At 36.3% G+C, this 119898-nt stretch overlaps 1 protein-coding gene across 16 annotated transcripts; it reads left to right on the forward strand.

Annotated features, from left to right (window-relative positions):
• Positions 1–24343: 24343 nt before the first annotated feature.
• mbnl2 (muscleblind-like splicing regulator 2) lies at positions 24344–115681 on the forward strand. 16 transcript variants are annotated; one of them, XM_088603925.1, is made up of 10 exons: positions 35935–36166; positions 47335–48200; positions 81657–81821; positions 84613–84813; positions 94514–94768; positions 100104–100157; positions 100634–100787; positions 102238–102273; positions 103225–103319; positions 111754–115681. In XM_088603925.1, the coding sequence occupies exons 2-10, from the start codon at positions 48027–48029 to the stop codon at positions 111766–111768; spliced, it is 1149 nt and encodes a 382-aa protein (XP_088460051.1). In that variant the 5' UTR covers positions 35935–36166; positions 47335–48026; the 3' UTR covers positions 111769–115681. The 16 variants fall into 16 exon arrangements, with proteins under 16 accessions (XP_088460015.1, XP_088460025.1, XP_088460051.1 ...); XM_088603962.1 differs by having other exon boundaries at positions 103267–103319; XM_088603916.1 differs by lacking the exon at positions 103225–103319 and having other exon boundaries at positions 47335–47933; positions 48012–48200.
• The last annotated feature ends 4217 nt before the right edge of the window (positions 115682–119898 follow it).

The following is a 119898-nucleotide window of genomic DNA, read 5'->3' on the forward strand; positions in this document are numbered from 1 at the left end:
GGAAGGTTAGGGTTAGGAATCAGAATTTGGTCCAAGAATGAATGCAACCTTCCACTCATTTAAGCAGAAAATATAGCTGAGGGCATCAAAACATTAGGTTGAAAATGCTTAGCAACTTTGCCAAACCAAACCAAATCTATCAACTGTGGTACTATTTTATATTTGTCAAGTATTTTGATATTGGAAATTTCATGTTAAATGGTGCACTCAATGAGCCATTTTTCAGGGTAAAATGGGTTAAGAGTCAGGAATACACAATAAATCTTAGCTGAATCTGTTAAAACGCCATTTGCATTCAATGCCAAAAGCAAAGGTTTGAAGAGTTTAACCACTTGCTTTCAAACTCTTGCTTTGGGCATTTTAGACAACATTCCCATGTAGGGCTATGCAGTGTATAGAGCCATATAGGTAAGAAAAAAAAGGTGAAGATAACATTGAAATATCAGATTTCCTAAAGATCCCTTCTATCCTAAAACACAACCATGCCATTAAACATCCTCTATGTTTTCAAATAATTCTAACCCTAATCCTAGCTATGGTTTGAGAAGGTTACGGTAAGGAATCAGAATTTGGTCCAAGAATGAATGCAACCTTCCACTCATTTAAGCAGATAATATAGCTCAGGGCATCAAAACATTAGTTTGAAAACACTTAGCAACCTTCCCAAACCAATGAAATCTATCAACTGTGGTATTATTTTATATTTGACAAGTATTTTGATATTGGAAATTTCGTCCTGCATGGTGCACTCAATGAGCATGGTATCAGGGTTAAATGGGTTAAGAGTCAGGAATACACAATAAATCTCAGCTGTATCTGTGAAAATTCCAGTGCATTCATTTCCAAAAGCAAAGGTTTGAAGAGTTTAACCACTTGCTTTCAAACTCTTGCTTTGGGCATTTTAGACAACATTCCCATGTAGGGCTATGCAGTGTATAGAGCCATATAGGTAAGAAAAAAAAGGTGAAGATAACATTGAAATATCAGTTTTCTTAAATATCCCTTCTATCCTAAAACACAACCATGCCATCAAACATCCTCTATGTTTTCAAATAATTCTAACCCTAACCCTAGCTATGGTTTGGGATGGTTAGGGTTAGGAAGCAGAATTCGGTACAAGACTGAATACAACCTTCCACTCATTTAAGCAGATAATATAGCTCAGGGCATCAAGACTTTACTTTGAAAAGACTTAGCAACCTTGCCAAACCAAATGAAATATATCAACTGTGGTACTATTTTATATTTGACAAGTATTTTGATATTGGAAATGTCGTGCTGAATGGTCCACTCAATGAGCATGGTTTCAAGGTAACATGGATTACAAGTCAGGAATACTCAATAAATCCTTAGCTGTATCTGTTAAAATGCTAGTGCATTCAATGCCAAAAGGAAAGGTTTGAAGAGTTTAACCACTTGCTTTCAAACTTTTGCTTTGGGCAATTTAGACAACATTCCCATGTAGGACTATACAGTGTATAGAGCCATATAGGCAAGAAAATAAAAGGTGAAGATAACATTGAAATATCAGTTTTCCTAAAGATCCCTTCTATCCTAAAACACAACCATGCCATCAAACATCCTCTATGTTTTCAAATAATTCTAACCCTAACCCTAGCTATGGTTTGGGAAGGTTAGGGTTAGGAAGCAGAATTTGGTCCAAGAATGAATGCAACCTTCAACTCATTTAAGCAGATAATATAGCTCAGGCATTAAAACATTAGTTTGAAAAGACTTAGCAACCTTGCCAAACCAAACGAAATCTATCAACTGTGGTACTATTTTATATTTGACAAGTATTTTGATATTGGAAATTTCGTGCTGAATGGTTCACTCAATGAGCATGGTTTCAGGGTAACATGGATTAAAAGTCAGGAATACTCAATAAATCCTTACTGTATCTGTTAAAATGCCAGTGCATTCAATGCCAAAAGCAAAGGTTTGAAGAGTTTAACCACTTGCTTTCAAACTTTTGCTTTGGGCAATTTCGACAACATTCCCATGTAGGGCTATGCAGTGTATAGAGCCATAAAGGCAAGAAAAAAAAAATGAAGATAACATTGAAATTTCAGTTTTCCTAAAGATTCCTTCTATCCTAAAACACAATCATGCCATCAAACATCCTCTATGTTTTCAAATAATTCTAACACTAACCCTAGCTATGGTTTGGGAAGGTTACGGTAAGGAATCAGAATTTGGTCCAAGAATGAATGCAACCTTCCACTCATTTAAGCAGAAAATAAAGCTCAGGGCATCAAAACTTTAGTTTGAAAAGACTTAACAACCTTGCCAAACCAAACGAAATCTATCAACTGTGGTACTATTTTATATTTGACAAGAATTTTGATATTGGAAATGTTGTGCTGTATGGTGCACTCATTGAGCATAGTATCGGGGTTAAATGGATTACGAGTCAGGAAAACTCAATAAATCTTAGCTAAATCTGTTCAAATGCTATTCCATTCAATGCCAAAGGCAGCGGTTTGAAGAGTTTAACCACTTGCTTTCAAACTGTTGCTTTGGTCAATTTAGGTAACATTCCCATGTAGGGCTATGCAGTGTATAGAGCCATATAGGCAAGAAAAAAAAAAGGTGAAGATAATACTGAAACATCAGTTTTCCATGCCATCATGCCACCATGCCATCAAACATCCTCTATGTTTTCAAATAATTCTAACCCTAACCCTAACCCTAGCTATGGTTTGGGATGGTTAGGGTTAGGAAGCAGAATTTGGTACAAGACTGAATACAACCTTCCACTCATTTAAGCAGATAATATAGCTCAGGGCATCAAGACTTTACTTTGAAAAGACTTAGCAACCTTGCCAAACCAAATGAAATCTTTCAACTGTGGTACTATTTTATATTTGACAAGTATTTTGATATTGGAAATGTTGTGCTGAATGGTCCACTCAATGAGCATGGTTTCAGGGTAACATGGATTACAAGTCAGGAATACTCATTAAATCCTTAGCTGTATCTGTTAAAATGCTAGTGCATTCAATGCCAAAAGCAAAGGTTTGAAGAGTTTAACCACTTGCTTTCAAACTTTTGCTTTGGGCAATTTAGACAACATTCCCATGTAGGACTATGCAGTGTATAGAGCCATATAGGCAAGAAAAAAAAGGTGAAGATAACATTGGAATATCAGTTTTCCTAAAGATCCCTTCTATCCTAAAACACAACCATGCCATCAAACATCCTCTATGTTTTCAAATAATTCTAACCCTAACCCTAGCTATGGTTTGGGAAGGTTAGAGTTAGGAAGCAGAATTTGGTCAAAGAATGAATGCAACCTTAAACTCATTTAAGCAGACAATATAGCTCAGGCATTAAAATACTAGTTTGAAAAGACGTTGCAACCTTGAATTGAATACACTGGCATTTTATCAGATACAGCTAAGTTTCTTTTAGTATTCCTGACTCTTAAGAGTCAGAAATACTCATTGAAACTTAGCTGTTTCTCTTAAAATGCCGGTGCATTCAATTCCAAATGCAAAGGTTTGAAGAGTTTAACCACTTTCAAACTTTTTGTGACAGAGTGACACATATTATTTTTTCTTTCTATTACTGAATGTGAAATATTCCAATATTTCCCTCTATCCTTCTGTTATGTATGAGTGTGTGTATGTGATACGATTGAAGTGTGAATAATACTTACCCTTTTTGTTGTTTCCCTAAAATCACTGTAGTGTTTTCCCCGTTGGAGTATTGCATTGTGTTGATCAAGATGGCCTCCAGTTACCTTTCCTGTTTGTAGTATCACACAAATGATCTTAAAGGGAAGGTTACTGGTGAGCCATCTATAAATAACCTCTATAAAGTTAGTTGTTTTGTTTAGGTGAATATATCACGGTTGCATGACTCTGTTAAAATGTATAAGCATTTTTTGGATGGTTAAATACTTTATTTTGGTCAAACTGCCTATCTCTGTTAAGAAAATGTGAGCGAGTCCCTTTAAGAGGATGGTCCTTAGAATAGGAGGGTTTATAAAAGGGACTGGGAGAGCTCAGTATGGAGGTGGTGTCTTGGAGTAAAGGTGTGGAGAGCACTCCTGTGAGGGTTTTTTTTGTTATCCCTATTTTGATGGCAATAAATCCAGTTTTGTTTGCATTTGAAGACTGCTGTGTGGGAGTTTCTTTTCTTTTCAGCCAAATCTGGTCACTTGGCCTGTGACATATGGTGTCAGTAGTGGGCTTGAAAAGAAGTTCTGCGGGTGCATAGGATGCATAAAACAAAACTTTGGAAACTGAGTCCTAAAATGAGGAAGACAGAAGAAACTGACCCACACCCCTAAAGAGAGAGGCACGTTGGAGCAAGGTGCTACGGCAGCACAGAAGAATGGCAGATGAGGAAGAGACCTTGGCGGATACTGGAGGTGCACGACCCAAAGACATATTGGTTCAAACCCGAGCACAGAAGTTCTGGCAAGCTATCGAGGGCATGAAGGAACCAGCTGTTAAGGAACCTACAACACCAGCTGGATTGTCTGTTGACCCACCGGAAGATATAGGATCACTTTTAAAATGGCTGCTGTACAGCAGGTGGAAAATAAAAGAAGGCGACAGGAGGATGAGAGACAACGGATGGAAGAACCGCAGAGGTTCCGGGAGGAACAACTGTGCAGGGATAGCCAGCGGTGCCAGGAATGGGGTGAGATGCTGAAAGCTCTGAAGGAAGCAGAACCTCGCCCTGCACCTGTGCAGAGAGATCCAAAACTGGTGAGATTGATGCCAGAGGATGATATTGAGTCATACCTGACTACATTTGAACGGTTGGTTGAATCATGCCAATGGCCAAGGGAACACTGGGTATTGCAGCTTGCTCCCAATTTAATGGGGAAAGCACAGAAGGCTTACAGTGGAATGGACACTGAAGGACTATGACAAAGTGAAAGATACAATTCTAAAACGGTATGACATCAACGCAGAGACATATTGGCAATGCTTCCAAAACTTCCGCTATAGGGATGCAGTAGGACCTAGAGAGGTTTGCAATCGATTGAAGGAACTATTTAATAAATGGATCAGTCCTGGTACCAAAACCAATGCACAGATGGCAGAGATCCTAATTTTAGAGCAGTACATGATTATTCTTCCAGATGATGTACGGATTTGGGTTAAAGAGCATTGTCCTAACGCTTTGGAGAAAACGGTTTCCTTAGCTGAAGATTATACTCTGGCTCGAAGAGAAGTAGATCATCAGAGATCCATGGTAAGACCCACTCAAAAGACTGTTTGGCCCGTGAAAAGAGTAGATAATAAAAGGGCCTTGGAGAAACAATGTTATAGATGTGGTAAATATGGACATTGTTTTCATTTTTGTCCCCTAAATCAGGCCCCTTCTAAAGACAAGTCAGCAAATCTGTTCATGTGGACAAAGAATCTTCCACTGATTATGGTGACTGTAGAGGGAAAGATGGTAAAGGGCTTAGTAGACACTGGAAGCCAGCAAACCTTAGTTAGAACTAACTTGCTAAGAAAACACAGAACTGTGGGGGTCACTACTATTACCTGTGTACATGTAGATACAAGGGAGTATCCTACCAAACATATTAAAATGGGAATTGCCGATAAAGAGATACAGATGACTGTGGGCCTTGTTCAGTATTTACCGTTTCCAGTAATACTGGGACAAGACATTCCTTTTTTCTATGACTTGTTGAATCAGACAAAGAAAGGAACCCCTGTGTCTGTAATTACGCGGAGCCAGGTGAAAAAAGAAAAAACATCAGACTCGGCAGAAGAGGACCTTTTCCCTTTTTCTCCTGAGATCTTTGAGGGTGAAGGAAAGCAGCATCCATCCAAGGGGGAAAAGAAGAAGGCTAAAAGACCGAGATCGACAAGTCTGTTGTTGGGACCTGAAAATAAGGGGATAGACATTGCCCAGTATCAAAGAGAAGACAAAACATAGAAAGACATTTCTGACCATCAGTGTTCTGATGATTTTAAGGATGTTAAGTTTCCTTTTTACCATGTACAGAATGGAATTTTGTATAGGAGTTGTAAACATCCAAAAATGGGGAAAGAAATTAAGCAGTTGGTTGTTCCAAAGGTGTTCAGAAATAACATATTGAAAATAGCTCTCGAAATTAAATTAGTGGGACACATGGGGAGAGATAAGACTTTGGCAAGAATATTACAACAATTTTTTTGGCCAAACATCCATGAAGATGTACAGTAGCTGAACATTGTAGGACCTGTAAAGAATGTCAGTTAGTGGCACCAAAATTAGCAAGAAACCGACATACCTTAATTCCCATTCCTGTGGTAGACACCCCTTTTGAGAGAATTGCAGTGGATATTGTGGGTCCTTTGTCTTCCAGTTCCAGGGGTAATAAATATATATTAGTCGTTGTTGATTATATGACCAGATATCCAGAAGCTGTTCCTTTGAGAACAGCTACTGCTAAAAGGATTGCAGAGGAATTAGTTAGGTTGTTTAGTCGGGTGGGTATACCCAGGGTAATTTTAACTGATCAAGGTACCAATTTCACATCATCCTTGTTAAAGGAACTTTATGAACTGCTTGATATTTCAGCAATCAGAACTAGCCCTTTTCATCCTCAGACAGATGGACTGGTGGAAAGAATGAATCGGACCTTGCGTACTGTATGCTAAAAAAAATCCACACAGAGCCTAAACAGTGGGACAAGATGTTGCCCTTCCTGCTATTGGCCTATCGAGAGGTGCCTCAGGAATCTACAGGTTTTCTCTATTTGAGATGTTATATGGTCGACAGCCTCGTGGTCCATTAGATCTGATTAAGGAGAATTGGGAAGGTGATACTGCAGACTCCACCAACATAATTAACTATATCATCTATATGAAAGAAAAGATTGCTAGTTATACAAAGCTGGCTAGGGAAAACCTGAAACAGGCTCAATTCAATCAAAGTAAATGGTACAATAGACATGCAAAAGAAAGACAGCTCAAGGTAGGAGAAAAGGTATTGCTGTTGCTACCTACTTCAGAGAATAAGCTACTGGAAAGATGGCAAAGCCCATATCAAGTATTAAGACAAGTAGGGCCTGTAGATTATGAAATTGCTCTTTTGGCAACAAAGAAAAAAATCTTTCATATCAATCTACTAAAACCTTGGCTGGAAAGAAAGCAAAACCTGACTTTGACCTTTTTGCCTGAATTAGAGGGATATGGCAGAAGAAGCTTATGCTCGATTGGGAAATGTAGGCTTAAATTGTAATATTCCAAGAGGTAATAATCTCACAATTTAGCAACATACTAACTAGATCAAATGATGATGAAATTTACACATGTTTTTACCAATCTGCAGAGAAAAACAGATGTAATTCAGCATGTGATAGATACTGAACAGCATTCCCCTATTAGGACAAAACGTAAACCAATTCATGAAAAAATTCAATCCATAGTAGATAAGGAAATTGAGCGAATGCTAACGTTAGGAGTAACTGAGCCTTCTACTAGTCCTTGGTGCTCCCCAGTAGTTATTGTACCTAAAAAGAATGGAGAAATCAGGTTTTGTGTTGATTTCAGGGAAATAAATCAAATTTCAAAATTTGATACATACCCCATGCCAAGAATAGATGAATTACTAAATTTACTGGGTGGAGCTAAATTTATATCTACTTTGGATTTAACTAAAGGCTATTGGCAAATTCCCTTAGAAGAGGGGTCAAAATGTAAAACTGCCTTTTGTACCTCTCGTGGCCTTTACCAATTCAGAATAATGCCATTTGGGTTGCATGGGGCACCAGCAACATTCCAACATTTGATGGGTCGTTTGTTGCAACGTCATCTAGGTTATGCTGCTGCCTATCTGGATGATGTAGTAATTTATAGCCCCGATTGGGAGGGCCACCTAAAGCACTTAGAATTGGTGCTGGAGGAAATACCTAGGGCAGGTCTCACCATCAATCCACAGAAATGTGTGTTAGGAACTTCAGAGACAAGGTACTTGGGATAAATAGTGGGAAACGGCCAAGTGAAGCCAGAGATTTCAAAGGTTAAAGCAGTATCTGAAGCACCAGTGCCTATTTCCAAGATTGGATTGGACCTTGGATTAGCTGGGTACTATCCCCGGTTTATACCACAGTTCTCAGAAATTGCAGCACCTCTGACAGAATTAATTAAGAAATCAGGAAAAAAAAACAGGTAGATTGGACAGATGAATGTCAAGTACTATTTGCTGGGCAGGCAGTTTACTTTGGTTACGGATCATCATCCACTAATTTGGATAAATAGCATGAAAGATAAAAATGCTCGCATAACGAAATGGTACTTAGCTCTACAGCAATATTGCTTCCAGGTAAACCACAGGGCTGGAAGGGAACGTGTAAATGCAGACCATCTGTCAAGACATGGTTTTGAAAGAGAAGAAAAGATATCGGAAACTGTGGTTTCCTCTTAAGGGGAGGGGTATGTGACAGAGTGCTTGTTTTCTTTTACTGAACGTGAAATACTCCAATATTTCCCTCTACCCTTCTGGTATGTTTGAGAGTGTTTATGTGATACAAATGAAGTGTGAATGATACTTACCCTTTTTATTGTTTCCCTAAAATCACTGCAGAGTTTTCCCCGTTGGAGTATTGTATTGTGTTGATCAAGTCACCTTTTCTGTTTGTAGTATCAACAAATGATCTTAAACGGATAGGTTACTGGGGAGCCATCTATAAATAATCGATGTAAGGTTAGTTTTTTTAAATGAATATATCACGGTTGCATGACTCTGTTAAAATTTTTAAGTATTTTCTGGATGGTTAAATACTTTATTTTGGTCAAACTGCCTATCTCTGTTAAGAAAATATGAGCGAGTCCCTTTAAGAGGATGGTCCTTAGAAGAGGAGGGGCTATAAAAGGGACTGGGAGAGCTCAGTATGGAGGGGGTGCCTTGGAGGAAAGGTGTGGAGAGTACTCCTGTGAGGGTTTTTTTTTTTGTTATTCCTATTTTGATGGCAATAAATCCAGTTTTGTTTGCTTTTGAAGACTGCTGTGTGGGAGTTTCTTTTCTTTTCAGCCAAACCTGGTCGGTGACACTTCTGCTTTGGGCAATTTAGACAACATTCCCATGTAGGGCTATGCAGTGTATAGAGCCATATAGGCAAGAAAAAAAAGGTGAAGGTAACATTGAAATATCAGTTTTCCTAAAGATCCCTTCTATCCTAAAACACAACCATGCCATCAAACATCCTCTATGTTTTCAAAACCATTCTAACCCTAGCTGAGATTTTGGGTGGGTTAGGGTTCAGATTTTCTTCAGAGAATGAATGCAAACTTCCAGTCTTTTAAGCAGAATATATGTATTTTTGTTATAGGAAATTTAATGGTGAATGGTGCTCTCACCGAGCATGGTTTCTGGGTTAAATAGGCTATGAGAAAGGAAAACTCTAGACTTTTTATTGGGTGCATTCAATTCCAAATGCAACGTTTTGAAGAGTTTAACCATTTTCTTTCTAACTTTTGTTTTTCAGACAACTTACATAACATTTCCAACATAGTGTATAAAGCCATATACTGTACTATACATATCATTTCTGCCCTAAGACTTTTCATAATCTTCTATTCATTTGGTTGCATAATTTGCTCCTCTGAATCAAAATATTAGACAGAAAAGTCAAAACAACCTTGCTAAAACAGAGAGAATGCATCAAGAACAGTAAAGTTGTTTGTCAAGTATTCTTTCATTACAGATTAGCCACTTCGGAATTCTTTCATTACAAAGGTTGTGTTACATGGAGTGCGGAATGAGTGCTTAAGAGTCAGAAACACCTAAAGCAATTTGATAAACACATTTTGCCTTAGTTTGTTAATATGCCTGTGCATTCTGTCCCTATTGCAAGAGCTTGAAAAGATTAAATCAATTTTCTTCCAACTTTTGCTTTTAGGGCAATTTAGACAACCTTCCCTTTTGGGGCAGTGCACCGTATATAGCCTATGTTGTAAAAGGGGTTGCGTCCACCATCTCAGGCATGATCAGGCTCCCATTCACCCATCACACCCCTTTTTAGAGCATTTTGGGTTCCTTTCCTTCACACACACTCTCCTCCAAGAGTGGCATTCACACTGGTCCCCTCTTCAGGGGAACAAGACACATGACTCCACATTCCATTATTTCTGGGCCCTTCACCTGCAGAGTCCCAGGGTCACCAAGCTTCACCCTGTTGTCCTCACTGCTAGAAACCTCCTGTTCCTACTTCATTAGGCCACTGTCTCATACACAATCAGTGCCTCAGACTCCCAGGCCTGCCAGCAGCACCAACATCCTCTCCCGACATTACCAGATTGGGCAAAACAAACACACCATCTACATCAAGTCCCTTCCGCACCACACACACACCACAACCTCTCCAGCACCTCACTCTCACACCCCTAGGTTGTGAACTCACAGCTGCCGGCACAGCTCACATCATGCCCAGCCACCACTGCACCACCTCACAGAGGGTTGTAGCTAGATAGATCCCACTCACTTCCACAATACCTTGTATTGCAGGCGAGGGGGGTCCCCTCTACCACACGACCCACTCTGGTCTACACACGCTAACTCAATTATCAAATCACAACCCACTCATCCAGCAGACACCGACAGCCCTGCTCTCAAACCATAGCAGGATGCTGTCCCTTTAAATCTTCGGTTGATCTCAATAAACTAGGTTTTTTCTTTCTCGCAGGCTGTTGCTCCAACAATCCTCTCCGAGATTGTCGTTCATCTCCACCCCCTCACGTGTTACCTCAGTGGCTAATCAAGACCTTGCTCACTCATATACGGCGGCGTGCTCTTCTAACATCGCCCTGTCTAGTAGCACCACACATCAGCTACTGTCATGCTTAAACTCAACTCTCTCACAGCAGAGCCTCCACATTCGGGAGAGCTAGTCTTCCACGTCCTCTCACCACTGCAGCCGCAACAATACTGAAATCCTGCCTCTTTCCCTCTTTTCCAGGAAGTATTCAGGCTGGTTTTAAACCACTCCCACACCTGCCGTTCATTCAATTTATACACGTCAGGTGTGGTTTCCACGGCAACGCGTCACAATTAATCCGGGGATGCGCCCCCCACACCAGTCGCTCCCTGGATTACAACACAAGCCATATACTGTATGTCAGAAAAAAAAAATGTTTAGAAAACTTTGAAATAACTGTTTTCCTAAATATAATTTCTGCCCTAAAATACAGCAATGCCATAAAAAACTCTACGTTTTGTGTAATCCTAACCCTAACTTTAGCTAAGGGTTTGGCTTAGGTTAGGGTTCAGGGTTTTGTCAAAGATCTTCCACAATGTTCCACTCATTTAATTGGAAAATTTGCTTCACCAAATCAAATTATTAGTCTGAAATGAGTATGGGTTCAGGCTTAAATGGCATAAGAGTCAGAAACACCTAATACATTTTGCCTTTATTTGTTAATATGCCTGTGCATTCAATGCCAAATGCAACAGTTTGAAAAGATTAATCACTTTCTTTCAAACTATTGCTTGTAGGGCAATTAAGACATAATTTCCTTTTGGGGCAAAGTACTGTATATACCGTATGTCAGAAAAAATGTTTAGAAAACATTAAAATAACTGTTTTCCTAACTATCATTTCTGCCCTAAAACACAGCCATGCCATCAAAAACTGTGTACGTTTTGTGGAAATCCTAAACCTTACCCTAGATAAGGGTATTTATTTATGAGTATTTATTTATTATATATTTAGTTATGCCATTGAAGAACATGTGACCTACATGTCACCACTAGATGGCTTTCTGGGGCACTTTAAATGTCCAAATCACTTTTTTTTAAAATGTAGTTTCCTCCTTATTTTCGTTATTTAAGTACAAATTATGCAATCAAGTTTTGCTTTTGTGGTTCTAATCTAAATCAGATAAACTTTAAAGATTAATTTGCTTGCTGTAATCAAAATTTACAAGCATTTCCACAATGAAGATGTTTTGCTAGATGCTTTTACCATCTTCCTACCAACTATTTATGCTAAAGCAATATTTGCAGTAACGTTGAAAATTTGAGTCTATGAAAAGCCGTTTTAAAGATAACCTGGGTGGAGAATTAGTCTTTTAATGTAACACTCCCCACACACAAAAAAATAAAAAAGCTATTGATACCTCATGGTGATATATGATGCTGGATGTGTTATTACTCAGAACTGCACTTTTCAAAGTGGAATAATCTTTAATATACAGTGATATGTTTCATGTGTTTCATGCACTGCGGCACAGACGACACATGATTTATTAAAATATACGTGTAATGTGAGGGTGGCTTGGTGGCATGGCAGTTAGCAATGATTCCACACAGCTGCTTGGTCATGTTCTCCCCAATCTCACATGACTCTTCTCTGGGTGTCCCAGTCTCCTCATAGGTCCCAGAGACGTGCTGATTGGTATATCTGAATTGTCTCTTCCCCCATGACCCTGTAGTGGACTTGTGTCCTGCCCAGAGGGGAGGTGCCCTATGCTCTTTGTCCTAGAATGTGCTCTATATATTTACCAGATAGCAACATATTTCTAAGTTCATGTTTTGAGAATCTCACAGATTCTTGGGAACTGAAACAAGCCTTGTGAAACATCCTGAAAATTCCACACAGAAACCTTGCTATTTTCCTATCTTATGAAAGTACAGTATCGTGCGGAAGTGTGGCTAAACTGAGAAATGTAAATTAATCTAAAGTTCATTAATCTTCACTCTCTAAACTGCATGTGTTACTTGTCATTCTTCAAAAATTAACAATTTCTTTAACAGTTACACAAGTCCAGGAAGGCGTGAAAGCAGTAATGTGGAAGAACACATTAGAATCGCACAGGGCAGTAAATAGGAGAGTGTGTTTCAGGGCTTCTTTGGTATGCAGGGAAAAAGCAATTCATGCCTTGTTTGGAGAAAAGTTGGCCACTCTTTACAAAAATGATTCAAGAGTTTGGGCCTTGAGGAATGTCAAGTTCACTTTGCATATTACCATAAATTACACAGTAGAAGATTAGCTGTTTATAAAATATTTTTTCAGTCTCAAGGCAGGAATCCTTTTTTCTAGTAAAAAAAAACAAAGACCACATGCCTGGTAACAAACCTTTGGAATTTTTATTTTTTTCTCACAGAGGTATGTTTGCATCTGGTATATTAATAACAACATTAAGGGTAGGTACCTTAAGATGTCATTTAAAACCAAATCCAAAGCAACAAAAAAGATAGTATTCCTCATAATGCTACAATTGCATTCCATAATTTACTTCTTCTTCTGAAAAACAGTTGTTAAATCAGTTATTCAATAACTGCTTCATGTTTGGTCTTGTCCTCCTGTGAAAGAAGGAAATCAAGTAATATTTACAATACAATTTTAAAGCTTATTGGTAATTTATAACAGATTAAATATTTTGACAAATATATCCATTTCAAGGGCTCACACGTTTCTTAAAGAATAACAATTTCCAGGTTGCTGTGCGACCTACTGTATGTGAAAAGCTGCACTGCCTGTTGGATCACTGAAAAATCTTCAATTTCAGAGCCCTACTTTTCTGGATCCAGAGAAAAAATGATTTCTTACTGGATGAGGCAGCCCTTTGCACTCTTCAAACTAAGTGAAAAAAAAACAAAATTCTAAATCTAAGTTCCTATTTTTCTGAAGAACTATTTGAGTTTAATTCACCTTTAAGGTAAAAGGGCTCTTAGTCTTTAAGGGGAAATGTCTATAATTCTGGACCAGGGCTCCATGCTTAAAAAATCACATTCAGAAAAAAAATGACAGGAAATAGTAATTAAAAAGAAGTGCCTGATTAACCTTATCAAGTGTCAGTTCTATTTTTAAGAGTTTTAAGGTTGAATTGAACAATAATTTGTTTAAGTAATTTAAGTAAAAAGATTTCCTAAACCAATAGACACTACATACATTTTAAAAAACCTAGTTAAGTAAGCAAGAGGAAATTGAGCAGGAAAACAGGGGAAAAGGCCTTTGCAAAGTTTTATAATCAGATTTTCAGTGCAGACATACCACACGCCTCAGCTGAGCTGTAGTTTTGGAATGAACAGAGACTTCTTACATCATGTGGAATGTTTTTTTTTTATATCCTGACATACCCTGCTGTTCAGAAGCCTTAGATATTTTAGACACCACCAGGAGTCACAATATACAGTACAACAAGCATCATCAATTTACTCAAAGTTTTTACTACTGCTATAACTTAGTATTATGTTATTATCATAGCTTAGGTTGTTTTTTAAGCAATTTTTAATAAACATTGTTAACAATCTTCAATACCTCAATCATAAAAACACAAATTAAACTGGACATGAGTTTTCAATATGAACTATATCCGTCACATACTGTATATCAGTCAGATCTGACTGGTTCATTGCCATTTGGTCATTTGGTCCTACACTGCTATAAAGAGGCTATGAAAAAAACAGCTAAGCGGCTATTTTTTGCACCCTAAAACACAGATCTGGTAGGGTTAATGGTCGGCTTCAAACTAAATAGCTTCAGGTTCCGTAGACTTTTACCATACCAACACCTGAGTGAAAACAGTTTCCCAAATGTTTAAAAAATGTCTCAAATTTTTTGCACAGCAGCTTATAACCTTTGAGATCAACATATACTGTTTACTTCAAACCTAGAATCAACATTTTATGTTCTCCCAATCTGTGACAGACTGGCATCCTGTGCATTCCGTGTACCCTGCCTTGTGCCAGAGGCGGCTGGGATGCTTCGGCTCCCCTGCAGCCCTGAATGTAATGAAAACGGGTGGAAGGATGTCCTCCTAATACAGAATTTATAATGCTGATCTTCTCAGCTCACTGTTCCTTCCCTGGGGCAGGATGAGAAGGGGGAAAGAGCTGTGAGTGCACTCCCATCTCCTGCACACTGCCAGGCCATTTGCTTTCAGGAGAATTTGCTCCAATTAGTGGAACAGCCCTACTGCAAAGGCTAGATGGGTCAAACAGCCCCCTTTCATTTGTAGCCGTTCTTAGCACATCTCTCACTGACAACAGAGCAAATTCTCCCTGAAGTTCCAGCGGTCATTGTTGTACAGCAAGCCAAAGAGATTTAATCCCACTCAACCCACATCAAAGGAAATCCCAGCTACAGGTGGCTAATGACTTAGATTCATAGTAGCAATATCTGGACTATTGGGCTCAACCTCCCTTCAGCTAAGCCACTTAGATGCCCCAGTGCACTTGATTTTTTAACCCATTATTTTTATACAATTGGGAAAGAAGGGGCAGCACAGTGATGCAGTGGTTAGCGTTGCAGTCTTGCAGTGACAGGGGCCCTGGGGTGAATTTTTGGGCTTCTATCTGCATGGAGTATTTATGTTCTTCCCATGTTCGCGTGGGTTTCTTCTGGGTACACAGCTTTCCTCCAACAGTCCAAAGACACGCGACGTGTTGGTGGGTCAATTGGCTGCTGTAAAAAATCATTGGCCCTGGTGTGAATCATTGTGTTGTGTATGCCTTGCAATGGACTGGCTTCCCATCCAGGGTGCATGCTGCCTTGCGCCCATTGCTTGCCGAGTTAGACTCTGGCTCTCTTGCAACCACATACAGAATAAAGAGGTTCAAAACACAGATTTATGGAAGAAAAAGAAATGGGGATGCTTATAAAAATATTCTACTTTAGATCCGAATACTACTATAGTATATATTCCATAATAGTACTCCACCACGATAAAATACACCATAGTAGTACTCCACAAGGGATACCTATTACAGATAAACATGTCTAATGTACATTATTTCATGCTGCTGAAATAACCCAGTATCTTCAAGAGTAGTAAAACATATTCAACTTCAGGACAACTAAGGGAAAAATAGTATAGAAGCACTTGACATTTGCTTAAATAAATTATTAAAAAAACAAAATCATTTAAAAACATTGATTTTGTGTGAAAAATGTGTTCTACAAAAATTATCCTGAGGGTACAGTTTGACTCTGTTTACAGTGCATTGGTAAGAACAGGTCTGTTAATGAGTTACCAGTATACATATTCAACTTGCCTCTAGTCAGATAATAATGTCTGAATGTTAGAGTGCTTTATTGCAGCTTGAATAAGCATTAAGGAACAGTAAGGAGGCCATAAGGCCCAATTTTCACAATAATATCTGGATTCTCAATTGTCTCATAATATTTCAAAATTCTGGTTCGTGCGTTTCAATGCCACTCTGTAGTGTCTTTTTCCCCTATTACCTCCTGTCTTTGATTTCTTTGAGGAAAATAAATTTAAAAACACAGTGCTCGGCTTCCCTAACACATTGGTGCTTTTTTTCCTGTCCTGCAAAAGCACTTTGCAGTCACATAACACAGCATTTTGAGATTCTTCTATCTCCAAGGCACTTGTGCCTCCAAAGACCTGGCAAATGTCCACACCAAACAGGGATATCACACAAGGCGACGCTTGTGCTGGAAACACATCTGCCCTGAAGGTATGCCGTCTGGACAGATTCAGCACATTAATTCGACAGTCACTGATCCCCGCAAGGTCAATAAAACAGGCTCAGATAATGTTCTCATAATATTTAGTCCAAACTGAAAATACAAAACCTAAAATGTATTATTCCTGGGAAGACATTTGTCACAGCTTTCACCGTACTACAAGTAGGCACAGAGAAACTTCAGCCTAAAGTAAAAAAACGAGCTAACGGTGCTTCCTATTGTTTACTGTACAGCAGTGCTTTATGTGGGTTATGAGCAGCACCTACAAAGGCTCATTTGTGAGTTTCTGAAAGGCTGTCTGCTCTTATGTATTGTTTCACGCCTTTATAATGAGCTCTTCCGTACCAAAAAATGCTGGGATAACAATGGTACTCCCTTCCGTTTCTTGATCTGTGTTTTCCATATTTTATATGCTCAGGCAGTTTCTCAGTCTTTTTTGCCACAGTGTTTCAATCTTTAGACATGCTCTGTCAGTGTGCTCAGGGTCATGTTCTCTTTATTTGATTATGTCTTGCTTACTGATAAGATTGCACATTTTCCCTTACAGCTACAGGAGTAGGCCTTTCGCTTGATGATGATGGTAGTTCTCTGAATAGTCGGCTGTGAAATGTGTAAATTCATATAACCGATGACTCAAGTGTGGTAAATAAAGTACCCATTCAGTGCCATTGTTGGGCAATGTATGGCACCCAGATGCTCATCATTCTGATTTCAAACATTATATTTCTGGTCGGTAGGGGCTTTAAAGTCCATTCCTGATAGCACCTTACATTGACTAGATAAATATATTAAGTATTAAACAACCTGGGTATTATTTATTTATATAAGTTACTGTTTTCCTTATCAAGGCTATTGACTTGAGAATGTCCACCTGCCTTTTAACGTCTCTAAAATCAAGAAACACTTAAGAGAATCAAGGGGAGCTTGATTGCAATAGGACCCCATTTAATGTCTGGTCCTGTGTTTGCAAACTTAAGTCTCTTGTTTCTCCCTTCCAGCCCAACATCTGTGTCAGTATGGAAGTGAAAGACCGCTTTTCTATTTAGGATGGTTTAGCAAATATTGGTTCACATGGATAAAATTTATGTCCCCATTAAAACCTGATTCCACTTTCAGGTATAATATGTCATTTTCTGTGTAGACTGTTTTTTTAATTTTTTGTTTGCTGTATTTCTGTAATGACCAAATTGATATATAGTACTTACTGTAGATATGAGTAGACTTGAGTTAAAACATGGTATTTCTTTATTTAACCCCCCACCCAATCTCCGCTGACACATTGTAAATAGATCCAAAAAGTGCAATTGTAAACTAAGAGGAAAAATTGAAAGAAAAAAACTAAAATTTCTATATTCGATGTATACTCAATTTGTAAATCATTTTTTAACATTTCATCAAAAAAACTAAAAAAAAGAAAGACAGTTTTTGTATTCCATGGATGGGGTGGAACTCCTTGAAGAGTTTTTATTCATGTTCTAATGGGTTATCCATATGGAATCGAACTTTTTATTTTCTAAGAATTTCCAGTTACCTACCTTTTAATATTCATTGTGCCAACAATTACAAAAAATTATTAGCAGTGAGACTGATTTCAATGAACCTCTGTTAGGGTGTTAACATATGTGTTAATTTCTGTGACATATCTATTGTTCAGCTTCACCTGATTGCAATTTAAACACCTTCTATCTTAACTCCAATCACATACAGTAGTTAATCTCTATCTGTGTTTTGTGTTCCTTGTGTTGTTGGTTTTTTTTTTTGCCATTTTCTGTTCTTAGCAATAGGAGAGCCTCAACACCTTAAGAAACACTCCATAAGTAGCAGTTACTCCTTGCAGTGAGAGTACAGTATATTTTTGTGTTCCTTCAAGGAATTCATCCCTGGAAAACCATTTCAACTTGTTCTGTCATTAATAGATAGATATAGTTTAACCATGTGAATTCCAGTTTTAAATCTATTTATTTTAACTTTGATTGTTTTTTTTTACTATTAAATATTCAATCTCATTAAAGCTTAAAAGACAGCTGAAAGCTGGTATCTCTGTGCAATGACTTTGTTGGTTCTTTCTTATCAAAGTCTCATTTTTCTGAAGCAGTTTTTAGGCCTCTAGATCAAGAAAAGAAACAGAGTCTTCATTACAGTGTAGATAGACATCCATCCCTATCATTCATTCTTTGGCACTCACAGTCAAGAAAAAGTGTCTTGAATGAAAATAAAGGTGACTAATAATGTGGGACCCACACACTCGCTGGCAGGTTGAGCAGGTGTTGTGTGGGGAGATATCAAGTCACACACTACTCAGTTCAGTAATGGCAAGTTCTCTTTGGCTTTCTTCATTTGCTTCCTCATTCTGTCACCTTTGGGTCTCAAAGTACTCGGCTCCCTCCCATATATTCTTCCTTCCTGGTTCAGACAAATGCCACAATCTCATAGGCGTTGATATTAATGCTTCGTTCATCATGTTTGTTTTTACTACAGTATATCTTTGAAATACTTTTTCTGTCATCCTCTGGTGTGATTAACTAAGCTGGGAGAAGGGATCTTCATAAGCAGATTCCACCTGGATAAAGCTTATCTATTTTCCTCTATTTCCTCTATTTTTCTTGGGGAGGTGAAGCCAAAACAACACTGCTACACTAAACTATCAACTTGTAATTGAAACACCACAATGTTGTCTGTATCAAAAGAATTGGAACCAGGGTTGTGAGGTAGTGAGAGGTGGCTTTGTGTCAACGCCATCATCCTGGCTCAAAACACAAGCCCAGTGGTGTGACCTTGAGCCAAGATGGCCGCTTGTTAACTAAGAGAATCTGCAGAACTAGGCACAGCTGCTCTGAATGAGTAATTGATTGGCACTCCGAGAGAGTGAAATTCCATGTGAGGGAAAGGAGCAGTTGTGATAGGCTCTGTGGAATAAGCCACCCCTCTGAGCTAATTCGGAGGCTTAATAAAACCAGCTGGGAGGAAAGGGGTTTCAGTCTGGTAGGAGGGATAGTGAAAGTTCCAGAGGGGGGAGAACTCATTAGTATTGGGTTGAGCTGGTGAGAATCACTGAGCTAAGGAGTACTAAGAAAATAGAACTTAGGCAGTACTGACAGGCTGCGCAGTGCTGAACAGGTGGGCTGCTTGGCAGTTTATTTGCTAGGCTCAATGGGACTGAAATGTGCTAATGAGGAATAGGGTTGGCTTGCTGAAACGGGGCTGTGTGGAGGCACTAGCACCTGAAGGAGTGGAGCATCACTTGGCAAAGTAGCAGTGTACCTTCTCTGCACAGCTGAGGAAGAGAAGTCTAGGTGGCACAGGTTGAGACCCAAGTACTCCCTGTGCCTTACCATCAGCAGACAGATGGCTGGTCTCAGCTTCTATGACAAGTGAGAGAAAGAGGGGAAAAAGGAAATGGGCTGCTATAATGTGTTGGTTGCAGAGAAGCTGGAAAAAGTTATTTGCTGTGAGTGAAGATGCAGAACTTGGTGAAAGAGTTGAGTCAAAGTGAAGTTTGAGAATTGGGTGACAGACTTAGTTGAGTTGTGTTCTCCAGTGCCTGGTGATTAATGAAGACGGAGTGAAGAGCTGATGAGAAAATAGTCATTTGTGTGTGTAGAGCCAAGTGAAGAGCAGCTTAGAAGGAAGACAGTCACATAGGGAATGTGAAACAACTGGGATCCTGGAGGAATCCAAAAGACTTACTGTAAGACAGATGCACTTAAAATACAAAAAATTAAGGTGACACACTGGCAGTGTTAGGATTGTGGTGATGAGTGTGCTGGCATTTGTCACAAGGCTATTAGTAATAGTGTCATCTTCTCAAAGTTAAATACAGCAGGAAAGAATGATGTAAATTGTGTTTTTGAATGCCTTGTAAAAACTTAGTTTTATATTTGTATCTAGCATTGGAAGAGTACATTAGAAGTTAATTACAGTAATCTGGGTCAATGAGGATGGTTTAGAGGGGTAAAAAAGAAATTTAAAAAGCATAGAAAGATGTATAATCTGTATTGTGGAAAACATTCATTCTTATTTAAAACAACACACAGTTTTGAGGTACCTGAAGCACAGGAATTCGAATTTTGACATTACTAGGTCACCTCTAAGCAATACAAATGAATCAGATCTACAGTGAAGAAAAATGAATTATATCCAGATCCATCCATCCAATTTGAGCAAATGTTATATCCTTGGAGGGTTGCGTTGATATCCAAATATAATCAGACTCACATCTGATGTACTGTACATGATAGTGTGATAGAGTCAGGACTGCATTTTGGAAATGCAGGGGGTGACAAGAGTATGACTTAAGTTTGTATTTCTTATTTCATTACTATTGTTTGTTTTAAGCAGTATTTCACTTAGCTTTTTAATAAAAATATGCCTTGAAATAAATCTTTCATTTCAACTTCTAAGAGGTTTGTTTTCCTTATGTGTTTGAAAGTACATAAATATATAAAATTGGTAAAAGAAATACAGAAATATTAAATCGGCTACAGCTATACAGTACAGTATATATATGTGTGTGGACTTATGTGCGTTAACTAATGGGGTTATTTCTCTTGACAGTATGGATTTTGCAAAAATCTGCCTAATTTCTCATATCTAGCCCTGGCTTTGTCACAAAAACAGTACAACTGCTCAGAGGCAGGGCCAATTTCAAATAGCAGATCTCATATTCCACAGCATGGCAACAAGCTTGTCTGTGTATTTCCAATTTTAGACTGCAATTCTCACATTGAATTGAGAAGACTGGAGTCAAGTGCAATTTCACAGTGGTGCTTTCTAACCTACTGATACACAATCATCAAATATCATTCACAATTACAGAGTGATAATTCTCAGCATAATACATAAAAGATCATTTTTTAGAAAGACGTTTTCATAAAAAAGTACTCTTGAAGTGATTTTGACTGTATCACAAGATTGCTTTTTAAGAACGGCCATACTGTATGCGTGTGAATAAACTAGCAAACAGTATGCCTGCCTCGCTTTTGTTTTGTTTCGTCTTGGAATTCAGTAACTTTGCTGTCTTTATTGCTACTTTGCTGTTTCTTCTCTGTTCTTTGTCTTCCCCCATTTAACTTGATCCTCTAGGTTCTTTCAAGCCAGGAAGCTGTGGGTGGAAATATAAAATGTAACCTAAATATATACATATGGTTCACATTTGAACGGTTGTCAACTATGCTATTCAAGAACAAGATTTATACTTCAGTAAAGGACTGATTTTATATTTGTTTCTCTGGTTTTATTTGCATAGTCTAGTCTGTACAAGCTTATGTTTGTGACTGTTTTTCTTTCTTCAAAACTTTATACTCTACTTTTACTTTTTGAAGAGTTTTGCTATTATATGTTGCGCTCACTTTAGGATGTTGGATTGCTTTACTTCAGTTTCACTAAGCAGTACCTCAGAATTTATTTGTTCCATGAAATGCTAAGCTTTGAATTTGAATAATCAGTAATGTAAGAAATGCCATTTTTGTCACTTTTTAGTTAGGCTTTTCATCTGAGTATTTCTAACCTGAGAAAACAATTAATACAAGGAACATTCAACAAATCTAATTTATTTAGCTCTTTGGATCTTTAAAAAAGCTTCTGAAAGAGCATTTTAAAAATAATAAATATTTCTTCGCCTTTCAATTAAAACAACTTTTCTTATTAATATCAACCGTATCACTGGAACTGCACATATTTGTGGTTGGATGTATGTATTATCTTTAAAATATTTATATATTGTACAGTATTTCACAGTTGTCTCACTGAAATTGGTTTTTCTGATATTTTTGGTATACCTTTGTTTTGCAATATCCAGAATGTGTAGTGGGACAGCAGACACAGAATGCCTTCCATGAGTTACATGGTTCCCTCTTAAATGTGTAGCATTTTGATATCCTTTTGGATGAAGAGCACCATATAAATCAAAATAATTATTATTAATATCAAGATGAAGAAAAGGATTCTGCAAATGAATTTGGTTAAAAGGTTAATAACAATCTTGAAAACACCATCCTGCGTCTGTTGAAGATTCCAAAATGAAGAAAATTAAGACTTTTTTTTTGCAGTGCACTGAGAAATGCTAGGTAATTATCAGAAATGCTGTGCAATCAGCTGTACGTCAAGACATTAATGAGCAGCAGACATCAGTATGTACTGATCACTGCGGTGCCTGCAGTTATTTGCAGCCTTGCCTTTCCCAGCAGGGATTGCAGTGTATCAAACAAATAAGGTATTTTTGCCTGATGGTCATGGAAGGCAGAAAGGAGAGGAGAAAAAAATCAGCAGTCCTCAACCAATACAGATTCTACACCATCAATATCTCACAAGACACTGCAGTGGCTTCAAGCTGAGTTCAAGCATGGAGTTTTCTTTGGCTATAAATCATGCAGGTGGTGTGCATACAAAAATTTCCCAGAAGGCAACAGCACTGAGCATCGTCAGACTTAATAAGGCAACTACAGTATACTGTACTCACACAGACAATGACAGTGTGTGATTGTGTGACAATGTGATGGGTTAGGTGCTTGGGCCGGAAAGTGCTTTAAAATAATTGCTTTAAAAGGTCCTATATATACTATATAAAAATATTATGAGAGCTCAGAAGTTTTTTTTTATTCCATTTATGTCTATTTTCCCATACAATTTTCCTCAGCAGAGAAGAGTCATCATTAACCTGTTCACACTGCTGTCGAGAATCTTTTTTTGCTGTTTGATAGGTTAAGGTTCAAAGAGTTTTATTTAATTGCTGTGTGGTTTATAACCCCAGAAGAGACTGAAAACAGTTTCCGTGGGTCACTTTTGTGTGTACACTAAACAAGAAATCTTAGTCTTCACTGCTTCTTAAAACAAACTTTGAAGGTTTGAAGGTCTGCAGATCCATCTTGTACATTTTTCAACTTTGTATAAAAATTCCACATTTTTTGAGTTTGTAAATGCACTTTAATTCACACATGATTCATGAAAGAATATTTCTTTCATTTCAAGCAAACATTAGATGCCACCTGTGGTTAACTGATTATTTTTCCTATAAAACGGGGCTTTCAAATTCACTTCCTTGGAGGCCTATTGACTTCTGTTTTTTTTCCACTGCAGAACCGTAAGACTTCTAACCTGGATCTGAGGAGTTTTATTGACAATGGGTGAATATTCTGAATAATCAACTGCAAGACCGTCAGGAAAACCTTAGATATGTCTAAGATACGTAATGAGGTTAATTGCTCTATAAACTCCTCGGGTTGTAACAAAAGCCGGAAAACATTTGAACCTCAGGATCTGACTTTGACTCCTGCTGTAAAACGCACAGTACTGTACTGTATTTCTATGGAAAATGTGCAGCTCAAATGTAATGGAAGGATGGTAGGATGTAACATTCCAATAGTAGCAACGAAACACGTAAATCTTTGTTTTAGAATGCACAAATAAATCTTTTTCCTCTAAAAAAAAACAGCTGTTGTAAGCCATGGATGTAAGTTTCTATTTTCTCGTGCTTTGTTACAGTAGTTGTGCGTCATTCCCAACAGCTGAAACCTTATGTGGTTTAATATATTTGATATAAAATCGCTTTTGCTTTTGGAATTCTTATTCCGGCAACCTGAAGCGAAACATGTTAAAAAACACACTTAGTGCATCGACGTTGTGGAGAACTGCCTGTTGATTTGAAAAGCAGGATACATTCAGCGAACTCCCCGGAGTCTCACTGCTGTTTCCAAGGCAACAGGCAGACCCTTGCCCTTCCCGGGGCTCCTGACATTCTTTTGGAATGTACCAATACCTGCCTAATAGAGGGACGAGTTCATGGCTGTTATTAAAACTGCTCGTTTATGCAATGAAACTAGTTAGAGAATATAACCATAGATGATTAATTGTGTTAAAACCCGAAATTTAATAGTTTGTGGTGCACTTCAGTGTTTTTGGAAAGCGCGATATCGGTATTACTTTCCTGTTCAACCCCTTTCAACGAGCCTGTCTTTCTCTCGTTCTGAGAGCTGTCAGAAGGGCTTGTTGCACGTAAAGCTTTAGCTTAAAGTATCATAAAGGGAAAATAAAGCAGCAATTTGTGTTTTCCTCTGAAACTTTATGACCTCTCTTGCCCCACCCGATGAGAATGCTCTTTTTTTCCTTTAAAAAAAGCCTTAATCCAGTTCATATTCGCGGCCGTTTGTTTGCTTGAAGTCTTGTTTCGAGCAGTTTGCGTGGCCCCGACCATCAGTTTTGCGGCTTGTGCGACTGAGCAGCGAGTCTTGGTGATGTTAAGGTAAGTGAGTCTGCGGTTCTCCTACGACTGACTGCTGTCCTAAACATCTAGTACTTAGTGCTGGAAACACACTGGAAAGCAATCAGGTGGCTAGCTTCGCTAGCAGACACTTTCTTAATTTATTTGGCGTTAACAGTCTGGCGATTTATAGTGCAGCGGCGTGCCTGATGACTGCTTTCATGCTAGTACGAGCCGACACCGTCCCAGTTGGTTGCAGCACTGAAATCCGAGTACCCCTAGCGAGGACCCGAAGCTCCGCTCTGCCACTGAGATTTATTAATAAACACACACGCTCAAGCATGCAGGTGCCACGGGCACTCCGATCGCCCGCGTTTTAATGTGTCGCAGGCAGACAGAACCGCTCGGTTTGGGGGCTGCCTGCCAAGTCTCCGCAGGCCTGCTGCTGCAATGCCCGTTTCTGAATAATTCCGTCTTTTCTGTGCCGCCGGCGGCGCAGGAGAGGAAAGGCGATTGGGAAAGAGCCGGGCGTGTGCGTACAGTACCTGGGTAGGCCGGACACAGTGCCAAGTCTAGCCCTTCCCTGCGCTCGCCCTCGTGAATCTAGTTTAATTTTTTTTTAAAGGGTGAACTAAGTGCCCTGAAGTCTGCGTGCGCGCTTGTGAGAGGGGCATGCTTTTCTGCCTAGCCTCCTGCTTTTGAAAATCCTCTTTTGACAAGCTTGAAATAATAATAAAAAAAAAACGTCGGGGAACTTAAACTGTTAACTGTCATCGAAGGGCGTACATGTTTAATAAAGCTGCGTGTCCCAGATTCTCCGACACAGTTATTTCTGAGAGAAAAAAAAAAACTTATGAGTTATTCTTGGGGCTTTTGCCTGTCGAAAGAAGAAACGTTTCGTGCACTAACAAGCCTGCACAATGCATTGGCAATATTATTACTAATAGGTCTAACGACAGTTTAGGTGTTGTGTAAAGAAATGCATTTTTCTCTGATACAGAAGATTAAAGTTAAGGTCTTAAAAATGTTGTCCCCGTATGGGCAGTAGCTTGTATTATTGCGATGATCTGATAGACCAGACAAAACATTTAAGTTACTGTTGCGTACAGTACTTGGTCTATTTTAATAGTGGACTATAATCCACTTTAATAACTGCCAAAAAGCCTTTCCCTATCCGCTTTAACAATGTGTCTTTTTGTGTTTTTGTTGTACGGTATATACAGTATTGTGACTGGTTGAAAGAAGTCTGATGCCTACTATATAAAGTCTGCTTTCCTACTTTATAAAGTAAACACTACAAATGCAGTACATGTTACGTTTTAATTGCGGTGACACGGGAATTTTGTATAGTATAGTATGTTGCCAGACTTTGGCGTAATTGGAGTCATCAGAGTTTAATCTAAATCGGTGGAATTAAGAAAATATTGATGTTTTTTTAACAAGTCTGATAGTGTGCATGGCTTTCTTCAATGTAAATTAATTTAGATTAGACTTTTGGACTCTCTAATTAAGTGCAGTTTTATTTGTTCGCTTTGTGACGACGCGGTTCAACAACCAGAACCATTTCGCGTTGCTTATACCAGTTGTCTTGATTTACAAGTGTTTTTTTATAGCAGTAGAAATAACTTAAACAGGCCGTAAACTTACTGAAGCCGAAATCTTGTTTGGGGTGCAGTATGCAAAAACTAACAATTACCTGTAATATGGAAAAGAAAGCAAAAAAAAAACGAATTAGGGGGTGGAATATATACTATACAAAAGAGAAAATAAATCTATCTGCCAGGATAGACAGTTTTATTTGGATTCAGAAATGTTGATAAAAGGTGTTTGTTGTTATGTGAAGGATGAAACAGGTAATTTCAGCCTTAGTTTCTTGGTTAAATAAGGCCCCAGGGAAATATGACAGTATGTTACCTCATCTCCCTCAAGGAGATTACCTGTTTGAATTAACCCTAAAAGGCCTAGTGACATACAGTACTAATGGCAGCTTCTCCACCTTTTTACATGGGGTTTGAGTGCTGGCCTGAGTGGTAGTTGAGTCTTTGCTTCCCATGTGCATACTATACTAAAATCCCATATGAGGACAGAAACAATACCATGCAGAATAAAAGCTGAGTGGCTTCTGAAGGGGGTTAAGTTCTTTAGCAAAATAATCTTGCAAAGGATGTGATTATGTGGAATGAAACAAAGGTCATTCTCAATATGTTGCTTATGAAAACGCCTTGAATAATATTTGCACTGCTGGGGTGCTGAGTGGCATGATGTATGCTTAAAATACTATGTTAATTTCTTTATAGTGACTATTCACATTAGTTTATGAAGTGTTGATGGCTACTAACATATAAGAGAAGGGCAGCTACTAAGATGATTTAGTAAATCTCAATAATCTTAGGTGCATGTGTGACCTAAATACAATTCTAATTCCATTATCTGATTTTCAGGTGATAGTTTTAAAGATGAAACTGTACCTGTGATGTACATTGTTCTGGATAATTACATGTGCGATAGTTGCTTATTTAAATACAAAGGAATGACACCATTCTACGTTTTTAATGATCTGGGATTCTTTAATTGGGTGTGCATTTTATGAATTATTTAATAAAGTATTCTGGTCTGTATTTCCCAGGGTTCTTAAGAGTACAGAGGATTGCAGTTTTGGTTTAGTAGCTCCATGAAAATAATTTCATTAGCAGTTTGTCTTTAAAAACTAAATGTATTCTCTGCCAGTTTTTGGTAACCAAAAAGCAGTAATAAAAGATTTAAACTTTTCTTTGTAACCAGTACTCTCAATATGTAAAAGTTGTTATGTCACCCTTTCTTCTACTACATTCCCCTGTATTACGTTTGTACAGTGTGCAAAGTGGGATCTAAGGTAACCTGTATTACGTTGACCTCACATTCCAAGTAACATTTATGCTATGAAGTAATATGCTAGTCTTTCAGGAAAAAAAAAAGATGCAGATGATATCTGTAATGATGCTTTACATTTTCTTTAACTTTTTAATCATCTTCGATCTGACATTAATGATTTTGTAGCTGCACCTTGAATCATTGCTTATGACAGTGAAATGCACAAACGGGTCTTTCTATAGACACCTTTTGAAGGAATTCCATTGCAGAGCAGAGAGATGCAGGGGGCTCCCAGAAGAGCTCTCCTTGTGCTGTCCACATGCAGAGTGAGGGCGGACGTGATGTTGCAGCACGTGTTCCCCCTGCTCTGCAGAACGTGTCCCAAGCGGCATTTGGAGACATTTCGATCTTTGAAAATTGGCCTTCTGAAAAAATGCCGAAAACTGTATGAGTAAAACAGGATATGTAATTAAACCAGGAATATAAAACATATTTGAAACAGTTAATTATGTTTTTTTGTGGCATAGTCACAAGAGGTTTCATGATTTATTGCAAAATGTGACTTTGAGTGATAATGGAGTGTACCAGCACTTACTGTACTGTATATATAAAAGCACTTTTTTTCCAGAATCTGCTTGTCAAACAGTAATGTGCGTGGAGAGGTCTTTACGGTAGCCCTTCATATTGTGAAAACTTCATTTTCAGGTTGGTAAATGGTGCACATCTGTTGTATCTTTAGAATTCAAGAGTCCTTGAATAAACTGTATCAGTGTTTCATAAGTCATTGCAGTAGCTGAAAATTAAATGTGTGCATGATATCAGAAATAATAATCTGTATGTTCAGTGGTCTTGGATGCTTTTTAATTTTAATTTTCGCTTCTGTGCAGACAGAATTCTACAGTTTGAACTGCCACATACAGTACTGTACATGCCATTTGAAGGAAGCGGAAAAAAAACAAATCCAGTGGATCTCTTAGGATCTGTTACAGTTATGAATCTAAGAAGTGCTCAGGCAAGGATTTTGCAAATATTGAAAGGCAGTGCGTGAACTATATTATATCACATTTTTTGTCGTATGTCCAGATGTTTAGGGCCTCTTCAGCCTCTGGTATTGGCTTTGAAAAGCTTTCATAACATGCCGTTCACAGTTTAAGTTAGATTTAATTAAATCACAGACTCATTCAATAAAGGTTTTCCAGGAACAGCCACTGAGTAGAAACAGCTTCCAATGAATTTTGGATACAAATGATATACTGTCCTTCAGTTGCAAGGTAGCAAAGCTTGTGTTCTGAACAGTGGTAGGTGTAAAGCTAGATTTGCATATAAACACTCTGGAAATGAAATTCACACTCAACACATATCACAGCAGCTGTGCTGTCTTCTGTGGTAGCCTTGGAAACCTTTTAATTGAGGCATGAAGTGCTAAGCAGCAGTAGGGTTAAATCAGACAAGGTAGTGTCTGTGCTGGAAAACTAACATACAGTGTCTCATTCTTTCAGATGGTACAAGGACGTTTGATTGAGTTGAAATTCTGCCTTATCACAAGTAGGCTGTTGGTTTATGCTGTATCGCATATAATGCCCTATATACAGCACTTTCTTTTGTAGATGTCTCAGCATTTCTCTCTGTATTTTTTATTTAATTTATGTGAGCAACTTCAGTAGATTATAAAGGATTTTGTTAACATACAAAATTGAGTTAAGCAACAAAACTGTTGTTGTTGTTTTTTAATCAGACTTAATATTTATATTCTGAAGTCTGCAATTAAGACAAAGAAAATGAATGAACCGTAACCTATTTTCTATTAAAAAAATAATTACATTTGGTATTTGTCAAGAAATGGAAATACGTGTAAAGGTTTTGTTTATTTCCCCAAAGCTAAAATAATTATTCTGGAAGTGACAATTGTTTGTGTATAATGATAGGGTGATGTCCAAAAGAGCTTCAGTCATTGTGCTTTTGTAAACTCTTTGACACAGCCAGTGACGTTGGAGGTGTGTTAAGGTAAAAGAGAATAACAGTACACACTCCCTTCGTCACAGCTTCTCTTTGGCTATTTTCTCAAGGCTTCCAAGCTCAAATCTGGTCAAATATTAAAGTAACTTATGTTGTAGTCCCTCTCTGTGAGTCTCCTGTTTTCTTTCTTCGTAGACAGTATTGGCAGATAATGTTTAAGGAATTTTCTAACAGTTCTCTCGCTTAGTAGTTTAAGGCATTTTTTTTTCTCAGCAGAATAGGAGCAGTGGTCCTAGAGCCACTAGAGCTATCATTAGATTTTTCCATTTTTCAAGGTTACCGTTCCACATTAATATTTTAGTGAAAGGCCGTGATTTGTCAGCACACAGCCCTCTGGATTCTGTCCCACTTAGGATGGGGTGATACTGCTATTTTTCTTACATTTTATATTTTACTGTGCTGTGTACCAGGGACAATAAACACTAATTCAAAACACACATTACTGTTTCAAGAAGTGTAGCCTTTCTGCTCTTAGAATAGAAAAAGCAGTTTTGATCTCCACAGCAAGAATATATCAATGATCTACAGTATGTTAGGCACACACTGGCAGTTTTTAAGAAATAAAATTATAAACTATCTATAGAAATGATCAGATTATATCAGGCTATGACTAACAGTTAATTATTTGAATTTTACACTGAATAATATGATTCTCTATAGAAAACCATCCATTTCGTTTTATTTTGAACTGTTATTATTTCACATGGTTTCTTTTGCCGATTAGCAATGTACAGTAGAAAAGGAAATGGATTATGTTTTACAAGGATTTGGATGCACTGTTTATGAATGGAAAAACACTACATTGTATAGCTTATTGACAATGGCATTTTTTCCAATTAGACAAATCTTTTTTAAATGGGAACAAGGAAATGGTCTTCAGCCATGTTTAGTAAGGCTTTTAATGAACTATCAGAGTTCTACTTAATGCTGTAGTAATTTGGTTAATGACCTCATGTACTTCGCCTTTTATCAAGGTTTAGCTTTGCAGAGGTACAGGTCTTAGCTGTTGATGCTGCTGTTGTTCTGTTAGGCATTCTCATATACAGTAGTATATCGTATTTTGGGAGGCAAATCATGTTAGTAGTCTGTGCAAAAGTTTAAAGTTCCTCTGGTGTCAAAGACTGATATTACTTGATATTGCTTGTAAACTGATCTTGTAAGATCTCAGAAGCTACGGAATGCTGGGCCTGGTCAGTACTGGGATGGGAGACCTTTTAGGAAACCCAGGTTGCTGCAGTGTATAGATTTGAGAGACTGGTAGGTGACACTCTTGTCCTCCGGGGCCAGAATTTCTTAACCAGTGACCAGTAAGGTGACTAGTGCCACAATGCTGTAGGAAGTTCTGTCCCTGTAAAAGAAGATACAATGTTACACCAGTGTCCTTCCTGCTTGGACATTGCTCCCCAAAACTCTCATGGCACTGTTAGTTAGAATAAGGGTTGTTAACTCTGACTTCCGAATTCTGTCTTGGGTATGTGCAATCTGGCCTCTACTAAATTTTCCCTTTAATTTAATTGGTGAAGCAGTGTCTCACTTCCCCACCTGAGCTGCTCTGTAGATTGCTGCTGGCGTATAGTGGCTGCCACATGTTATCCAGTTGGGTTGATGTAGTGTGGTCTCTTCTCTATTTTGGAATTATTTAAGACGAGAAATGCGACTCATGAGTATCTTTCACTTGTGGTGAAGGGAAATTGTTGGTTGGGTTTTCAGAAATTGGAAGAGTATCGAATGGAAGCTGCTGCAAAGGCAAAGATGGGGTAGGGGGAGGGTTGCAAAAACAAAATGCTCAACTGGGTTAAATGATATCGGGATAGGTGGGTGAGATTAGGTTTTGCCCTCTTAACACTTTCATTTACTGTAACTCACCATGACTGAAAAGATGGGTTACAGTAGCCCACATAAATTAAATAGTGTAAATTACAAAACTGTAGGACAGAAAGGGGACATATAAAAGAGTCCTAGGTTAGTCTTTGGAAAAACTTACAGTATATTGTATATGTGAAAATGAGCTACTCTGCTGATTGCGTTGTGGTTCAGCCCTTCTCCTGTAGGACCCCTGTGTGCACTGCATTCATTCTGTCTGAAATCTCAATCATCTGTTTGACACCTTAATCGATTCACTAGATCATGTGGTTTGCAGTAGGAAAACAGTTGGAAAAGGTCTGATGACATAGATCAGAGACCGAGGTGGGTCAGTTCTGAGCCTGTTGGAAGGCCTGAAGACTTGGATCGGTCTTCCAGGACCTGGTTTTGAAAGGCCCAGTGCTCACCTGGAACTAAGATGTTCTCTGGAGGGGCCTGAGGAGGAGTCGGCAGTCTCACTGCACAGCTCGGAGAGTTGTTCTTTTAATCCTCATACCATGTGGGCAGGAAGTAGAATTTCCAGTTTTGTCAGCCAAGGAACCGTTTTTTTTCCCCCCACATAAGTTTGTTTGGACATTCTTTACATGACTTTGTTGTATTGTTATGTAAACAGGAGATTTTCCTTTCTGAATTTCTGCTGGTAGGTTATTCTAGCTTGATTTAATTTCTTTTTATTTCTTAACGAAATGCAGGTGATACTGTATTTCAGTTTAGTCCATTATGTACTTTAAACATCTGATGTTTAACATTTCTACTGTATTACAGTAAAAGGTGCAATACCATATTATGCATTAAAATAAAAAATAAGACATACTTCCAAAATTACTGTTGTCAAGCTTATAAATTATACAAGTATATTTGTTTGTCCCACCTTGTGCCCTGTTCTTCCAGGGTTAACAGGCTTTCTGATAGTGGATGGATATAAGCATGTGTATTCATGTGTATTCTGGCATGTGCATTCCTGTATAAGACACTGCTGACCAGATATGCTAAGCCTGAATCTGCTTGCGTCTAAAAATGTTTGTCACATGAGCAGCTGTTGGGAGTATTTATTAAAAGCTTGAAGGTTAAATTAAATGTTTGTGTGCTTCAACAGATATTTGACAGGTAGATATGGATTTGCTGGCACTTTGTTTGCTTTATTTAGACAGTTCAACAATTTGTTCTTAAAATGTTAACTGAAGGGCTCAAAATAACAAAGAAAGGTACTTCAGGAGGTCTGAAAATGTCAGTCGTTGAACCCACAGGTCAAATCAAACACATTTTCTCTGACATTAAGCTTGCTTTTTCTTAAAATAGTGTTTCTTGCTGAAGCTAAGGTTTTTCTGCTGTTAATTTGAAATGATAACTGGCAGACTTATGTTCCACAGAGCCTGCTGAGTTTAGGCTTGAAGAATTAACTTACGGAGAAATACCTAGGCCAAGCTGACTCATCATTATCCTCCCCAGGACAATGTGGGGAAAGCAATTAAAAGGCTAATAAAATATTAGGACGTCTGATAACATCAAAGTTACTAGAAAGTAAATTTAGAATCGTATTATGTATGAAGTCGATAAGTATATTACTAGGAAGTACATTTGGAATTGTATGAGGTACTGTATGAACTCAGTTAGAATATTGTGTGTAATTGTAGTTGCGTGCTATGAAAATATCAATGTAGGGAAGAGCCAGTGGGTACCACAGGTACATTACTGGCTTAAAGGCTGATAGGGACTTGAAGATTTCAGTTCTTAATTTCCTGAAACTTTTATAAAAGTTTTATAAAGCATGAAGATGCCAATCTGTCTTTAGATCATAAAGGTGTGTAACATAATACAATTATTCATTAAATGTTTTCACTTTTTATTTTGAAATAGGCTCTGTTTTGAAAGGGAAAAGTGAGGAAGTTCTGCATGGGAGCAAAATGCTTCAAACATCTTTCGACTTGATGAAAGAAAGACTGCAAGACTTGATTTTAAGACAGAGTACAGGAGGGATTATTGTACACAAAGGGCTGTTTGAGTCTGGGTCAAGCTATCCAGTCATGTTGAGAAGCTGATACTTTAGGATCCTTAAAGAAATTAATGGATGAAATTCACACATCAATTGCTCACAACTGAACAAATTGGGCCTAATTGCTTCCTCTGTTTTGTGTTACGTATCTGAAGTTGTAGCGTTGTTCCACTGCATAAGGAACGTGTAACTCATTTGTGTTTCCAGCATCCGTGATAAACTTTACACAGAGTTAAAATTGCCAGTTATTTATATCAACATGAGCAATGTGCAGCTGAATGATCAACATGAATATGCAACTAGGTGTAAGATATTTGCACATTTCTTCATCATTAAAAATTAGACCCATAATGTTATGCAGCAAACAAGCGGAACTGTCAATGGTAAAACAAGCTGATTTTGCTTGAACGTTTCTTGGCCTGATGTTGTGCTAACTAGAGAATTCAAGCAGTATAAAATGTGTAGGCAAAGGCATCTGGCCAGCACTGCATATAAAACCAGAGTTGTAGGTGTTTTTGAGAATGCTGTTTTTATTTGTTGTGTTTAATAGCATAATTATTAATAAAATATGTTGGCTAAATGGTAATCATGAGTACATCCTATTGTAGACCCGTTCATTCAATTTAAAGAAGATAAAAAGTGAAAAGTTGAAGGTTCTTTTAGCCTTCCTAAAAATAAAACTCTTAACTTAGTGGTTCGGAGGTAGGTACCCAAGAGGGGTGAGATGAAATTAACAATTGTCCTCATCTGATTTAATACACGGAAAATGGTGGTGTTAAATGGTAATCCTTGGACATTGTGCCAAACTGTGTACTTTTGCAGAATTTCAACTGTAGCAGATTTCTTTTGAAACAAAATACAAAAATAAGCAAAATCTGTCATTGTTATAGTTACTGTATATACAATTATAGCAAAATATTATTGTTGTTGTAATAACTATCTTAGTACAAGGCAAGCTGTGGTACATCCAGCTGGGTACTGCAAATCAGGGACCATATCCCAGTATTAATTTAAAGAACTTACATTTTAGAATAATTCATATCTTCAGTTCTGGATCTTTGATTTTAGACATAAAACGATAGCTATGACTGTAACCTGAAGAAAGTAGAAGATTTGCTGAGTGTTCTCAAAAAGATAGGCTTACAAAAATCATTTTTTCTTATATGCTATTATGCAGGATACCTACCACTTTCATGACCTTTCTTGTAATTTTTCTTAATTATTTGCTTAAATAATAGTCAAAATATTATTTAAGAGTAGGTGAACTTTCATACATTATGGTTCAGTTGTGAATCATAGTTTTCTGTTGAGTTTGTATTGATTTTGACTTTGGAACAGGAGCAGTATCCTTATTGTGCATTGCTTAGTCTTTTTTGATATATTTGAAGTTTAATTCTGTTATTAAGTGAAATGTACTGGTGGGAACGTTATGCAGGTAAATACCTTTGAAAAATCATGAAATGTTACAGCAGCCTGACATTGCAAACAATAATTTTAGAAATGTCAGAAAGTTTGCAGGATTTTTTATTGGTTATTGCTGAGTTACTAAAATGTAATACATTATTTTTTAGGTCTTTTTATGTATTAGGTATTAAGAGGATTTTTTTAAGGAACATTTCTGTTGGTAATGAATCTTCCTAACTCGGTGCACAGGCTTATTGTGGAAAAAGGCTTTTATTGGAAACCCATTTTCTGTTTTGAAGCAGGTTGCAGAGAACTAGTTTTTCAAAGTGGAAAACAGCAGTTCACTTTCGAAACAGGGCTGTAAAGACAACGGCGCTACAGTATATTGGTAAAATAAAAAGGCATGTCAGAATATGCATACATTTCCTTTTACTGACTTATTTGGATGACAGTACAGAATACTTTTAGTACTTTGACGTCTGAAATATTTCCATATGTGATATTTGTGTGATTATTTAGTTGGTTAGCAAACTACAGAGAAAACAGCAACAGAGCAGTTCTAGGAACTTACAAAAAAAACCTGAACTGACACCCATTGACGCTGATGTTATAGAAACAATAGTTTTTGTCATAGGAAACAAGAGCAACTGGAATACTGTATGTTCTTGTGGGGGTAGTTAGTTTTCGGTGAAGAAATTCCCTGTCTCAAATCTTAACACCCTGGGGCAAAACTGTCACCACTGGCTCGGACAGGCAAATAAAGGGTTCCGACATGGTACAGACAGAAAAACTGAAAAGGTTAGAAAAGCAGTTGACATAACGGGAAGCTTTAAATTCTCAAGTTTAAGACCTAGACCACTCTGATTAGGTCTGATATAAACCGGCTGTGTGTCTTCCTGATGATTGTTTTACCAGGAGCACAGTTAGGTCAGATGATGAGTGTGAGTTTCATAGTATGATCAAATCTTTTTCTGTGCCCCTCATAAAAAAGGGAAGAAAAAATATCTGCTACAGTCTAAGCTGTGCATGAAAAATAGTGAAATGCCTTTAAGATTAGCAATCACAGGGCTGTCATTGGAGGCTATGAAGCCAACTTGTCAGTCAGCATATTATGGCCAATTTAAGAGCCGCAGAGCTGAAACCTGTGCTGTGATTGGGCCAGGAGCACTGGGAGGGCTTTGCTGGTGGAATGGGGTGGGCGGGAGGGGGGGAGGACTGGAAATGTTTCAGCCAGAGAGTTCAGCAGACACTCTTCTTTTTCCTGCACTGTCGTTGAAAGAAAATCCCTGTCTAGGCATGGGCCTTCAGCACACAGCACGGAGCAGGGAATGATAACAATTCACATGGTAATTATCTTTAGATAGTAATCGGGAGGAGTCCCATCATTACACCAGATGCTTCTGCAGTTGGGATAAGAGTGGCTGAAAAGGGCTCCAGGACTCATTCGAATGAGGTGGGAGGATCGTTTGCCTTTTTTATCACTTGTTAAAAAAGAGTTTGCTGCAGTGTGGTGCATACCATGTGGGGGAAAAAAAAGAAACTGCCAGTGGTACAAACCTGGAAACAGTGCTCACAGCAGGCAGCTGCAGCCCGCGGTTACTCCTCTGCATCTATTTGCACTGATGGTGCTCTCCTCCTGTCCACTGTTCAAGAAGCTCACGCGGGGAAATTTTTTCTCTTTCTCTGCAGGAAAGGTGTCCTCTTAGTGTTTGAAATATGACTCAGTTCTCAGTGGTGTTCAGTTTTCTTATTATATATGTCTGCGTATAATCTGCTGGTTTATATGTGTTTTTTTGTCCTTATGCTTATAAGTACAGTATAGTCTTACATTGTCGGAAGCTTTTAGCCAGGCATACGATAGATTGCTGGTGTTCAATCTTTAGTTTTTTTTTTACCTAGATTTTGCTAAAAACATGTTGAATTTATGGTAAATATTCTACTTGGTAAAGCCCTCAGACAAATTTGTGTGGCCACATTCTTTAAAAATCCGTTACAGATTGCCTTTGAAAGCACTCTGTTTCTCTGCTTTGTACAGTAATAGCCTGTAAAGGGGCAGGACATTGCGGACGTTGTTGCTGGGAAAGTAGTAGCAGGAAAAGGCCCGATTCATGTCAAACAGAGTTGGCAAACATGTCGAAAGGAAAAGGGTGGATGTGAAATGGAAGACTGTCTCTGCCCTTCCTGTTTAAAATCGGTGGAGAGAGGCCAGTTTATTAGCAAGGCCTTGTGAGCAGCACCAGCCTCCCTAAATTGATTTGGGAGCACTTTGACAGAGGCATGAAAAGGTAATTAGTCATCTTGTTTTGAGAACAGTCTGGGTGTTTTAGAAATGAGATTTCTATGCAGTGGCTTTTTGGTTTAAAAAACACAGCGGGGAGATTATTGTGTTAAAAGATTAGACAGTCGAAAAAGTGGCTGAATCATCGGCTAGCATTTTCAAATTTTTTGCGTGACTTTGCAGTTGTGATTTTTTTTCAACCAAGATGAGACTATGCATATCAATTAAAGCTGAAAACATTATTTCTCCTGGGAGAACCCTTGGATGATTAGGTCACTGTTAGATGTTAACTTTTCACTAAAGGTTCTGTGGTAGAGCTCTTTTAGCTTCAAAATGGATTCGCCTGGTTTTACATACAGCTCTGTTGGACTCCATGTGTACAGTAGTGCAAAGAAAAGATTAGCAGAAGCTGTGAATGCTTTACCTAGTATTGTCGATCAAAATGTTTACTTTGGCTCTTAACAACATATAGATGTATTCATTATAACAATTTAATAGTGAATGTAACGGAAGGCTTAATTTATTAAGCCATTAAAATTATATACATTACTTAATTTTTATTTGTTTCCTTACAGACATGCTAGCTTTGTTTCATACCAGGTAGAAATAGAAAGAGTAAGTGTTCTTATTGGGAAATGCGGCTTTAGTAACAGATAATTGAGGTCGCAGCAATAAGGGTCTTAGTTAAGGCTATTAGACTACCAACTTTACTCTTCTGCTGACTCAATAAAATGCAGTCTGTGTTGCTTCTAGTCTTTAACCTGCTTAGCAACCTATTTTGTATAGTCTGTGTGCTTTATAATTAAGTTTACTTCTAATAAAAAATAGTTAGTAATTTAGGTAGTAAATACTGCTTGTATAGTTGTATAGTTCTAGGAATAATTACATAGTATTTGGTTTGCGTATTTTCTATTGGGTTTAAATGACAGACATCATTAAGAAATTGGCATTTTTATTATATGTGATTTTCTAAAGACAGAATAGACATATAATAAAGACATTTAATTTCACCTTGTGAAGCTCTGTTAATGGTGTTGCTTTAAAATATTTAGTACAATATTGCTGTCTTTATTTTTTTAATTTCATGAGTGCTTTAAAGTTTATCTTTATCTCTCAAATTCTCTACAAAGAGAGAAACATCCTGCCACCAGTCTGTAAATCCAGTATAAAAAGAGAACAATATTTTTTGTTGTTGAAATGCATTATTGACCAACTCTATATAGAACACTTTGAGGTCTGTTATACATGATTACATGTAGTGCTTTTAAGGTCTACAAACCATTTAAATGGATGTGCATTTTTCAATAAACATCACTAATGTGACATTCATAGCTTTATTCTGGAACAAAACATGATTAGTAAACCATATAAAATAGAAAAACAATAAACAGCACTTCTTGGCAGGCACAACAACACTACTGTATATCCTGTCTTGATACATTTGTTTGCAAACAAAAAATGTCTTTTTCACTGCTCTCTTTCCTTGAGTTTACTGAAACTGATAGTATAGATTTGCTCCTGTAGTCCAAGCAACATAAGGACAAGCACTGTAGTAAGAACTTTTGTTTAAAAGAAAGCTTGTTCATCTGCAGGGCTTTTTTTAAATACAAAAGCTCTATTGTATTACAATGTAAGGCAGCTTTAGTATAACCCCAGACGGGATCTATAATAAGATCACCACCCCTCTTAAATAGCTTGAGCCAATGAAACGGTAGAGCCACTGTAACATACAGAAAAAGATATATTGGCATACAGGCTTAGGAAACTCTCAAGAGAAAGTGGCACAGTTTTGATTTAATAACCTGGTGTGTACAGGTTACAGTATAATAGTGTTTTGGGAGCTACGACTTCTCTTTCTCCATTGGGGAATTGATGAACATTGATGTTTAAAAAAAGTACAGCTTCCATGCTTTTATCGTAACCTTTATCTAGAAAGTCAATATAGGCTAAAGTTAGTATTTTTAATTTTCCTGCTCCATCCTGCTGTTTTGCTTGCTGATGTGTACAGTAGGTGTGCCTGTAAAGGTGGGCGCCAGTCAGTGATGCTGAATTGTCCAGACTGAGCAGGACGTCTTGGCTTCAGTGACTTTCTGACAGGAGAATTTGCAGGGACATGCACAGACTTTGAGAGCTAAACATTTGCTTGTTCATTGCTTCAAATATCATTTTGAGGAAAGGAGACCAAGTAGGAACTGTTTTCTCAACTCTAAGCAAATCTTTTCTTTGTTGTGAAAATAATTTGGGTAAATCCACATTAATAGAATTAAAATTAAGTTTTATGTTACTTGCTTACAGTATTAAAACCCTGTTACCAAAGTCATAAGCTACATGTTTTAAAAAGCAAATTTTAATCTATCTTCCAGTTTATTTTTCATTTCAGTCTTGTCTGACCTTAAAGTTGTCTTCTCATATAGTATAAGGCTCTGTTTGTAAACCATGTCTAATTAAAATTTTGTGAGATACTTTTAACTTGAACAAGCATTTCAGAGAAACTTTTAATGACGGGATTTTAAAATTGCTGTTTTCTATTCATGTTTTGTACTACAGTAAGTAGTTATTGCCATAGGTACTTGATACCGGATCATTAATCATATTTGAATGATTATTATTTTCATGATTTTATCTTAAAAATATTAAAACATACTTGGATGAAATAAAGACATACTAGAATGAGCAGTTGGTAATTCTTAACAGTAACTTAGAGCTTTATTTGCTAAACAATGCATGATGAACTGCACATATCTACTCAGAATAGACCAGCTTGGCTGATCTCTAGCTGTTTGGTTTTATTGGCTTCTAAAATCTCTAACAGCAACTCTGGCAGCAAAAACAGTTTTTCAGACCACTGGGGAAAAAAGATTTCAGCAATCACTAGGTTGAACATCTTTAAAAATGTTAGAAATGTTAGAAATACTGCTGTTTTCAGTAGCAAAAAAACAGTAAATCACGTCTGAAATATGCTGCAGGGTCTGTCCAGTTTAAAAAAACCACATTCCGATGTTACAGACTAATAATTTGAATAGAGGGAGGTAATATGAATAATGATGTTCCATTGTTCTTTATTTAAGTTAGTGTTTTGTGAATGAAACATCAAATAAAAGCACAAAAAAGTTTCAGTAGCAGTTAACGAGTGTTCAGCTGAATGTTGTAAAAAACTGTAGCTGCTTCAAAATTTTTATATGGTGAGACATGTTATACAGTTTCTTTTTGCAGTGTTTCTACATTAGAGAAATGAAATTAGGAAATCCATTAAACCATCAAGGCTTACTTAAGTGGCTGTTATTCCACTGCCCAGAGCTGTATCTTAAAGACTGTAAAACTATTTGGTTTTATTTTTGTTTCGATATGCCATGCGTTAGTTTACCCAGGGACAAACATAAAGTACCATTCAGATACTGTATATACTGTAAATAAATTCAATTACATTGTATGCTACCCATATATTTTCTCACAAACACAAACTTTTTTCTCCTTAAACATTTTTCACTACTGCTCCACAGTCGAAAAGAACCCAGGCATGTTATACACAGAATAACCCAGAAGGAATCTACACGTTTCAAAGCCACATGTTGAAACTTGTAGCTAAGCAGCTCATATTTTCTTTCTCTTTATTCTGACCCATAATAAGAAGCTAAAGCTGCTTTGGATGAACACTATTTGAATTTTAAGGTGAGGTTATTGTCATTTTCTCTGTCACAAAGATTTAATTAATGAAGAGGCTAGAAGTCAATAATTGTTATCACAGTTTTTTTTCTCTGCCATACTATAAGACTCTTTAATGAATCTGAATGGTACTGGATTAATATCATATACCCTTATCTCATTATTTTCTCTAATGCTCACCCTTTGAATCAATCATTCATTTTTCTCTTTTTTTCTCTGAGATCTAAAAATATAGCCAGTTTAATTGCAAAAGGTCACATTAGAGATGGTTCGTACCTGGATTTCTGTCAGCAGTTGATTCTCCCTTGAGTCAAACAAGAAATTAAGTCATGCCTCAGAGACTATATGATCATAGTTGGGAAATTAGGAAAGTTATTTTATTTCTTAATTGCAAAAGGGTCCATAATTAATTTTGTGTGTATCACGTCATTCCCAGTATTCCCCTATTGTGCGTGGAATGGAGTTTTATTGTCACATTTGATTGTATGAAAGGAGACTACAAACCATCACAAATGTTTTCTCTTAAACAACGTTACACATATTCCTGTTTTCTTTTTTACAACATGCTTTTTGCTCCTTTAGTCCTGCTGTGCTATCAGGCTATACTTAGTTTAGAAGTTTCAGTTTGACAAAAGTAACTGTCTAGTTGGCTGGGGCAATAGCACAAGGTTCAAATTACTGACTATGGGTGCTGACATTTGGAAATACTGTTTTGCTTTCCTTACATACCAGATTTAGAAAAGACTGCTTCAGCCAAGTACTAGGGCCCGTAGTACAGTTTCACAAATGGATCTGAATATAAGACTTTGAAATCTGTGAAAATTTAGAAAAATGATCGTTTTTATCTTCTGTTCTTCTGATATCTCACTGAAGGACCTCACATGTTAGTGAGATTGTCTGTCTTTGCATCCTGGTTTCATAAGCTCAGTTCACAGGTAAACTGCTACCCCATTGCTAGGATTTTGCTTACACAGAATCTACCATTTCATTGCACTGCATGTGGGTAATTAAAAGAATAAGAGTTACCTTAACGGGAAACCGACAGGAGAGGGATCTCATCACAGTATGCTTTTTGTTCACTTCAGGTCCACTAGTTATTCTTCTGTATGATATTAAAAGCACAAAAAGGCAGCAAGCAAATAGAAATGTTTGCTTTAAAGATCTTAAATAAAGATTATTGTTAAAATTGGAGGCCTGAGTGAAGCACCAGGCTTGATTCTCATGCCAGAGGAGGCATAAATCAAAGTGCAATTGATAGAGACATAAGGAAATATTTAAGTGGCAGGGCATGCCAGTGGAGGCTCTACTGAGTGGTAGATGACCACAACTGGAGTCATGTGTCGTGAGCCCCAGGCATTTGCGCAATATGAAATTAGAAAATGATTTGTTTAGTTTTTGTTTTAGAAAACCTAAAAAACACACATTCAGTCATCTTTCACTTGATATTGTGCCCAGTGACTTTCTGCTCAGGAAAAAAGTCCTGTAACATGAAGAAGCAGAATAGGGGAATGCCATAAAAATGGAGGAATGTTATCTCCCTTGGTCCTCCTAAATCTCCCCATGGCCCCAGTCAATCCTGGTGTGCCTCAGGGTTCAGTCTTGGTCCCTTTACTTTTTATTATTTATATGCTGCCTCTCTGCCAGATTATACACGGACATGGTCATCAGTTTCACTGTTATGCAGATTATACACAGATTTATGTTAAAACATTTTCCCATGGGGAATCTCTTGTATGTGTGACAACAAACTGGTTAACATCAATTTCCCTGAAGCTCAATAGTGACAAAAACAGATATTCTACTGGTGGCAGCAAATCTCAGTTGGATAAATTTAAGAATTTCACAGAATGGCTTCCCCATTCATGCGTCAGCTATAGTCAGGAATCAGGGAGTCACACTTGATCCTCTCCTCGCTTTTGAGCCTTGTGAAAAATTTGATTAAGACCTATTGCCCACATTAGGCAATTTGTATCGATGCTAAGTGCCTGATCCATGCATTTATAACACCAAGGCTTGAAAAAAAAAGGTTTTCCAACTCTTTACTGTATGGGCTCCCTAACTCTTTTCTCAGAAAGCTGCAATAAAACTCTGAAGCTATACTACTAGCTCACACCAGACCCTGGCAGCATATCACTCCTACATTGAAGTCTCTACATTTTCAATACAAGATCTTCTAGCTGGCTTTCAAGGCTATAAACAGTCTGGCTCATCATACATCTCTGAACTCCTCCATGTTTACACTCCCTCCCATGGGCTCCGTTCACTTCAGGCTTGTCCTCTACTTACTGTACTCAGGACTAAATCACAGACGTTTGGTGACTGTAATGTCTCTGTTCCTGCTCCAGTGTTATGGAATGACATTCCTCAGGCTTTAAGAGAGACAACTTCTGTAACTCTCTCCAAATCTAAACTTAAGACTTACCCTTTTACCAGTGTTTACATCTGATTGCCTACTGCAGTCAGTTTGTAAAAACCTGTATTCTTTTTTTGTTTTCATTTACTCTTTATTGTACTTTTCTAGTCTTTTTCTTTATTCAAGATGTACACCATCCTTGGGTTTTGAAAGTCGCTTTATACATAATAATAATAATAATAATAATAATAATAATAATAATAATAATAATAATAATATTAAATATTTATATTTATTAATCATATATTATTAATAATAAGTATTACAATCGCAGAATAGCCGATGCAGTGTTCACTTCGAAGTTATTCAAGGAGGGACATTATCCCAGCTGTGAGTTATCACTGTTAAAGCATTTTTTATGCTCTCAGTTTCATTGTAGGTTTGGATATTAAGGAGAAAAACCTATGTACGTATAGGCTCCTTCAAATTCACAGTTTAGCACCTCAACATTTGATCTGAACAATGATTGACAGGTGGCATTCTGTCTTTTTTGTTGTTGTGTTTTCTTGCATCTGGTGAATTGTTGCTCATTCACAATATGATCGTAATTATCACATTAATAAGACATCATATTAAGATTAAAATATCACAGATGAATTATTATTTATGGATAATACGGATGAATCAGATATTAAAAAGAACTATTCACATTAAAAAGAACTAATAGAACTATTAAAAATTCACATCAGTATTCACATTAAAAAGAACTACCATGTTTCTGGCATAGCCAGAAAAAAGTCTGGAACATTAATTATTACTGTAAAAATAGGAAATGCATAAAGGCTAAAGTTTAGGTTTACTTTTGGAAACAACAAATTATGCCAAATTTGTGTTGTTGGTTTAAATGAAGGATTATCCTTTTGAGTACAAGTCCACTCATAAGTGGTTCGTAATACAGAATCAATATTTCTATGTCAAACAGCAGTCTTTTCTGTGGTCCAATGTCTGTGTTCTCTGTATGTGTCATCCACTTCCCATTACTGCTCAGAGCTGAAGAAGTCATTTCCACGCATGGAAAAGCATAGACAAGCCATTGTAAGCGCTGAACCCTATTTGCATTCCAGTGCTACCCAAGGACTTGGACAGACAATATGTATGTTGTTAATGTTTGAACAGAGAATGATACATGACAGAAATGCTATGCTAATTCACCAAATGATTATGGAAATTTATCTTGAAAATAATCATTTCATTGTTTAATAACAAGGTTCGTTTCTGTTTCTAAAGCTGTACTCCCTTCCTCTAATTGTTTCGGAGAAGAAGTGTTTGAATTGAAGCCTGACAACACAGCTGATGGAGGAACTGTGCTCTTGTTTAATAATGTCATTATTGTCAGAGGTTTAACTATACACATCAGAAACTATTTGAAAACATTGAAATTAAATTATGTTTTTGTGAACTTACAAACAGTAAATCCATAATCTATTGTAGCTAAATTAGGAATTTGTAAATTGGTGAAAACTTAATGGTTTAATTAATGGCTTCCATATTGTTTTACAATCCTTATACTTAAAGACTTGCATAATAAGAGGCAGATGTTAAAGGTCATTCTAGATTAATTTTCTTTGAAAATAAACTTTTTATTTTCTCTGGCTTGAAAATAATTTATTTGAAATCATTGCAGTTTCAGTTTGGCCAAATGATTATCAAGATGATAATTTTCCATGGGAAATACTAATGAACTTTTTAATATAAATTTAAGAAGGTCACGTTTAATGGCACACAATATCTAGAAGTTCAAGAGAAATACCTGCAACTCACAACTGGCAACCCACTGAAGCTAAGCAGGTGTGAGCCTGGTCTCCTGGGAAAGTGAAGGTTGCTGCTGGAAGAGGTGTTAGTGGGAACAGTAGAGAGAGCTCACTATGCAGTCTGTGTGGGTCCTAATGCCCCTGAATACTGATGGGGACACTGTATTGTTATTAAAAAGGCACCTTCTTCGGATAAGACGTAAAAGTCCTGACTCTCCGTGGTCATTAAAAATCTTGGATGTTTCTCGAACAGAGTAGGGGTGTTACCCTGCTGTCCTGGCCAAATTTCCCCTTGGCTTTATGACTTAATCACTCCTCCCTCCTGATAGCTGATGTGTGGTGAGCCTACTGGGGCACTTTGGCTGCCGTTGCATCATCTAGGTGGTGCTACAAATTGATGGTAATGGAGGAGAGTCTCCATTACCTGTAAAGAGCTTTGAGTGGAGTGTCCAGACAAGCGCTATATAAGTATAAGGGATTATTATTATTATTATTATTATTATTATTATTATTATTATTATTATTATTATTACTTCCAGAAATCTACAGTAGTTCACCTGTAGACTTTTGTTTCTGTTTCAGGGAGGTTAGGTAGGTGGAAATATCAGTCTACTAATTTTTCTAGTATCTTTTGAGAGAAACTAAATAGCAGTTACTTGATCGACACAGAATAGGGCATAATAAAGTTTCTTAATATAGATTTTCTTTTGCTGTTGCTATGCATCACATTTCATTTGGAGAAATAAATGCCCTTAGCAACACAAATGACATTGAAGAGTGAAACAGTGAAAGCTACAGTTAATGAAACCAGATTACCAAGGTAAATAAGATTATAGTCTCTTATTTACTGTTTAATTTGGGACATTGTTAAAAACACTACATTAGTGCAGTTCTGTTAAAAAAATAATGTAATTATTTGAAAATAATGTTCAGGCGACACGGTGGTACAGTGGTCCTGGGGCTGTGCGTTTTTTTCCAGGCCTGGGTGCTATCTGTGTGGAGTTTGTTTGTGTTCCCATTGAAGGTGTCCCCTGCTCTGGCCACCCCGGTGCCCCTGTTCTGGTTTAAGATATGGCTAGAAAGTGGATGAATGGGTGATGGATGGATGAAAATAATCTAAATGGCAAAAGCAGAAACAATTATACACGCTTAACTAATCCTACAACAGATATTATTGTCCAGTTGCGGCTATACTGTATGAAGGTTGTCCCTGCTTAAAGAGTTTGCTTTTTTAAAATTTGAAGTCAGAAATTGCTTGAGGTCTCTGTGCTGACTGTATCCCTGTCTTTTCTACAGAAACACTTCGGATGAACTGCAAAATAAAAACTTAATAGCAGCCACATGTTTTAAAGACCTGCCTTGTGTCTGCTGACCTCACCCTCGCCCGCTATTCCTTTCCCCCTCGTCTTTCTGCTCACGGTGGAGATATCGGCAGAAGTTCCGATAAAAGCCTTACAGGAGAGAAAGCTTTTTGTCCATCAAATTGTCGGAATTGATTGACAAAACCAGTGGCTATACCTTTTGTACCTGCTTATAATGAACAGTTAACGCATTGTTCTTTGTTTTGTGAGACAGAATAGGGCAAAGGGACATGTTCTGTGTTAGAAGAAAGAAGGAAGTTTTTCTTGTTAATTCAGACTCAGGTCCTTCTGTGTCGTGAATGTATATTTAATTTCCACTGGTCACGTCAGGTTTATTATGTTTACTGGGACCAGTAAGCATAATAATCATGTCTGGCACATGCTTCTGTCTCGGTCTTTTTTAGGCTGTTGGATCGCTGCCTAGAAAACTGCTGCAATAAGTGTTTGGATATTCCTCCCATCATGCATAACTTCGCTTGGGAGGCTGACCCTTGTTTTATTCTGCAACGGCTCACTACATTATGCTGTTTTATTGTACAGGGCAAGCACTGTACTGTGCTTTCTATGTTGTATACTGAAATGTTGCAATCTTAACACAATGTAACATAGGAACAATAAAGAATGACTTTTAACCTCTTGCTGGGTAGATAAAAAAATCCTTAATAAGCATGATTCTCAGAGAAACAGATGGCAAAACATGAGGATTTAATGCAAAGAAAAAAAAGGTTTTTGGTCTGTCCCGCATACTAGAGATGATATTTTCCAAGGCCGTTTTTATTTAAATCTAAACTGTTTAAACATGATTCAAGAGGAATTCACATCTAGAAATACTGTCATATTGTATTATTCTTTAAATTTTGCTGTTTTGCTTTGTTCTACTGTAGTTTTGCTTGGATCATGAGAAGATACTTCATAATTGATTCAATTAATACATTTGATATTTATTAGAATAGAACAAAGCAATTCTGTTAAAATATTTGTACTTAATTGTCTTACATTAGATTCAGCATTATTATTGTGACAGCTTTCCAAAACCGTTGGAATACAGTTGGCTTTATGAATTTACTGTGCTGATAGCAAACAATCTATACTCCGTCATTTAAAAAATACTCTTTAAAATTTAATGTTTACTTTTTTCTCTTCTGCTCTTAACAGATCTCTGACAGAAAGTGCCTTTTCAAACAACATCCCTACTTGAAGCTGCTTGGACTGTCTGTGTGTCTCTTTAATGCCTGCTCTCCCTCATTAAGACGGTCCCCCACGCACGAGCTGTGACAGAAGATACCTCAACTGCAACAATTTGCCCTGCATTTCATTTCAGCCTGGCTCCAGCATTTCAAAAGAAGTGGAAAGATTTACTGCGAGGAGGAAGAGGCTGCCAAAGCACAAAGAGCTGACTTCGTTTCAAAATTTAATCAATACCAGCAAGCAGTCTGCACACAATTAATATTCTATCAAGGAGTGCCATTGCATTGAAATAACTTTATTTAGAGCGTTTGTGTCAGCGGAACAATCAAGAAACTCGGACAGGCTTGTCAACTCAGCGTGCCACTGAGCATGTACCTTTTTGCTGCCAGAAGCTTACAATTGGGACAAACTGATTGATGAGTGACTGCTTGCTGATAAATCGTCTGTTCCCCATGCTGCGGCTGTGTGGGTGTATCAGTCTACCGTCTGTGTTTGGGGACCTTAGGAAAAACCTTGGCCAAAAGTTATATTGAACTTTCTTTTGCTCTTAGCATCGACAGTGTTTTGTAAGTAGACTTTTCATCTAATTTATTGCTTTTTTTTAAAGCAAAACACAGTTTTCACCCGTCAATCCTCTGTTTCAGTTTTAAGAGTTTGGTATGGCTTTAAACATTACTTCAATACGAGATACAAAATGGCTGACACTGGAAGTGTGCCGACAGTTTCAGAGGGGAACTTGCTCACGTCCTGATGAGGAATGCAAATTTGCACACCCACCCAAGAGCTGCCAGGTGGAAAATGGAAGAGTTATTGCCTGTTTTGACTCACTAAAGGTAAGGAATGTCAAACGCTGTTTTTATTTTTGAAACTCATTGATACTTGCGAGTATTTTCGAAATGATTCAGAGAAATTGGCAAGGGCCTAACAGATAAAATCATGGGTAGTCTGACCTTGCTGAAGCTGTTTCCAGCTCTTCACTGCGGCTTGGAACTCGAAAGCAGTAATGAAAATATGCTGCCAAAAATGAATGAGGAGACCAGTATAGTGCTTAGCTCTATTTTTTGCATAGTCTCATTGGTAAAGAACTTTTTTTCTGTGTCTGTATACTACCTTTTTAAATGGATTTTTTTGTTCACTTGTATTCTTGTTTTAATGCGAAAAGCAATATCAACCAACACTATGACTTTTGTAAATATTTGAACTATATTTAAGAAGTATTAATATGATTTAATATGCTTGATAAAGCATCATTTCAACAGGCTAACAACGTAATGGACAAAAAATATGACAAATCATTATCTATCAAATGTTTTTGTATGAGTCCATTTCTGACAAAAATGTGAATGCTTTGTTTTGTTTTCAAGGTTGTCTATCAAGGTTAGCAAAGTACAGCCTTAAGAAAGGAAATGTACAGAAGCTCTGTAAATATTAGAGACAGTTACAGTCATTTCAGATTCATTCTTAGGACTAGACTGTGTAGACGTCAGATATTTCTCTTCTATGTTAAATGAGGAGTTCCAGATAAACTGCCTCACATCCATAGATATGTGGTTTATGTCATTAAGAGATAGTGATGGTTTAGTGATGGTAAAGCAGCAATCCCATATTTCTGAAGGTTATGGTAAGAGCTGTTGAAAGGGAATCTAATTGACGATTGTTGGAACATTGTCTTGGACAATTAGTAATACTGGCAGCTAGTACCTTGAAAGACACATATATCACATTTCCATAACCCAGGACAGTATGGTGTACCACATAGCCATGATAATTCATATATAGCTTCTTTACTGAATTTATTAACTATTCATTACCATATGTCTTCAGTTATACATGTTTCACTGATAAGGAGTCTGGAATAGAGTCATCATTGCAGAGCTGTGCTTAATGTAGTGTGAACTTGTATTGCAAACTTCTGTCCATTAAAGACATTTTTAAAGTGCCAATGTATCAAGGAAGATAAACACAGCAGTGCAATGAATATGATTTGTTAGGGTAAATAGGTAGCTTACATTAGTGTTAGGTGAAAGTATCCACAAAGGAACAGTTATGTTTAAACATCAGGAAAAGGGTCAGATTCAATCTGTGTGTAATGGGTTTGAACTTTGACATTCTGGTCACCTTAAATAATCTTAGTTAAAGAATCGTATGTGCAAGCATGCTTATATACAGAACTGTTTCTGCTGTTGCAAATTGTAGTCACTAGTCATCTACCAGAAGACCATGAATACTTTATTTTTGCAGTGACCTACTCTGCCACACATTAGCAGTAGGCTTTGGTTACAGCTTCACCTCTTGGATCATTGTCCTGTTAACTGCTGGTGGCTAGGATTCTTGACTGGGTATCAAGAACTGTATAGTCAGATCTGCACCCTTTCAGCAGTATTCTACCATCCGGTATGTTTAGCCTTGGCTACCTTTTTCACACGCGTTTTTGAATATGTAGTGTCTCTTGGATATACATTCAGACACATGCTGTTGAACATATCTGAAACATTCCCTTGGAAAACTGACTTCTTGTGTTAGTCCTTCTGTGTGTAGCTGTCGGAGCATCTGGTGATTGAGTGCCATGTAGTTGTTGCTGCTTGGCTGTGTCAAGAAACATTGACCACTTAATAGTTTAATGTCTGCCTGCAACTGTGCTGTGTCATCCTTCCTGTTAACCTTGATGACCACTAACTACACTTAATTACCCTCAAAATGTGCACTTTATAAAAGCTGTCCCACAACATTATCAGTAAATGTTTTCTGATCTGAAGGAGACCTTCTGAATCAAAGCTTTGAAAGCACTACAGATCATCCAGAAACACATTTATTTGGGGTCAAAAATATGCATTGTATGAATTCCATGAGAAAGTAAAATTGTAAAAGACAACATTAAATGCTTATCTTGCGTCATATTCTTTCTTATATTTGCAGCCAAATAATGTTTGCCTTCAGAGTGTCCCTGATTTTGTTTCTTGTCATGATCTCCTTTTAACATCTCCAGTCTTCGATTCAGCCTTTTTCTTGGGGGGGGGGGGGACCCATTGCCTTTTCCTTCTATATCCTGGCTCCTGTGAATAGGTAATTTCTTTGGATTTCTTTGGATTTCCTGATCCAAAGAACAAGTCTTAAACCTTACCCAACAGTAGACTGGGTGCCACAATGTGCACTTCATAACGAGAGCAAATAACTACAGAACAGTTCTCGTTTTCATTTAGTGTTTCATTGAGTGTAAGGGAGGGTTTAAAGAAAAATCAAATAAGAACATAGTATTCCTTAGTAGAGTTTTTTCCACAAGTCAATAGTCAGATAGTATTGGGAGTGTTTTTCTGGCGCTGGCTGTTGAGGAAGGAGAGCTGGAAATCTTTATCTGGCCGGCCATTTAACATTGTCAGATTATTTTTCTGCAGTTTTTTGTCAGTGCAGGGCTAAGCCCATGCAGTTTAAAGTGGTCAATTCCAAAATCTTTTTTCAAATCCTTCCACAATTCCAATTCTTTTTTCAAATCAGTTCCTAAACTGATGATGGCAAGCTGTTGTATAAGCAGTGTACAAAAAAATGGAAACACCAATTGTATAGTTACTGAATAAGCTGTTGAGCCACCACTTGCAGCCAGTAAAGTCTGTATGTGCTGCCTATCTGTGTAATAATAATAATAATTATTATAATTATCATTATCATTATTAATAATAATAATAATATTCCTTGTGGGGAGCACAATAGAGTAATGAAGCTAATTCATAGATGGGGATTATTAGGAGACAATGACTGGTAATGGCTGGGGGAAATTTGTTAAGGACACCGCGATAACACCCCTACTATTTCCAGCATCTTGGAAGACACCCCTACTGGCAGAAAAGAAACGTGCAACATGAGGTGACAGTGATAACCCAGTTTCATCTGAGATGCAATTAGCATTGAACTAAAGTGTGAGCGTGGTTTGGGACACACAATGTTACAGAGCCACCAGCACATTTCACTGAGCACTCAGGAGTGGACTTCTTTAGGTTAGCCCCACACATGCACCCATCCATTTGTGGAGAACACGATGAAAGATGATTTATCTGACCACATCGCATTTCTCCACTTCTTAGTAGAACAAATACAACATTTTGACTGAAGGAGAACACCTGAAGGTTTTTTACTTTTCAGCATAGAATTTCACTCTGTTCCTTTGCATTTCACACACTGACACAGCTCAAACCTCTTGTTTGTTGACGACTACTCATGAAAAAATAACATCTAGCTCAATAATTCAGCACTGAAACTAAGCATGCACTGTTAGGAAATGGGTTTTCTGAAGGTCAGCCAGATCGCCTCATGTCATGAGATGTGGTGACTTCCCTAGGGAAACCTTGACTGTTTGTTTTGAAAGCTGCTGTGTAAATATTCCAAAATTTGTTTTTGCTGTTTTGTTAAAAACAGTACTTTGCTCTGTGTACAGCGTGGTCTATGATCCTAATTGTACTGTAGTTTCCATTTGGTTGTATCCAAGTGAATGTTGGGAGTATCAATCAGGTATTGCACTGGTCAAAATAGTAAATCAGTAGTCCAGCACTGATGGTTCAAAAAACGAACCAATATAAAAGGACTTGTACTTTGTATTTGTACTCTGTGTAATTAAGACTGAGACACCAAAATTAAGATTTCAGAAAAAAAAATCTAAATTTATTTTGATTATGTAACATTCTTCTATTTTTTTTTAAATCCACAATATTGCTTTGTTTATTTTATTTTTTAATAATATTAAAAACATTTTTGTTGTATGGTGCATTGCTTTCTTAAATTGTGCTTATTGTAATGTTCTCTATTTGGAAAGGTCCACTCCTTCATCAAGCTTTTGTCAAATTGCATGGTGTTGTTCAGAAGCAGAGAAAACTGACAATACATAAACTAAAATAAAACTAAACACTTAATCAAAGAATGGTTGTGGTATGTTTTTCTCACAGAAAATTGAGAGCTGCTTTAAAAATGGACAAAAGTCCATGACAGCTGTTTTTATTAGAACTATCATGTGACTTTTTCAGAAAGGGGTGGTTGGGTTGGACAGCGCGGTGATGATACTTATAAATCCTAGCAGCAAGGTCTGTGTGTGGAAGAGAGCTCTTTTTTGTTGTGACAGCTAATAGAATTAGTGGGGAGAGCGTATCTGGCTGGAGCACATACAAATACCAGAGTCATGTGATGATACCAGGGTGCTGTTTGCTGTATGGCCTGTTGTGTTTCTTAATGCTTTTCCTCAAGTGTCCTCTGTGTTACTGACACGTCCTCTGTGACTTATCTCTGTGCCTCATCACTTGAGCAGGGGAGAGCTTTGCTGATAAGCCCGAGTGGGTGCAGGATTTGCTGAAAAGCAGAAGTGCCCAAGAACAGAGATATTTTTTTTCTTAAATCCATTTGCTAGTACTCTCCTGCTGCTTGAGTTGCCTTAAAAAACTCTCCGCGGCTTTAGATTTGAAGCAAATTTTAATACCCTTGCATTCTAAGAAATTCGTCCTGCATTTGATTTTTTAAGCAGTGTCATTTGTGAGGGTGATTTAATTTAACTGGAATTTCAGTGCTAAAACACCCAAGCTGACATCAGTTCCTCAGAAGCTGTGAGACTGCACTTAAATCCTGGTTTTCAGTCGCCATACCTTAAAAAGAGGTTTTGAAAAGTTCTGAAAGGGTTTGCTTCAGCATTTATTTTCTAAGCACTTTCTGTATTTTTCTACTTTTTTGTATAATAGAGAACTCTTGTATAATTATGATAATAACTAATATACAATGCAAATTTTCTTTCAATAATACACACCTCTAGGAATTATTTTAAATAAAAAAGAAGCCTCACAATTTTTGACAAAATAAGACAGAATCATACTGTAGATATGTAATGATTTAAACAGTTTAATCACAAACTCATTTTGTTTAATACATGATCATCCCTTAACCTCAGTCCATTCCTGAGAATAGGTGGAGCTGTGCAAAAGGAGAGGAGTGCCGGGTGGTGGTGGAGCTGTGCAAAAGGAGAGGAGTACTCTTTGTGAGAGTAATAATCCTGTTGTGAAAGCAAAAAAAATTAAACAAACCTGAAAACAAAAGAGGAAAATATTTTTGTCGTGGAGCTGTTTAAGGTGGTTTCTCCCTGTCCCCTGGGGATGTGCGGTGTTTGGGGTGGTTGTGTTGGGTAAATAGTGACCATAATCAGGACCTAGGGCAGAGGTGTCCAGTCCTGGTTCCAGAGAGCTGGTGTGTCAGCAGGTTTTCTGGGTGTGATTAAAACTTCCGCACTTGAAGAGCTGGGAGAAGTGGTCAAACTTGTCAAAGTAAACCAACAGCTGATTTATTTATGTTAAAAGCTGAATTAGAAAGAAATCAAAGAGACACATCAGTCCTCCAGGACCAGGATTTGATAGCCCTGGCCAAGTGTGAGGAAATAACACCGTAACATCAGTATATATTTATTTCCCCTCTATAGAAGTGAATTGTTTACTTTTAAGTCATACCTGAATTATATATTAATGTAATTTCTTATTAAAGAAGTAATCAAAGTAACATTACTATATGTACAAACATTCGTATTCTGAGTTTAAAATTGGTAAAAGGTATTGGGATACAATATTTAATGTATTGCATATACATTAAATGTTTTTACTAAGTGAGTGTATTTTTCTGTGCTGTTCTATACAAGGGGTAATGTTATATACTCAGTCTCTTTTTGTTTTTGTTTTTTTCTGCCTTACTTCTGATTCTTTGCTGTGCTCAATGCTTGGATGAATGCACACACATGCCAGGTCAAAACTGACCTTTGCTTTTCATTTCAAGTCACCAGCCCAGGACCAGCACTTAATCTAAAAAGTATATGGTAGGACCTGTCATATCTGATCCTGCGTTATGTAGTATCCTTTATCATCTGATAAGTTTATTACAGTAGCAAAACTGGATCTGGAGAGCAAAATTGCTACACAAAAACCGCAACAAAAACTGAGATGAGGATTTATTGGTGTAAGCCAGTGGTATGAAAAAGAACAATAAAGATGTACATCTAAAAAAACAGAAAAGCCTAAATAGATGGCACCGAAGTGATGAAGAAGAGAGAATTGATGAATCCTTCTGCATTCATCCTCAAGTAACACACACCGCTTTCCATATTATTTTAATAATATGACACTCGTCTTTCTGGGAGCGCCTATTACGATTCTACTGCATTGAAATCTGTTTGTTGTTTCTCACTCATTTGCAAAGCTACAATTGGTATTTCTGTCATAATTGTAAAATGGCTTTGAATAGCACTTAAAGAATTATGCATTCGAGATCCATACTTATCATGCAAAATCTTGACCAAACTGTTGATAGTACTTCAATAATTGCTTATTCCTGCCCACAACTGGCAGTCTTGATTGATTGTAAGCCCTACTGACATGTTAGGAAAGGAGTTGTATAGAACTGTTCGCTCTACTGTTTTGCATCTGCATTCATATTTTTATGAGTTGCAGTGAAAAGGACAAAAACAGAGATGCATTTTCATGTCATGGTATGAATCAGTTTTTACTTAATATGCACTTAGGATTTTGGTTTCGTAATTGTTTTTTCAGAAATGTTTCAGTCAGCATAGTACAAGCCTAGTAATCCTTACCAACGGGGCAAAGTGAAGAAATCCAAACAGTCTGTAAGCCTCTTGTGCTGAGTGTGAAGCACGCAGAACAAGGAGAACGACGACATTATAAGTGTAGCTCTTTCCAGGCACTGTGTTCCCTTGGTGGCTGCAACTAAGTCATCTGATGTTAAAAGGAACATTAAATGATTTGTGAACCACTGTCCTCTGTGAAAAAGAATTCCAGGGAGACTAGACAGATCATCCTTGACTTTTCTGTAGGCTTATATATATATACACACATTTTTGTGTTGTTATAAGACCTGCTCACTTGAATACTGTTTTCTGTGCTTCTTTCCAAATTGTCCACTTATTTGCATTTGTGCTCACTTTTTTGGGCATTTGTACATTTGTGTCTGGTGGGAACCGGGCCTGTATTTTCATCACTGTCGTTTTTAAATGATTCCTCTCTTTCCTGTGGTGTAAGAGAGCTATGTAAATGACGCTGGTTTTCCACGACTTGATTCAGGCAGGCCAATCCAAACGCAGTTTTTTCATTGCTCGGATTGAGAAGAGACACAAGAGCCTTGTCATTGCGCAGAGTTTTGGTTGTTTTTTTTAACACAGTTACCCTTTTGTTTTCCAAAGCAAGATTTAAATAAGTACCATGTTATTATTTATCACTGTTTTCCACCCCTATACTGTCTTATGGTTGTTTTTTATCTGTAAATGTTCACAATTATTTGTAAAGCAGTCAGAATACATTTAGCTCTGGAACTTGATTTGAATGTCTCACATTGAATATCTTTCAATATTCGCTCTGTGTTTTTACTTAGTACCCGTCATTGAATTGGGTCATGATTGGCCTTGTTTTTCTCCATTGTTTTAACTTTGAGTTGACAGAATCTGCCAAGCTCATAATATAATTTCATAAAACAGTGTATTGAGATCCATTTGAAATTCAGATAATAACTATAACTCTCCATAACTTGAAATTAACACCCACAGGAAACCATAATAGTGTAGCCGCAATGCAGGAATATTCCAACAAATTCAACAGAGCTATAGAATGCAGGAATATGCTTTTTTGCACAAATTGTGGAATTAAAGAGGTAAGGTACTGTAATTGGAGCACTATGGAAAATAATGTTTTTAAGAAGATATAATGCAGTCATTTTTGAAAGTTCATTGCATAAAAATTGACCAAATACGAGACCTTAAATTTTGTTCAGAATGAGGAATTTATAAATATACAGTACATGTAATTTGTCCCACAAAACCGTAGTTTTGATTTTGAAAAAGTAGAAGTCTCTTACTGTGAATTTCTCTTTTATTTTATTTTATTATTTTATCTTTTATTTTTTACCAAGCAAATTTGGGGAAGATACTGTACATCCATAACTGCCACCACATAGCAGTGGTGAATATTTCACCCACAGTACAATAGGAAAAATGCCCTGAAGTCATTTATAAAACAATCAGACACTGATTTGAGCTTCATGTTGAGCTACCAGGGGAATCTGCTTTGATGAGTTGAACAGCCGCTTCTCATTCCTGACATTCCCTCTTTAAAAATGCCAGACTTAATTTTTTCCATGTGATTTCACTTTACTGCTTTGGAACGAGGCGATGGTGATCCACACTCTTGTGACTCCAACTAAAAGCCCACATGGATGAAACTGGCGGAAATTTTCCTTCTGTTTTGATGCTGACTCCCAACCAGATCAATTAGCATGACTTAGTGAAGCTGCTGCTTGCTGACCTTGTGAACTCCACTGGTATTGGGAGTATTGTGATTTTGAATTTATGGGAAAATACATTGTTAGTCACAGTGGCTCACAAGGCATAGATTTCCTGTGCTCCTACCACTTAAGGCAGGGGAGAGGCTGTATTTGTGGAATACCTAAAGCAACAGTGAAGGGAGAATACGGTGCTGACTCAGAAGAGGATATCTGGTGTTGCAGTTAATCTGTCTGCTCTTGATTTATCGACAGTCTTGTCCAGCTGTTTGTTGATGTCACACAGAAAAAATTGTCAGCGTACCTCTCTGGTGGAAGTGTTTCGAGATATAAAAGATTGCCATGTTAGAATCCCAATTATTGGAAACAAAGTGGGACTATTGACTGTAAGGAAAAATTATAAGATGCCATAAAAAATGACTATACCTGTACAGCAGACATCACTATAGCATTTTTCTTCAAAAGGTTAAAATGTAGGTGAACAATCCAGTAACCATGTATTCACTTTTTCTACATCTAAATAAGTGAGTTGGTGAAGCAGGATGTTACAGTATATAGTAAAATACTCCCTTTTGTCCCAAAAGATCTAGGAATGCTAACCCTGTAATCTGAGACACTATACAATATGTTGATAGGCTAATAAGAGATATAGCCTGTGTCCCTTCCTATAACCTGGATACCCAAAAGTGAATGGAAGTGTGTCTCCATATTGTAAAAATATTGCACCATCAAATTAGGAGAGAACATCTTTAGCCTGAGGATTTCACAATATGTCAAACTCTCTTAAATAAAGCTCAGATTACTTCTCCAGAATCTCGTCTCTAAGCTTTACCACAACAGGTCAGAGCAAGAGACTGGTGATGGGGCAGTTTCTCTCTGTCTCTGTCTTCCTAACTTGTTACTTTATCTCCTTCTGTCCCTCTGCCCTTTCCTACCTCTTTTCCTTGTATTTTATCCCATGTGCTGAATGTTTATTCTTTATTATGATTAACCAGAGTAATTCACCAGAAATATCTTTTTGATCCTCTGTGTTTACCTACTGGAAGCTCAGCAGCAACCATTTAAAAACCTCCACTGATTGTTTTTTTTTAATTTTCTGACTCTTTCAAGGATACCATGAATGTAACAATATGCATAATTACTATTATCTATGTGAATAATTAAAAAACTTAATTGAGACCCGTCGAATCTGATTGTCAAACTTGAATGTGACTGCTGTGATAGATTCAGCTGACAAACTTTATGATAAAAATGAACAGCTTAGGTCACATGAGTACACTGTCTTTTTACATCAGTGTATCAAAAGGCACTTATAAGTTGTTGCAAACAAGGATGAGCCATTTATTTTGCTTTGTTTAATTGTTTTAAATACCACAATTAGAGAAGTGTGATTTTCAGTGTTGGGGCCCTTCTTTGTTCAGGTAAGAAATGCATGTTAATAAAGAGAGATTAAGTAATTTAATTGTTTTTTGGATGTTGTATAAAATCTCACAATAGTAACATTCATAGCTTCAGAGATATAGATAATATTTGTCACATTTTTTCCTTTCCATTGTAAAATAATTACGGGTTGTATTATTCAATCATTTAAAATGTGTAATTAAAAAATAAATACAAAAATAGAATAATAAAAATATATTTATAAGTATTCCACAGAAAGAGCATTGCCCACTGTGGTTTTTCATTGCATTATCATTTTTTCAAAAGTATTTTTCTAAAACCATAAGTTAGTTACTGTATGTGTTAAGGTTTAAGACAGGAAAGTACAGCTTGTTTGTCCGTTTGCATGGTTGTTACATCATCTCTTCTTAGTGCAGGATTTTGTGGAGAGTATGCTTCAGTTGTTTGAAAATCCTTACACCCTGAAATACCAATTTCATGATTTGTGTTACAAATAAAGTAATAATATAGTTTGAAAGTTTGTGTGAAATTCTTTTCTTAGTGCTTCCTACCTTCTGTTTGAGTAATACTCTGTCTGAGTAATACTCTTATCCTTACATTTCTTTTTAAGATCCTTACATCCTTATTAGTACTCCTTACATGTCATTACTGCAGTGGATTTATGTTTATTCTTATTATCTAAATCAGTGGCAGACATATACAGTATCTTGAAACAACAAAAATGCACTTCAGAAGAACAGTTTATTATGATAAACAATTTCAAATTCATGATTTGGTGAGTCATGTATGTTACTAAAAATAGAATTGAGAGTGGCACAAATTTGTCTTCTTTGTACCTTAAGCGTGTCAGTCTACAGATAGAAGGTATGGGGATGTTAACCTTTTATATTGGGACAATTCTAATCTAATAATGGAATTTAAAACTTGATTTAGGAAAAGCCATAACTTTATTGTATAATGCAAAGAGATGGATGGATGGCCAATTCTTTTTAAAAAAAATTACTCTAATAACCTTTCAAGTTTGTCAAAAACACAGATGTGCTTCCCTCCACAGGCTTGTTCTGTCCTGGCCAGATTTAGTCTGACTCATTAGTGTATAGTGATATTGATGAAAAGACATGGATAGACTGATGAAAAAATAAAAATTTTTATTTTTTTTTTACCTCAACAGAGATAATTGAAATGCGCTGAACAAAGCTTCTCTCTGTGGTCTTGCTGTGTTAGGTAGTCAGCACTTCATCAATAATGAAATCTAAACATGAAGAGCAGTGACCCAGGCCCACATCAGTTCTCCTGTAATCATGGGCCTGTGCACGTCTCCACTGCTGCCTCTCTCTCAGTTAAAATTTCAATCCCTTCTGGCCTCATTTCTTAAAAGAGTTCAGAGCCCTTCATCTTCATAAAAATATATATTCGATGCCACATGTAAAGGGAATATGCTGTGGATAAATTACGTTCGCCAATAGAGGTGAGAAGCAAACCAGTTGTAACTAACCAAAATATTAGGAACCCCAGTCCTTCCACCTGCAGTATGTCCAAAATTCAGCAGCCAGAATCCTGACCAGATCTAGTGCAAGTGTTCACATTACTCCTATCCTGGAGTCCTTGCACTGGCTTCCGGTCAAATTCCGCGTAGACTTTAAAATCCTCATGCTCACCTACAAGGCTTTACATGGCTTGGCACCTCAATACCTGTCTGAACTTTTATCGCCCTACTCCCCACCTCGCAACCTCCGCTCTTCAAATTCTGCCCTCCTTACTGTCCCCCAAGCCCGTCTACATTGTATGGGCGACAGGGCCTTCTCCTGCTATGCCCCCAAGCTCTGGAACTCCTTGCCCAAGGATATTAGAGAGTCACCTTCTCTAAACTCCTTCAAATCCAGACTCAAAACCCTCCTTTTCAGAAAAGCCTTTACTTAACTGGTTCCATTCTTCACCCCTCTGCTCTTCTTAATACCATCTTCCACGGTCTCCTCTATTGTTATTGTTGTATTGCTGTAATTATAATTGTGTCCTGTCTTGTGAAATTTTTCTTATTTATTGTTGTAGTCTTCTTATTTATTGTTATTGTCATCCTGTAAAGCGCTTTGAGAAGCCACCTTTAAAGGCGCTATATAAAATAAAGTTTATTATTATTATTATTACCTGTGTGCAATGAACAGACTTCCTCAGTGGCAGGCATTGCCTTGTTGGCTTGACTTCCATTGCCTGCCAGGGTCTGAACAATCCCCCAATTTCAAACCTGTTCAAGACTGTGGATCAGTGGAACGTGCAGTTGTGGAGAAAATAAAGAAAGGGGCAGAAAAAAATCAATATGCCCCACTTACAAAGTGAACAGCGCCTTCTGTTTACAGCCAGTGGTTTTCTAAAGTAGCATGTTGTTTCAGCCAGACACAATCTGTCAATGATAGGCCATGATCCATGTCTCCTCTCTGCGTCATCCAAGATCAATGGGGAGGTCCAAGCAGGACAAGCTGAGCACAGATAATAATCAACATAATTAATTAACCTATGGCCATATTCTGTTAAATAAAATGTCAGAGCACCTACTACTAAAAGATAGTTGTAGATTCAGCAAAATAGTAATTTTCCTGATGACAATATTGAAAATCTTTTGAGGTTATAAGTGGTAAGCATCTTTTGAAGCTTTTTCTTTTCAGTGGTTTCTTTGCAATATATATATATTTAGAAGGATATCTACAAATATCATGGTTTCTACCGCATATGTTATTTTCTACTCCTACCTCCCAATTACAGAAATGTTTAAACCTAAATGAATTACAAAAGAGTCTAGGGAGGGATGGAATATTGAAGCTTTTTTATACTGTCTGTTGCCATGGACAAATCAAGGTCTCATTTTTACAAAGAAGCAGCTGTGTTAGCTTAAAGAAAGTGTTTAATGAGCAGAGGGGGTTGTTAATTGGGCTTTGAAATCAGACTGCTTTTCTAATTAGTTGTTAACCTTTAAAATTAATTTACAGTACATGGTCTCCTGAATATTGCAATGCACTGAAATCTACAATATGAAAACATATATTGATAGTTGTAAGTTGCCTTTTAAAACACAAAGATAAAAAGACTACAAAGAGTTAAAGATCTGCAGTATGTAAAATGTAAAGCTGTCCTTGTTTGGTTTTAATTGATTAAAATATTATTGCCATATAATTGCTGTACATAAATTCCAGTCCTGATTTTTTAATATGCAAAGCTCAGTCGTTTTGAAATTAGCAACCTTGACACAGAAAAAAAACCTGTGCAGCACAACAAGCGAAAACACTGTATCACAGCGCCATTTCGCTCCTTGTACTTGTGCACTGTGCACACAGTGCCTCATGGAAATCAATGCTTACTTTTTACAAGTGTGGAAATTGTGAGCAACATTTAGACATTTCCAGTATGCTTGGTGGTTTCCACATTAAAATGGTCCGGCTTTGTGTAGCTGTAAACTTGGAAAAAATGCCAAACTGAAATCTGAAACAGCAATATCCATATGAGGTTAAAATATTTGCTCACATTGATATGAGTCAGACCTGTCATCTGAAAGTCTATGTGAGAAGTCTCATGTAGTCCTTCTTGGGTTCCTAGAGTACTGTGCTGACAGCTGTGAGCTGCATTAAAATCAAAGGCATTAATAGTTTACTGATTCTGAGCTGTTTGAATTCCAGTCATCATGATTTTATTCGACACAATTGGCTGAACTCTTTCCCTCTTTACATAATTTACATGTTTTAAATAATCAAACAGCATTTTTTGTTATTTTTCGGTATTGTGTAATCAATTTAATACTACAAGCTTGGGGAGATTTCTTTGTGGTAGGTTAACTATTAACTCTGTTTAAATTTTTTTTACCTTGAACCCACCTGATAGCTTAATGAATGGGAGGAATGAAATTAGAGTCGATCCTGTATGCCACTTTGGCAATTCATTCATTCAGGCTGTAAAATGGCATTGCTCAGAGCCAATATGGAGAAAGAGCACTCTTCAAACGAACAGAAACCCTTTCACTGGTTGTTTGGGTTTTATGAGCTTGACGTTTAGACCAGAGGTGGTCAAATGTTTTCGATTCTGATTTTCTGTGAATCTCTGAGTCTGGAAATGCAATTTTAAGGTACAGACGTACTAACCAATGAGAGTCCAAAGAGCATTCATAATTATTTGAATTAAATGGTTTTATGTATTAACACATACAATAAACCAACATACCATATACATATTAATGAACAGATAATAATAATAATAAGAGAAATGCCACCGAAATAAATATTTGAGAAACTTCCTTGTTAGAATCTTTAGCTTGAGGCAGCAACAGTAATGAAAACACAGAGCATGTGATAATAGTGTGTTCACATTTCTAGAAGGCTTTTGATTAAATAAAATATTAATTCTCAAATTACAAACAGTTGGCATTTAGGGAAAACGGAGTGTTTGGATTAAGAAATGGGTATTAAATTGAAAATAGGGATACAGATAAATACTCAATATAGGTCAGTACTCAAAGTAGGTTGATACAGTTAGAGGAGTACCACAAGGATCTTTAGCAGGACCACTGTCTTTCTAATTTATATCAATGATTTTGATATTCTGTCAATGATTTTCTGTTGTTTCTGGGCATTGAACTTATATTTGCTAATCCTTTGCTTAAGCATGTGAGCATCTTTACCTATGTATATAATTCCCCAAAGACAATGAATCGTATAAATCACTGTAATAACACCTCATGGACCAAGAAGTTAAAAAGTAGCCTAATCTTTTAGAGATGTTATTGTATTGCATTTACTATAGATATTGTAATTATATACTTTGGAATAACTAGCACTGCCCACGTTTTTTTACATCAATAGTCCAACAATTGCTCACCCTGAGGACTTTCACAGCAAAACACTCTGGATATGCAGAGGTTGCATTTTTTAAACCTATGGGTATTGTTGTATCTGGATGTAATTTTCCTTTCCTCAGGTTTCATTTTTTTAATTTGCTATAATATATATAGATTTAATTTAGTTTTCATGCAGGACAATAGCAGTACATGTCACTGAGAGATTGTGTAAATTGTTGGGATAATTGGACAGACTAGATTATTGTTCTTCATATTTATTATGTGAGCAAGTATAATTTGTTATGTTTTCTCATGTGTTAATGGTATGATTGGCAATGTCAGTAATATCAGCTCTTACATCACATGAATGCTTTTAACATTTCTACTGTCTGTTATCTATTTGTATCTGTTTGTATTCCCCCCATTTTTAATTTGGCTAATGCAATCAATCTGTATTACAGCTGCATAAACAACTATTGTAAATATGATAATTTGACCTTTTGTGGTCATGTTTTACCATCGGAGACACAGTGCTCACATTCTCTCAAAGCATTGCCAAAAGAGATTACGCTAACAGAAGCACATATAGACCTTGTTACTGGACCTCTGGGGAGCTGACCACTGACTTAATCGTTTTCATAATAACACTTAGTTGTGAAAATAATGAGTAGTATCTTAATAATTTTGTGTACGTAAACTCCTGCGGAATATATTTTTTTCAGGATAATCATGTAATGCAAGGATTAGATTTTAACATTGCAGTGTTTTTGTCTTTAAATTGGTAAATTCTTCCATTCAAACAATTACAGCAGGGTCTCGACATTTGCGAGGGTTCAGTGGAGAGAACTTTCGCGAATAGCCAAATTCACATATATCCAAGCCCATTCTTATACCATTGCATAATATACTACATTATGTAGTATGTATGGTTAAAAGTAAACCTCCCTTGTGTGATAATTAAAGTCTAATGCATTGGCTTTGAGTTAATTAAAATAACATTGATCAACTAAACAAACAACAGTAATCACAAACTTATAGTAATCAGTTACAGTAAACAACATGAATCCCGCCTCTGCATCCAGCCTGCTCTTTCTCTCTCTGCCTCCATGATTAGCACACCCCACTGTAATGAAGCAGGCAATAAAACTGTCAGGGAGCCTGTAATGTTGTCTCTTGCCTGTCATTCCCCACGCCACCGACACAGAACCAGGAACTATTTGTTACAGTCCCAAAAAAAATGTTGAGATGCAGATGCTGAGTAGTGGGTACCTGGGCATAGAGAGACCCACTCACTAGCTAGATTCATTTCACAATCCTGGTCTGTTGTGTGACTAATTTGAAAGATGCACTTAGTCTATGGCTTGGTTTCATGCTGCTTTGTTCTTCTTCCATCCAAAACCCTGTCAACCAGACCGAATCATGAATGTTGCATTCACAAATGTGGAGACCCTACTGTAGCTTATATCAGAACATAATTACCTGATGGGGCCACTCTGGTTCACTGTTGTCCAGAATCAGAGTCTTCTGACCTTTTCCACCCTTTTTGGGTGTTTTTGAGTCCACTACAACAGTACAGCCAGCTTCTCTTCTTTTGACACACTCTTTTTACACACTGAATCAGTCTCCAACAGGAGATTCATTATCACCATAATACCACAAAATATGGTGGGAGATTAATTCTTCAAGCATTTTGCTGCATATAATCGTCTACAGTCCCTTTGTAGAGGCCTTTAATAATATAGAATAATATTCTGCTTTTTACTTGTCTATTAATATAGCTTTCAGTGTTTTCTGTTAATTGGATAAACATCACCTGACTCTACTGTACTGCCCATGGAGTTGCTGGAGATTTCTGGCGAGGAGAGTCACCACAAGTGTGTCATTAGCAAGTGGTTTGCCACTGACATATCTTTTTTTCTGTTATTTTCCCATTAAATTTAAATTAAGTAAACATTCAATTATCACAATCACACAGATCTTTGGGTGGCCACTACTGCATGTAATTTTCACCAGTTAGTTAAGTGTTTAAATTGTGGATCCATATACCCAAACCCAGATCTAACCCCAGCCTTTTTTTTAATCATCAAACAAGTGATAAGAGAATATTTAGAAAGTGCCACAAGAGTGACACACTTTCAATATTTGTGGTTTAAATCCATATGAATGACAATATGTGTGGTAATATAGTTGTGAAAATGAACTAATATTTAGGTGGTAGGGGATCCCACTCATTGAGCTCTAGGTAGTTGACTCCAAAATCAGCTTCTGGACATTTGTATGTCTGTATTAAAAGCAATGTATTGTTTCAACCACTGAAACTTTAGAAGGGCTGTTATGCAGGGTAGCCACTCTGCTGTCAAAGCATATGTCTTGTTTTTCAATGGAATGAGCACACACTGAGGTCAGAGCAACCAGAAGGTTCTTTGGGGTTGGCATAGTTTAAGGGTGAAAGTGAAGCGAGTTCCAGTGTTGCCAGCCAATTTCACACTGAACAGATGCCTCCACCACTGAACTGCCACGACAGGTGGTGACACTAATTGGCACCTCATACGCCACTAGAATCTCAGAAGAGCAGAAAAGCACAAGAGGGAAAAAAGGAGAGACAGGGAATTCAGTGTCAGTCATGGCTTGGAAAGATGAAGTTTTGTTTCTGCAGCAGGGACAGTGGATTCCTTTTGTAACTCACTGATTCTTCTTTTATGAGTGTTCAAGCGTTTTAGTCCCGCACAGAAAGCATCTAATGCTTCCTATACTTAAATTGAAATATAAATGGAAATGGGACAGCAATGTTATTTGTATTATTAATGGTCCTATTATTATAGCTATTGTTATGCAAACGAGTGTCTTTTCATATGCAAATTCCCATGGCCCTTTGCTGAGATTCATGGCTATGCTCTTGTCCTGCGTCTCTGAGTCATCCTGCATCACCTATTACTCATGTCCTTTAATCCAGCACTACTTTAATTTTAAAAGAATAGATGAAGTCAGCAGCAGCTACTGTCTTTTTAGAGAAACGGCTTCTCTTAGTAACTGAGTTCAAAAAGCTATAAACGACTTTGGCTTATCAACCGAAAATGTCACTAAAGGTCACATTTTGTAATACAAAACAAGGAAATTTTGAAGGTAGTTTCATGAAGGGTAATTTTTGCAGTTGCTACCCAACGTATTCTAAATTATTGCTTGTGCTTTGTTGTTGCAAACCTGGTATTTCTGCCTTTAAAGAAGGAGCAAAGGAAAATGCCTGGGACACATGAAGAAAAAATGTATAAAGAAACTACACAATTTGGCATGATTATCTCTTGGCACACAGGTTCTGATGTTAATTGCACTGTGCTGGCCTAATTTCTGTATGAATTCTGTTCTGTTGAATCCAGCTAATAAGGGCAGTATCTTCCACGGTTATTTGTTCATTAAATCTTATGTTTAGACATCAGTTACTGATGAATCTTTTCCTTCTGTAGGTTGGGTGATCCATCATTTTTTAATTAAACAATTGCTTTTGTAGACTATGTGCATAATGTGGATACAGTATTGCAGTGTGCATGTAGACAATACCTCAGCAATGTCCATTAAGAGCTTCCTGGAGTAAAAACTGGTTTGTTGAAATACAGTGTGCAAGTACTTCTTTCTGGTATCACTAGTAGTTCTCAATTTTTCAGTGGCTTCAAAATGAAGAAACATTTTGTGAAGTACTTAGTTTTTTCTGTGATCTTTTTTAACAGCATGTAGACTGAAGGTACTGTTTACTTTTGTCAGATTAACATAATTCAGAATCTATATATACAGTAGTTGTCTTTTTAAATGCTCCATATAAAATTACCTAAAAATGAATCATTGTACTTTTTTCACCAAACCAAACGTATCATTTATATAACTATATTTTCAGTGTAAATATATTTGTTCATTCACAAGACACATTTTTGGTGACAGAATTTACAGAATTTTGAAGGAGAACCAAAGGGAAAAGGTCAACAAGATGGCATATAATTGAATTGATTTGCCTGTCAAGTAGAAAGTACAAAAAAACATTCTGTTCAGCAGCAAGTGATTTTGACAGAGCAGAGGGGCTCGTGAAAGGTGTACAGGTTGTGATTTTTCAAGTAGTGAAGCATAAAGGTAAGGACAGCTGACAGATTCTTGTTTAAACCCAGTTTCCGGGGGTATGTTATTTCAGCCTTTTCAAACAGATGAGGACATTGTCTGCATGTGATAGACAAATTTTATTACAAGTTTCACAAAAACACATTCTGTGGATTTCCTGTGTTCCTAAAACTCAACAATGAGAATGTACAGAACACCAGGGCACCCTTAAGTGATCTGTTTTCTTAGATCTTTCCAGCAAATGGTAGGTTGGTTCAGTAGCTCTGGAGTTGTCACTTGGCAAGTCAGTGATTTTCTGGGTATTTTATACCTCTCTGGAGTTCTTTGTAAGAACTTTGTACGTTTTTAAGAAGTTAGGCCTAATGAAATGCACGTCCTTGGCTTTCATCACCAAAAAAACAGTTGTAGCCGCACAATTATTTTCATAGCGGTTCCGTCTCTAAAGGGTAGTTCAATGATCCATTCTCAAAGTTTGAAGGTTGCTTGAGAGTGGTACTGCATGTGCTTTTGTAACACAACACAAATATTCTTTAGTGTTTTTAAGTATTACTTATTTTAAAAACAAAGAGACTGCAAACAAAAGAGTTATGGTAAAGGTGCTCGTGATAAGCCTGAAGTGAATGCAGCTTTAGAACTGGATAAAAGGACTGTATAAGGGTTTGTAGAAAATGTATAAACTCACTAGTGAGACCAAAAGTTTCTATAATGCATCAAAATGGACAAAATAAATGTGAAAGTTAAACATGGTGTGATAGGAAAATTGAAGTGCGTCATCTCTGTACTAATGCATTTTCATTAACATTTCAAGTAGTCTGACAGCTTTATTGGCTCACACATTATAAATCAATGAGCAAAGCGTTTTGTTTAATAGAAGAGGAGTGTGAACACTTTTCTCATTGAAATGAATTTTTTAACATACTTAAATGCATTAAAGGTACATTAATCTGTGTCTTTTCATGTTGCACCTGTAAAGAATTACCTTTGTGAGGCAGTGATTGTCTGCTTTTGTCTTCTTAAAACCCACATACCCTGGTTTTAAAGCATGTCTTGGAAAGACTTGTCAGAAAATAGGTCAGATGACAGTGCCCTGGTGGCCTGACCAGACAATCACACAACCTTTTCATCCCATACCATCACTTAACATGTCATTTTTGTGTTAAATATGCATATGCACCTACAGTGTGTGCGTATTTCTGCAGTCCTTGCAGTATCCAAACAAAAGTCCGAGTACTATGGTTATCCCCTAGTCCAGGCTGGTTACAAGCTCAGCGTCCCAGTTAGGGTAGGTGAGAGCTGGGCGCTGGCCGCAGACAGAACGTAGGGCAGTCCGGTGAAGGGTGTGTAAGACCATTGTGTAGACACACAGCCGTGGGTGCTTTTGAGCTCAGGGAGAACAAAGCAGCAAATATGAGGCACCGCATTGTAAAGTGGGACAGTGATTCCCAGTCAGCTGAGTGAATTTCTAGCAAAACAGAACAGACAGATTAAATATACAGACAGAGATGAATTCAAATACACTCAAACTGCTTTACAGAGCAGTTATTGCAAGCATGTAATTGTCTGACACAAATATAATTCAGTTGCATAAAGTTTAAGTGCATTTTGTCTTTGATAGTATTGATTGCTTACAGATGGCCATTTTCTAATACAATATATCTAACTGTAGATCGTTTTCCTATTGCATAAAATTTATATTTTCAATAAATGTGCATTTTTGTATGCAGAAAAAATAAGGAAATGAAAGAATTATGGTTTCCTTTATTATGTATTATCCGTCGTCACAGTACAGTCTGTTATGTGCATAAAAAACAATTGTCAGTAAAAATCTTATAACTTTTAAAGGCTCATGTCACCTTGCTGATTTTTAATTAAACTACAGTCCCAGCTTAATTTAACTAGTGCCCCGGTTGTTTTTTTAAATTGTTGACTTTGAAAATCTCAGAGAATGGGGACTGTCTAAATAAATTAGGACTTTTCTGTGCAAATAAAACACACAGCTCTCCTTGATTGAGCATGGAAGCTTGACAGGTTGTTGTTGGGTGCTTTATGTCAGTCACAGCAGATCTCACAGAAACACAACAGATTCTGTCCCTAGCACAACACCTTGGGCATCGTTGCCACAGCTAAGTGAATCCTCACTGGATTCAGAACATCTTGTCACGCTGCGGCTCTTTCTGGAGAACACACTGTAAAGGCCATGTCTGAGCCATTGTCTGTTGCCTGTATTCACATGATATGTGCAGACATTCTTAATTGTTATTTTCAAAAAGTTTTTCTTAGGGCTAGGTTTTGAAGAGATGATGATCTATAACGTGGTATTTTAGAATAAGCAAACTGGAGTTTTTTTTGGTTAGAAAATGTTTTTGGTTTACATGTTGTTACTTTTGGCTGAATGAAATACACTATCAGTGGAAAGGTTTATGAAAGGCTTTGCAAAAAACTGTTCTGCACAACTGTGTTTGGTGAAAGGGCACTCTTATGCCTTATCTTAATAAAGCATGCTCAAACATGTTCACCCTTTTGTTCTGACATTAATATCGAACTTTTTTTTCTGATTTCATAACTTGTACTGTATCGCTGTATTGCATTATTTGGGCAATTAGTTCTGATATTGGATATTTTTCTGACCTTTAACATGTTTTATTTATTGAATGTTTCTAATTTGAAATATTGAAATACAATTGACCCTGCTTGAGAACTAGCTATCCACCACCCAAGGCCCTGGGCTGAATAATTGTTTTTTTAGACTGTTTATTAAATGCTTGTCTGAGCTAACGCATATCAGTTTCTGTCTTTTCTCTTCACATTTTGTTTGTTGTTAAGAGCTTTTAATTGTTTAGGGTAAGAGCTCCCCTTATCCTTGGCTGACTTCTGCGTCTCTCACCATCCGTCTTAAATTCCCCTTTTGAATGCAGCATACAGACCACTTTCTTTTTTTGACTGTTAACTGTACATACCTGTATACAGTATTGCTCCAAGTATTGAAAGATGTGCTATTATTTCAGAGTACTTTAAAGGATTGCTTTAAAAAAGTGCACAAAAAAGGGCAAAACGTATTTTACTATTACCTAAACTCTATGAATACCCTATCACTGCTGTTGTACTGTACTGTAGGTATTTTTATTCCTTTTCCTTTTTCTTCATTTTTTTGGAAGGCAAAAAAAGACCATTCCTGGTCCTGTCTTTATACATATTCGTATAGAATTTTTAATATTTATTGAATCACTCAAAGTTTTATCCAAAGTACAGTAGTAGACACAGTCCACCTCTATACCATCGTACATACTATAGTATGTAGTACGTACACTATGGTTAAAAGACCCAATTAACCCTCTCTTATATGACATTCAAAGTACTAATGCATGAGCTTTAAAGTTAATTTTACCAATTACATCTTTAACAAAAAAAAAACAAAAGCAATAACAAACTAATAGTAATCAGCTAAAATAAACAAGAGGAAACCCTGGTCTGTGTCCAGCTTACACTTTCTCTGCCTCTGTGGTTAGCATGCCCCCCTGTAATGAATCGTGCAATAAAACTGTCAGAGAGCCTGTAAAGCCGTCTCCAGCCTGTCATTCTCCATGCTGTCCACACAGACTGGGAGTGTTCCTTACAATATAGAAAGGTGGTACCAAGCAGGCAACAGAGAGAGGCTCACTCACGTGTTAGATGTGTCTCAGGATCTTGGTAGTTTGCGCCTCTAATTTAAAAAGTTGCAGTTAACAACCTTCATCCCATACTGTTTTTTCTTCTGTTCAAGACACTGTCGGTCAGACCGAATTGCGAATAAGCAAATCTATGATTGTTAAATTCACAGATGTCTAGAACCTTCTGTATTTGAGTATTAGGTGTGGGGTTGGGAGACCGTTGAGACTAGGCAGCAATGTGTCTGTTGTTACCCAGTGTAAAAACCGTTAGTATGTTCTTTAGCATTTCATTCTTTCATTCTAGCATTCTGAGTTGAAGGGAAATTACAAACATGAGCAAGAGTGATATAAGGGTTGTTCAATATGAAATCAGTTTAAAAACGGTCATTTCTTACTTCACCTCCTTTTCACCTCCAAGAAAACATAAAAATGTTTTCTTGTGTGCTCTTCGAAGGTGATCGATTTTCAACCCTGCCACACCCCTATCCTCCCCCGAGACTTTTCTATGCCTATAACCTACCAAATAACGCAATCATATAGATTCTTTTGATGACATTGTAAAGCTTGTAAATAGGGCAGTCTTGTGATACTTACTGGTTTTGCTATTTTGTCAAATTTAAGAAGAAAAGTTAATATGATTATGACATCTGACCTCGCCAAGGTCAAATCACACAACCTTATGGTTTTGTAATTTTGTAATATGGAGTACCCAGTACTCTTATCTAATCACATTGCTTGCTAGTTTCATTTTGAGGCACAGCATAGAGCTGAATACAATCAGTTTCTGAAGTGAAACAATTAGACATTTACTACAAGGAAACAAATTTATGATGGGGTATGCTCTCCTGTTAAATCAGGTTTTAGTGACTGCTTTTTATGAAACAGCATAATATATAAATGAATGGGGAAAGTGCTCTTGGATCACAGCGGGGTAAAAACAAAATGCAGCTTTGTACAATGAATCTTTTTAGTGCAGCAGTTACCTAGCTAATATAATCCTACATAGCTATTAATGTCATTTTTATTTGAGTAGAGTGATCTATAGCCCTGCAGCTGCAGTGAATTGAAGCAGGTGTAACAAACGTTAATTAGTCAAAGTTAATTAGCCAAGTTGGCCTAGTAACATAAGTGAAGTGTAACACAGATGAATTACGGATCAATAGTAAAATGTGACATATAAAATTGATAAAAGAAATCCCAACTGAAACCTGGCACGCTCCCAAAAATGTTATAAATTAGTTTAAAATTATTGATATTCCATGCCCGTTGAGCTGATTTTACGGTTAATACACAGCTCAGCTTAGCTTAGTCTTCTCCTCTCAAAGACTAAAACATTTGGTTCCTTTAGCCTGGCAGTGTAGGACATTTTACTGAACCTGTTAATGCATTACATCACTCTGGTGGTTATCTAAAGTGTACACAATATTATAAATGTGATCTTACTAGTGTGTTGTTTAGCTTTTCACATCCATCCATTTTCTAACTGCTTCTTCCAATTCAAGATCACAGGGAAGCTGGAGCCTATCCTGACAAAGAGCAGGCTCAAGGCAGGGTACACCCTGGACAGGACACACACACACCAGGGCCAAGTTACAGAAGCCAATTAGCCTACCAGTATGTCTTTGGACTGTGGGAGGAAACCGCAGTACCTGGAGGAAACCCATTACAAAAGGGGCAATGTAGGAATTGAACCCAGGGCTTCAGTGCTGCAAAGCAGCGATGGCAACCACTATGCTTCCATGCCATCCTCCACCCAAATCTTTCTGTCTCAACTGGAGAGTAAGCTATGGGCACACAAACTGGTATTACACTGTAACCATCTCTCCCAAAAGCAAACATGCACTGAAATTTTATTAAAACCAAAGCAGGTCAAGGCTTTTGGCAGTTGATTTAATAAGGAATGATCCATAATCTAGGTTAAGTAGTGGGTTTAACTGCCTGTGCATCTTGTTCTGTGTTGTTTATAGGAGTGCTTGTTGATAGATTAATTCTGCTGCCCTTCAAAAATGTATAGCTTAGCTATTAGTTCTGAATGTGAGACAGATATGGAGATATGCTTGTTACAGACTGGTCAGATGTGTAAGAACAAGGGGTTTGCTGTAGAATAAGCAGTTTTCTTGCAATTGAAAGAGATCCTAAGCATAAAGAACACTAGCTCTTGCATATAAATCACAACTGTGTTAACAGTTGTGCTGGTAGCCCATCTGCAGGATTATTGGTGGAGAAACAAATGCATACTAATTACCATTGGGAAAATATTGAAACAAGTATTACATTCATTCTGATGATTTCAATAGATACCATGTTTGCATAAAAAATAAATAATGATGATTATTTAAATTTTCTGTTTAAATTATAACAGCGGGATTGAGCAAAGTAAAATAAAATAATTTGGAATCAAAGTGTCACATCTACTGTTAAAAAGACAGTATAATGCAGTGAGAGCCTTATGATGAAAAGGGAAACCTAATTCCCTTACAGCCAGAATTGTGTTTGATGGGAGCCTGTCAGTACCATATGTCTCACTACACAGTCCGTATTTGCATTTGGGACAAGTAATATAAGCTTTTGCATTTCAAGTTTTTATCTGATACACCTGTCATTTCTAAACAGCTATCTGCCAAAGGCTTAGTGCTAATGAAAGACAGGCTGTTTTCCTTTGCAAATAAGCCCACTGTTATATCTTCTTGGTAGTATTTCCTATTGAATTTAAATACCAAAGAAACGTTTGCATCTTTGTGTTTATTCAGACAGCTTTTAAGGAAGCGTCAGCATTTTCTCTGGCTGTAATTTTTCCAACTGCCCCCATCTTGGGAGTTAGGCTTGAATGTGGAATTTTTGGGGTGTCTGCTATGTGGAAATTTCCTGTTCTTGCAGATCTGTGTGGGTTTCTCCAAGTGATCCACCCCCTTGCAATACCACTCTGGTTAGATTAATTGGTGTCCCTAACTGGTTTCTGCAAAAATGCATGTCCCCTGCAGTGGACTAGTGTCCTGGCCAAGATGAAGCCCTGCCTTGTGTTGTTCATGACCCTGACCAGGAATGCTGCTGCTTTTTTATCATAGATGGCGTTATGTTGTCTGCCAGATGTGTCCCAATAATTATTTAGTTTCAAACAGTTTGTCAGATTTATAAATAAGGATGTTTTTACAAATATTTTAGCACTGTGGTAATTGTAATTACAGGGGGGAAATGAAGAGAAGTTAATCTAAAGTCTGCCACTGGTTTTAGAATACTTAGATTTTTCCTTCAAAATGGTGAAAAGACTCTAAGAGTGACCTTATGCAGTGGTTGTTACCGTTAAACAGAAAAGGCTTAAAATGCTACACGATAAACGACAGTTCAGTGGATAACATAAATTCAAATAACTGAGTGTCTTCAAAGGGACAGCACGGAAAGAAATCGTTCTGGAGTGAAAGCAGTTTCATTGCTGTCATTGTCAGGGGACACAGAAAAGCGAGCACAGCACAAGCTGTACAAACATTGGGTAAAAAAATAAGATGTCAAAGTGTAAATCAGACATGAATCATAAGGATCAAACATGATCCAAAGCATGCTCATCGGTGCACTTACTATGGAGAAACCATTAGCTTTCGCCAAACTCCAATATAAATAGGTGTGCAGCCCACTGTACAGTATGAAGGAAGCAACAGGATTATTCTCCAAAGGAACTTCAAAAACGTATAGGAATTTAAATATCAGAAAATTCAGAAAGATAGTGACTTAAAATACACACAAAATACACTGAGCAATTGTTTTAATATAGCTGGAATGTAATCTTTGTATATTAAATATTTTCTTTACATGTCGCACCACACTACCACATCACTTTTATTAACCATTTATCCAATTCATGGTTACAGTAGCCTGGAGCCTATCCCAGAAAGCATTGGGCGCAAGGCAGGATACACCTGTGACAGGACGCCAGTCCTTCGCAGTTGTTCACAAGTTAACAATTCAAATGCTCAGTATAGATCAGGAATTATTTGCCCACATTCAAATGAAATAAAACATATACAAAATGTCAAGATATTCAGTATATACAGTAATTCGTGTTGACAATGGATGATGTTTTCAGACGTAGCCCTGTGGTTTAGCAGGTGTTTTACATGCTGTTTTCAGTTTGTTTTCTGTCTTTTTTGTCATGTTATTGTATATTCAGATTTCAGTTTTTGTTCTTCATTTTTTCCTCTTCTTGTTCTTCTTTTGCATGCTCTTCTCTATGTTCTTGTTCTTTTTATTCTTGTTCTTGTTCTCCTTCTCTTCCTCTTCCTTCTTCAAGGATATATATCCCACTGACTCAGATAGAGAACATAACACTACATGAGCCTGAACAATGTCAGGGAATTCTGTCAGCCTTTAACAGCCAGGAGAATATCAAACATAATGTCTACAGAGGTAGTACATTCAATTGAAAAGATACATTTAGTGATGGATAACATGAGCCTTGTGGAATGAAGCAGAGAGCTGGAACAGCATTTGCGAGGTTTGTAGTCCATTAACCCCAGAACAAAAGGACTTACTGTATTTGTGCACTGACTTTAGTGAAGTTTACTGACATTTTTGTGGGAGATGGGAAATTCTCTTGGGTTCAGTTGCATTTATTGGCTCTGGAGCTTATAAACCTGTTTTGTTTCAGCTTCCAGTCTCTTGTGGTTTCTGCCACTCAGGTCCCCAACATACTGTATGCCGATTTTAAGTTCATAGCTGTCTCTCAGATTTGTAGTTGCAGTTTCCTTAACATTCTGAGTCAAATGCAGAAACCTAGATTCCTTCTGTAGTAGTGCAACTGTAGTATTTGTTGTCTCATCTTGTGTAGTTTGGAGACATTACTTTTAACCAGAAAAGTGAAAAGGAATTAGTTTTGACTGTACCTGTAACTAGCATCATGATGAACAATACATGATCAGTTTAGTAGTTGATGTATTAGAGAAGTGATATGAAGAAAACATTTTTTTACCCAGAACCTTGTTTTCTGAAACTAATATTCCACTGACCGCAGCTGGTGCAATAACATTATGCTAATGCATTCATTCAAAATGGATAAAGCAGAAAGGGCATGAAAAGATGGCACCCAGGTTGTTCTTCTTAGTGAGCAGAGGAGATATGTCAAGAAAGTAGTTATAGTCAATGTCATGGCATTTTTCAGAAAAGAGTTGTTGACCTTGTGCAATCTGGCTTCCTAAAAATCTCCCTAAATTCCGTTGGTGAAACGGGTTCTCACTTATCCACCTGATCTGCTGTGGGGCAGTAGGGCAATTCTTAAAATTATATTATGTATTATTATATAAGATAATATTAATGAATTATTATTTTTCTTCTAAATTAAATTCTAGTATTTCTGCAGTTGTATGCAGTCCAGCAGTAGGGCAATTATTACAATTATATTATGTATTATTATATTATATATGATAATATTAATGGATTATTATTTTTCTTCTAAATTAAATTCTGGTATTTCTGAGGGTCCTGCCTATATAAATCACATGACTGTTAATCTATTTTTCCCCCAATATGGGAATGATACCCCATTGACAGTGAAAGAAATACATGTCTGACTAAAATGAACCATTAAATTGAAACATCTTACTGATCGTTACATTTTAAATTACTAGGACTAAATGACTTACAATTTTTAAAAAATCGACACAAGTGGCAAATTATGTTCTTAAGTTTTTCGTTGTAGCAATTATTTGCTCAGACCCTTTAAGTGCTTACCTTTTATTGTTTTTAAATAATAAGATTTTAGATTCATAATATGTTGTTGTCAATTTATATTAATTACTTTTTCAGTGCCATCAGTTCAGTACATGTACTTTCTTCAGTTTTTAAATGTACAGTTTGGTGCAAAAGGAAGAACAATTGTTGGACTTCTCCAAGAATATTATGTGATTAAGTCTTTCAAATTGTGACAGCAGTTGTGAGCAGGACAAGCACACATAGAATAATGGATGCTGTGTGGCAGACTGCAGGATTATTCTGAATGAGTTCAGTCGCTTTAACAAAAAGATTGGGAACTTATTCTGAAGAGATCCCTCAATTTGGCAAGCTCAGGGCCAGTTTGTGGCCACTCAGCTTTTTCTTTAAGCCTCTTTCAGTTCAGTATTTTCAAGCCATTTATTAAAATACAGCTCAATAATCCTAGTTCGTTTAGGATTACACACACTCCCTCACTGTCATCCCTGTCCGTCCGATTAATCACTAACCTGTTGAACCCATGACCGCTGAAATACTTTACTCCTATTAATAGATTTCAAGTTGTCTCTTTGGAGACCTTCTGAAGGATGTTACCATACAAGAGTCAATATGGTCCTCAGAATTACTTCCAAAACAAGGGAAGGCACTATAAAGCCTATGAAGCATTCCCTAAAACCCTTTTTTTCTCATAATATCATCAAAAAGAATCTGAAGATAGTAATAAAACTAACCAGTGAAATAGAAAAATGCATTTGTTTGAATACTTCATTCTCCAGTTTTCATTAATAACATATTTTGTTACCTTATGTTATGATGATAACAGCAATAGATACACTAGATATGGTTCTGCTTTAAACCCTGCATAAAAGTTAGCAGTGTTATTTTTAGCATTCAATTTTAATGGATAAGATGTTATTATTTTGGTTCTTGATTTGTGTATTTTTCTTCTGAGGGTTTAGTTGGTTCAGTAGGAAATTGTCGTTTATTTTTAAACTTGGAATCTTTTATGAGGGTTGTGATTTGGCTTTACTAATGGTGGTTTCATAAGCAGCAGTTTTCATTGCATTTCTAGTCTTCTCATTTCATCATTGGACAACCCCTTTATCCTGTCATAATTTTCTTTTACTATTCAAATCCTTGGGTACTGAAATATCTAAATGGAAAAACTTTCTTGTGAGATAAATACTATGTGTAATAATTATTCCTGGTTGTGTGGCTGAAGAGTGCTGGCAACAGAAGGTTACCTCATGTGTAATTATGACTAATGCAGTCTTACGCAGTCTGAATCATATGCTTCAAATTTCACAGAGTTCCATAGAAAGTTTAACATGCCTCAAAGGAGAGTAATTTGAGAAACTCTATTTTTTGCATTTTCACTTCTTGCTAAGAAAGAATGGGTGCCCATTTCCCATTTCTCCAGAACATTGGTTTTCATTTATAATTTAAATAATTTCCTTTGTACTGTGAATGTCATTTTCAATCAAATTGATTCATAATGCATCATTGTTCTGTAGAACAAATGGAGCAGTAAAAGGCTTTTCAACTTTTTTGAAAATCATTCATAAGCAAATTTAAACTTTTACAAGCAGCATGGGATTTGTAAACACAGAAAGCAAAGCATGGATCTGTGTATTGATTTATTTAAGGATGCCTTGACTTTCAAATAAAAAAAGTCAGATAAGAGTAATTTTTATATTCCACCTGTAATGGTTCTGTGGCTCTTGTGTCAATTAATGAGCCCTGTAAGTCAAATATTGTACTTTACAACATATTTTCCTATTTTAGTCATCTAGTGTGCTGTGTGCAATCTCAATAAGTTTTCTAAATGTGCAAGAAAGCTTGCACTAGAAAATATTAAGCAATTCTATGTTATTTTCATTTTGTCAAAATATGCTCAGACAGCAGGTCATCTGAAAATATTGATCTGTTGCAACAACATGCTATAATTGTTTCTCTGGGTTTTTAATTTTTATTTGCATTTTTCCTTTCTGTTAAAATAGTGAGCACTATATCCATATTGCAAACGTTGCCTCTCCACCTGACTATGTTAAGGACAATTCCTTTCTAAATTTTAGAACACAGGAAGTCACAGACTTTTACTTTCTCAAGTAATGCAGACACCTCTGACTCGTGTCTTGTGTTCATATGGGATTTTGTCTTCTACCCAAAATAAATAGTATTTTTCTTTAAAATAAAATTTTATGTGGGGAGGAGAGGGACTAAAACTGTACAAACGATGTTATTTAACTAGAAAATGTAAATAAGAACAGCAGAATCTGCTCATACTATGTCTGATGATGTGGATTCTTAGATTTAATATTCTTGAAACCGGCATACCTCTTCCCACAACAAGAGCTATAACTGCATCAGCAAATACTATGTTGACCGCCCCCATGTTGTACCCGATCTTAGAACATTACTAATTTTGCTCATTTTTCACTAATTTATTAAATTCTTATATATCACACTTATGAACAGTTAATAAATTAATAATAAACAGTACAAAACCCTAGTTCAGAGAACGTTGAGACTCCTGTGTTGTCACAGTAGTGCAGTTAAGAGTATAAGAGGTGATTGAGACATAGAGAGTAGGGAGGAGAAACTTCATTGTAGTCAGACGAAGACAGCCTGTAATGTTTGTTTAATGAAATGTAACAGGCTATAGCAGATTTGAAGGGGTAAAGTCTTAAATTACTATATTGTTCTTCTGTGTTCTATTGTTTAGAATTTTTATTTTTAATACACATTAATGTATAGTCTTTATGTACAGTACATGTGAAAAGTCACTTAATTTACTTGTAACTATTCTACTTCTTAGATATTGTTTATACAAGTATTAATTGTATCCTCTTGTCTACTGTCCACACAACATTGCCTGCTGAACTAAATAACATGCATCAGAAGCTTGTGATTATCTTCAAAGCAGCTTTTCATACTGCCCATAGAAGCTAGTTTTTGTTTTATTTCCTGGTCACTTCTATTATTGTGCAAGTTTTGTAGCTCCGCCCAAATCAAACCTCTCTGATGGTGAACAGCAGTTGTCCCAAGCTGGATTTCAGATTGTAGTCTATTCTCGGAACTGAATTCATGTTAATGTATGACAGCTGAAATGGGGATGACCACTAATGTCTTCTCCATGTGCCATTTGCAGAATTGTGTTCATATTTATTTCAGGAAAAACAGAACAATTTATTTATCAATATTTTTGGAGGAGACAAATATGTCTCTTAAATACTCCTTAAGTTTCAGAGAGTAGATAAGGTCTAATACAGAAACAGCTATTTCTCAAAACCCCTGTTTGGAATGGCACTCTCATTTTTAGCATTATACTGTATATTGTTACAGATTAAAATCAAGACCTTTGTCAGACAAGATATTACTAGTATATGAATATGTGATGTTTTTGATAATGTAATTGTTAATCGAGTAAAGAAAGCTTCAGCATTTTTTTAGATCCAATGCTGAACATATCATCATATAATAAAGCGTTCTGCACTTCTGATTGCTGCCTGTATTCATTATGAAAAATTCATGAAGTGTAAAAATTATAGAACATTTTTGGATGAATGCAATAAAGCCATAATACATTTTTAAATACAGTTGTCAATACTGAACCCAATGCGATGTTATTTAATGCACCCAAAATATATATACAATTCATACCTATATTCAGTCATGTAAGCCCTTTACCTTTGAGAATACTGAACTCTGTACACAACTGTCACAGCAACATTAAATAATTCACAATACAGACTTGTTGACATGTACATGTGACACTATGCCTCTGTTCATTCATTCCTTAAATTCTGGCTGCTGTCAGACTGAATGACAAATGACAGTGAGACTGTTACCTAGACATTAGTGTAATATTAGATAATTGTGCATTAGATGATTGCACAAGATCTTTCTGAAACATGATGAGCACACTTGAAATTGTGTGATTTTTGCAGTCTTTGAAATATAATCTATGGTGGCAGCATATCCTGGAGAGTGTGAAAAGAATGTGCACTGTTGTCTTTGTTATCTTTCAAAGCATTATCTTTTCTGTTGGAAAAAAAAGGCATTGGTCCAAAAATGATTGGGAATATATGGTATAGACTCTTCCGATCCACAGGGTGTATTGCCCAAAATAATTGAGGAAGAAGTAACCAGAAATTCGAATTCTAGTCCTAATGCATAGCTTGAGAATGTCGTGGTTTTCTTCTTTTTAAAGTGGGCCTTCATGGAATTAGGCAAAAATCAAAAAAGACTTTCCTAAAGCAATCTGTTGATACTGGTAAAACAAAACTTTTTTTGTTCAGAAATAATACCATGGGTATCACCTCATTAAAAGAATAAATTAGTAAATGGTTATGCAGGGGAATCAGAACATTATCATGAAATGTTGTCAGGGCTTATTTTGTAGTCTTTAGTTTCCTAAGCAATGTATTTATACAAAAATGTTTTTTGAGGGAAAATGCTGCTTTAGTTCATTTATAGTAAGGGTTAAGTGACAGGTATTTTCTTAGAACATAATTGGATTATCTATCACAGTATAATATAGATTATACTGAGAATTGTGTGATCCAGGTTTGAAAAGCATTTTCTTTGTAAAGAGAAGGTCATACCATTCTGTATTGGATTAGCATGCAGGGCATAAAACTAATTGGCACAGGATTTGTGTTTCAAGGAGATCATGACCCAGGTAGGGTTCAGATTTCTGCCTGAATTATCTGTGTCAGAAGGGTGTCTCACAGGGTGTGAAAATAGTTTTTCTGCTCAGCACTGTAACCTTCACAGCAATTCCAAACTCTGTTTTGACGTGGATTTTGTTTTCTCAGAGTTAAATACTAGCATTTTTTTTCTCGTTTCACAGCAGTCCTAGAAAAAAATGGATCTACAGATACTGGAAGAACTTTGTATATTTCTAGATTAATTCTAAATTATTGTTATTTATTAACCATTACTTTTATTAGTTTATTTAGTTTTAAATATTTAGTTTTTTTGTACGAAAGCATAGTGTTTGATTAATTTTCGATAAACTAACATGGTAATTAAAAATGAGTACCATTTTTAGTATATAATTAATTTGAAAATTTTGATTTAATGATATTTATAAATTTGCCAGCCTGGAAATACAGAGTGTGTTGGACCCTACGAGGCAATGTAATCTGACTGCTTAAATGTCGAGATCTTTATTTTACGAAGTTCAGTATTTTGCGATACTAAAATTCAATTTTCCTATTAGCATTTTGCACAACCAAAGCTCCTGCTTTCTTCGTAAAATGAAAACAACGAAAAACTGCCTTAAACGTAAATTCGTTTTCTAATCATCTCTTTTGTTCTTGTCCCAGGGCCGATGTACAAGAGAAAACTGCAAATACCTTCATCCACCAGCACATTTAAAAACCCAGCTAGAAATAAACGGACGCAACAACCTCATCCAGCAGAAGACCGCCGCTGCAATGTTGGCTCAGCAGATGCAGTTCATGATACCAGGCACAGCCATGCAGCCAGTTGTAAGTCATTGTGTTCTGTGTCTGTATTGATCCCTAGTGCTTGTGGGGCAAAGGTTTGACATCAGTAGTGTCTTTCACCGTCACACAAACTGTGTACTGTGGTCAGGAACCTGCGTCATAAACGTATCACAGAAGTCTAAATTAACAAGAAACCCATCATAAAAAGAGCCATTCTGCACAGCAGGAGTGCTGCCTCCAGCCGACGTTCTTCAAGAGAGCTTGTCTCGGGGGTAAAACTTTTCTGATAACTCTGTTTAGAATCTGCCTGGATTTCTGGCTCCTCGCAACGTGGATGAAAAGATTAGAATTGTGTTTCTGTCTGAAAACATGCTTATCTTTCTCAAAGTACCTAAGCTGGGTCTGCAATCTGGGTTGATTTGGGAATGCAGCAAGAGGCTTCTGCTGCCCCCAACTTTCCTGGACAAGCACCAGAGTCTAGAATCAGCAGGAATTCAAGGAGAATCCTGGTCTTTTGCAATGGGATATTAATGAACTAAAATTGCAATATACAGTATGTGAGATGTGTGCTTTAAGCTCAGAAAATGTGTTTTCAATAATGTGTTTACATTTGGTGACTTTGTTAAGAACTGCTGCTGTTATAAATGTACTCAGAAGAAAATGCTTATTGATACGTGCTTAAACTATAGTGGTTGCAATAGTTGAAGCTGCAGCTGGTTTGAGGTCCTGAAATGGCAGTTGTTCAGATTTGGTTTCAGTTTTTCAAAACCATGTGGAACTCACTATAAAAAGATGTTCAGGAAGCTTTACTTGTGTTCAATAAAGCAGATTACTGTGGGATTTTTGAACATTTATAATTTAAAATCAGCAATGGTAAAAAAAACTGGTAAGTAATCACAGACCTCAAACAGGCACACAATTTAATTCTCCTTCAGAATTCCACTTTTTTTTAAGTTTTAATTACTACTTATGGAAACATTTGTCCTCAAGTGATCTTGCATTCAAATACTGCCATTTTCCTTAATGAAAGTATTTGGGATATTAAATATTTAAAATGAATTTTACACAAATATCTCGCATGAATTATCAAGCATTAAACATTTTTTCTTATTATTAATGCCCTGAACTCATTTACTGTATGTAGTTACTTTATTAAATTGCAGTTAATTTTCCAGTTTACTTAAGAATACTTTATTTAATAAAATGTATTACTTATCAGAATCCCCCAGTGATTTCATACAAATTGATTTTTGTCCAACAAAAATTGAAATCTGCAAAGCAATTTTAATTTTAGATTTCTTGAGATGTATTTATTTGAGATTCATTTGGATTTCAACAAGAAACATCAGAAGAATAACAAGATACATAGGAAACATTGCAACACATTTAACAGGTCCCCATCACTCCCCAGACCCCACTACAGGCAGTCCTCACCAATCTTTCATTTATTCCAGCGGCAGCTTTGCTTCAGATCCTCAGAATGACATCACCAGCCTTATTTACTCTGCTTCTGCATCACCATGTCCCTGAAGTATGACAATTATTGTCGTATAGGCAGGCTATGAGGAGGGAGTCAGCACTGTGCTCTCACGTTCTTTGCTGCAGTCAAACCAGCGAGGTTCTGTTGATTTTAAATGATTTCTAAATATAAACACGTGCCTATCATTTCAGAGATTCTAAGTCTCTTGCTGTTCATGAAAGGACCAGTCTGATTACAGAGCTGTTTAAAAACCGTACTTTTCGACAACAACAGAGTACTAATTTGTACATCAATAGATGGACTGCAGTAAAGAGTTGTTGTTTTTTTTCTTTTTAACAGGCCATTATATGAAGGCCTCATTCTGTAACATGGTTTGGTTCTGACAGGAAGTACAAATATGTACAGCCTCTGAAATAACAGGCACAAGCTGACATTTAGAAATCATTTAAAATTGCCCCCCAGAATGCAATTTTTCTAAAATGATTTCTTTGTATTCAATCATCTGTGGATGCTGAGGGGTAATTAAAAGTATTTAATATTATATTGTGTTAGTATTATAGTATTATGCATACTTTTATTGTGTATAGATCCCTGTATGTTAGAGGGAGTCTAGGGACCTTCATAGGCATCCAGTATAAATCCTAAAGTTCAGTAAAGTCCCTTGCTTTATTTTAAATTAAATAAAACAACCAAAATGAAACACTTGCTAAACATATCCATCTGACCCCTGTCAAACCTTCTGGTTTGCTATACCCTAGTGACAAAATCTGACCCTTATGTACACCACACCCTGTGTTTAACCTCTTGTGAAAATGCATATATTGTCAAAACATTACGCCATTTACTATTAGTGTGCACAGTGCAGGCAAAAATAAACCAAAACCAGTCTTTTTTTATTGTTGTGGTGGCCTCTAGTGGCAAACCAACTGTCACTAAATTCTTCCGACTGCCGCAATTGCTGCTGTAGGTATTTTCTGAACTCTTTAACAAGTCTATTAAAAGTACTGTTGCTACAGTGTGATTGCATTTCTAGAAGTGGCTTCTTCTATTATCCAGCTTTCGTCTGTGTGGGTGTGTGGTGGGCGGTGGACCACCAATATATTAGTTTGCATGCTTTTTCCTTACAAATTAAATTAGTGAATTCATTATGATAGGACGGACTGTGTGTTGCCTTTGTTACAGTCATGTAATATCAATTATATTTATACTTTTGTTGACAAATATATTGGTAAATTCAGGCATATTCTTAAGATTAAAAAATGCATTACAGAATGTAAGTTATGAATTATGGCCTGAAATTTTTTTCCTTGAAACATGTTTTAATGACATCAACATTCTCCCTCTTGTCCACAGCCCACATTTCCCGTAACCCAAGGTTTAGGAACAAACCCTGGTATTAGCTACGCTCCTTATCTCACCCCTGTGACACCAGGCGTGGGCTTAGTTCCTACAGAAATGCTGCCCAGTACACCGGTCATTGTTCCAGGAAGCCCACCTGTCACAGTGCAAGGCTCTGCCTCCACTCAGAAACTACTGAGGACAGACAAGCTAGAGGTAACTGAACAGCCTGGGAAATATGGAAAATAAACTTGCAAACACATGCCGACGGCAATAAGTGGTACCTTTATGCAAATACGTGCCTAACATATATTGAAGAGTAAAAGAAAAGAAAGCTATTTTCAGTTTGATTGTGTACCCAGACTGAAGCTTGGAAGAGATCTGTGTACTTTGGTGCACAGGGTAAACAAAATAAGCACATGCATTTCATGCTAAGTTTTGCCTGTTTTGAGTAAATTAAACTTTTCCGAAGAGAGTTGTGTCCTGAAGCACACAGTGCAGATAAAGCTGACGTGTCTTTGAACAAGTTCTTTTTATACTGATTGCTCAAATACACCCTCTGTGAAAGACTTTAACTAGCTAATATTATATATGAAAATGGTTTGTATGATCTCTAATTTACCTTGGTAGGCAAATAGTAGAAGTCTGTTTTTGTAGATCTCATGGCGTCAGAAACATGTAAATCTAAGGCATTTGTAAGCATAAAAATAAGGGACCTGAAGGTTGTACTATATAAAATTAGTCAAGAAAGGTTTGATCCTGCTTTACATTTATGTTTTGTATTTACTGCATTATTATTCTGAATATGTCTAATTCACTTGATAATTAAATATTTTATTTAAATTAAGATGTGAGGGAAAACAAATTATGATTAACAAACCCATTAAGATTATATGCAACTTATGTGGCTCACTTTGCTTTCATTCAATGAATACATCTAGACTTCACAAAATGCCTGAATGGCTGCATAAATTGGCTTACACTTGTTTAAGATGTACATTTTATTTTATAATCACATAATTTTCAGCATAAAGGATTATGAGCTACTGATTTGTGCTTTAAATTGGAATTTGTCTGAAATTGTTTTCAATACTACTTAATTTTAATTTTATTTTAATGTTAAATCCTTACTTTTAAAATGCAGAAGCTTCTGATCTAACAGACCTGTAAAATATCAACTTTGCACAAACATAACTTAGTGGTGTAAAGCAAAAGCATTCAGTTAGCATAACACATCAACATGATGCAATTACTTAATATAACATAAATGATAGAAATTACAGCAATATATAAATATAGGGTCTAAAAGAACAGTCTTGAGGAGGGCTTAGAAGGTGGTCAGCGAAAGTGCACCTGATCTATCTAGGTATCCGGGTCCACTACAGGGATACAAGACAAGGAAAGGCACAGCACAAGGGACAGGATCGTAAGGTGAATTAACAACAAAATGACCAGCAGAAGTAGAGTGGACAGGACTGTAGGGGGTGTAAAAATGAACAGATGTACAGTAGGATAGGTTCCAGGATCCTAAACTGTATACTGGCAGAGATAGATGGGGTGTGAAGAAAAGGCAGAAAAAGATCTTGTTCAAGAGAACATATGGTGAGCATGTCTGGAAAACCTTCTGCTTAGTGTAGGAAAGGCAGGGATCAAAGATTCCTGGCAGTGGAGGAGAAGGTGATAAAGTCAAGTCAAATAGATTTTGAGAGGTCAGAGAACAGGAGAAGGGTATAGATTAGGTCAAAATTATTTATTTTTACAGATGCAGCCATTCAAAATGCGCGGTAAAAACCCGCGGTACGGTAACCTACCCACAAGCCACCGCGGGGCACCGGAGCATACCGCAGGGCAAGTGATTGGCTGGCCAAAATGACCGACAGGGGCACTCGTGGTGCATTGGTTGGTAGTGCAAAGATTTAATCATTTAATGTCTTTACTGTGCACATTTTAATCCGCTTAGTTTTGAATATTTATATGGATTTTACCACTAAAGGGAAATTTTAGTAGCTGAGCATAAAAAGAAGAGGAGCATAACGCATCTGAAGGTCATAAACGATATTAATTTAAAACATTACTGTATGTATGTAAACTGTACTGTGTATGGCTGGTCTTGGTAGTTTAAAGAAAAAATACACACCAGTCTTCCATTTCTCCCTAAACATTTTAAGCATGAAAGTTTTATGAAACGGTACCCAAATATGCGATTGCTGTATAGAATGAATTTTAATTAAAAAAAAATATTTAACACGAACATTAAGCTGTTTACATCTTCCGCCTGAGAACAGTCACCCGTTGCTACCCAACGCAGAATGGTGATTGGCTGACACCATCTGACACCCCTCTGATTGGAGAAAAAAGACGTGCTGGTTTGCTATACCAGGAAGAGGATTTCTTTCAATTCTAAACGTGTATTTTAAAAGTTTAAGAAATAAAAACCTTACAGCGTACACAGATTTCTAAACTGATCAGGATCGTTATCTTTGTCTTATGCATAATAATGTTCACCGCTCTGTCCAGCAAATTAGTAATAAACTTTATTTTATATAGCTTTTTAAACGAATAAGTAATTAGATTGCTCATAAACCTAATCACTTGCTTTTTCTTTTTATTTAGGCTCAGATTTCAACTATAGATCGTATTATTAATAACCATAATAACAACCAACCAACAAAAACAACCATATAAACATAATACCAACCAAAAACATAGATAACAACCACAATACAAAATCAAATAATCAAACCATTTTACACTCGCAAGTCCTCCAATTATCATAATCCCGCCCCTTATGCAAAACCAAACCTTCCTCCCATCCCAGTTTATCCTGTTTATCATAAACAAAATCCACCTCAATTTTCAACATAAAGCATTACACAAAATCAATACCTCAACACTCCATACTCAACAACGATAATTCACAAACAGCCAGAACATGTAACTACACATTCCCAAACATACCTACTTTCCATAGCCCCGCCCCTTATGCAAAACCTACATCCCTCCCCTGTTCTCTCTCTCCCCTGGCGGTTGTAATTGTTTTTATTTTCAAATAAATTTTAGCAAAGTCATGTATTTTAAAAATCTTAAGATTTTTCTATTTATGTCTTTATTTAGTGGTTTCATTAGTGACAAAGGCTAAACTTTCTTGGAAAAATGTCTTTTATGTAAACTATGTTTGCTATTAATTCATTCAGGGCTAAAATATGTTCATTGTCTTCTAATGAAAGAAGGGTTCCTTTCGCCGTAGTCGGGAGCCTAGCCTTTAACTAGTAAGTACTGTATTTACTGGGTTTTTGAGGGGGGGGGGGGGTGTCTTTCGCTGGAAATCTCGCCTCCTACTTTGAAAATACCCGTGAAACCGGTTCAATTCGTCACAGCCAGCACTCCTGCAGAGAGTTGGGTTGTACTTGCAGTGTATACAGTACACGCGTTATGCTCTTCGTTAATGTCTGTGAAGTTTTATTTAATCTCTGAGCCATACTGATTTTTCTGGAAGCCAGTTTCCGCCAGGGAGTAAAAAAAAAAACACACTATGGTATTCTCTCCAATGCAGTGCAGTTAAAAACATACCTCTGATGCTGCTCCTAAATGAATATCGTTTATGACCATCAGAAGCTTTATGCTCCTTTTCTTTTTTCCAGTGGATTGAACAGGGAGAGGCATTTCATGATGTACTTTTCACTGATGAAACAACAGTGGCTCGGGAACAGTTTTCAACCAAGTCGTTTTATAAAAAGGGGAGATATGTACACGTTACTGAAGCTAAAAGTTTAGCCTTTGTCGCTAATGTAAACACTAAATAAAGACATATAGAAATCCCTACGTTACAGACTGTATATGGCTGGTATTGGTAGTTTAAAGAAAAAATACACACCAGTATTCCACTTTCTCCCTAAACATTTTTAGGATCAGAGTCTTACATGTGGTTATTTCGAAAACGTTTGTACGTGCTCCTTCTTACCATGTTACTGTTTACCGTTACTGACCATATTAAGTTTAAGTACGCTGGGCAAACGTTCCGAGGTCAAATTCTTCCAGCACGGGGGTACCTTTAAAGCGGAGACGACGGCACCGAAATTTTTTGGCGCGCCTTCTGTTTAAAGCCCTGGCCAAATATGAAGACAGTACGTACAGTTATAATTCAAACGGAATTAAAAACTACACATCCCAGTAACCATGGTGGTGCTTGTGATCATTGCGTTTAACCAACGAAACAGGGCGAAAAATCAGTCACATGACTTTGGGGCAGAGTTTCGAAAGCTTAACCTATCAGCAACAAAGCGAAATTTACACGATAGGCTACCTCAAACTGTCAGTTACACGACTGTGTATGTCGTTTAAGCCACTCCTATTTGGCATTTTAGTTATGGAGGCGAGAAGACGCCCCCCCCCCCCCCCTCTGGGTGCCTGATTTGCCGCCATCTTTAACCGCTTCGTGTCCAAATCGCAGTAGCTACGCGTACGAAATAAAGTTCATCCCAGCTACAAAACATATATATTTTTGTGGTAAGAGGGAGCAAAACATCAGTATTTACTGCTATTAATTAGTGTATGATTTATAGTTGAAATCTGAGCCTAAAAATAAAGTTAAAATCTTGACAAAGCAATGTAGGAAATACAGAGAAAATAAATCCTTTCTGACATCTAAAATCAGTTTCGATCAAGGTCTCTAAAACGAACAAGAAAAAGAGGATTTTCGGAGGGCAATTACGCTGTATTTATATAGAATAAGTGATTTATGAGCAATCTAATTTCTTGTTCGTTTAAAACAGTGAAATGTCAGCTGCAAAAGATCGCACCAGAAACAGCACTCTCTCTGCCTGTCATAGACGTTCAGGAAAGGCTGAATGAAGTCATGGTGATCAATAATAACAGTTGTAGGACAAGAAACAAAAGATAGTGAAAACTTAAGATTTTTAAGGCTAAAACTCAAATTCATTCTACAAATTAAGGCAAATGAAAATTCAGGACGTTAAAGTGCTAGAGGTGTAAAAAAATACAAAAATGCACATGAGCAAAACGTTTTAGAAATGGAGCAAACAGAATAAAAGCCATGCCTATAGTGCAGAAGAGGGATGCAGGAACACTTGCTTAGATATACAAAAAAATCACAAAAAGGTCTATGTTACAAAAGAACATGTAAACATGTACATCAATTTCCCTTCGCGATCAATAGTCTTATCTATAAACATGAAACAGAGTGAGGAATCAGAAATTAGCATGCATAAAAAACAGCAATTCTGTCAGTGAGCCCTAAATGAATTAATAGCAACTATGGTTTCATGGAGGGCTTCTCAGATAGTTGGGCATTTAGGTAAACTGCCAGGTGAAAGGACTTGTAAACATATTTTGTTAAAGCAAGTCAGTTTTTTCCGCAACACATAAAAGACATTTTTCCAAGAAAGTTTAGCGTTTGTCACTAATGAAACCACTAAATAAAGACATAAATATAGAAATCTTAAGATTTGTTTTATTTAATGTTGGTAGCAGGATGAACTGTCAGGTTGAGCTAAGTGTATATTTTGTCACAGGGTTGCTGCAAGATGTTAACAGTGAAAAGGGTATTTAGAAATGAGTTATTTCAAGATGAAAATTTTCAGAATAATTGCAAATCTAGCAGGATAGAGAAAGCACAGAAAACTGGCAGTTAGATTGATCAGATTAGTATGAAAAGTCATTTAGCAAAGGGAATGAGAAGAGTGACAAACTAGTATACTTTAGATCTTTTTTTCTGAACCAGGGAAAATCTGATCATGTTTCCCTATAACAATAATAAAAAACTTTATTTTATATATTACCATTAAAGGTGGCATCTTAAAGCAATATGGTAGATGTAAAAACAGATAAAAGGACCACAGATTACAAAGTAAATACATATAAGAAAGACAAGCAGTTAGAGGTGCGACCAAAATTAGAAAATGAAGCAGATACAGACACTAAGTCTTCTGAAAAGAAAGGTTCTGAGGTTAGATTTAAATGCACTCAGGGTACGTGACTGATATCACTGGGAATACAAATTGAGAGCTCTGGGGTGCAGCTGGAGAAGACCCTGTCACCCACAGAATGTAGATGTTCTTGAGGACAGCTAGAAGACCAGAGTCAGACAGACAAAGGTGGGGGAGTAGACGGATAATAAGCCATATACTGTAGGTACAGAATGAGGATGAGGAATTTGAAGTTGACTCGAAACCTGATAGGTAACCAGTGCAAGGACTTGAAAACAGGTGTAATGCATCCCTGATAGGATTCTCGCTGTCATATTCTGAACATATTGAAGATTGCTCAGTGTGGATTTAATTTCCCCAGTGAACAGGATGTGCATTTATTAATTCTAGGAAAAAAAAGCCTTTCTTAATTTCTCTAGTTCTTAGTTTCTCTAGTTCCCTTTAAAATAAACTATTATCCCACAATGCAGAGTATTAAATGGCCAGTATTTACACATGATATTTGTGATTTAAAGAAATGAACACAAGCAGCTTTTGGGGATTTAAGTGTTGGCTGAGTTATTGCAGGATAAAAGACTAGAGATGTTGGTAAGAAAAAGATAATTTTGGGAAAGCTAAGGAATACACTGATAACAAGAACACTTCCTAATGGGGTTAGGCATACTTTTGATGAAGATGATGAAGTTAACAGACTATATGTTTACATAGATACTGAAATGAGGATTGTATTTTAGATTTTGTGCAGTTACTAGTATTGAACTTTGTGTTGGATGCACATGAATTGAAGGAATGGGCAAACATAGCTGATGCGGATCCACAGAGCCAGCATATTAAGATGTTTATAATTAGAGGTAATTTGTTTAAATAACTAGGTATGGATACTGATGTGCAAGAGAGGTGGAAAGGCCAGCACTATAAAATATTTTATTCTCAGTGAGATGCTGCCATTTCATAGTGGGTTTCTAACACTGTGTATAGTCCATCTATTTCTAATCTCTTTATCCAGTACTGAGGATTTGGAGCCTATCCCAGTAAGCAACGGACACAAGGCAGAATACACCCTGGACATAGCGCCAGTCCATCACAGGACAGACAGACACAAACACACACACACCAGGGCCAGTTTTCCCATAAACCAATTAACTTACCAGTATGTTTTGGAGTGTGAGAGGGAGTCATATCACACATACGGAGAAAAACCATGTAACCCAGAGAGAACATGCAAACCCCACACACACAGGATGGCAGGAATTGAATCTAGGACCCCAGTGCTCCAAGATAGCAATGCTAACCACTTTGCCACCATTATAAATGGATGGATATCTTAGTTATCTTTCTAGTTCACAGGTTTGCATGCATAATTTAATTTTGAAAGGCGCTGAGACATCAGGTACTACTGTTGTATTTATGAAAAAGAAACAAAACAAAAAACATGCTAACAACTGTGCCATCCTACTCCTTAGTTAATACATTTTATTATTCATAAACAGTTAACATTGTTAGCAAAATATTTTGAATTATATTTAACCCTATTTTTTCTTTAGTTTTGTATTTAACTTATTATATGATAGTCAGACTTAATGTATATTTGAACAATGAAAATATATTTTTACAAGATTTTACATTAAGCACTTAAAATTAATATGGTTAATAATAGTAAACTGTAACATGCTGTAACAAGATCGGTTAAACTGCTAAGAAAATCCTTTCAGAGAAAATGTTTCAGGTGTGAAGAACAAACCTGTTCCCACACACCCTGCCCCCACTACCATTAGAATATACACAAACATTTTAGCGTTTCATTCTGAGCAGAAGACCCTCACACCTGAAGAGTGCTGGCTGTGACGAATTAAACCGGTTTTACAGGTTTCAATCACAGATTGGGAATCAGTAAAGTAACACACAGCGCCACTGGATTTGATAATACTGTACCTAACCAAAATCCGCAATATGGAAACAGAACCTGTGTAATTGTTGATAGATGATGTACTCGTAACATTTTTTCAAGACGAACTACAACATTTAAAAAATGACTTGTATGTACTTGATATCTCTAATCAATCCACGGGTTCCAGCACAAAACGAAACTAAAACGCATACCGTTTCGCGCTTCTTATTAGTTGCTCAAAAGTAATTTGACCGTATGAAATGCATAATATAAACCTAGAAACATATACGTGAGCAGTACTTAAGCACTGTAGTATCGGTGTTAAGACATACCTCTCAAATACTGTAAATCAAGTTAAAAATATCTCAAGACCGATTCTGGTCGTAATGAAACCATGTTTCGTGTATGTTTTCTTTTTCATCTTGAAATAACTCATTTCTAAATACCTTTTTCACTGTTAACATCTTGTTAACGATTCCATATTATATTCCCTTTAAATCAAATTCTAAAAGTATGCTTGTTGACTCCGGTATCACGTTAGTTAAAGACTTCGAAGCTTACAATGTTTAGGGAGAAATGGAATACTGGTGTGTATTTTTTTCTTTTCATGATAGGTGTCGCATTTTAAATCATTTTCGTAGTTAGAAATTATGAAACGCCCTGTTAAAAGCAAGGAAGTTTTTATGCCCGTTGAAGTAAAACGAAATGCCTGACAAAGTATGGCTTGGACAGATTCCAAGTGCTTGTACAAATGTGCTAAAGAAATTATACTTTGAGTATACAGCTTGTCCAAAGTCATCCATTATTAATACAATTAGTAATATCTTCAGTAAAGGCTTTGATGCATAAATATTTCTGATAAAGTTAGGTTGTGTACTTTTGTCCAACTGAGCAATCTTGCTTTCATAAAATATACCAACATTTTAATGACTGATGATTAACATGCTGTAATACACAGTTCAAAATTAAAGGCTCAAATGCTGTACATGAGAGGTTAAGCTCCCCCTGGCGGTTTTACAAGGCGACGCCGGATAGTTAGTCACGTGACACACGTGAACCGCGTGATACCCCGGTGGGCGTGTCGCGGTATGCCGCGAAATACCTCACCCATTTTGAATGGCTGCATCTGTAGGTGACGTTAAGACATTCAGGAGAAGGTGACTGATAGGCAAGTTAGATATCTGCAAAGACCTATCAGTTATAAAATGGGAAATAAAGAAAACTCTCAGCACCTCAGGCATAAAAGTGGCTATGGTAAGAAATAGGAGACTGAATATTTAGAGACAAAAAAAAGGGTCCTTGTACTTATCCATGTGGAACACCTGTTTAATGAGGATGAGATGGAAAAAGAGACACACATGGCAATGTCTGGAAGGAGCCAACCAAGAACAGTGCCTGAAATACCAATACAAGAGAGTGGATAAGAGGATGGTGTGGTCAACAGTGTCAAAAGCTGCTGAGAGGCAAAGGGGATATAAAATAGTGGAGAGACATGCAGAACATAGAGTGAAAGTACAGAATCTTTCTGGAGAGTAAACTGGATGGAAATCAGACTGAAAATGGTCAAGCAAGGAGTGGTCAGCAGTGGTCAATGTGATGTAAATGCTCAGCTGTTTAATAAAGGCTTGATCAAGAGATATAGAGAAACATTTATAATTCCAGGGATATCTCGATAGTACTGTAGGTTTCTTGAGGACTGGAATTATGCCAGGCTTATAAATTATAAATTATAAAGTAGATCTTGGAGCAGAAGAAAGGCGGAGCCACTTGGAGAGGATGAGTTTTTAGAGGACTGAGAGAGTAGAAAGTAGAAAAGGAAAAGCGAGATTACAATGACTATCATCCAGTTATAATGGACAGAAGCTTACTGATCTGTTAATTCATTTTTCTGCACACATTTAATAAACATTTAATGTTCTATATTGTGTCAGAACATTTATGGTATTTTTTAATATTTGATCTCCTGGGAAAGTGACTGCTTATTTTTACGCTGATTTATTATTACCTACCTGATTATGTTTTTGTATTTGTGTGTCTGCTTGTGCTCGTTTGTGTTTGTTCTGTGCTTATGGTGTATGTCTAGGTCTGCCGGGAGTTTCAGCGTGGAAACTGTGCGAGAGGGGAGACCGACTGTCGCTTCGCTCACCCCAGCGACAGCGCCATGATTGACACCAGTGACAATACCGTAACGGTGTGCATGGATTACATCAAGAGCCGCTGCTCAAGAGAGAAGTGCAAATACTTCCACCCTCCTGCACACCTACAGGCCAAAATCAAAGCTGCGCAGCACCAAGCCAACCAGGCTGCAGTGGCAGCACAAGCAGCAGCGGCAGCCATGGTAAGCCCCAGCACATCCGCAAGGACATTAGCAAGGCAGGGTCGCGTGGCTCACGGGCCATATAGCAGTACTGGAGTGATAAATGGAAGAGTGGTGCACAGTTGTCTAGAATATGGCTCAGCCTGTGCCTCAGACTATATCAGATTTAAAAAACAGAGTAATGCTTTGTTTGAATGTTGCTGCATAATCCCTTTATAACTGCTACACTAGACATTCTAATCACAAGCATAATACTCTACAGGGAAATATGACAATGACACAACTTGTGCATAAGAGATCATGACATTGATTTTATCATCATTTGTAGCTCTTGGTACTTGATGCGATGCTACAGTAGATGTCATTACCTCTTATGCACATCATGTCATTTGCACATGTTTCTATAAAGCATTATAGAATTGATTATAACCTGTTGTGTAGCAGTTATGAAGGGATTATGAAGCCATTATGCTGCAACATTCATATAAAGTCTTACCAAAAACAGGATAATAAAGCAGAGTGTTCTGCTGCAATAATTCTTTCGGGTAGAGGCGGATGGAGTCTGAATTCCAATACAGTAAACCCTCGGTTTGACAGACTAATGGGGGGAAGTGGTTTCTTTTAGCCCCAAAACACACTATTTTATGAAAAAATTGACATAAACTTTCTGGATTTGACAACTTATTTTTTGGACAGTTGCAATCAACAAAGTCAGTGAAAATGGTTCATATACAGTAAAAGCCCTTTTATTTCATGTTTTGTAAATAAAATGTACTTACAATGTGTTTAATAAACTGTAAAATTCACTAAAGCATATCAAACACAAACATCATAAGCAATAGACCTACCCCTATAGTGCATCGTTTCCTGAATATATAATTCCTGAATTTTAAACTTGCATAGTATTTACAGTATTTTTACCCTTTTTTACGTTTGTATTTTACAGAGATTTATTTACATATTGTAATTATTGTTATCATTTTAGTTTATTTTTAAATGATCATTTTTTGTTCTGTAACACACGCAAGACACAAACAACACCCATCGTAAGCAATATGTTATTGCAAGGAAAATCTGCTGTTTCTAATTTTACAGATAAAATTCCCCCTTAGCAGATTTTGTCTGTTAAATCCAATAAATAGAGGGTTTACTGTTTTTAAAAAGACTAGACCACTTGAACAAAGCAATAAATGATCCACTTTTGCTTGATTTTTCTATGGAGTTATAACCAAAATTACTGATTGTTTGGACAAACTGACAAACTTTAAACATCACCCTGCTTACAAAAATATTACAAGTGTTTTTAAATTTACATGTACATACAGTAGACCTGTTCAGTAGAAGTTCAGTCATCCAACAAAGAATGTTGTTGTTTTGTTGGTGTTGTATTATTTTAAACAGTTTTTGTAGATACTCTAAGGAGAGCAATGTGGAGCACTGTTTTTTACTTACACAGCATTAATGCCCCTTTTATTAATTTTAAAGGGAAGTTCCCTCCAAATTATTTTTTGGCGGGGTGGTTTAATATAAAATGTTATATTTCAACAGTTCACTGCACTTTAAAAGAATTCAGGTGGTTCAAGCTCATTCATAGATATTCAATTTAAAAATATATAAAGTAATAAATGGATAATGGTATATTTTAGTTTCTCATGGTAACAACTTATTTATTTAGAATATTTTTCATCCTGAATTATGTATATAATTTGTTTTGGTGCCCAAGTTTACTTAAGAGTAATATTCTGTTTTTATAAACACACTGTAAATAAGGAAAACATTATTTTCTTAATTCCTGAAAATGCATTATACTGGTAGTTCATCTACATGTACATCCAAGTCCAGATAAAAGCAAAGCTATGAGCAATTGTTAAATTTTAGCTGGTTAGCCCAGCTTTACAAGAAATATTTCTTAATAAAGTCTAGTGAGTAATTATTTGGGAAACTTAAAAATTAAAAAGGGTGTTTGGTTTGTATCTCCACCTTAAGTAACCCATTGGAGCTGATTGTATTTCTAGCCACTTTTGTAATGGCTTGTTTAAGATTTCAGTCTTCATCATTTGGTGTTTTTCTCCTAAATTCCATGATCCTGGTACGGTGTGCCTGATTTCTGTTCATTAGCACCACAGCTGATCATTGTTTTAATATAGAAGAGACTTTCAAACAAGGTGTGTGTTCTGTTCTCTCTGTGCAACGCTCCGTATTGCAACTGGTATCTTCGACCACTTGCGTGCTGCATTTTTGCTTCTTTTTCACCTGTTTTGCTGCACTTATTGCCTTTCAAGTATCGGTGGCACATGTTCGGTGGCAAGATTTTTCGTTACAAAACATTTAGCATTAAAAAAACATAAGTAGTTGTTGGGTGCATTATCCCATTCCTGACTGGGCTGCCTCATAGCACTAATAGTGTGGTTGTTGCTTAACACAACAATGTGTAATTGGAACACTGGAGACTAGAGCCAATATCCAGTCCAGATTGATCTAATGCAAGAATGTCCACCCAGTCCTGGTCCTGGAGCCCAGCTTCTCTACACACTTTCTAACAGCAGTTAGAACATGCAGAGCTGGGAGAAGCTGTTCAATTATTTCAGTTAAGCCAATAATGAGCTGATTTATTTTGTTAAAAAGTGCCATACAGTACTGACCCTCCAGGACCAGAATTGGACCATCCCTGATGCCTGTCCCTTGTGTGTATTGTGTAAAGAAATGTACAGAGATAACAAGGGACTTTTGCAATATACTTGAAAGTAAAAGTCTTTTTTACACATTTTTAGGCCACAGTCTTGAATTTAATATAAAGATGCACCAGATTTTATATTATTTCTTACTCACAAACATCTCTACACAGCTACTGTAAATTATTTTCAGTAAGAGCCAGAGGGAAACCCAAATTGAAGTAAACCAAAACCCTCAGACCTATTTGGTGGGATTTACACTTTGTTTAGATCTACACTTAAAAACTGTTATGGTTTGCAATACATTGCAGGAAAAATCTTTGTGTTTTTACTTTAACAAGACATGTGTTTCAAACAGTTTTGAACACTATTTCCAGAACTCTGTATTCTGTGAGATGTGACTAAGACTACTGTCCTCTGCATTGTTGCACTGCTGCTTCTCGTTTTGTTTTTTTTGCAGCTTTTGTTGTATTGCTTTGTTATTTGTAGTGTGTATGTTGTCTGCTCTTCTGTCTGTCTTCAGTGTTTTATATTATCCTGGCTTGCCTGAGGTGCACTCAGTTCCCAAGCTTGATTAGCTTAGCATAATAAGCTTTTTGAAGCAATAATGCTTTATAATTTGAACTCTCCATTTTTATTAGCTCAGAATTATTACTCACATCTCTCTCCTGTTTCATCATTGTATTTCCATTTGTGTAAGCAAGAAGTCCTTTTGCATGGCCATTTCTGTGTTTTAAAAGTGGAGGGTTATCTTTGACATTGTGTCTTTCTTTCAAAACTGCACAAGGTATATAATTTGCAGTTTGCCTTTAACAAGATGTACCTACAGGTGACAAAAATTACCCTCTATTCATTTTTTATTCCATGTGTTGTCACTATTATTTTGTCTTTGTTTTGCATATCATTAAAGCATGATGTTAAAAGGAGAGAACTCTATAAAGCTATACAGATACTCTCTTAAATGATCATGCTAGGAAGCAGGCAGCAGAGATACAGGTCATGGGCACATACAGTACATGTTTCTGAATAAAGCAGTGTTTTGGATAATAAAGGTCAAGGAATCTGATGAAACTAGAAAAGTTATGATTTAATGTACTTGTAAGCTTCTTTCAAAATTCAGGGCTGTATTTTTTTGACAGTTTTCATTTTAAGATACTTTTATTTATCAATAAAATACAAGATCAGTATAGGAACAAGAATGAAAATATTACACTGTACAAGCAAGAAAAACAGAGCTCCACATTCTTATGAGAAATACGTGTTTGGTTAAGCAAAGGCAGGATTTAGTACTTGTTGATCACAATTTTCAGCGATGAAGCACTATCTCAGTCAGTTAAGCAATTATTCAGAAATACTTGTTGTCCTTCAAATTGCAGGGAACTATAAAATGTGAAGTCTGAATCTCAGATATATGAAATATGCTTAAAATGTCCATCTAATGAAAGTTAGCCTACATTTTACATGACAGAATTTAAACAAACTAAATTAAAACATGGTTTGTATCATAACTTTGGGAAGATGTCAATAGTTTTTAATTCAGCATTTCTTCTAAGGAATGTGTATACATTTCCAGTGTAACTGATGAATGACTGGGCCGAATACCTTTTCTTTTGCCCTTTCAGCCATGATGATTCACTTGCAGAGCAGTCTGGCTTACAAATATCTAAAATTGACCCTCCTGAAAACAATAGATGAAAAGTACCTGTTAAGATTCTATGAGCTGAGGACATTCAGCTGGAACCTCCATTGTTTTATATGCAGTGGATGCTGATCTTGACCTTACTTCTTAACTCATAGTGACATCAATGTTTGCCCCGTAATCAGAAGTGTGTTAAAGAAGCAACATGACCTCTGCTCTATTTGTCTCATTACTTATGGCATGACATAACATAAGAGTACATTGTTAACTAATAAAACTTAAAAACCAATATTTGAACAATAAAGTAGTTTAAATCCTAATTATGGTCCAATTATTATTGTTTGTTAGAAGCCCAGTAATCAATTCCGTTCAGTCGATGGAAACCAAGTAGTCTCCTGTCAACAGATGGTGCATCCATTGTTATTCAAAAGGTTAAAGGTTGAAACATGACAGTAGTTTTTCCACAGGATTTCACTTTCTAATTTTCATTGCAGGTCACATCTTCTACATAATATTTAGGGACCACTATGTAGTTTTATGATGAATAAAGATGTCCTTCAATTTGTGTATAAATTATAACAGTCCACATATTTGAGTCCTCGTATTCTGACAAACAATATGATAAAATATAATGTAAATCAGTTGCATTATGAGTGTATCTGGTATTGATAACTAGTACAAAGGCATACATGATTAAGTAACAGTTTAAGAAAAACTTAATTTATTAATTACAGTACTGTGAATTATATATCTTTGAAATTTCTTACGCTTTTAACAAAGGTATCTTAGATGCTTTTTGCTTCCGTACTAATTCAGAACGTAGCAATATGTTTCCTTGAAACAATTTTTTTTGTTTATGTGCATGCCTATTGTTTTGTATGTGGTATACTGCATTCAGATTATTTTGTTTTTTTTTTCCTTCTCACCTATCCACAATGCAATGCTGTCCCCATGATGCACCTCTGCTTGCTGTTTACCTGTATGTTAATACGCTTGAATCCCATTGGCCCACTGCCATCATGTGCTCGCTGCCTGCTATTTAAAGACTCAGTCGACTGCCAAAGCAATGAAGCGACCCCTCGAGGCAACTGTAGATCTGGTACTTTGACCTTTCACCTTTTGCTTTGCATGTAGCTTTTTAAATGTACTGTAGCAACTCACAGAATTTAATTTGGCTTTTTTTTAAAGCAATAAGTCTCATCCAGTATTTGTGTATGGAATCATCTACCATCAGTTATTATAAACTAGAGTAATTAACTTCAGCATAACTCTCAGATGCCAGAAGAATTCTCTGTGTTGCTTTATGTTAAAAAAAAAATAATCATAATACTGCACTTCAGAGAGCAAGATTTTAGAATGAATGTGATTTAGGTTTCAGTTAATTATAACTAAGTAATTTGTTAAGAATCGAATATTCTATTGTTGTGCAAATAAAATTACTATACCATTGTGATTTTTTTTGTAATTTTGTAAAGTTTCAATAAAAACAAAATTATTTTGCAAATGTCAGACTTGACTGATTGTTACAGTAATTGTATTACATTGTTCTGTTAATGTTACATTCTGATTTAACAGGCTTTCCCACCTGGAGTCCTGCAGCCCCTACCAAAGAGACCAGCACTTGAAAAAAGCAATGGTACCAGCACAGTCTTTAACCCCAGTGTTTTGCACTACCAACAGGCTCTTGCCAATGCACAGTTACAGCAGCCTACAGCATTCATTCCCACAGGTACGCTTGGTTGTTATTTCAATTAATTGAAACCCCTTAAGATGAACAACTTCTGTCAAATTTCATTTTTAAAAATCTGTTTTTGTTGTTGTTGTTAAAGATGTTTTCAGAAGCATGAGGGTGCAAATTATTTTCTTTTTGCCAAGAGCAGAGTAATAAAGTAGGAGATAGCGTATTGCAACAAAGTGAAATAAGGATCTCATGTGTTTCTCTTTTTGTCTGAAGGCTGTTTGCATTCCATGTGGTTTGACAGCCATGCATGGAAGTAATCGTGGGTTTTTATGCAGCAAGAAGAAATGATGGGAAAAAAATCCTTAGAAGCAAACATCTTGCAATACAAGATATAAAGTAGCTTTGAAACATTTATACATTGTTATTTTATTAATTCATATGATGTAGCCTACAATATTATGGCAAGATGCTAACAGTTTTAAACTTTGACCTCCATTGTATGTAATATTATTATCCAATATTCTCCTGCAAGCTGTAATGTATAAGAAGGAAATTTGGTGATCAGAACAGTTTGATTCCTATACAGTATGTGCATTGTAAACCTTTGTAATACATGGCTGATGACAAAAAAAGCCAACTTAATGGACAGATATGTAAATTTGGGTTGTATCCTTGTAAAATGCTTGTAAGCTCTGTAAGCTTCAGATTATGTATCTACAAAAGGTAATTTACAGTACTGGCTTGGTAAATAATGCATTAGCAGCTATCGTCATTAAGTGTTATTAGAAATTTATGCTGTCATACCATATGTACACACTTTGTTTATGTCCCTTCTGCATAAAATGTATTCCACATCAAGTGGCATGTTACTTTCTCTTCTTTGTCCTCTAGGTTAAAATAACACCAAAGTGAATATTTAAAGTGATTAAATGGGGGTCATTCACAGTTTATGCCCCTGGCCTGCTTAGTTTTCTGTACTGATTTGAATCTAGTGTTTGTTCAGTGAAGAACTTCCTTTTACTGTTATAGCTTCATGCCCATCATGTAATCTAATTCCCAGTAACATAAGTATACAACATGTTTCCCCTCTGCCTATAATTCTGCTAGAAGCTTTACCTTAATGCTGTTACTAATTTGATTCCAGTATCTCTAGAAGTATTTACAAGTGGGCATGTGGAAATGTTGCATGTTTCTGCTCTTACAGTCACAGTAAATCTGGGGTGAAGTTTATTTGGCATTTTTGTATCTCTTTGTTAATTTCTGGTCATTTGTAGTATTTCCTGAGGTGATCCTCTTCATTTCTGAATTGGCTGGGCCTAAGTCTTGCTTAACCCCATGGAGAAAAACGTTCTTTCTAGATGCATAAGAAAGACTACAAATGAGCCAAATGGAAACAATTGAAACATTTATCAAATGTAAGGCATGCTTTAAACAAACTTCAGCTAACCTTTTTTCTCCCTTATTAACCTTTATTCACTTCTCACTGCATGATATACAGGGTCAGTGTTGTGCATGACTCCTGCTACCAGCATTGGTAGGTTCCTCCCTTCTTTTTCTGATATCACTTGAAAATGGGAAAGAGAAACATCTCTTACAGTTGTTTTAAAAGAAATGGTGAATGTTGCTCTATCCCAAAAAGTTTCTTTTGTTGAAAAAAATTAAATGTATGTACTTTCGATGAACATTTAAAAGCAATTTGCTTTTTAATGCACCTGTAAGAGAATATTTTTTGAATGGTCAGGTTCAGCTTCTGAACAGTTTACTTATCACAGTGTCTTCTGTAACTTTTTTGCTATAATGACAGCACCCAAGTGTTTATTGTTATTTTTCTTGTCATGATTGTAATTACAATTATTTTATTTTGTTCTTTTCCTTTGATTGTTCCTTCATTTTCTGCAGGCAGAATCTTACTGTAGCAAAAACATATAAATCACCAGACTAAAATTCCAAGCAGATCAGTTGTTTAATATTAGGTAATTTGCCTTTTGTTGTGCACTGTGTACTAGGAAATTTTATCAGTTTCCCAGAGGATTGTCGGAGTATCACTGAAAACACGTCACAGTTTCTGATAATTGAAGCATCAGCAACTTTAAAATGAATATCAACAGCTTTTGAACATCCTTTTGTTATTATTCTAATATTTGCAGTTATTGAAATGCTATAAAACATTCGTTCCTAAAAATTCACTATGACTGATATTTCTAAATATTTGCAAGCTATTTATAACTTCTCTGGGAATCACTGATTATATTGATAAATTTCCTTAATTGTGATTGTAATCAGCTTTCTTCCTCTTTTTTTATTTTTCTCCCATGCTTTCTTGCTTTGCATTGTGATTGCATGCCATCTGCTGGTCTAACCTAACGATGGCTTGCCGCTATATAATATTCACCATGCAAAAAACAAAATACCACACCTGTTGCCATGGTTACCATAATGCTACACCTACCTTGTCATTGCTTCCATGGTTCCCTTCCTGAAAAAGTACCCATGATGTACAGTGCTACGCCTGCTACTGTCTCTGCAGCAACAACTCCTGCCACAAGTGTCCCCTTCGCAGCAACAGCACCAGCCAATCAGGTTTGCTCCTTTTAAAGCTTTCTTTCATAAATCCCTGAGCTCTAAATAAGGACTGTCGCCTCAAATAACAGTTTGGGACGTCCTGTGTTACTTTTTTTTCTTACTCTTTTTTTATGAACATGTTTTTTTTATAAAATCCAAACGTAACTGTGCTCGTTAATGGGCTTTCAATAATGCGGAGAAAAAAGCACTTATTTAGAGTTCTCACATTTGCAAATAGTAGTTGTGTTGTGTTGCATTACTTCCTTATTTATTTTGCATGTCGTTGTTTTACTTTTTGTTTTAATGTTCCAAGTTTCCCTTTTCATCTGCATTCAGAAAAATGTCTGTCCAGTGTGAAAACAATCTCATACTCTGAATTCCAAATTTCATCTGGAAAAGGAAGGAGGCGTGCCTACCACGCGCGGGAAATGTTTTTAGATGCCCTCTCCCTTCGGTGGAAGGGTGCTTTCTGAAGGAGGGACTGAGAAGGAATACGCTGTTATATCAGGAGATTTTAGCAAAAATCTAAAGCTATTAGCACTTTTCAGAGACAGGAGCAAAGTTTCCTTCAGGAAAAAGCTAAAAATGGAAGGACCTATCTGTAATCCACCAGACAGGGCTCTAGTTTCCTGTTTGACCAGGCACTCAGATGGCCAGCCCACAGTGATTCTGATGCCAGGAGCTCCAGTATTTTAACCTCCTTCTCCCAGCAGGCACATCTGCAAATTAAGTGACATAATAAACCCCAGCAACCACACTAAATGAGCGAATACTGACACAGACATAATTCACAGTTGATTCACGGCAATTGCACTTTCTTCTTTGAGATTTCTGAAAAAAAGTCTATCGTTGCAATATAGCCTTGAAACATGTTTTGATTTCCCATTTTTTACTGTTATAAACACTGCATGCATAACTTTTTTTAGATTCCATTTTACTGGTACATTTCTACATGCATTTATTTTTTTGCTTTTATAGTAACAATTGAAACAAACATAACCTACTGTAGAAGAAGATGTCAGAAGAAGTATTAGTACTCGTAAAAATTTAATGGTTTGTTTTACATGGCTGTCATATTTTTTCCTGTAATTAGTGTTTAACTGTAGTATTATTTTTTCTGTAATTAACGTTTAGCTGTAGTCAGTATGTATTATCTATTTTAAGTGTTTTTCAAATGTGCATAATCCATATTACTCATTGATTTCATTTCCTATGCTTAGGTTATAATGATAATTTAATTGATTGTGACTGGCAAGTGTTTAGACTGCATCAACTATATTAGTTTAATAAAATGAAGCTGAAGGATAACATTCTACATGTATATTGTGCAAGTAAACCTATTCTAGTTCTTTCTCTATTGCATGCCATTTTGGTTGTACAAAATAATGCACTGACTTATGTTGCACTCAGGCAAAACTGTAATCAACTGTAGTAGTGATAAAAAATTCTCCATACTTGGAAAATGGATTAACTCACTGCTACCCTACTCTTTCAGAAATACAATACTACTCAAATCTGCTAAATATTAACAGAAGTTTCTTTGTGGAATGGCTCACTGTGTCAATATATAGTTAACTTTGTGGGAAATCATTCAAAACGAAACGAAAGTGCATTAAAAAGGACACTAATTCGACTTTGATAGCAGGACATACTGTCAGTCACTCCCAACAATGATTTATATAAATTCAGTATTTAGTGTCTGGCATTTCACCTTTTTTTTTCCTTTCGTTTGACAGATTCTATATTCTAGTTAAAAACACTAAAAATGAACACTGAGCATTTTCCGTACCAATCCATAGAGCTGAATTTACAGGTGATACAGATCACTGATTCCAGAATCTGTGTAGTGTTCATTTCAGTTCTGCATTTTACCAGTTGATAATGATAATGAGTATTATATTAATGCAATTATACATAATAATGATAAAACAATATGTATATTTACATATTATGTATTATTATAATAATTATAATAAAACTGTGAGTATTACAGATTTATTTGATATTATTGCACATTTATCTTCTCCAGTTGTTGAAGGGGACATCCCAACAATATTCTAGTCGACACAACAGAGATGTTTGTAGTTCCATACAGCTTTTAATTATGATAAAATAACAAATAAAAAAACATTAGTTTTTACAATATACTGTATGTTGTAAAATAGACACCGAAAACACACAGTGCTTCTACCTTATATACTTCTCAAAAGCCCATCTTCATAGCTTCCACTGTGTTTGAATGTATAAAGTTAGATGTGCAGTATAGTAATGTATCTATGTATTTTCACTGTTCATGTCACATACTGTATTAAAATACATCTTAATAGCCATGAACAGAAAAGGGCAGCAACACATAATTAATTCAGCAATTTATTTGACATCACTGGCATATCAGTGCTGATTTGGTAATGTAAGAACATTATCAAATAATCATGAATCACTCAGCTTTAATCTGATTAATATACTTAAGGGCACAGAACCATCCCATTTAAAGTATTATTCCTTCAGTTAGGTGGAATTTCAGGAAGTGGACACAAAAGGTGCAGATTTAATCTAAATGTAGTTTTGTTCATATAGTATCTGATTGCCATGACTGTGTATTTTTCTGAACGATTGAGCAGTGGTACAGTAATAGCAGTGATTTGTTAGTAACATTCTTGTATGAAAACATTTTTTCTTCTATTCCGCTAATGTTTGTAAAGCATTTGAACATGAGCAGCACAGTGGTGCAGTGCTTAGCATTGCTGCCTTGTAGCTCTGGAGCCCTGGATTCAGTTCCTGTGGTACTGTCTACATGAAAGAGTTTTATAAGTTCTTCCCATTTTGGAGTGGGTTTCCTCCCACAATCCAAAGACATACTGATACTGTAGGTTAATTGGCTTCTGGGAAATTTGACCCAGGTATGAGTGTGTGTGTGTGCCTTGCAATGGACTAGCATCCCGTCCAGGATGTACCCTGCCTTGTGCCCATTACTTGCTGGGATAGGCTCTGGCTCCCCTGTGACCCTGTATCGGATAAAGCAGTTAAGAAATGGATGGATATGAGTGCTAAGAGTGTTAATGTTCTTTCATCGTTTTTGTTTTATTTGGATTCACCAGATCTTTCTCCAATTTTTAAGTTAACCAACTTGCTTTACCACTGCAATCTTTGCAATAGCTCGGGAGGAAGGGAAGGTTTTGCATGCATGCCCACTTTTCACATAAACACACATCAGAGCAGAAGTCACATTCACTGGAGGATTAATGCAGTTCTCCACTGTTGTGGCTGTAAGCTCATTGGATCCCAGCAGGTCATACGAATCACTGTTTCACAACAAGCTGACGACAGTCTGACTGGGTCAAGTACACCTAGTTCCAGCAAAGTGTGCTCTGTCGTGTGCCGCGTCTTGGGCCATCCCTCTAACAACTACAGTAGTTCATGGCTTAACCCTCACCTGGACTATACCCATTGACTTAATGTGCATTTACTAGTTGAGCTTCTTGAGAACCAGAACCTTATTGGTTCTTATTTCATTTTCCCTGCTACACCAGTACAAAGTGGTACAGTACAGGCCTAATTAGTTGTACCTAACCTAATCACCAAGCCACGACGTATTGTTTTTTGTTTACTTCTAGACAGGACAATAGGGATTCAAAATACCCCCCAAAAATGGTGAGATAATGCGAAACAATCATATTGTGCCTTAATAATAAATACAGTATAGAATAGACACAATAGAATAAAGGGATTTAGAAATTAGACTGTGCATTGTGGACTTCCCTGGTGTTCATCATGTTCAATATAAATTTTAAACTTCATAAAATCGAGATACACAGAAGGAGAGCAAAATCCAAATGTTACAGACATCATTATGTGAACTCTCAATCACATAATCACATTAGCTTTCTGAGTGTTGTAAGTCATGGAACAACAGATCCATGATATATATTTAATGTACATATTAGAACTGATGAACCCGTGACTCCTATTGTTAATTCTGAAGACCCCTATAAGCAGATACAGTATGAACAGTTGGTATTTTGGTATTATGACATTAAATTTTCTGCTTTTTCATGTTACTCTACATAGAAGCAAAAAAAATATCTTTTGTTGCATGGATGTTGTTTATGCAAGATTCAAATCTATAGCTCTGTTATATATTAACATTAGAAGATCTTGGATTATACCATTTGATTTGAAACTTCTTTACAAATGCTTGCCTGTACAGACTGTCATAGATAGTGCACAGTGATATGTCTGAGTGTGAATTGTTTCATTTATAGCTGCGTTCCTCTGGTGGAAAGGTGTATTCCTTTAACTTGTCACTTGCATATCAGGATCCTGTAAACATGTTTCTATTATAAATATAGTTTCACTGTATTTGAGTGTTCCGAGCTTCAGCTTATATGGGTTGTGTGCACAGGTTCCGTTTTTTTTTTTTTTTGCACTGGTTGAGTTCATTCAGTTTTTCCACATTTTTGTGGAGGAGTAGCTCACTTTCCTTTTCTTAAAAAAAAATTTAAGGTTAACCTTACCAGCATTGCTTAGGACAGAAAAATACGGTTTCAGCCACTGACACTGCTGTTGTATCCTTGAAGAAATTACTTTCTATCTAACTGCTCCAGTCAGCGGAGCTATATGAAGGGGTAGCTCTTAGTCAGTTTTAGTTGTGGCCTGATACTGTAGATCACAAGTCTTGTGAGCTTTGTGCTGTAACAGTTATGTTGGTTGTGGGGGTGGCTAGGTACAGCAGGTACAGTAAATTAGCTGCACTTTTAGAAAAACTCACTTCAGACTATCTTGTTTTTTTCAAACAAGGTTATTAACTAATTCTTGAACAACAGTAAATTCTTGAACATATGTACTGTAGCTGTGTAACATTTAGGGATTACACCAAAGTGACTGAGAAAATGTAAGAATGAGATTTGTGTTTTAAAAATGCTTTGTGGCTTTTATCACCATTAGATGAATGTCGAATGTTTCCAAATCAAAAAGAATTTAAAAATTCCACCTGCTCTATCCAGTGTTTTTGTATATATTCATCTAATGGTGATAAAAACCACAAAGCATTTTTATATATATATACTGTCTTTGCATAAAACTTAATCTTGAGGTATTTATTAGCAAAATAATTCAAATTGAGTTGTGAAATATTTTACTAATGGTTATGGTAGTAAAAGAGTTTGAATTGAACACTTCATTGAACTGTAAGTGCAAACAAAATGATAAATTCACATAGAAATCATAATGTAGAAGCACAAATATTTCCAAAAAGAAATCTGCCATGTATTCAGGTGTTAAATTTTAATAATTACTTTACGGCCACTTGGGAAACATTTAGGCATTTATTTTATTGTAAACAACATTTTATAAAATGGTGTTTATTTTCATCTCTATAATAAGAACATTAATTTTTTTAGTGTTTCACTTGGGAAAGTAAAATATTTGTTTAGATTTAGTAATACACAGAATTATATTTGTTAGTAAAAAAGGAGTTTATATGAATGTCTGATGATGCACACTCTTGCACTTTTCTCTGCCCTGTTTCAGCTCTCTCTACTGATGTGAAATGAAATTACTGTTACCTTTCCTGCACAATTGGTAGACAAACAATAGCTCTCATTTTACTTGTAGGTGTTGAACATTTAACTCCTGGTTATTCTTCAGGCAATATTTCATATACAGTATATAAATACATTATACAGCCTTCACCAGTGCATGCATATGACAATGGGTTTTAGTTGACTGCCAGTTATGTTAAGCATTGAAACCTTACTAAATAAACTTAGGCAGTATATCTCGTATTCAACTAAAAATTAATTTTATAATATTATTAGTGGTAGTAGTGTAGGCTTGCATTTAGATTATTAGTGGTAGTAGTGTAGGCTTGCATTTACTGGGGGTACAAATTCACTCCAGAAATGCAATTAGTGTATGTCATACCTATAAGTGGTATTCTTATCCCTTTCACTTAAATACTACGGTACAAATTTAAAAACTCCTGTACGTTTAAATATTAAAAACTATCAGATGAGTAGAGTATGTGCATCGTAAACGGTAAGAATCTGATGTACTGTTATGTATTTGATCTGTTAAACACATATTTTTTCCTTTTGCTTAGAAGTCACAGAATTTTGATTTTTGTTTCTGCATCAAATTGTTCAGCTCTGCCCGGAGTTTTGGATTTTGAAATCCTATTCTTTTATGCTCTGTTGTTGAAAATTCTAAAGAATGGGAGTTTGATAAATCCAGGTAGACCTGCTGTACAGATATATACTGGAATCATGTACATTTTTCTCCATTTCTTCTGTTTCCAGATAATTTGTCTATGGCCTTGATTAAGTGAAAACAATAACCTGCACAGTGTCAGTTACAGACCTGCTGCATTGATGAAGGCTTACCATTGATTGGGAGTACAAATAGACTGTCAAATTAAAAGCAACTGGCAATTAAAGTAGTTTATAATGGATGGTTAAAAGTCCTGATTGTATCAAGCCATGTGATTCCGAAGCTTTATTTTATGGATATTTAGCTTTAAAAGTATGAAATGTTGCTGTAAAGCTGTCAAGAGTCATGTCAAATTTTTATTACAGACTTTGCAGAAGGCAGATTACAGTAAACTTTAGCTACAAATTAGCTATTTCTCTGTTCTCTATTTTAAATTATTAGATTGAAATAAATTCTTTAAAGGTGAAGCTACACATTTTGAACATGAAGATTACCATTACCTTGATCTTTCACAATTGCACATTGCTCACAGTAGTATTTCAATAAAATCCATTCATACCCGCTTTCTGAATTTCTGAAGTGAGAAAATGTAACATCACCCTCATAATCCAATAGAAGTTTTGTGAGAAGAAGAGCCATGTACTAAAGCATGAGCAAAGCTACCCCTTACAAATATTATTTTGAAGATCCCCTGCTGTATTGCTTTGATGATCTGCAGTTGTCTTAGTGGAAGTACAGTATGTGCATGCATACATTCTGTACAGTCAATTCTGTAAGTTTCCTACAATTTATTTGATGTATTTGGCTCACTATGCACTTAATCTTTATGACTTCAAATGCCCTAGATTTCCTTGTTTCAGATGACACAAAGCAAAAATAACTAAAATTAGTGCATTCAGAACATAGCATCAATATGAATTGATACTTTCAAAACAGTAAAACGTAATTAGTTTTACCTGACCAGTGCTTTTGTTCCTAATATAAGGCTCTTTGCTGCACTGATTCAAGTGTTGTAGGGCTTTTTGGCATTAAAACTTATTGTGTAAAGTTTGCTTTCTAGATGTATATACTGTATATGTATATGATATGTATATGTATATATAGACTTATATACTGTATATGTCTATTAGGAATAATTTTAGCACCCATTTTTTTTTATTACAACTTCATTACTGGCACAAGTAAAAAATAAGGGTTAAAGAGTTGTGATGTTAATCTGCTTTGTAGATTTATAGCATCTGTACTCTTGTCTGGACTGTTACCAGAAATGTCTGTCACTTACCATTTTAGCTGCTTAATTGCTGGCATTTGACTTCCTTGCAAATATAAATCACTCTTCTGTTTTGACTTCTTTCCATAAATACACCTTATGGCCTCTGTGGACAGTATTTGCTGTTTTTTTTTGTTTGGTCATATCTCTTTCAACAACTGGAAATTAGGCTCTGCTATGCTAAAACTCTGGTAGTTATATCGAGTAAACAAAAGTAGACTGTAATGGATGCTTTCACTCATACTGATGCACAGCTAAACACTGTCTGTTTACATGATTAGAATGTTTGCTTTTCTGTTCTTGAACTCCCCCTCTCCCATGGTCTTTCTGTTTATACCTGCTAATGCCCTGTCCTGTACCTGAGTGAGTGGAAGTGTTACTCATCGGTCATGGCTAAATCAGACCCCTGTTCTTCCTCAAAATACTGTCCACTGCAGGTATGCTGCTGTGAAGCTGGCTAAATTAACCTGACGCCTTGCTGATCACTGGCTTTCCCTGGTCACAGGGACAAGGGCTGCTTCTGTTTGCATTGTGTTGCTGTCGCTTTTTATTTTCTTAAATCTACCGCAAACAAAAGAAGCTTCAAAGGAAATGTTGTGTTACCTACAGAGTACAATGCTAGAATACACCATTATATGTCCAGAACTTCCGTTCGCTTGACAAGTGAAAGTGTTGTTCGAATTTTGTTTTTTTCTTCACCATTATTTTTCTGATGGACCGGGTGGCTGTTTCTCAGCATTTCTGAAACGTTGTGTATTCACTTTGCATCGTTTTAAATTGGAGGTATACATGTAGCCACAATGAAATCATTCCTCTCACAAGCTGTGTCTCACATTACATAGGTTTCTACATTACCTGAAATGTAATTGGCAACATTTCTCACCAGTGGCTTCCAGACCAAGTTAGATTGTGTTTCATGTTCTAAACTGTGACGTTGCCTAATTTGTTTTTCCTGGTGTTTGTGTTCCAAAACAGATCATCCTGAAGTAACCAACAGGAAAGGAATGGAGTGTCAAGATGCTGCACTAAGAAGCCCAAAACAGCCCTTCTGTAAATACTACCTTTCTTCATCATTAGAAGTTCAGCAACCTGCATGCTAAAAATATAATTATTAAGGACAAATCATTAACTATAACATTGAGTGCTGTTGTAATATATAAGAATTATATATATGTATTGCTAAGAAAAAGAAATATTGACATGTAAATGACACACAATCAGCAAATGTACATACACTATATAGGTAAAGGTGGAGATTTCATTCTAATGATTGTTTGCAGCTGTTCTCTGAGTAATGTGGGGTTGTTCTTTTTCCAGTTGTTTGTTTTCTAACTTCACAAGGTTCACCCTAGAAAAACACCTGATTTGCACTGTAAGAAAGAATATATAGCACTTCATGGTAAGTGCTTTAATGTATCAAACAATGTACAAATGGAAACCATGTGGAAGCCCCTCATGGTTACATCCTAGAAACACATCCATTGCACTTGGCTAGTGAATCAGCCTAGAGGGATTGCTTGATTTTTTTTTTTATTTCTTTGAAAAAATGAATGTCACACCAGATAAGCTGAGACTCTTCTGGTGGTTTTCTGCTTTATAAAGGTATCACAACTCTTATTCCTCTTCCTTCTCTTTTGGCCTTATGGGATGGAAAGGCATTTCATTTCCATGTGGTGTTCATATTCAAAAGGTGCGGAATAGCTAGAAAATTATGATATATGAATGAAACTACCCCAAAATAAAATAATAAATGTGTTTTTTTCTTCTTCAAAGTGATTGTGAAACGAAACAGGCATGGGCTACATTTTCCAAATGTCAGTTTTAGAAGCTAAAGTTCAATTGAGAATAAAATCAGCAGCCCCTCAGCTTGCCCCAAGTGTTCTCTGTCTGCTTTTCAAATCTGGGAAGAGTAACTCTTGAGGAGGAAAATCCTGGAATTTGGAATTTGAAGAGATTTTGTCAGAGCACTGGCCATTAGGGAGTCTCAAGTTGCCTCCAGTAATGTGCCAAGGGCTTAGCAAAGCTGGTAGACTGACCAAATACACCAAGCTGTGTCTGTCAGTTTTGATAGGTTTTGTCTGCAGGCAGACGACATTGAACTGAAATATCACCATGAACAGCAGATGCGATAAAAAAAAAGTCTCTGGTTAATGAAATTCTCTTTGTTGTCTGAGCTCTGGCTACCTTCACAATCTTTTATGCAAAGGTGACAAGCCACCAGATGAGGAAAATGAAAATATGAAGAACTATAACACAAAAATGTGCAGTGGCTGACCTTACCAAATAGGATAATGTACATTCAAAAGAAAGGTTTAAAGCTAATTGTGTTGTTCTGTTTTGGGGGGGAATTGTAGAAGTGCCTAAAATACTTACAAGATTTGCTACATTGTTAAAAAAAAAAGGTTTAATTCTGAAAAATGCCATTGTGTTGAACAAACTTCCCAAACATTATTGGTTATTTTAAAGAAATCTAACTGTACATTTCATGGTTTATAGTTTTACAGTGTTAATACACTATTTTGTTTGAAAATGCTATCAATTAACTCAGTTACATGCTACTTTCAATGTAAAACTAAACAAGACAGCTTAGGTAGAATGTTCAATATTCTTTAATATTTTAATATTCATTTTTAATGTAGGACATGTAAGTAGTTAACAATGGAAAATGTGGTTGATAATGATTGAGAATACAGGAAACGTGTTGTGACTATGTTATTAAAACATTAAGCTCTTAACTTAGTATGTTGAAATTCAGTCATAACAATTTATTACAAATTATATCAAACTTTTTTCTACATTAAGAGGTTTCTGTCTGCAAGAATCACTATATAATTTCAATAGGATGTGGTCACATATTTGATTATCATTGTATACTGTTAGCTGATATTTTTCTTAATGCTTTACAGTGTTTTTTAGCTATAACATCCATCACACTAAGAACGGATTGTTACTTTGCAGTTTTTTATCTGAATCATAACAATTTTCAAAGTGTTTGATTAACAGACAATCCACAGCAAAAATCTATGTTTCAGCATGGTTAAGGCACTGTTCTAAAGTTTAATTTTCATTCAGTATGATTTTTCTTCACAAAAGTTACAGTTTTAATGTAATTTTTGATGTGGAAAGTGATGAAAAAATATTTTATGTCAGAATTTAATTTTTTGTTATATATTAGTAATAGAAAAATATTGTAACCTATTATATTTTAAGATGAATGTAATTTATTAAGCTAAGCTTAGTCCTACTCTTGGTTTTTCAGAAGGTCTGGTCTCTTAATCAGTTCATTAGGAGAGGGTGTGGAACGAGAGTTATTTTTTAAAAAACCATTGATGGCAAGATTCTAGATCTTTTACTTGTCACTGCCTTCATCACCAGTGCAGGACAATGGAACACGGTGTGAGCGAGGTTTTAGAATTGCTTGTATTATGTAAAAACATTTATTGTATAGGTAACATTTTACCAAAAAGTCATGTACTTTTCACTGTAGTATGGTAGTATTTCAGAACAAAATCAAGTTTTTGCTGTGGCAACCTAAAGTTGCGATGACTAAAGTTCTGTATTTTTGTAAATGACGTAATTGTTGAGTTTTCTTTTCTAGAACACTGTACCACCATAGGGGTAAAAGCAGAATATACTGAAATCATCTCTTATTTTTGTCAATATTATAAAAAAAATTTTTTTTTCAGTAGCATTTATGTTTTTCTGCATTTTTGTTTTGTTGTTTTCCAAATAAAATAAAATTGGTAGGCTTACCGATGGCACCTAATATGACATGATTACATAATATTTACTATGATACACCAACAAAATTATCAAGCAGGAATGTGTCTACTTTATTTGGTACTGCCTCTTTAAAATGAACTGGTTGAAGGAACTCTTAAATAAAAAAAAATTCAAGAACAGCGCAAACTATCAATGAAACAGGTGCTCTGTAGCTGACTGGAAGGGTGTAGGGTTGCACTTTTTTCCCTTAAGTATGTAACTTATGTTCTTTTTAATGTATATTGTAGGGTATGGCAAAGTTGGCATCCTTTTAAAATTAATACCATTATCATCTCCTATTCCTATTAGTACAACTAGTCTTAAGTGAGCATCTTGCATGAAAAGTATAAACCAGACTGGATGTTCATTTCAGTAAAGATTCAGTTCTGATTTTTTGAAAGTTTGTTGGAATAGTAAAATTACCAGTCTGAGTGACAGGTGTTTCAGCATGTCTTCTTCAGCGTTTATTTTAGTACTCTAAAGATATTTTATTTTAAGTAGAATATATTAAGTGTACACTGCACAGTCAAAACATAAAACGTCACTATGATTTTAAAGTAAAACAGTGATTAAGCACTTTGTCAGTAGTCTGTTAATTTGGCAGAGAAAGTTTATCAGTAAACTTTGCCTTACCTTAGTATATTATTTTTAAGGCTTTATATTTGAGAGGTCTAAAATATAAAAGGCTGTAAATTATCTACTGAACTGATCAACTTCATTTTTTAATGTTTTTTTTTAATTGTAGTTTGCATTATATTTTTGTCTCCAGGTATTTTATTACGAGGCCAAAATTGTGCACTGCTCTTAAAGAAGCAGTCTTGAATCCTTTTTTTTTTGCAACAAATTGCCTGATACTTAAAGATCTGTGGCGTTTGTGCTATACTGATTGGTTGTAACATTAGTACAGGCATTTTATTGCAACTGCTGTGTTGCCAATTATAATTCTAATCTGCAACACAGTAGTAAATCTACATTGCAAAGTAAAGAAGCCCTTATTGGATTTATTAGTTTCTATGTAACCATTTTAAATGTTTTATTTGTGCATATGTTATGTGCTATTTTATGTTATATAGTCAGTTGTTTTGGTTCCTGCAAATGGTGTAAAACCTATTGAGACAAAACAAATAAAAAATAAATACAAGGCAACGTTTCTTGTTTTTTTTGAGTGTGCTTATTTTATCACTTTGCTGACATATCAAATTCTCCACTTCAATGTATATAGGGTTGCTTGCTGTCTGTGTACTTTGCAGTAACATGACTCATATCTCTGGACGTATACAGTGCTGAGAAAGGTTTTTTGTATATTTAAGACATTTGTCTTAAATGTAAGATATAAATATAAGAATGTATATATAAATATAAGAGAATGATTGGTCTGTTTTCTTGCGTATTATACCCCTAAAGCATAATGAAGTCTTGATGAAAGTCTCAATATAAAATGAAGATAAATTTGATTAAACATATATCCCAAAGATATAAGATATATTTGGATTATGTAAGTAACAAAATGATCCAACTGTAAATATCCTTGTGTGAATAGGTATGTGAACTCTTTTATTTAGTAAATGATGCACCTTCTTGAGCAGCAACAACCTTAATAGGTCTCTTAACTTTTAATAATTTTGGCTCATTCTTCATTACAGAATTACTTCAGGATATTTCAGTGTTTTCTTATATGGATAGCGTCCTGCTATAATTTTTTTTAATGTAAATCTGCTTGTATGTTTACGATAATGGATTGTCATGCTGCATGACCGACTTTTGGCTTATCTTCAGCAGATGAGTTTATACCCTGACAAAGTCCATCAAAATTTGATGATACAACATCAAATCCATGATTCCATCAACGATGGCAAGTCGTCCAGGTCCTCAGGCAGCAAAGCAATCCTAAACCATGAAACTCATACCATGACGTTTGGCGGGTTCTGTTGGAAGTCACTGCATGATTTTCACTACACAAAATATTTCTCATTATAGACAAGATTTAGTCTTGTCTGCCTAGAGAGTGTTCTTCCAGTAGTTTTGTACATCCGGAAGCTCTTTGGTGAACCTGAGATGGGCAGCAGTGTATTTTTTAGAGAGCAGTGGTTTCCAATGAGAGTAATTTCTGTTCAGTCTTTTCCCAATGGTTAAGCCAGGTACACTACAGTGAGAGTGGTCTACAGATCCTTAAATGTTACTGTGGGATTGTTTGTAACTTCCCAGATGTTTTTCTCTTGGGGAGATCTTGGCAAGACAATCAGTCCTGTGTAGTCACTGTAGTCTTGAATATTTTCCAACTGTACCCAATCTATCTCACAGCAGAGAGGTGAAACCCCAAATGTTTAGAAATGATTTTGTAACCCTCTCTAGACTGATGAACGTCAACTATTCTTCTGATGTCTCCTGATATCACTTGAACATAGCATGATATGCTACCCCTTACCTGAAAGATGAACACCAATTTCACAAAATTTCTGACCTTTATATACGTAGAACGGGGTTCACAGTTTTTTGGGGCATTGTGGTGGAGCTCATCGTAAACAAGGGCATTTGAAGTCGAGGCGATCAGGTAAGGATTTTAAATTATTCACAAGAGGCACCACAATAATTATAAGAATAGTAATGTACTACACAATGGTATTTGTGAACAGAGCTTAAACGCAAACACCAACAGAGATCTACTGTTAGGATAAAAGTGAATAAGGGCTGCAACTGGGATTGTTTTCCTAGTTTTCTGTTGATTTGGATGCTTTAACATCTAATGAAGCACTCTATAGTACTCTTAGTTACTCTAAGAGTAACTCTACTCTCTTAGTTGCCATGGTGGCATTTGAAACTCGGATAGCCCATGATAATAGTTTTGTAGATCCCAATAATGCTCAGAGACCATGCTTTTCTTGACTTTTCAAGGGATCGACAAATGTAGTGGATTTTGTAATAAATTTCCAAATTTTATTGACATTGTTTTTTTTGGTGCAATTTTAAAGATTTGTACTTAAATTTAAGCTCAATTACAATCTACAGACAAGCCGGAAGATTGTGTTCATATTTCATATTAAGTATTCCATAATGCATGCTTGCATATCTGCAAAAGTGCCACCATTACAATGAAATCAGCAGAACATTGCAGAAAGTCATTTTAAATGCACAATGGTGAAGTTGCAGAATATGAATTAGACAAACAGCTTGTACTTTATCTTAACAGAATACAAATTTGGAGAATGTGCGTCTGGTAAATAATTTAGAATACAAACTCCTTGACTTTAAGTTCTGAGATACAGTACATCAGTAGTCAATTCTGTTAGTTCTCCCTGTATAGATAATAGGAAATGTACATAAAATGTATAATAGAAGACTGAATTGCTCCTCTGGAAAACTCATGAGATTAGTTGGTTCAGACTTTTCTGAGTTCAACAGAGCAGGTTACAACCATCTTCAATGCCGTTTCCTAACGATTTTCAAATTATCTGAATGTTTGAGGTACAGACTTTGTTTCCATGCAGCACCTTGAAGAAGGATCCACAAAGAAAGTTGGTTTACACTTACAAAACAAATGCAAATGGTCCCTTTGAATGCCATTTGTATTGATGCTCTGCTATTACTGAATGAGAAAATGGAAAGCATTGTTCATTTGTTCGGGCAAGGCTTATCCTTTATTTCAATCTGTGGATGTGGTGATTTATATGGCATTGCTTTCAGTTGCCATACGATAGCAGGATATCAGTCTGCTGATTTCGGAGCCAGGGGTACACTGGAAAAGTATTTTAAACTGTTGAAATATTAGTACATTTGTATATACAACTACATATAAAACATCCTGTCACATTTCATACAGGAAACGTGGATATAGCCACTGTAACCTATTTTGAAGTGTCTTTATATGAAGATCTACTGCAAAAAGCTGCCTTGTATAATACTTTTGGTTTGTACAGTTGCAATTTATTATCTGGGTTACTTTGATGTATATATGCAAGCACACATTTCCCATAATCATAGTGGCCATTAATCATTATTTTAATACTTTTAATTTTAATTTTTTTTAACATTTAATTGTATATGTTCTCAGCCATATTCATGATAGCGTTTGTCCATTAATATTGCTGTACCTTTTATATTTACCGATATTTGATATTTACTGACGTCACAGTGTGCATTGTATGTTCTGGATCTTAAATTCAGTAACAAAAAATAAGTATCATTCATATAAGAATAATAACTGGTTTTCTTCTTTAAACGTTTTCCAGGGAAAAAAAGTTTCTACAAGTATCAAAAGTACACTCTAGCGGTGGTTCACGGAACAGCAGACATTTTGACAGACGTTGGCAGTGAGAAAAACAAAGAGCACCCTTTGTCTGAAACAATGCCAGTCATTCAGATGAATATTCTTCATTAATCTACAAGTAGCCGTGGAAAGTGATCAGAGAGACTTCTTATGAGCGGGGAGCCAAAATGCATGTGTACGACTACATATGTATCATATCCAAGGAGTTTATTATGCCTGGACCTTTTTTGCTACTATCGATGATGAATCAGTGTTTTATCAATTTTGAAAATTGTAATTATATATAGGGTAATATAATTTGGACTAAAATAATATTAAAAAACATTTTATATCTGATGTGTGACAAGACTATACATTAATTTTATAAAGTAATTTCCTAGTTTAAAAACGGTTTTGGAAGTAGCAAAACCATTTTATTATCCATCGCTATTATTACACTAACGAGATTATAATACTGTGATTTTTTAAGGAACGATTTCCACAGGGGAAAAGTTACACTGGCTCAATATACCATTAAATAGGTGTAGTATCTCTGATAGTTTAATACCCTCCCACCTCCTATAGAAGCTTTAAAATCAAATAATACGATTTTATAAGCATCATATGCATGTACAGTATCTGCAGCAAAGACTGCTGCTGGTCTATTCGCATGTCTGTTGTTAGAAGAGTACTGCTGGTGGTTATATATTCATCCAACAGCCAGTTTGGCATGCGGGGTCAACAATGTCTTCCTTATAGAGGAGTACATGACTATGCCCCCCAATTCATTTATATATCGTTTTGTTACAGTAAGACGTGTTTGATTTTTGTACGTGTTATGTTGTCCTTTTCTGTTTTCAGAACTTAAAAATGACGGTAATCTATACCTAAGCAACATAAATGCCGTGGACAAATCCTTGAACGTGGCTAATTTACAAATGCTTACTGTGTTTGTAATGAGCTGTCAAGTCTTGCAAGTCTATTGATGCACACCATCAATGTGAAAAAAATATCGACATCACAAAAAACCTACAAACCCATTTCCCTCGAAAGCAATTGGTATCTAGTTGCACGTGTAGTGAGAGCGAGGAACTAAAATGAATGGGAAATAAAAA

The sequence above is a fragment of the Lepisosteus platostomus genome, chromosome 2 (genome assembly GCF_059453375.1).
Source record: "Lepisosteus platostomus isolate fLepPlt1 chromosome 2, fLepPlt1.hap1, whole genome shotgun sequence".
NCBI lineage: Eukaryota > Metazoa > Chordata > Actinopteri > Semionotiformes > Lepisosteidae > Lepisosteus > Lepisosteus platostomus.

Bases quoted from the DNA above. Each gene is read 5' to 3' on its own strand.
- mbnl2 (XM_088603889.1), top strand. From the start codon at position 48,027: ATGGCTTTAAACATTACTTCAATACGAGATACAAAATGGCTGACACTG. The intron at 48,201-81,656 runs GTAAGGAATGTC...TTCTTGTCCCAG, and splicing joins CCTGTTTTGACTCACTAAAG to GGCCGATGTACAAGAGAAAA. The intron at 102,274-111,753 runs GTAGGTTCCTCC...GTTCCAAAACAG, and splicing joins GACTCCTGCTACCAGCATTG to ATCATCCTGAAGTAACCAAC.